General features: G+C 38.6%; 2 protein-coding genes across 3 annotated transcripts; one reads left to right on the forward strand and one right to left on the reverse strand.

Annotated features, from left to right (window-relative positions):
• Positions 1–66,853: 66,853 nt before the first annotated feature.
• CHORDC1 (cysteine and histidine rich domain containing 1) lies at positions 66,854–83,518 on the forward strand. The gene is made up of 11 exons (XM_058844572.1): positions 66,854–67,170; positions 70,675–70,724; positions 72,705–72,761; positions 73,271–73,431; positions 74,007–74,107; positions 75,043–75,101; positions 76,122–76,192; positions 76,471–76,576; positions 77,659–77,778; positions 78,405–78,467; positions 79,017–83,518. Exons 1-11 carry the CDS (start codon positions 67,107–67,109, stop codon positions 79,158–79,160), a joined length of 996 nt encoding a protein of 331 aa, XP_058700555.1. The 5' UTR covers positions 66,854–67,106; the 3' UTR covers positions 79,161–83,518.
• A 5,690-nt stretch (positions 83,519–89,208) lies between these two features.
• NAALAD2 (N-acetylated alpha-linked acidic dipeptidase 2) lies at positions 89,209–120,604 on the reverse strand. 2 transcript variants are annotated; one of them, XM_058858137.1, is made up of 19 exons: positions 120,472–120,604; positions 118,869–118,980; positions 115,757–115,943; positions 114,124–114,189; positions 113,187–113,312; positions 112,324–112,510; positions 111,115–111,208; positions 110,735–110,833; positions 108,919–109,004; positions 108,196–108,315; positions 107,711–107,793; positions 104,844–104,907; positions 102,884–102,951; positions 99,765–99,856; positions 98,245–98,335; positions 97,324–97,588; positions 94,042–94,123; positions 93,031–93,123; positions 89,209–91,464 (listed from the first exon to the last, which is right to left on the reverse strand). In XM_058858137.1, exons 1-19 carry the CDS (start codon positions 120,557–120,559, stop codon positions 91,275–91,277), a joined length of 2,193 nt encoding a protein of 730 aa, XP_058714120.1. In that variant the 5' UTR covers positions 120,560–120,604; the 3' UTR covers positions 89,209–91,274. The 2 variants fall into 2 exon arrangements, with proteins under 2 accessions (XP_058714120.1, XP_058714114.1); XM_058858131.1 differs by having other exon boundaries at positions 114,124–114,225.
• Between the last annotated feature and the right edge of the window lie 1,182 nt (positions 120,605–121,786).

Genomic DNA, 121,786 nt, shown 5'->3' on the forward strand with positions numbered 1-121,786 from the left:
CATTACATTTGGGCATTTTATGTTGAATATATAATATTTTGCATTCACCTGTCAGTGAGCAGCGAGCAGTATTCTTTAGGGATCAGTACTGCCTTCATTAAAGATCTGGATGATGGGAGAGAGTATACTCTTGCTAAATTTGTGTTTGATACCAAACTGGGGAGAGCAACAGGACTGGACTGCTACTGCTAAGGGCCTGGACAGCCTGTAGTAACGGAATAGAAGGAACCTCATGTTATTCAAACAGACAAAATTAAAGGTCTTATTATCCAGGAAGGAATGTGATGGTGCAACATTATAGGCTGGGATCCAGCCTTCTAGGAAGGTACTCCACAATGCTTATCCATGTAGGGGTCCTGGCAGATACCAAGCTGAAAGTGGGCCAGCAGTGCACCATTGTGCCAAGAGAGCCAATAGCCTCTAAGAAATCCAGGTGAGTGATCCTCTATTCATTACCTGTGCCTCTGAAGCAGTGTGCTCAGCTCCAGACTTCCCAGCATGATAAAAAGTGTGTTAACACTGGAGCAAGAGCAGCTGTCACTCCCCACCGCCAAGCTGGGGAGGAGTCTAGAGAACAGAACATACAGGGACAAACTAAGATTGATGTGAGAGATTGATGTGAGAGATTGATGTGAGAGATGTGATCTCCAGCCTGGAGAGAAAGCAGCTCTGGAAATCATGATGAATTCCATTTTAATTCTCGGAAAAATATTTCTCATAAAATTGGTCAAATATCAGAATCTTTGGAGACATTTCAGCTCAATGGGACATGGTCCCTGACACCCTCATCCAATTAGAACTCCTTTGGACAGGAGATTGGACTAGATGTCCTCCAGAGCTTCCCTTCCAATCTAAAATATTCTGTGACTCTTTGATAAAAATCTCCAGTTTGGAGTAACTACCTGCTTTGCCTGGGTACACATTCTGTACTTAAATTTAGGACTGGTGACACATGCTATGTAAACCTTTTGAAGACTAAGTAGAGAGGAGCCAAGTGCAGTTTAACAGAAATTAACACTGGTAGAAATGAAAGCTGTACTATTCCAGATCTATACTCATACTGTGTTTCAATAACTACTTTGAAAAGTAGAGAAATAAGCAGATCTGGAACTTTATTCACTAAATAGCTTACAAATACTATTTTAAAAAAAACCCAAACAACACTGTGATTCAGTAATTCCTTTGGTGGCAGTAACAAGAGTGAAACATAGTATTATCAAGTTGTATTTGTGTGCTTTAAAAATATATTATAAAAGGACAGGAAAAGACCAAAAGACTGCAAGAAAACGTTCAAAAGAGAAACAAGGTTCTCCAATTTTGACAACTGATCTTAAAAAAATAAATATCTTTGTTCTTGATGTTAAACTGAAAGTGGAGAATGATGCATCAAGAACTAAATTAGCTTGGGTCAGTTTCTTCTTGCTCTTCAGAGATTTTATTGCGTGAACATGGGGTTTTCCCTTTTAATCAGGTTTAAGATTTGTCTAATATCTTGTCTTCTATACCAGCAGCAGAAACATGAGCAAAAATCAAATTTTTAAGGCAGTGGTAGAATAAAGCACCCTTTGTGTTAGCATATTTCCCTTGTATTAGTAGCTGGCTTTAGCCTTGTAGCCTGGAATGTTAATTATTTTAGCTGTACTGTTAATTAGAATAATTCTGTATGTTATTGCAACCCTAATACACCCCTTCTTCTTTAGCGGAGATGTGTAATTTCCTGTGGCAATGAGTTCTTCAGGCTAATTGTACATTTTGTAGATAATTATAATTGTAGATAATTTTCTATTTTATCAGTTTTGACTATTCACCATTTTAATTTTGTTACATGCCCTCTTATTCAAATATTTGAGACAGTCAGAGGAACAAGTCTTAAAATTACTTAAACAAGCCCATGCTCATTCTCAAAATTTTTGCAATGTTTTTTTGTTGTTCTTCCATTTTACACAAGACATTCACACAATGACTGCCTGATTCATCCCAGGCAATGGTGATGAACTTCATCATCCTGTGGTTCACTTTCTGAGTCAATCAGATATAATTCAGCTCTAGTTCAGAAGTTATAGGTATTTTGCATAACCTGACCTAACATGTCTTGCAACAGCAAAATCTGCAACGAATGGGCAGCCACAGCTCAAACTGATGAAGTCTTAGAAGGAACAGAACTAAATTAGACTGAGCCCATTCACAATTACAACACCAGTCCAAGTTCAGAGTCAGGATATAATAAGTCCTCCCTGGCAAACTCCTCAACATCAAATCCTGTATTCAAATTAACTTACTTAATAAGACATCTATTAGAAACAACTCACACCTGTTGGACAATTCAGTTTACCAGAGAAGCCCTGAAACTGTGTAAAAAATTTTCCTTCCAGATCATTTCTTTTTGACAGGCCACTTAATATCTAGGAAAGCAAAATATTTGTATTTGCTTTCCATGGTAAACATTATTTTTTAATGAATGAAATCCACATGTGGTCACTTGAAATTTTGTATTTAGAAATATTGCTGCTCAATCCCTTTGGAGCTGTAAGGGAGATTCCACACACTTCATTACTCAGGCAATTCTTTTAAAGCAGCATGTCAAAGTTGTTGATTTGGGTTATGATGTTGCAGTTCAGAAGTGAAAAAACATGGATTACACTCATATCTCCATTTGATAAGCAATTGTCCTCACCCCCATTTTAGAGCACCATTTCTCTTAAATTAATATATTTGTATACAATTAAAATAAAAACATAATATAAATATATCAATTATATATTTATTATGCTAAAATCAATGAAGATAAAGGTGATAGTAACAAAATTCTAGAACTGATAGATTCAGAACTCCAGATTAGGATAACAGCTCTTCATAAGAACTTCATGCTATAGTTATTAAAGCATTTACCTGAAGACCAAAGAAGCACAAATTCCCTAGTCATTGTAAAGCAGCATCTCTATAGGTCATTCTAAAAGCAGGTCAACACTTTGCAGAAAGCCTGTGTTAACTCAATTTTCAACAAGATCTTTTTCTTAGAAATACGTTTAAAAGGAAAGTATTATATCATTAAATGTGAAAACTGTACAAGCAGATCCCTTAAACTGACTCCTGTGTATTACCATGGCAGATATTCTGATAAACTAAAGAGCAGCCACGTTGCTATTACAATCAGTAGGATGATTATTTGCTCCATTTGAGCAGAAATACCTGACACTGCACTCAGCACAGTTAAGCTACACTGACCAATGAATACAAAAGGCAGAATGAGGCATAAAGTTGCTGTGTGTGCTACAGGTTGAGAAACTGGGTTATTAGTGTAGTTTATTTCCCCACAATCTGACTGAAGACTAGATATATCATGCAGGAACAGAAGGGAGAATATTACTTCTCCTGATTTAGGACAATTTTTGTTACAATCCAGCCTACAGTGAGGAACAATCTGTGAAAAATAGATGTCTTTCATCCTGTTTTACTAGTAATTTTTACTAGTAATTTTTTTTAAGACTAATACATTACAAGGAAAGACAAGATTTTTTTTTTTTAATACCTCCTAGAAGGCCATAAACTGAAAGGTTAAATCATTTGAATGATTTAGTCAAGAGAAGAAGTACTAGAGAGGAGTCAAGGATAAAGAGCTGTATTTGCCAGTGTGGAACAAACAAGTGAAACACCAGTGGGCTGTTTAGCCAGTTGTTCCCATGGGCCACAGTCTCTGGGAAGGGTCCCATGGCTTTTTGTTCCACCAAGTTCCTGTGGGAGAGGAACTGTTGTCGTGCACAAGGACAGCTGCTCCCAGGTCCCAGTCTTCACATTTCATGGACTGCATCTACACTGCACAGTGGAATGGCCAATTCCCAGTGGTTACCACATACCTTGCATTTCCTATTATTTGAAAGTTTTCCAGAGTAATGTGAAAATTTCCATCACTTGTTTCATCCTTGTCTTGACGACCATAGCAGCCAAAGATTACAATGGAGAATACAGCATTATTTGCAAGGACACAGGAAGGGAATCTCTACTCTTCCCAGCAGGAAGATAACACTTGTTTAAGATATTAGATGAGAATATGAAAGTTCCTGGAATGCCATCATGGTTCTGCAGATACCATTATGAGCTAATTCACTTATAGACAGCATATCCACCAGGGCTTTCTATTGACCTGGAAAGGCCAGAGGATGCAGAGCAGTGAAGGAAAAATCTCCTGGGGCTCTCACAGATGCCTCTAACAGCAGCAAATCAGCCTTCCACATTCACCAGTTTAAGTTAATCTCTCTCTGGTGCACATTGTGATGGGTCAGCTGCACACCCATGACGGATTATCACATTTCAGCTGGGGAAGGGTGTCCTTTCAAACCACCCTTTTTTAAATTTGATTATACTCTTGCAATTTTCCTGTATTCAACAAAATCACATTAGAACACATCCAAGGAAAAAGTCTGATTTTGTCAGTGGTAATAGAGTCTAGCACTGAGATTCAGTTTTTAAGGTGATAAATTTTTTAATTCTGATAATACAAACTGGAATTACACACGTTAAGGTAATTAAATCTCATGCTTCCAGGAAAAAATTGTCTCTGTCCTACTGGTAGTCCTGGATATATGATTTATTGAACAGATGTATCTGTATCAAACACTGCTGAGCAGAGAGCAGTGGCTTGATGAATCTATTACATCCCCTAAAGGGGAAATCACCACTCTTTTGGTTTGTGCTACTCACAAGATACATTAGCATAACAGATCAGACAGAGCAGAAGGCAACTACTGCTTTGGGAATAGAAGGCCAGGATCACATCCAAACTACACGGCTTATTAGTGGAACAAGCAAACATCAAATCAGCATCTGCCGGGCCTGATGGGATTCACCATGGGATGCAAAACTGGGAGTCAACATATTCCTTGGCAGAGATCAAAAACTCATTAAAATCAGAGATGTCACCAAAAGACTAGAGGAAATATACGTGTGGTGCCAATGTTAAAGTATGAAGAGATGAGAGTAATAGACCAGAAAATTTGGCTTCTGTATCCGTAAACATGTTGGAATGAATCTTTCAGTAGGATAAGGTGGTTATTAAAACAAATCCAAAGGGGCAAAATGATACAGTGGCAACAGCTCAGTGTTTGCCGTGTCAATAACAAAGGAGCAGCTATGACCCTCTGTTTTCATTTTGCTCCATGGAGTTGACTATAGACACTGATTTTATATTGTTCATTGCCACAAATAACAGAGAAGAGCACAGGAACAATGATTTTCAGAAGAGGGCAGACATGATAATAGAAAAGCAGCACATTTTGGAGGGATTATCTTAAATGATAACACATATGCATCACATAATTATGTATGTAGCACATTTATATATGTAAATACTAAATAATATGTATTATTTATCACAGAAAATATCAGATTAAAGTATCTAAACTACTGGAGGACACAGATGGAATTCAGCATATCTAGCAAGAGGCGTGGACAGAGCTGACAGGAGAAAACTATAAGGCAATAAAAGAGCCTTTTTAGCTTTTCCTTTCTTACATATACCTTTCTACATATTAGAAAGCAAAACTGGAACCTACAATATCAATGAGTGCACTCCTCTCTTACAGTAAATACTGCTCTTGAACTTTCAGTATTTTCTGTATCACAATGGATAGAATTATCAGGGGGCCAGTGAATCAACCAGTATTCATTTGTCTCCTGTTTCTTCTGACAATTATTATTAAAGGGGAGACACTGGAAAAAATATATGCACTGAGACCTGATTGCAAATGGAACGAGCAAGTTTTATTACATTACACGGGTACATTCCTAATAGGAATCCATACTTGAAGAAAAATTAACTGAGCTAGTGAGTGAATCAGCATCAATCTTCTCCATTCTGTAATATTAATAGAAATTACAAAAGGCTTATGCTAGAAATCACTTTCAGAGACAGAAATAGATATTTCCCTGCTTAAATGGATGTTCCAGGAAAACAGACTATTTTAATCATGGTATAAACTGCTGCCTCTTTGAAAAGCTCAGTGTAAACCTTGAGGGCATCCTTGTCTCTAGAACATATGGCTTATGGTTCTGTATCACCATCTTCTAAAAGCACACCATGAGAAGTCCTTTTTGGTTTCAAGCATTCATTTTTTATTATTGCTGGAAAAGAATAATGATTTTCCTATGTATAATTTTATCCAGCAGCTGGATCTAACTGCTTCATAGAAGTTTGCACCACACAAGGTAATGCCAGTAAGAGGTACCTAAATTAAAGATGATGAAATTTACCAATAGATACTAGAGAAGTAGAAGCAGAGGGCTTGAGGATGTTTCTGGTAGTGGCCAGTGTAGGTATAAAACTATTTAAGGTGCAAGAGGGTTTCTGATAGAGTCTATTCAGGATATCAAAGGTATTCCCAACTTTTCCTTATATAATACCTCAAGACATTAGGGGAACACCACTGATTTGCTGTGATTTTGCTCACAAAAAGCAGGCATCTACCAGCTTCAGAAGGTCAGCTCCAAACTGTGTCTCAAGCAAATTTATACATGGTAACATATGGTACATGTCTAGGAAAGAGAAAAAGTCAAAATTACTCATAAGAGAAATTGGATCAGGTTCCATATGTCTGAATTTGCAGTGATACTTAGCACCAAGACCTTCTTCAACTTACATAATATCTTCTGAGAGGAGAAATCTCTCTGGATGTTTTCCCTTTTCATAATGCCAGAGCAGGAAAAGGGATTTTCCCTTCTGATTCTGGAGGAGGGTGAGCTGGTAGGAAGAAGACTTGGAGCCACATAAATTTTACATTTACTGTTTAGAAAAGACTTACGCTCCCCAAGTATGAGTCCTCAGATCCTGATCAAATATCACCCAAGGAAGGTTTTTTATTCCTAGAAGATGTTGGTCAGTCCTTTCTGATCCTGATGGATAAGTCATGTTTTAGGGTTGGGGGGATGAACTAACATGAAAATACCTGAAATATTATAATCTTAGGTAACATCTAGATCAAGCCAGTGCAACGATGCATAGATATTCACCTCCAGTATAGAAATGGTTTTTTTTCATGCTTTATGTTTGTCTTTTTTAATCCCTTGAAAATTCCCAGTGATTTGCATCAGTTACTGCTGTAGAAAGGTATTTTTTTCATACTCATTATATTCATGCAACTGTAAGCCAAGAGTTTCTAGGATGTACTTAAATTGAAGCTTCTTAGGAAAAAAACAAGGGCAGGAGGGGAATGGGGACGGAGGAATTCCAGTTACTCAAACTCATTTTTCTCCTTGGGATAAAACAACATTTCATGACCACCATGCTGGGTGGTCAGTCACTCATTTGACCTGGTCTGAAGGGAGACTACAAACGGAGAACAAGTTGAAATTAATGCCTGGTTAACTAATGTGTTATCTTTATGTGATTATTGCACATTGCTGGATAGCTAAGTTAACACATTACCTGTAAATGAATATTTATTGCTAAGGGATTGTCATTAATGTCCTATCGCAAGTTGAACTGAAGCTTGGAGTTTTTTGCCAGGGTGCTTTTATTGTTTAAATCTAAACAGTCATTGTTGGCACCTGCAAAGCTTTTGAGCTATACTAACCTAGTGAATTCAAAACTTTGAACTATTACAAGTCTGAAGCAACCATGAGGGAAGAATCTTCCTCTAGGAAAAACACAAAGACTGGGAGATATTAAGATTGGTATACCTATAAAAGTAACCAAAACAGCAACAGCAGAAGACCTTTTGAAAATTGTAGCTAGTTTTAAACATCATTTAGCAGAACACTGTCATGTTCCTGGCATGGCTGGGTAAGAAAAAAGTATAAATCAGACCCACCTGGAGGGATTTCAAACAGCATGTTTCTTCCCTCACAGTTGCAGGCTATTAAAAAGATCCATGCTGATTTGGATAGCTTCTACTGTCCCAGCCCTTACCCAGTCCATTGCATGTGTCATGGAAAGGAAGGGAGACAAAAAAATTTAGCTGAGTTTCTTTAAGAAAAGAAGCTCACACAATCACAGTACTGTTTTCTTTGACTACTGTGTCCTTCTCCAGTCACATTCCAATGTATTGTTTAAATGTGGCTAAGAGTGTTTAAAATAACTAAACTCGTGTACTTTTTTGACTTTTAAGTGATCAGATGAAAGGAAGTTTCACATCTTTGCAAAACACAAAAAGATACACACGGGGAAAACACTACCAAATACCACAATTATAAGTTCCTTCAGACACAACTCACAAACAGTAAATTCAAGGACAATCAAGCTTTATTAGCTCTGATTCCTATAGAACTGCTTCTTTATTGCTTCTCTTTTCAATAGGTACTTATTTTTACAGACAAGGTGTGCTGGATTTCACAAGACTGACTGCAGTCTGTTGGAGACAGCATGAATATGTCCATTGGCCCCCAAGGTTTTCAGACAAAGCCCTAACACAGCAGGGGACAACAGATTCCAGGAGCCAGAGATGTATTTTTATGAAATATACAGTTTGTTTCTGCTACTGCTCTCTTATTGTTAACATTACAGAAGATTTATATATCACAATAGCAGTCAATAGAAATGGCAATCAAAAGGTAATGGTGTATTTCCTAGGAGCTGGAATGTGGGGCTTTCACACTGTCTGCCTCAGGGTTTCTAACTTAACAGTTCAGTCTTGCTGAGTTTTATATTCCCCCATTGTTAAAGATCATTGTTGCCCTCTCCAGAGGAGAGAATACTAATAGAAACCCCTCTACGAACTAACCCTTCAAATGGATTTCTTCCTCTTCATAGACCACATGAAAGCTAGATGGCATTTAAAAATAGTGTGAACTTTGCCTTGGAGAAGCTGGCACAGCTCCTGAAGATGATGTGAAAGAACAGCCCCCCTAACTTACCCTTGCACGGCCTCCCTTAATAAGTTTTAGGACTTAGGAAAGTTGTTTTTTGATACTCCACCTTTTTGTGTGCTTGCCGCTGGGTATTTAGCATGGACACAAATATTACAACCAACCATAAATCCACTCCTCTGCTTCCTACAGCCAGCTCTAAGTTTTGGCTCACTGAGCTCCTGGCATAGAGTATTCCACAGCCAAACTAAGTGCTTTTACTACTTTTCTTCTAACAGTTGGCAATTCATATATTTACTGAAGTCCAAACAGCTCTCTAACATTTTGACAAGTCCCATGTTAGTATATGTCTTCATGATATCCATCAAAAAGACATGGCCATCAGTTACAAGAAATGAAACTTTAGCCAACACAAGTCCCTGATCACTACTTTTCACAGTAACCTATCATCAATGCTGTCATGATTCTTTATTTCTGTTATATGGAGTAAAACATAAATGAAGGATTGCTAAGTTTTGTTTCCACCATTTAAATTCATGGCACCTAACAGTAGTTCATTGCTACTTTTTCTGTTCATAACTATCGCTGGTCTTCCACTGTGGAAGAGATCATCCAGGTCTCTTTCCACTGACAACTTGTAAGACTGACACTACTCAGTCACCTCAAGATAAGAACACTTTTCTACTACTGAAAAGCCTAAACCTGCCTCTTTATAATTCAGAGTTCTTACTATTTCTTCTTGTAAGAATGTAGGAACAAAACTGTCATCAGAACTCAATGGACAATACCTACTGAAGTCACCAGCAGCCATAAGCTATACAGGTGCAAAATTGCTCCAAAAAAAATTTAAGCATTCTCCTACATAAAAGAAGTCAAAATATTATACTGATTGCACGCTGGATTTGCTACTTTTTGGTACTGTCAGTGAGGCTAGGACTGGGTCGGTAATGGCAGATGGCAGAACTGAGAAGACGTATTCAGATGCCTGTTACTTATGTCAGTGATTCCAGCTGAGGCTTGTCTTGCAGTAAAATAAAACTCCACTTGTACAGGATTGACATATTTAGCCCTCAGGTATATAGCCATAGGCCATACTTCAGCTTTTCTGCATGGACAGATAACAAAAAAAAGGCAGGAAATGGTCTGGAGAGGTTCTCTAGTCTAGTCCCAAGTTCCATCAGGGCTATTTACACCAGTGTTACCTGTGCCTAATAACTTCTCTTAATAAAAATCCCTCAAATTCCCTAAATAATATATTCCCTGTGCCTCTTTTACTACCTCTTACCTACAAAATTCATGGCATAAGACTTCGTAATTCTATATAAAGGAACAATCGCTTCTCACATGACCAGGGTCATAAGTCAAATAAAAAAAAAGAATGCAGTCATCTGCCAATTTGACCTGAGGGTAACCATCAAAGTTCTGAGTAATCTGTATTCTTACCAAAGCCAGAGGCTGTTAAGAGTCTTATACTTTGCAAAACTTGTTTCCCAGGGAAATAAAATAAAACTATTTGGCATGGCTCAGCCAAGGACCGTGTCTACACTGCCTGTAAATAGCCAGCAAGGAAGAAGAATCCTGACAGATTACTGTGGAATTCCTTGCAGCACCAGCCAAATTTAAAAAAAAAAAAAAACAAAAACCACAGAGAACTGAGGTAATAACACACCTCTGAAGGTCACTTTGTCCAACACCCCCTGTCTAGAGTAAGGTCAAGTAGAACAAGATGTGCAGGGCCATGTCCATTTGGGTTTTGAATATCGCCAGACTGGGTAACTCCACAATATCTGCCAGCAATCTGTTCCTGCCTTCAATAATGCTTATAGAAAACATGTTTTTTTCTTATTTTGGCAACATCCTAGAAATAGGATAAGCAATTGATCTGAATTATTAAAGGGATTGGTTATAAAAATGTCTATAAAAATAAGCTAAAATAAAGGAGTATTTCTGCCAGTATATTAGTGGGATAAATCACAGCTAAAAACCAAGTCAGAGCTGCAGGGGTGTCAGTAAACTGATTTATGTACTATCAGAAGCAAACAGCCTGGAAATCTATGGCTAAAAATAATGCTCTAATATACATGCTGACCCCAAAGAAATCTCTTTCTGCTATGCTCAAAACCTTGTTCATGAGCAGAGAGAAACACACCTAAAGGAAAATTTTATTCTTAATATAAATGAAGCCTTAACAGTCTAATTCAATTATCATTATTACTCTAGATATTATTTACACAGAAAAATAAAGAACACATGCTAATTGGGTTAGAAACCTCAGTAATGGCAACATTATGATTTAAACTGTAACAAACACTCTTAGATTTTTTTTTTCCCCTGAAGAAAAAAAGATACCTCTTCTCCCAGGAAACTAGTAACAGGACAAGATGACATAGCCTGAAGTTGCACCAGGGAAGGTTCAGGCTGGACAACAGGAAGAATTTACTCATTAAGGGGTTGTCAAGCACTGGAGTGGATAGCCCAGGGAGATGGTAGAGTCACTATCTCTGGAGGTCTTCAAGAAACAACTGGAGGTGGCACTCAGTGCCAGGTTCTATTTGATAAGATGGTCATCAGCCACAGGTTGCACTTGATCTCAGAGATCTTTTCCAATCTAAATGCTTCTGTTCTTCTGTGATTCTTTAATTTACATAAGTTTGCAATTTTACATGTTAGATACTATTTCTTTATATTTTTTCTTATCCCTAAAGTCTGCTTTTTTCAGCTGTAGGTCTGAGTTTCATTAACTACCATTATTGAGTTGTTTATAGGGTCAGCCTGTTCCCATCTTTAATAATCCCATGCCTGTTCTTCTCTGTACCACACACATTGTCTCCACTTCTCAAGGCTTATGTTTCTCTACAAAACATTGTTGTGTTAAGGCCATAAGTATTTCACATTATGTGAAGTATTTATTTATGCTTTGTTTCTGCTGTCTACCTAAAAGACAGGGGATATTATAGAAAGATGAGGAAGTCAAGCAATTTAGCCATTTACACATGGTCAATAGAAGGAATTGATGTCAAGGATAAATCAAATCAAAGAAAGATCCAGGCAGGTCCAACTCCACATAGAGGAAGCCTGACAAAGCTCCCTCTGTGGACTTGAAAACTCTGTAGAAACCCTGGGTCTCCAAGTAGCAGTGGTGTAACACAGACCTACACAGGCACACTTGTGAAGGGATCACAGTGCTCCTGAGGTAAAAGCACATCAGCTTCAGATCTGTAGAAGGTCCTCTTTGGACTTCATACTAGGGCATCTTTGCTTACCTCTTGATCTTGCCCAAGGTGCTAGTAATGAAGGCTTCTGACATTTCAGTGCTAATACTTTTAAATATCATACTTATTCACATATAATTACACACAGGTTTGAAATACAGTCCTAAAACACCATCCATTCCCACTTCTATTGTCTACACAGATTATGCTATAATGAGATGCATTTTGAGAAATAACACACTGCATCTGTCTGGTCTGCCTGGGCTGAATCTGTCTTGATCCAGGTATCTTTGCTATAGAATAATGATAGGTAAAACCTGCATTTTCAGGTGTTTTTCCATAAAGACTGAATGGCATTTCAATAGGTAAGACAAGAAGATCAAAATATCCTCCTGTGACAGTACAAAATTATAATTGTGTGATTATGTCAGAGACCATATTAAAAAAAGTACTGCATGAGGACACACAGCTCCACAAAGCTCAGTGGCATTATATCCCTTGACTTCATTCCACCTTCATGAAGAGGTGCTAGCAGAACGCCTTGAGATTAAATGATAAACGCAATATAAAATTTCTTAACACAATCATGGACAGATGTTTTTCTTTGTGATTGGCTCCTCACTGGAAGAACCTCAGCTGTTAGGACCAAAGGTGATATGTGAAAGCTACCCCCAAAAGAAACCCCACCAAAACCAACTAACCAAGCAACCAAAAAAACCCAGAAGCAGGTAATACTATTTTTTTTTCTTTAGATTCCCATTCTCTGTGAATATTGTTTAAAGAATATAAAAGATATATGTCTTCAGAAGGAGAATAGACAGTTTCAGAAAACTGTGTGTATAGCAAGCTCTCTAATTAGTTAACATTCTGATTACAGAAATGTTTTTATAACAATATAAGAGAAAAGGTTTCCCCATAATAACACCTCAAAGTAATAAAATATGATCAAAACATCTTGCAAAGGTATGATTTTCCATCTGAAAATGATGACTCAATTCAATAAAAACATTTAAAAATCATACAGTAATTTTCCTAATTTTCACACTGTGATATAATTTAAAAATTTTGAGTGGTATTATTCTGACATTGAAGATTTATTACAGAACATATTATGGAAGTTAAAACAATGTAGATGAGTATAAATGAAATATCTTCTGAAGTGAGCTGTAAGAAAAAACAAAATCAAAACAACAACTGTTAATTTGAGATGAAATAAAATCGTAAAAATCACATAAATTACTGTGGGACAGAATTTTTATTTTCAAGCTCATACTAACTGTTCTATTAGTTTGTCAAATCATGTTTGAATCTTGGACGGTTAAATTATGTAAAGTAAATCCAAGTGTTCTCATAATAGTATTAGTATTGGTCTCAAAGTATCCCACTTTCTCCAGATACCTAATTTCCTTGGAAGAATAATTATTCTTTCATAGTGATGAAACTCCTCCAGTTATTAACTGCAACCTCCAAAGACATTTCATTTTTTCTCAACCATTATTAATTTAAAAAGATAGATTGGCAGTGATTTTCAGAGACTAACTAAAACCAACAACAAGAAATTCTCTGAATAAGAGATGTAAAGGACTTTGGTTTAGCTATGACAAGAAATTCTCCATTATATCTGTTCATTATCTTGGCTTGGTTCTTAGTGAACTTCTAACCTGTCAGAGGAATTTATGGAACAGGAAAATTTTTCTAGGTTTTTCATATCTATTTTTAAATAAAATAATATTTATCAAAAGTTTTTAAATAAAAAGGTTGGTCTTCTAAAATGAAAAACTATTTGTTACTGCATACTAAGACAAAGAAGATCATTCTGGATCTTGCATGCATCTTAACTACAGTATCAGCTTTTTAGAAGGTATCTTGTACTGAAAATTTGCAATAGTGCTAAGAATGGGATTTTCAAAGGTAACTCACTTGCCTAAATCCCACTGAGATCAAAAGGACCTATAGATTCCAAGTGTGTATTTTCAAGTACTTTCTTGCACTATAGGGAAGTCCATCTGACCTCACCCATTCTGAGAAGTAAATATACCTCTTGTATTCAGTGCAGCCAATGGCTCAGTAGGCCTCCTAACTCAGGTGATTAAGATTCATTAATGTAAGGGTTTAGACACCTTGCAGTTTTAAGGGAAATTGGCCCAGAACTGAATATCCACAATTTCAAAGGAAAAATCTGTAAGCAAGCCTAAGCTGTAAGCAAGTAAAAGTACATTGTGATTGGTTGTTTTAAACCACAAATGATGAACTTTATTAAATTAAAAATTATTATTGCTGCTATTGCCATTATGCTATTTGAGTATGGTCTAACAGCACTATTTGCATTTTAAAAAGGTGTTTTTTCATGGACACTGAAGCAGGTGATATGCATCTCTCTACCTTTCACCATCCTGCCAAGTACCTACATGGTACAAGGAGACACGCTTGCACATTTGACCCAAGAACTGAGGTCCAAGTCCATTGCCAATAGCAAAATAAGGGCTCAAAATGATGTCTTTGATGATCTTTTTTTTTTTTTTATGCCTATATTGCAATGGAATATGTATTGAGAATAAGCCACATGGAATAAAAGCATAAGGCATAATAAAAATTACGACTTTACTGCTATAAATGGTGGAATTACTGACATAGCTAAAATATTAATATGGAAAATTACCTCTCAAGAGGAATAAACCACAAAAATATGAAGAGTTTTCCTTCATAAAATATATTTAGATTTGTTCTGTATTTGGCAGCTAAAGAGAACAGGCTGACTGAAAGGGTCTGAATAATGATGAGAAGAGAAATTTAACTATATGAATGTATTCCACAGTTAGTCTTTCAATACACTTTAGACTAACAAGCCAGAAAGATGGCTTGGAAAAGGGGTTTAATTAGAGCAAACAGAACAATTATCAGAAGCTGGGAATAATGGAGATGTCAGCTAATACAGCAGAACATAGACTATCTAGTTCTTGAAATAAAATGGAGACAGGAAGTTGAGGGAATAGTCTTCTACAGTGTACTATAAAACCAGGGAACTGACGATGCGAAAGTTGGAGGAAGGGAAGGGTGGCACTGACCATTGAGCAATGGCATTCTTGTCTCAGGAAATAAGAGGAATAGAGACAACAGACCTCCAAAAAATAGCAAACTCAATTCATAGCTATGGAAAATAAGTCAGAGCCTACAGCTGAAGAACTGAAGCCACAGACATTTAAGTTAGGTGTCACTGGGGGCTGGTGGTGCCCTGGGGGACATCAGGCGCAGCAAGGCCAGCTGGGCAAGGGAGGGGATTGTCCCACTCTGCTCTGCCCTGGGGCAGCCTCACCTCCAGTTGCTGCTGGGGCAGTTTGGGTGCCACAAAAGACATTAGAGACCATCCAAAGGATGGCAACAAGGATGGTGAGGGGACTCGAGGGGAAGCCATATGAGCAGTGGATGAAGGCACTTGTTCTGTTCAGCCTGGAGGAGATTGATATAAGTCCTCATCATTCTACATTCTACAACTTCCTCATGAGGGGAAGAAGAGGGGCAGACACTGATCTCTTCTCTCTGGTGACCAGTGACAGGACCCAAGAGAATGATCTGATGTTTCTCAGGGGAGGTTTAGGTTGGATATCAGGAAAAGGTTCTTCACCCAGAGGGTGGTTGGGCACTGGAACAGGCTCCCCAGGAAAGTGGTCATAGCACCTGACATAGCAGCCTGACAGAGTTCAAGTAGCATTTGGACAGTGCTCTCAGGCACATGGTGTTACTCTTGGAGATGTCCTGTGCAGGGCCAGGAGTTGGAGTTCACTGCACATTGTGGGTGCCTTTCAACTCAGAATATTCTGATTCTGAAATCATTTTTTACTATAAGGTTATGTAAACATGAGGACAGATCACCTAGGGAGATTTTAGTCTCTCTGTCACAGGAGATTTTCAAAAGAAGCTCAGAAAATCATCTGTCAGGAAAGACAGAGATATGGTTGATCCTTCCTCTGGAGTGGCCATGCCAGCCTTCCTAAACTCTCTCCCTTTGATTTCTTTGATTTTTATGATCTGTGTTAATTAGCTTCCCAAATCCTTCCTTGCCCTCTCTTTGCTGTGTTCTCTTTAGGGAATATATGTCATATGAAATAAAAATGTATTCCTTTACTGGAGCCTCTTTTGCTCTAAATTCAGCAGTTACAAAATCAATACCAGTTAGGCAGCAATGAAACCTTTCTGCCTTCTTTTCTCCAATCAACTCTGTTTAAAGAGAAAGAAGGGCTATTGCACTACATATAAAATATTGATCTAAAAGATACTAAAAGTGCATAATGCATGAGAAAGCTGAGATTTCTGTTTTGAAAAAGTCTAGCAAGACTTTTTTATTTTATTATATAACAGTCCTGTTTATTGTCATTTTATTTTATACTTGGAATATGGATGAGCAACCCTCAAATGATTCCACATAAAGCAATATGGGAAATATTTAAAATACAGTGAACTGCTAGGCCATGTCTCCTTGCAAACACCTAGCTCTCATTCCTCCATCCATTTCCCTCAGTTTCAGCAACTCTCACTAGAATTGGGATTTAGGTCATCAGTGCCATTCCAGTCAGGGGGTGATTTTATTTGATCAGGAGGAAAAGCTGATAAGGAGGACTTTCAAATGCATCCTGGCAAGCCTAGCAGTATTGGTGGCAGGCAGTCTCACCTAGCAGGAAAAGGTATTCAGTGGGGCAATTCCCTCCCACAAAACTCCGTATTTTCAAATGTATTATTGTACATAAATGTCTTCCATTAGCTAAAATAAGGTTTCAAACACATTTTATTTAGTGCAAGCTCTCAAAATAAACTTAGTCAGTGACTGTTCAGATATCTTAAATTTATGTGCTTGGCTGTAGAGTGTAATTTAATATTAATATTTCCCAAAAACTTGGGAAAATGTTAGAATAATTATTGGAGAGATTCCAAATCTCACCTACCATGAAAAACTGTCCTACTTAATAAACTACATAGACATACTCAGTATGCTTTCACCAAGGCAATGAGTCTTGAATTTTTCTGAAAAGCGATAAGAATGATTGCATCCTCCTCCTTATTTCTCTCCAGCTCCTACGTGCACTTGCATAGGCAAAGAGTGATGGCAAGTAGGAAGCTTCTGCTTCAAATTGCTCTTGTTTAAAAGGAATCAAACACTCCTTTTCAGCTGACTTTTAGAGGACAACAGCAAACATCATTCCTCCATGAATGAAAACTATTCTTACAGTGTGCCAGACTTGCTCTTCCTAAGAAAATCCCTCACGTGAGTCAGGCATAGGAGTATTTACTCTTGGAATCACAGTCAAGCTTAAGTGTGACAGAGGCCAAGCTGCTCTGCTACTGTCTGAGGTACATCAAACTTAAAAAACTGAGACAGCTGCTGGGGTTGCTCACATTAAGAACTGGGTGTCAACATAGTTTCTGGGGTTGAATTCTATTTCAAATCTACTTCAGGAATGGACACAGGTCCTTAACCTGTAATTACGACAGGACAGATTACAGCAGACACATGATCTTGACTTTTCTGGTTTCTGGTCAATCGAAATCTTTATCTTGCAGGAGTCCATTTATGCTTTTGAGAGCTGACATAACTGTTCTAGATGTTACATGTTTGGGAAAAGTCTACACTGTTTTGTGGGCATAGATGGACCAGTTCTCTTCAATACCTTCATTAATGACTTGGATGCAGGATTTGAAGGGATACTAATCAAGTAGTGATTTAGTTTCTTCCTCTCTAATAAGAGGAGTGCTACTTAAAAATCTCCATGTTAAACAGAGATCTTGGCATATTAGATCATAGTTGAATTTGAGTTTCTAACCCTACAAAGACATATAATATGCTTAAATATAAGCATGTGAAGCATTACAGAGGTGCTGCTCACTTTGGACTGAGTTTTACACTATCTTCCATGCTGCTAATTGCAATTATCTAGTGTCTTGAAATCTTCATTATTCTGTTTGCTCTTTTTAAAGTATGAACTGCATTTGTGAACTTCATATCAGGGTAACTAAATTTTATTTCAGGATAAACTTGTACTGAGATCTTGGCCTGCAAATCATCATATAAGAAAGGGTTTTCAGAGATTTTAATATTAAAGTACATGGCCAGACTTGTACAGATGATTGGCATTAGCACTGGAAACATGAGGCCACCAGAAATTCTCTTCATCTGAAAAATGCATTAAAAAGTTTAGGTCTTTGATTACCCTTCCTTGCACATGGATTTACATTTCTAAATGTAGACAGTCAGATATATTGCTTATGCATGTTCACAATCTTGAAGACTTTTTTTAAGACTTACAGAGATGTCTGTCTGAGCACTGGTGAACAGCACTGAGTCTTGGTAGAAAATCAGCTTAATTTTCTTCATCTGTTTTCATTTTCCCATTTTCACTTGAGGGATTTATCCCTCATCTTTATTATAATTCTGTGCAATTCATTGCAAAGGTTTGGTAGATTTCCTTAGTAGAATTCAGTTACTGCAAGTTGTAAACTGATGTTTTTATACTCACATTGTGACACTGACTTTTACAAAACCATCTAAATGACCATTGCTTTGAAACTAAGCTGGAAAAAATATACTATAAAAACAGACTTTAGTTCTGGTTGAGGAAATTGTTTGACAGAGACAGAATGACTCCATTGTCTAGGGACTAAGTCCTCACCTGAGAAGAAAATCACCTCCTTCTTGTAAAAGTAATTTAATAGAAGTGACTGGCAGACAGCCCTCTGCTCCCTCCACTTTCAGTGGTGTATGCTGTCTCTCAGCTGAGAACTTTTGGAGCACATCTTGCTCTTAAAGATTAACACATCTCTAAATATTTCATATATAATGGCACAATTTCCATGGGAAAGACTGAAAGCTATTCCAGCAATCTGCTGATAAGCTGGGTGTCAAGGCAGTCCCCAAGGAAGTAAAAGTTTGGACATCCCCAAGCAAATTCAAAAATGGAATTTGTATCTGCCATATCCTGTAGAAAAACCCCAAGCTGCCAAGTATCAGATGAAAAAGGGGCTGCACATCTGCTGTTGCTTTTTTTTTAGGACCAAACCCAGCAATTATTGTTTGGAAGTTCCTTACTGATGCCGCCTGAAGACAGCCTGAGGGAACGCTGCACTGCTGAGCTGAATACAAGTTGTATAAATCCCATCACAGTAGATGAAAACACCTACAGTTTTTAAAAGTATCTAGGCACATAAAGGTGAAGATAGACATGTCTGTGGGATCTTCACAGGTCCCTATATATCTAAATATGATTTGGAGATTGCATAACTAGGAGTTTTGCACTTAGTGTATTTGAAAATCTCACTGCTTTATACGTTTTACCCCAAAAGTCCTGATTTAACTGACCTTTCAGCATGCAGGGTTGTTTCTTTCCCTCTTCAGTCCTGCTTTATACTGTCCATAGCAGTGTTGTATGCTTCATTTGTGCTGGAGCACAGAAGAGAAGAGTCATGTCCAAGGAATGTTACTTTGGATGCACATTTAGCTTTTGCTTTCAGTTTGGGATGAATGCCAACAGTGCTGGTGTCACCGAGATGTCTCAAACCTCACTCTGTGCACAATTGCTGCTTGATATTTATACAATCAACTCTTGATTCACCAGGTAGTGAATGGACAAAATATATGTACACATCTACTGAGACAGAGTAACCCAAGAGGCTCAGCTTCTCTGCAGACCCTTTAATTTTAAAAACACCAAAGATACGCAGTTATGCGTAAGATCCATTTGGGAACTTACATGTGCTAAGATATATAGATCTAATATTTCATTGTGGAGAAATGGTTTATTTCCAGCAGTAAATACGATGTTTGTGAAATGAGAATAGGCTATTTCAAACTGTTATAAGGCCACTGAATAATTGAATTATTACTCATCAGGGGGCAGTGTAATTTGTTACCTGTGTGATTCCAACACTCTGAATCAAAGTAATTACATTCATGGTGTCATTTAGTGAAATAATGCCATGAAGGTCTCTATGAAGAGAAAGACAATTGCTGAAATGATTTTGTTGAAATAATAGCACCAATTCAATTGGTCCTCTTGATTAATTCATTTATTATATGGCTAAATAGCTTATTCAGCTCTGCTTTGTTAGATTGACAAATAGAAGCTTTGCAAATAGTATCTATGAAGGGGAAAAAAAGCACAGATTCTAAGGGGAAAGTACCAAATAGGCCTTTTTAGAATCACAAATGTGCAAATGGCAAATGGTAGAATAAAATTATTAAAAATAAAAGAAAAGAGAGGGAGAAAGAACACAAAAGAAGAATTTAATTTCCTTTGAAAGTTCAGTGGTAAGAGTCTCCTAGAGGTTTGTCTGGTGTAAAGAACTGGTGGGAGATACCTGAAGATTGCTTCACAGAGCAATCACTTATAAATCTCATTAACTAGGCTTCAGAAAACTAGGAACTTGGTATTTAAAAAAAAAGCAAGAAGTCCCTTTAAAGAGTAAGTATTTTGGAGTTGTTATTTTATGATTGTCTACAAAAACTATAAGTATGCAAGAATTCATGTATGCAAGTATGCAAGTATGGAGTGGTTTCTGTTGTGCTATGTCATTCACATCTTACACCTTAATGCATTTATTGCCAAGACCAGTCTGTGAGGTGGAACAATCCTGTACTCACTCTTTTGAGAGAACAAAGAGGAAGAGCTGAAAGCACACCATGGAAACTGAATGCATGGTTTACGACCACTTTTTCTTAAGATTTATTTTAGCCTTTTCTTTAAAATTATTTATACATTATTGAACATGATCACAACCATCTTTGGCTTTCTTTAGGCATTTGTCCCCAGTGTGACTTAGAGAAGCACAAGTAAGAGCCAAAAAAATAGGTGTCACAGGGTGGTGACCTGAAGCATCATTTTTCAGATACCTAAATCAGTCTTAAAAAAGAGATTACTACACAACTGCACCAAACTACTGATGATGGCCATGATGATTCGGGGGGGGTGGGGTAGGTTTTTTGATCTATTTCACAATATGTTCATGCCTTCTATGAACACAGGTGGTGAAGTTTTAAAGCTGTAATTGGGTTTTCCTAGGTAGGTTCAACACTGACCTGGAAAAACCATTGATTACCTGCAGTTCTGAGGTTATTTTCAGTGGATTTCACCAGTACAATATTAATAATCACAACAACTAGCACTAATGATCCAGGGTGAGAGAAGAGCAGTAAAATCTGGTTGTTCCTTGAGAAGTCAGCACAGAGCCAGTGCATGGAAAGGGAGGAACAGCAATTCATGAAGAGTTTCATCCACTGAGATGAATTCAACATGAATTGCTAGCATTTTCTTGAAGCTTATCTGAAAGTATGACCTTGTTTTAAGCTGAACAGCTATCTGCTTGAGGGAGACAACTTGCAGTTATTTAGGTGTTGTGAAGCCTTGTGGTAGACTTGATAACACTTCAGAACCATTAGGATATGAAAATACTTAAGGCAGGCCACTTTTTCCTGTGAAGCACTGCTTCCCTCCATGAGCTCTAATACTTTTACTTCCCCTTAAGGTGGACTATCTGCTCTGCTGACACCAGTGCTGGTACCAGAGACACCCCACAACAGACCAGTTCAGGCAATGGGAGAGGTCTTCCCAGCATTTGAGAAGGATTTGTGTCACATGCCAGTGACACGTGGCAGTTCTAACAAACTGTTGAGCACCTCGGTCCTGTAGTAGTTTTAATTCCCAGCCAAAGGTTGAGACCCTGATAACTAGAAAATTTTTCCCCTAAAAATATATTTCTTTACATTGTTGGATTCATGTAGCATTGTATACAATTACAGCCCTTGGAAAATTTATGTGCTGCAGATCTGGGTAATAAATCCTACACTTTACAGTACTGGTGTGGCTGTGTTATAAGCTCTTTTTGCTGAGTCTAACATTTATTATTGGGTAAAAAGGTGAAAACAAATCTGCACTGCAGAAAGTGTTCCACAGTATCACAGTGTTTTAGCAAATTCTGAACTGCTATTTTCATCCATGGATGTATCATGGGGATTTGTCATGGTGCCTACACACAAAAATATCAGGCCAATATGCATATATTTTTTGGAATGAGAAAAAAAATGTGATTTTTTTAATAGGAACACGGTTTTCTGATGTGTGTAATCATTTGAGGAAGCAGTCTTTCAGTTGAGTGATTTAAAAACGAGAGTGGTTTTTGCTGAGGGAATGTTTTCAGTCCTTTTTGAAAAATCTGTCTCATATTATCTTGAGGTGATCTGCAAGATCTTGACAGCGCAGTTCCACATTATGTTATCTCAGGGCATATTTTTATACTGAGTTATCCCTATAAGGCAAAACCAGCATAAAAGCTGTTTGCCTTTCCCTATGCCTGGTTGCATGTTCCTTGTATTCTTATGGAAATACACCCAAATAAAGATCTGTGGAAATTTTCTATTTTGGAAAGCAAACACCTTCCACTATTTTTGTACTAAAAAAATATCTATTAATACTCTGTTTATCCTAAAACAAGGAGATCATCAGGCCATTTTCCTCTACCTATCATCACATTTGCAATTTTCTCCTAGTCTCACTGTGAGATCTGTCAGACAGCTGTATCCATGGCACAAAACAGGTCTGCAAGGTGCACACAACCTCCTTCCAGCAAGGCTGGGACTAGCAGGCACACAGAACCATTGTCATGGGATGGTTAAGGGTTGGGAGGGACCTCTAAGGCTCATTTAATGTGACCCCCCTGCAGTGAGCAGGGACATCTCCAGCTACATCAGACAGCTCAGACCCCTGTCCAACCTCATCTTGAACATTCTTGAAGCACCCTTAAGACTTACAAAGGAAAGCTCTGAGGCAGGTTGACGACTAGAAAAAAGTACTGTCCACCCCAAGGTACAGCTTTTCCAGAGTCTTTTTTTTTTTTCCCCTTTCTTCCTTTGGGAATGCAGGTGCTGCCAATCTGAGCCAGCTTCTGAGACTTGTAATTACATTTTATCATGTTACATTCTCCTTGCAATTGATATTTACAGCCGTGACACAGTAAGAGACCATGGACAGTCTTGCAAGTAGACAGCAGCAGTACTATATTATTTAAGGCCTTAAACACTGGAATTAAAATGCTAGAGTGCATGTGTGCTATATGAAAAGAAAAAAAAAAGAAGCCATTTACATAGGGAACAGAGGGAAGAGCTGAAAAGAAAAGAAATCAATCAAATAGGGAGGAAATGTGACAAAGCTAGTAAGGCAAAAATTACAGCCTTTCAGTGTTCTTATTAAGGAGGACACAGGATGGGCTCTGAGTCCCTGGCCTGATTGGCACCCCCTGTGAGTTTATGATGGTGAAGGCAGATGGTGAAGTCCCCCTGTGGAAATGCTGTGTACAGGAATTCTGAGGAGTTATCAGTGGGAATAGCTGTCAGGTGCCATGGTTTAACAACAACCACATCCAAAGCACAAGATCATCTCCACTTCAGCCTGGTGAATAAAAGCTTTGGGTTCTTGGAGAAAGGCACATTCTGAAAGCATCTTCATTCACTGCCAGGACTGTGTGAATAAAAGCTGTGAAATCAGGAGCCTTCCCTGCAAAGTGGTTTGCCTAAGCTCCATGTGGCACCCTGGAATTCACATGCTGGTCCCACAGGAAAATGGTACTTTCTAAACAAAGCCTAGTTGAGAAAAGTTCTTGTTTAAGCATAAATCCCTGGCTGCCTCCAAACAAATGGAAAGATTGTAGTTAAATGCATAGTAAGTGTGGGTTATTTACAAATACCCACAGCTCTCTGTTTGATGGAATGAAACATGACTGCAGAGACAGCTGCTTCTAGGCTTCTTGCTGATAATATTTTCCTTCCTTCCTTCCTTCCTTCCTTCCTTCCTTCCTTCCTTCCTTCCTTCCTTCCTTCCTTCCTTCCTTCCTTCCTTCCTTCCTTCCTTCCTTCCTTCCTTCCTTCCTTCCTTCCTTCCTTCCTTCCTTCCTTCCTTCCTTCCTTCCTTCCTTCCTTCCTTCCTTCCTGCCTTCCTGCCTTCCTGCCTTCCTGCCTTCCTGCCTTCCTGCCTGCCTTCCTTTCTGCCTTCCTGCCTTCCTGCCTGCCTTCCTGCCTGCCTTCCTGCCTTCCTGCCTGCCTTCCTGCCTTCCTGCCTTCCTGCCTTCCTTCCTGCCTTCCTCCCTTCCTCCCTCCCTCCCTCCCCTTCCTCCCTCCCCTTCCCTCCTTCCCTCCTTCCCTCCTTCCCTCCCTCCCTCCCTCCCCCCCCTTAGGTTTTTACTGGAGAGGTTATAACACTCAAATCCTCCTAGATTAAATTCATATAATCCCCCCTTGAGCTAAATAAGCATTCTTGGCTGCATAGCTCTATGGAGTCCAATGGGCCTTTCCCAATTTTATGATCTTTGAGGAATTGACTTGTTCACTTGGGCCTAAACTCAATATGTGCATGTAACTGGTTAGGGAGCACAGGGTCTCTGCTTGGGGGCTGAGAAACTTCTCAGCTTCTTTCATTTGCATAAATAATTCAGTTTCACACATCTTACCAACCTGACACCTTCTAAGCTTTGTTTTTCTGGTGGCTGCAAAATCTAGTTTCATTGTCAGGAGAAGTCTGGAAAGAAAAGGGAGAGAAAGAAGACTTTATCAGTCATAGTAAGGATTTGATCTGCCCAGCCCACTATGTATTTTAGGAGAGGAATAAATTAAAAAATCAGGAAGATTCCAGATGTAAAAACCAAACAGTTTTGTTAGTGTAAAAATGTGAAGCTCGTGCAGACTGGTTGTCTGAGCTAAAAACAAGTTTGACCTATGACAGAACATTAATTGTGGGTTTGGATTATCCTGGAGGAACACTGGTAAAACACAGTGTTGAATTTGCCCCCTTAAATCTGTTGATACTGGCAACTTCACTATGATGGACTTTAGACTGTATTCACACAATAAGTGGCAACTGCTCTACTTGAGCACGAGCTCCTGTTCATCGCTCACCCACAGCCACTGACCATGATCACAACCCCAGAGCGAGTGCAATTGCATCATGGAAGCTGACACGCTTTGCTCGATCTTTGGAGCGAATGCCTAGAAGGTAAAAGACAATAATTCAATCTCTTGACATATATCTGCTGAGAACAGCAGTGTAAGACTGTGCTTCTGAAAAGGCACTAAAAGGTGTTAGGTTTTTGGTTCTCACTTAGATTTGGATGATGTGATTTTTAAGGATGTCCAGAAAATCTCAGGAAAAAAAGACACCAGGAAGAATCTTAACTGTTAACTTCAAAACCATGACGTTTCCAGTTTTGAGGTGACACACAGAGATTTTAGTGTAGGAGGTCTCATCTATCTTACAAGAGCCAAAAATCTAAGATGCCATTTAATACAGATTCATTTCTATTTAACCCTCCTCTGGACACCACTCCTAAAGTCTGAAGATATATTTGGCATTAAAATATGACAATAAAGCGGGCTAAAAATGTAGAGCTGTTAATCAGCAACATCATTTATTTGATCCAGTATTTATTAGCTCATTTAAAATGTCTGTTTGAACTGATATTTGTTGTTATTTCAATAGGATGGAATGCCTTGAATTTAATGAAGTTAGCTGTATTTGAAATCACTGATAATAAATGTCTTTCTCTGCAGCGGGGCTGGGTTCTCAAAAGTATTTATGAAATGTTAGACCAATGATGTCAGATGACTGCTTTTGGAAGATGAGATGTACATGTGACCATCCCATCTGCCCTCATCTGAATGCTTTGGGAAGACAGGGTTTCATGACATGGAAAAGAATTGAGCCTCACAGTCTTGTATGCTGTATGTACTGCTTGTCCCCAGACCTACATTCAAAGTCCACGTTGGAATGACATCTGGGTGAATAACGGCATCCTTGTCCACAGTGTAATATTGTCATGTGTGGGCTACCAGGGAGGAAAAACTCATCCTGGCCAGCTCCATGGTGTGGAGTCAGGAACTGCTGCACCTCAGAGTGTATCTATGTCACAGTGCAAACATTCACCAGTCTGGTTTAAAAACACCCTGACTCTGTTGGCTGGCACTCCTGCTCCTGCTGGTCCGTCTTTTAAGCTGCTGACCGTCTCCAAGGAGCTCTTTATGGGCCTGGAGAGACTGAAGAGATTCAAGAACTTTTACAGACATATATGTGGCCATCCCTTTCTAAAGTCAACACTGGATTTAGCTGCCTCTCCTACATGGCTGTGCTGCAGGTAAGATACCTGCACTGCTGCTGCTCAGAGGTTTCCTAAAATGAATATATGCATTTTTTATAGATTCCTTAATGTGAACTGTCACATTCCTGGCAGTGAAAGCATACAGTCTTTTGAAGTGTTTGTGAAAAAAGGTATTAATAATAATTTTTTTTTCTTCTTCAGGTTCCCCTATATCTGTCACTAAGTGGTGGGGTATTTTCAAAATTTAGAGAGGGATCAGAACCATGGCACTGCATTTGAGGTTCATTTGTAGAAGGTAAAGTAGCATATGTTATGAGTCAGTTAATCTCTTTAGGGCTTTATCCAGCACAAATTAGGCTCTGTGGTCACCGAGTCACAGCAGGCTGTGGGCCGCTGTAGCCTTGGAGCTTTATTCCGATTCAGCTGCCAAGAAATGAACTGCTCTGTGGGCGCAAAAATTGGCTTATGCTCTGTGAACTCCAGCCAAGCGTGAGCAGTTTCAGAGGCTGCTCTTTCTCTGTGCACAGCTACATGATTTCGTTCTTCTCACCTCTCCAACCTTGATGCTAAGATGCAGCCCCTGGAAGATAAAGAAGGTGCTAATTCAGCCTCATTAGAAATCAGTAAAGGCTGTGAAGTAGTTTTAAAATGTGTGGAAATCCTTATTGCTTTGGGTGTTTCAAATGTCCACTGCAGGGATTAGCTCTGTGCTGCTGTTGGAAGTAGGAACTGTCTTTTTTTTTTTTTTTTTTCCGTTTGCTTTGGTTTTGCAAGTTTGTTTTGAATTTGTTTTTTCACTAGCTGCCCTCAGTCTATATCTGAAGATACTGAAATCCCAATAAAAAGAAAATGCCTTGGATTTCCTAAGTGGACAAAAGGAACTGTAAAGCATAGTTTTAATTGCAGCTAATGTCTTATGGAGGCTTGAAAAAGCTTACTCTCAATTCACGTCACAGAGACACTGACCAAATCACAGGGAAGTCACAGGTGCTCACTTACAGGTGTCAAGATGTCTGGCCCTACATGCAGCTCCCTTCCCTACTTAATCCTTGACCTTGGTAAAGAACACATCATCTCTGCACTACATATTGCACATAATGAATGAGGCTATAAATAGTTGCCTGGGTCACAGCAGTAGTGCTGATATCAAATGAGTACTTACTCTTTGCACAAACTATAACAAAAATCAATTTATTGTTACCCTATTTGTTTTTGCCATGTTATTTATTTATTTATGCCATTTGTATGAATTAACAACTAGAATAAACATTGCTTAGTTATTTTAACTTCTATCCTTAGTGATTCTCTTAAGTGATCATTCCTGGAGAAGGAGTTAATTTTGATACGTTGAAGTATAAAACACTTAATATTGTACATATGCAATATATGCACAAATGTGACATCCTGTACACTCAAGACATTACTTGAATATCAATGACAAGAAGCTGTTGTCACTGATGCTTGGCCAGGAAACATTGCCAGAGGATGCCAGACACAGGGCTAAATGCCACCTTGTAAAAACACCAAGATCTTCTCATTTCTGTGGAGCAAGAGCAGGAGGGCACATGGAGCAGGAGTCCAAGAAACAGTCTGGCTGGCTATTGACATGTTATTTCAGCTGAGCACCCACAGCCCTGCCTTCCCCTCCTACAGACAAGTGCCTGAAGCTGTGATCCTGCACACCTTGGTCTCCTGCATCCCAGCTCAGGTTCAAGAAAATCTGCTTCAGGCTGTTTGGGATTCAGAATCTGAGTGCCTTTTTGTGTAAAGTAACCTGAGAGGTCTGATCTGGCAGGTGAGCTGAGATCACATGCACATTTGCTGGCAGCCCTGACTTCAGCATGAAGGATGGCAACCACCACACTTGAGCTCAAAAACACAGCCAGAAGATTAAGTGCCATTTCAAACTATTTAGCTTGTGGCATCTTAAAAACCTGTCAAATCTAGGTTCAAAATGCACACCTGGTAAGATTTAGAGCTGGTAAAACCTAAGACTGTACTCATCAGGTAGAGAAAGGCACAAGGAGGCTTCTTGTGCTTCTTGCCTGCTTCCCTGTCTGGCTCAAATATTTTGTGCTCATTCAGGATTGTAACACAGCTGCCACAAGTCCATTTCTCATCAATAGCACTGACTGCAAATTTCACAGTGCAGTATAATGTAAATAAATATAAAAGGAAGTCTTTCCTAACTCTCATTACTATCTAAATTACGGATCACGTATGCAGCAGCCTAAAACAATGTGTTAAGGGATATTGAACCTCATGATCCAAACCAGAAATCCAGTAGCTTGGTTATGTATACCCATCTGTAATTTGACAAATGCATTTTATCTGTGAGTGATTTTTCAATGATTCTATTCTGTATCCAATAACAGTTGCAAAAATATACTTGGACTTAAATATGTGCAGATGTTTAAAGAGTTTGCTATATTAGGGCATGTGGGACTGACCCTTAAACATTTATATTGCATAACTGGAAGAAATAGTTCATCTGGTTCTGGTAATCTTTCATTATATTTTTCATTTACAGACACTGTAACATATATAGGATTGCCTCAAAAGTACTCAGATACCTGTAGTAAGTCAAACTAGCTAAGGAAAATCTCTAAAATTTTATTTTCTGTCATCTCTGCTGGGGTTTTCTGCTCTTACTTAGGAGTGCTGGTCTATATAAGGCACAAATAGAGACAATTTTCCAAGAGATCTGCCAAATGTTTGTCACATTACAATTGCCACAAACCCATGATTTTATTATTATTTTTATGACTAGGCCTCATAAAGGCAACAATTAAATGTGTTTCTGCAAAGATTCTGCAAAGAATGTTAGGAAATGTGTAACCTTCAAGACAGAAAGTCCTTGGGAGGTAAATTCATAAAGAACTGGACCTTCCAGATGGAGCTGATTGTGACATTTTCATGTACAAGCAGCACATCTACTTCTGCTTTAAAATAAGAGCAACCAAAATGAAGGCTTCCAGCCTTTCCACTGGATCTGGTGAACTGCAGATCCATGATATGTATATTTGTTCAGCACCTGATGTTGTATAGTCCCTGCAATTAACACAGCCACAAGAGCAGTGATGTAAAAATAACACAAAATCATTGGAATGAAACATAAAAGAGCTGAGTAATTTATGAATATTGCTTTTAAATCTATATTAATCACTGTTTAGAGGACAAAAAATCCAAACCAAAAACATTCAGAGATTTATTTGCTTTGCAGTTAAATCAAATTTAGGATGGGGCAAAATGCATCTTAGCAATTAAATTCTCCTTTAATTCTTAGAGATTCAATAGAGAAAATAGATTAGTAAATTCCAAGACATAATTCCAAGTATGCATGAACAACACCCCATGATAGCATGACTCGACAGTACAAGTAGCAGGTATGGGCAAGATCACTAGAAAGATATTTCAGTGAAGAACAATGCTGTCAACTGTTCTGTCTGTGAAGGTAACAACTGAGGATGAGCTGCTGGACTACCCCTGGAATTACAGAATCACAGAATCACAGAATGACTAGGTTGGAAGAGACCTTCAAGATCATTGAGTCCAGCCCATGCCCTAATACCTCAACTAAACCATGGCACCAAGTGCCACATCCAGTTTTGTTTTAAACACATCCAGGGATGGTGACTCCACCGTCTCCTCAGGAAGACCGTTCCAGTATTTTATTACTCTTTCTGTGAAGAACTTTTTCCTAACGTCCAACCTATGTTTCCCTTGGCGCAACTTGAGACTGTGTCCTCTTGTTCTGTCAGTTGCTGTCTGGTGAAAGAGACCAACCCCACCTATCACTATGAGAGTGATAAGGTCACCTCTGAGTCTCCTTTCCTTCAGGCTAAACCACCCCAGCTCCCTCAGTCGTTCCTCCCAGGGTTTGTGTTCCCAGCCCCTCACCAGCCTCGTTGCCTCCTCTGGACATGCTCCAGCATCTCAACATCCTTCCCAAACTGAGGGCCCAGAGCTGGACACAGCACTCCAGGTGAGGCCTCACCAGTGCTGAGTTCAGGGGAAGAATGACCTCCCTGCTCCTGCTGGCCACACTATTCCTGATCCAGGCCAGGGGCCATTGGCCTTCTTGGCCACCAGGGCACACTGCTGGCTCATGTTCAGCTGCTGTCACCAGCATCCCCAGGTCCCTTTCTGCCTGGGCACTGTCCAGCCACAGCGTCCCCAGCCTATAACATTGCAGGGGGTTATTGTGGCCAAAATGCGGGACTTGGCACTTGAACTTATTAAATTTCATCCCATTGATGGGATAAATTTGATCCCACTCATCTAAATGTTCCAGGTCTCTCTGCAGAGCCCTCCTACCTTGCAACAGATCAACACACACTCTGAGCTTAGTGTCATCTGCAAATTTACCAGTGGAAGACTCAATACCCTCACCATGTTGCCAATAAAGATATTGAACAGAACAGGCCCCAGCACAGACCCCTGAGGGACACCACTGGTGACTGGCCCCCAGATGGATGCAGCCCCACTCACCACCACTCTCTGAGCCCGGCCATCCAGCCAGTTCTGAACCCAGCACAGAGTGCTCCTGTCCAAGCCATGGGCTGCCAGCTTCTCCAGGAGTGTGCTGTGGGAGACAGTGTCAAAGGCCTTGCTGAAGTCCAAACAGACAACATCCACAGCCTTCCTGCATCCACCAGGCAGATCACCTGGTGATAAAAGGAGACCAGGCTGATCAAACACAACCTACCTTTCCTAAACCCATGCTGGCTGGGTCTGATACCCTGGCCATCCTGTAAGTGCTGCATGATGGCACTCAGTATAAACTCTTCCATAACCTTACCGTGTGCATTGTGATTTCACAGCCCTGACACACATCGAAACCACAGTTATATCCAAAGAGCAAACTTCATTTTCCTACACAGAACTCACATCCCACAGCACTTGCCACAGGGTTGTTCCGGATGGTACAAAGCTGGATGCCTGCAGAAAGCTTTTGTACTATTAAGGCAGACTGCTGTTCCTCCATGGGTCTGTTTTACTGAAGCGTGACTACTCACATGTGTTGTAATGCAACAGTGAACATGGCATGCTGCTCTGGGTCTCCTTTCCTTTTGAATAATTTTGAATAACCCAAAAGCCAGCAGAGCATATTCTGTTTTACACTGATCAGCATATAACTTTGTTCAAAGTGGGTCACACCATCATGCAAATATATGAGGATTGGCCCACCACTGTGGAAAGAAAAGCCTGGGGAACAGAAACAGATTTAAGGATGACTTCATATTCCTTGAGGCTTTCATAGGGGAAGAGAAAAAGCAAAAATAAAAAGCAGCATTTGTAGTTTTGGGTTCTGGTTTGCATAGTGTCTGAGATCTCCATTCAACAGCACTGATGTTCTAGAAATTAGGCCAGAAATCATGCTGTTCCTGCTGTGATGGGAGTGACAGGTGCCTACTTGGATGACAGCTGAAATGCTCTCTCTGTGCTGGTAGGGCAAAGCCTTAGGTTTCTCATTCTGAATGTGTTCCTTACCAAAGCAACAGATTTGAGTTTGGCTACATCTTTTATGAACGCTTTTTCAATAAATTAATCAGAAGCTTCAGGGGATTTAGGGTTTTTAAAAACATCAGTTCTTTTGCAATTCCCTTTTCAGAGCTTCAGTCAAAACTGGATTTCTTCCTATTCAATTTTTCATATTTCTATTTTGCAAGATTGAAGATCCCTGAGCCAATACAAAGACAGAGTCTGTACTCCACTTGACTGGCATTTGCCTCAGAGCCACTGTCCGTGGGGCGCGATGAGTGCTCCATGCAGCTTGCCCTACTCAAAGATCTGCGTCAAGGATTCACAGTCACCATAATCATGTATGTCTGAACCACAATTCCTCCAGCTTGTTAAAAAGCTCCAAACACCATCGTGTCTCAAACACCAAATTGTCTCAAATCACCCTCTAAGTCTGGACAGGGTGAATAATCAGCAGAACTCCTGCAATGCCTTCTGAGACACTCTGCACCTGGAGAGCTGCATGCTTTTCCAAATTCCTCTTTGGGCCAGTTTGGCTGCTCCTAATTGCTATAGTGAATTGCACACAATGCTTTGAAGCTTCCTGATATTATTTGGGAAGGCAGTTTATAGTTAGTAACTTCTTTTCAGAAATAAAGAGCATTGAAATCACCAATAAGCTCATGCTGTGGAGGACTTCAGAAGACTGGATAAAATGCTGGATAAAGAGGGTTCAGGCAGAGCCTGGAACTGCAGCTAGGAGTATCCCCTCTGTTACACTAAAATAGGAGGAGTAGGTATATGCAGTTTGTTTCAAGCACTTTCCTTGTTAGCCAATATGGCAGTACCCTTTTGTAAGGAGAGACCCAAAGGAGGGAACAGAAGTCCCTGCAACCCCACAAAACTATCCCACACACCGTATACTGCATTATTTTTAAGGATTCTCCATAAAACAGGTGCACAAAAGACAGGTTATTTGTGGTCTTTTGCTGTTTGCACAGTAAAAAATCAAGGCAAAGGAGACACAAGGGCATAGTCATAGCTCATAACTTTTTACAACGAATACACAAACGTACCATTCCTAGCAATACACTTTCAATCTCTCTTGTCTTGTTTCTGGTTATTTCTATAATATATATAGCTCCATGTGCACCATTAGAGGTCTCACAAGAACTTTGACGTTCTACTGATGAGATACCTGACATGGACACAAAAGAGATGTCATTATTTCTTCAGCGCAGTCTTGACTCAGACAGGTGTCTAGGCAGGGTGCCCACAGTAAGACACACGATCTCAGAACCTGAGAATCACTGTTAATATTGATAAAAGTATACAAGTCCTTGCAGTGATGTAGAAAACTGTGGTAGCAGAGCAGTATTTGGGCTGAAGATAATAGTGTAAAGAAGAATTGAAGACTGAACCGACTGGTTCTGAGCAATGTCAAGTCTCCTGGTTCTGAGACTGCCTTGGAAACACTGATATTTTGACCACTTCAAGTTTGGTTTTTCTTTTGATTTAAAAAAAAAACACAACCCCCCCCCCCCCCCCCCGAAAAACCCACAAAAACCAAACCAAAACAAAAAAAAAAACACAAAAAAAAAAAGTGGTTTGTTTTTTTTCTCTTTCTTTTTCTAGCTAGCACAAGACCTCAGTAGTCCTTAGCAGGAAATCTCTCAAGACTCAAAATCAATACAAGCTGAAAAGGGTAATCGTGGTAAAGGCTTTGCTTTTGGAAACCCTTGGCCAGAGACAAACTTTGCATTTGCCAAGAATAGATATACTCTAAGTAAAATCATGCATATGCAGTAGGGAAAAGGAAAAGGACAGTCCAGCTGATGTGGGTTGACAGAAGATCTGTGGTTTTTCAGTCTGGCAGCCCACAGAAAATTTCTAAGGAATCTGCAAAGGGTAACTAAGAAATAAAAGGCTTTTGTCAGTAGGCTAGAATATGGCATACAGAGGTCTACACTTCCACAGAAACACTTGTAAGAGTTTGAAAGAAGTTGAAAGCCACAAGAGTGAAAAGACATTTGAAAGAGAGACAGAATGGCTGATTATATGTTATAACATTGTTAATATATAACTTCTTCCAATCTGAGAATCATAGAATCATAGAATATCCTGAGCTGGAAGGGACCCACAAGGAACAGCAAGCTCAAAGGCTAAAGAAAAAGAAAAGGTAAAAGCCCAGAGATTAATCTGGCACCTCATGTCAACACTAATTATAAAAATAAACTTAAATATAGGCAGTCAATGGGGTTATATCTGCAAACAAGGAATTACACTCAGATGTTAATAAACTTTGAAATTCATTTTGAACCACAGGCATGCCAATGGTTTTTCTGTGCTGCAGCCTGACCAAAAAAATGGAGACTATTTTAATAGAATATTTTAATAATTATTTTTTTTATATTGTTATCTGAAATAAAATACTTTGACAAAGTTCAGTTGAACAGTTTCACTGTTGATTTACAGATATGGTCTCACATGATTTGGCTGGAACTCGCTTAATACACCCGTAGGGCTTTCTCATTATACCAACTCACTGCACAGGCTTTCTGTCTCAGAAGAGTGATGACCATATTTCCTTTCACAAGTTGGATTATTTTGCCAGCTATTATCATGCACTGGAGTCAGATGATTTCTACCTTGAAACATAGAGCATACTTGGAAAGAAACCCCTTTTGTCTTGTGGAAGAAGGAAACCATTCTTTGGAGGTCTCCAGACCATCAGGAGTAATAACATCTCAAACTGCCATCTCATGCATGAAATGGAAATGCAGTATAAAAATTTACTAAACAGACAAAGCTAAAACTTCTGAGGCCACTCAAAAGAATAAAACATTTTTACCAATGCTGAGCCAGACCAAACTAAAGCAATCCTACTAGACTTCTGCTAAGGAGAGTTTAAACAGATTTAAAAAAGAAAAGGCATAACATTTTGATGTTACATAAACAGAATTTTTCATCTTCAAATAGTTGCAATCCCCTTTACCCAAACATTCTAAAAGAGTATCAGTCTTGGTTCACAGCTTTGTTTTCCTTTCCAGCCATTTTTTATCCATGTAATAACTTTGTCAGAGAAAATTTGTATTATGTGGAAAAAAGGGTTTAGCAGCTGCCATTTACTACAGCATTGGTTAAATACTGACCTTTCACCCAGAGGGGAAGAAATTACATTGTTTAATGGAAGATGGAACCTGGTGGCCATGGTAGCTGGTGAAGATGAGCAAGAGTGGACCTTTGGCTCAACTGGTGTATGTCAGCTGAGAGTTTGGCCCCAAAGGCAGCAAGGCAGTGTTTGCAAGTACAGAATCACGGAATCGCAGAAAGGGTAAGGTTGGAAGGGACGCCTGGAGGTCATGTAGCCCAACCTCCTTGCTCAAGCAGGGTTCCCTAAAGCAGGTTAGTCTGATTTGTGTCCAAATGGCTTTTGAATGTCTCCAGGAAAGGAGACTCCACAGCTTCTCTGGGCAGCCTGTTCCAGTGCTCAGTCACCTGCACAGTACCTCATGTTCAGGTGGAACATGAAACACAGGGGAGCAAGACAAAAGAAAATGGTGAATCAAAGAAAAATCAAAAAAGAAACAAAGCACTTTTGTGCTGGCAGCCCTGAAAAGGGGACAAAGTTAAAGGCATTGGAGGCATTAGATTTTTAAACTCTGTTCAAGAGCTGCCTTTAGGGGTTTCTGCCAGCCAGGTTCAGGGAAGCATAACTTTGCGAATATTCATTGTAAATAAGCAGGACAGCATCAAAAAAACCCTGTCTCATCAATTTCTCCCCTTAATGGAAACCTGGCCAGTCCCCAAATATTAATGGCTCAGGCCAGGGGTTAGTGATTAAAGAAATTACTCTGGCAAACACCATATAGTTTGTAGAGCTTAGGCAAGTGATCCAGGCCTAGCAGGAGAACCTTCTTTAAAGCTCATTGCTGTAAATTCCACTGCCTTCAGTAGAAATTAGAGGTGCACTTAACAGTCAAGTTCTACTATAATTATTAGGATAATCTTGCACACTTTCTGACCAAACATAGAAATATATTTGCAAAATTTTCAGTAGAGTTATAGACAGTTAACCACATTTGTAAAATCCAGATAACAGGCAACCAGCTATAACATCAAAAGAGGTGCAGTTCTCTGAATAAATGACTATTATTTCATAAATCATCAGTCTGCTTCTGATTTACAGACAGATAAGTGTGGAATGCATAGTGATCTCTAACAGATGGGAAGAGTGAATTCTTTATACTGTGAATATTAATCAGTTCATTATTTTGCTTATTTCTATGTCTCCTGCTTTCTGCTCATCTCTACTGGAGTGGTTAAATGTAATTTCAATATTAAAAACCATCATCCTAGGTTGAGAACCATGCTAGGGTTAATTACAATGTGTTCTTTTTGCCAGTCAGTTTTCACTCTGGGCATACCATACCTGTGCACCATAATGAGGCTGCTGGTGACCTGGATGGCCTGAACAGCTCTACAGAATTAGCGGTGCTGTACCATAAAGGAATGACATCTGAGTAAACAAGGCTGTAGCATGTCTACTTGAAATCCAATTATTTTTCTACCATGTAGGAAAACCTACATAGCTCCATTTATTATGAAAGAAGGATACAACACAGCTACATGAATGGAACTCTTCATACAAAGATCCTTTACTTCTGTGCATGCACACTTTCATGTTTGTTTTCACAGGTTCTCTGAACAAATAGAGCCCATTATAAGCTCCCATTTCCAAGCAGCACTCTGCTTGGATAGTATTTGTAAAAGGACCCGAGGGACTGGTAAACCAAACACTGAAGATTCCAATGCCTGTCACTTCAGAAAGATTTCAACTAAATTTTCAAAAGTCTCAGAGCCGCTTGAATGGCATTGGCTATGAATGGGGTTTGAACTTCTTTGAAATCATAGAATCCTAGAATCAAATTTAGGTTGGAAAAGATATGTAATATCTTTCAATCATTTAATCCACCAGTCAACCCAGTACTTCCAAATTACCATCAAACCATGTCCCCAGGTGCCACATCTACACTTCTTTTAAATCTTTCCAGGGAAGATGACCCAACCACTTCTCTGGGTATCTTTTTCCAATGCTTGACAATCCTTTCCCTGAAGAAATTTTTCCTAATATTGAGTCTAATGATGGAAGGGGTTCAGTGAGCCCTTCTGCCAGCTCCTTCAACACCCAAACTTTGAGCTTCCTCCATATTCACTAAGCAGAGAGTCATTTCACCAGATCAGAGTGAACACATGAGAAATGGAGAAGGAAATCAACCCCAGATCCAAATTTCCTGCATGTTAAATATTTTCTGCATTAATATTGTAAATATTTTTTTGCATTAATAGTGCTTAATACTAGTTATTAAAGGGGATTGATAATAGAAGCACTGTAAAGAATGAATGGACAAACTTTCTGATTTTCCTTTCCTTTCTAGACTAGTTCTTATCTCATTCTTTTTTCAATTTTCCAAAGAAATGCCATACAGGAAGAACTGACAGAATCATCAAGTGGAATGATTAATGTAGCAACCAGGCTTTTGGTCTGCATATGATGCAGAGGGACAGCTTTATCATGAGAAGTAATAATAAAATCCTATGTCTGGTGGTATCTGGGATGTCTGATATGAACAGTACCCACCACAGAAATATTAATGACTCTAACTCATTTTCTGCATTTTGAATGTCTTTCAAAACTGTTCCTTCTCAGAGCTGAAAGGGACTTACTGTGATTTCCTAATTTACATGGCAAAGAGACTTTATTCATCTGTGGTGTCAAAGTTAATTGTTGGGCTAATGAGATTTTATATCAGACATTCATTCAGCTAAGTAAACAGACCAGACTCAGCTTGTAAGAATGGCCAGGAGATTAATTTGAAATGTGCAAAAGAAAGAGTGGAATTTGGGGAAAGTATTTCTTGCTGCAATATGCAGACAAACTGCAAAACTGAAAAAGGCAGAAGATTTTCTATCGTATGGTGTCAGTCAGGGAGCTCAGGCTAGGCTGGACCCCCAAAGGATGCAAAAATAGCTTTCAACTATTTCAAGCTAATGAAGTAATTGAAAGCAAGGGCTGATTATCATCTTTGATGTGAATCAGCATGGAGGGTGGGGGAATATGTTTCTCTTATAAGGGACATGGAAGCCTTCATATGTGCAGAGAGCAAGGAAACATGGTATGGCAATGCCAGCCTGGCATGGGAAGACAAGCAGTGGGTGAATGAAATGTCTGCCCTTCCATTCACTGGCCCCAGCTTGATTCACTCCAACATTACCCTGCTCTCCTCTTGCTCTCACATGGTTAATCATCATTGCTTCTCCAAATCCTTGCCACACCAGTTTCCATCCAAGCTTCTCACCCCAATCCCAGCCATCAGACATCAAGCATGTTCATTTTCCAGCTCTCTGCTCCCTCCCCTGCACCAAGCTTCTTTCCCAGTCAGTCCCAGTTCCCTCCCAACCTGGATCCTTGTCTAAGACATGCCCATCTCCCATCCAGTGCACCAGTGACCTGCTCCTTGTCCTAATTCCAATCCATATTATTCAGGTCATGTTTTCACTCATTCTCCACAGTTTCTTTGTCCAGGCTCAGTAATTCTGCTCCCTCTCTGTTCCATATCACAATCCACATCTGCTGGAAGCTGCTGACCTGAGGGCTGCTAAGGTACAAGGCCATTAGAGAGAGTTCAGGAGGGATTCACTATTTTCATGCCTGGTACTCTGTGCAACCTATCCCCAAACAGCCAGGCAAAGTCTTATTAATGAAAGTGTAAGATATTCTTGGCAAAATAAAAACATGAAACAACAACAAATTCTGGGCCCCATCCCCATTATGAAATATTTCCACCCCTGCTGGATGCTTTAAAGTCCTAATGCTTAGGCAGAAGTTCAAATAAATAAGACCCTTTAGCAAAATTATTTGGACATAAACTGCCACCTTAAGTTTGCCCACTGGAGCTTGGGGACAGAGATATTAATGCAAGAGACAGTCTTTTTGAGAAAAAACAGCCAAAGAAGTCTGGGAAAACCCTCCAGAGGTTCTCTGAAAGGAACAGGTTTTCCTGAAGGGAAACAGAATTTAAAGGATGAAGGGGAAGAATGTAGTATACTGAACCATGAAAACACTAGAGAAAATTAAGGGATACTCACTGTATCCAAATCCTACATAAATTTTGACCTATTGCTGGCACAAGAGATATCAGGAAAGAAACTGGAAAAAGCTTTGAGGGGATAGTATGAAGAAAAGGTGCTTGGTCTTGGCATGACAGAATTAATTTTCCTGTCTCATAAGTTATTTTGCCAGCTCTCTTGCAATGCTCCCTTTCTCCTTCCCTTGATTTACATAATCTCTTTCTAGGGATTGTAGTGGAGCCTGTATTGCCCTTTTGGTTCTTAAGGAATCATTCTTTTACTTTTTCTTTACAGAGCTTTCTTCCTTAAGGGGACTTTTTCCCTAAGCCCAGCAATACAATAAACCCAGAAAAATTCAGTGATCAGTGCCAAGGCAACATGTTGAAGACATCACAATATACTATATTATGGAAAACTACATTTAGGGCTTGTGCAGAAACTTAGCCTAGGGAAATGCAACAGAAAAAAATGTGGTGGCATTTTAATGTTGGTGGTCTCAGCTTAGACTAAAGATAGAATTAATATGACTATCTATCATTCCTCTTCCCATATACAGGTCCTTGGCTAAACAGAAATGTTTCAAAAGGAGTGATGGCTCAGAATAAATCCAGTTTCTACTTGTGGAGCCAAACAGGGCCCCTTTGCTTCTGTCAGTGGAAGATGTAGCTTCCATTTGACAGTCATTCCAATAGCATACAAGGATTCCTCCTATTTTTCCATTATGAGAAAAGTTGTGCTTGTGTGAGAGTATGTAATTCTTTAGGGAATGAACCAACATAACCCCGGTGAGTTTTCATGTGATCCTTCCTGGTTTCTCGCGCTGTGCCGGAGGACATTTAAATAAATGTGACAAGCAATGCAGCAGTTGGTTTAAGACAGAGCCTGCATGCTGTGTTTCTCAGTTCACTAAAGGTCATATCCTTTGGCAGGGATAAACCTCCTGATGCTTTTCCTCAAGAGCTCAGAATGCCAAACAATAGAAAATTAACAAGGTAACATTCCCCAGGTGACAAGTGAAGTTACATTCCTTCTCCCTTCCAAACTCATACATTAAATGTGCAAGCATGCTGTGAAATAAACAGGACACACAGAGTGGCTGAAACAACATCCACATAATAGTGAACTTAATGTTGCATGAACTGATATGTTCAGCATTTGTTTTGAAAATTGCTTGTATTTAGTCCTTTTGCCCTTGTTTGGTGAAATTGACAATTCATGCTCAGAAAGGATCCAGAACCCAAACGGAGGAAATGCCAAAGGCCTGCAGTGACACAGAACAGAGAGAGCTGTGGATGTGGATGTCAGCAGTGCACACTGGGCTTCTACTGATGCCCAGGAATTTCCCATCCTGTGATTACAGGTCAGACATTCTGCATTACAGTACCCCAGTGGTCTCCCATAAAGTCCATGTCCTTCTCACAACTGGGGTTCAGCAAATCCCCATTAAGAAGAGTAAATTCCACCCTGAAGAAAAACATCAGCTGTCGAAGGGAAACTGAGGCATGGAGGGTAAAGTGACCTATAGAATAGCAGTAAATTAACACTCTAAAGCCGAGTGTTGTAACTTTTAGCCTGGTGCTGTACCCAGGGCCCCATCTTTCTGCTGTCCTTAGACTACCAGATCCTGTTCAGAACATCACTGGAAAGGTATAAAAAACTATTGACTTAGTGGTTTTCCAACTTTGCTCTCTAGCTCCAGAAATAAGCACCCCTGTTTACTTCAAAATATCTACAAAAGACATCAAAAATACCCCATTAATTTTATACTCATTAACTTCTCATACATGCTTGATTAATTTGTGTGTGTCTGGAGAATGCTGCCATTAATGAAGCTGACACCCTTTCACTAGGATCAGAGTGCTATGGATCTACTGGGGAACTGGCTGGGGCTGCACAGAGATTTGTGCCTTGTTAAAATTTATTCACTGCATTAGCAAATGCATTTCTGAGACCAGAAAAATAATGGAAGTGTGTTTCCCATTTTTTCCCATTCCTTCCTTACATTTACCTGACTCCCTCGTTTTTTGTTTTTTTTTTTTTTAGAGGAAATATAAAATTCATAGATTTTGACGCTATTCATTGAAGAAATGACAAAAGCCCCTGTATCAGCAATTAAACTGGAGCCATGAAAACAAGCTCAGAGATTTATCCTCCATTCCTCCAGGCAAGTTCATGCCCACAGGTTTGCTGCAGAGAAGCTCAGCAAACTCATTAATACTCCAGGAGCAGATAATCAATCCCTTCAGGTCAAAGAGGAGAGGTAATGGTATCAAGGCTTAAACAGCAACCCATCAGCAGTTCATCTGGTGTTGGCTTCAGATTATGGAGATTCATTCCTGAGGCTGAAGGCTGGGTTTTGTATATTCTCTCCTCATTTCACATAATCCTAGACTGTGGTTGGGGCATTTTTTTTTTTTTTTTTTTCATTTTTAAAGGAAAAGTCTTCATAAAATACAAATAGGCAGAATAATACTCCCTCTGGAAGTAAATGGATGTCCTACTACAAAAATGCCTAACCTCTGAAGCGCATAAAATACATAAAATGCCTACATAAAATAAGAGCATACGTTCAGGGCAGAAATGTTATGAAAGGTAAGAATGGTGCACGGCACTTTATGCCCTTTTCTGTACCTGTAGGCTTGTGGAAGCACAGCATGTTTGCACTTGGAAACCAGAATAATGGGTAATTAATGAATGAGACTTCACCTTCTTTTAGCTTGCTGCTCTAGCTGCCCTATTGCTGTCCTTAGCACCCACAATAACCTGTTAAGCCTCAGCTCTATTCATCAGCTATGAGCACCCCCAACAAAAATAAGAAAGGTCATGTTTATACACAAGGCACTAGTTTTGGTAAAGGGGAGGATCCCATAAGAAATGCCTGGTGTAATAATGTGCACCGTTAGTAAACATAATTTGTTTTCAGCACTACCTGCATTTTTTAGTTAACAATAACTATATTAAGGCCTGTGTTCTCTTTGCTAGTGCAAGAAAGGACAGACTAAATTACAGGATGCCAAGAATTCAGGGAAAAGCATGCACTGTAGAAGCACACTGTTTCTTCCCAAATAGCGTGGGGCTTTCAGGAGTGCCAGACAGAATGAGAGACCCACAGAGACGCCTTCTGAAAGCCTGGTGCAAGTGCTGCAGGAGGGAAACAGGTCCTGTAGTGCCACGGAGGCCAGGAGAAGGGCTGGGGGTGAAGCAGAGGGCGGTGGGTGCAGAGCTCAGGGCAGCCTTTGGCATGAAGTGAGCACTGAGCTCTGCCACAGCCCCAGGCCTTTGTGGCTGCAGCAGGGCTGGATGGCTTCCCATGATGCTGCTCTGTCTATCCAGTGAGATACTATTCATCCCAGTGCCTCCTGGGATCCAGGGAGCTTTGTCCCAGCTGTCAGGCTGGAGGGAGAAACTGCTCAGACACTTTCCACATAAAGTCTTATCCTTTATGCAGCAAGAGGTACACCCTGGATCAACAAGACAATGAAGGTGAAATAGAAATTATTTGCCAAATTAACTGAACTTGTTGGTCCCAGACCACTCCTGTGTGCAGAAAACTTTTCAGCCAGGGCAAAAGCATTCATTTCCTTGTGTTTTTCAGTTTTTAAATGAATTGGTAGGAATTAAATTAGTTTTTGTAGGAAATATGTCCCAAAAAACTATCTCATATGCCCATGTGGCAGTAGTGGTAGTATAGGAGTAAACAAAGGGAGTAAAAAGTTTTAATTTATTCAACAATCAGATTCTCCAATCAAAACTTAGGCCAGTTTTGTTGGAAAAGCTGTCTCCGAAATCCACAAGTGCTCCCACAATGGCAGCAGAGCAAATGAGACTTGGTTTTAATTTTACCATCACATTTGCTAACCTGACACTGAGATATTTTATTTGCAGTTATTTCTGAATTACATTGCTGTAGCACAAAGCACAACCAGACTGGAAGATCAAGTATCTTCCATGAGATTTCTTTATTTTTATTTCTTTTTTTTTTTCCCCCCTATCTTTTTGATATTTACTTAAGATTTCACAATGTAGAACTTGGGCAATAAATTGAATCTTAGATTAAAACATGCAATAGTATCAAGAACAGTGTTAATCTCAGTTTACTAGCTCACATGGCAACTAAATCCCATCCCTTCCAAAAATGATTCAGGCAGATTAAATCTGACAGGACAGCATGGGGTAATTTGTGCTGTGGTAGCATGCAGTGTACTAGTTTTCAGATAATTTCTCATTTCCAGGGCATTTGAACATTTAGCTTTGAAACTCTGACACATAAAAGGGAAAAAAAGCATCTGAGACAAACTGTTTTCTCTCTTTCCTCCTCACCTTTTAGTTCACTTTTGAAGAAGCGAAGGGATGTGAAGACAGATTGCCATCTATTGGCAAATTCCATGAGTGAACATTCCCAGGTCAAATACAGCTCGAGTATCTGATTTCTCAGTGTCTATATGCAGCACTTCCTTAAGCATATTAGATCCTGTCTACCACATACCTACAGCAAATTAAATTAGCTATTTAGAAAAAAACTGATTTCTCTCTTTTTCTCCTGCAAACAATATACCTGGATTCTCCAGTCAGGTCAGTTTTGAATACAGTCAATAGGTATCAGGGATTGTCTTTGTATTCTGCTATTGTTTTTACAGGCCTTACAAGTGATATCCTAGATCTGAATAAACAAATTAGAAAAAAATCAAAAAGCAAAGGTCTTGTTTATAATAGCTCATTTTAGCAGAGGAATTTTAGGTATCTTGGGAAGACACAAGAGATTACCTTTTTTACAGAAAAACTCAGAGAAAGGAAGTGGAAAAAGAAAATTAATTTAAGGATTTCAAGGCATAAAGACACTTCCTGATAGGCAGGAAGAGGAGAGGTTATACCAGCGAAAGGGAGCACAAAGAGAACATGGGAGAAGAGATGAGATCAAACATCACAAATTTTTCATGGTTTCAGCCAGCTATCCCCTCCACCAGCCTTTCCACCACGGAGTAAGTATTTTGTAGCTAATCTTTAAATTTCATTGACTCTCAAAGCCAAGAGCAGACAAGCTGCCTTATGGATGATGCTGCCTCAGGTGCATGTCACCACACACCAGCTGGATGTAGTTCTCTCCATCCACCACTTGAGAGGTTTACATGGCATTTTTCAATTTCATTCACAGTACCACTGATTATGGATATAATATTGTTTATTATAATCCAGATACTTTTGCTTAAAGGCAATTATTTCACAAAAAGCAGAACTAAAGGAATGACAGTCACCAGCAAAGGGAATAATGCCGATCTCTTCCCCCATCACAGCTGAGTCCTGAGCAAGGACATGCTCTGATATTAAGGCTTTTTCCATCTGTGTCCCTACAGAAATTGTTCTTAGCACAGATTGGAGTTTTAGTTCAGGCCTCACTGAGGCCACAGTTTCCCTCTTCTATTGCTCCAAAAATTCACTTTATGATAGTTCAAAGAGGCATGTTGTTGTTTTCTTTCTTCCCTCATAAAAGGAATGTGCCAACATTGGTTTAGTCATCCAGACTTATTCTGACATTTTCTATCCTTCTTCTATTCATAAGCCTCCATCTGCCTTTAGATTAGGTTTCTGTCTTCCTCCTAACCAGCCATGACACCTTGGCATAGTCTTCCCTTCTTCTGTTGACACAGAGTATTTTCCCATTCAGCATGGCCAATGTGTGGCAGTTGGAGGGCATTTCCTTAATGTCTTGGGAAATGTATTCTGGAACAAGGATTCACGCTGAAAATCCTATTATTCAAACACCAGACTGAAAAAATTTTTTCTTTTTTTTTTTTTCCTGTCCATGATCTTAGCAAGGAGAACATGAAATGAGAAGATGGGAAGTCGCTGTTTTCTCTTCCCGAGGGTTGTTGCCACCAGCAATGAGTTGAACTGAGAGGAAGGCTGGAGTGCTACAGCCCAACAGCACATCCCTGTTTCCAGGGCTCTGGGCTATCACACTGGCTGGTACAAGCCAGGGCATCCATCCCCTTTGCTTCCAACACCACGATTTCTGGGCATCAAATTTATCTCCAAAAGAAACTAAATTAAAACAGCATGTCCCTGTTAGAGAAAGAGACTTTCCATGACTTATTCTCACTGTCAGCAGAAAGGTAAAAGTGGCCAGTGTTAGCACATAAGTTAATTAGACTATCAGGATGCTGAGCAATTAAGCACCTCAGAGATATTTACCAAGTAGATTGGTTGATATTAATGCTTGGAAACATGGAAGCATGGAAACAGCCTTTGAAATATATAATGAACAAAATTATCAGAGTTGGAGTGAATATTAGACTGCACTTCTGACTGACAAAGGGAGAAATTGGCTTATTTACTATTAAGAAACCAGCTTATAGTGGTATGAGGTTCTATGTCTCTGTTTACCAGAAAAAAATATATATACCTCTGATGTTCATTTATTGTGTAAACATTTCCCAGTTACTTCTTCCCCCCAAAATGGTGGCACCATTATTGTATGGGAAGACTTCATTGCACAACAGCTTTCACTCAGTTTGGTACTGTGAAATGAAATGCCGAGTTAAACTACACTACAAGGAAGAATAGTAATAATTACTAAGTAAACCATAAAACCAGTTTTCTAAAGCAGATGAGTTTAATATTAAGAGGAAGAAAAGTCCACCTTGGGGCTCTGCCTTTGTCACCTGATTTTCAAGAAAAAAAGCACTGCAAACCACTTTCAACCCACCCAACAGAGGTGCTGATCTTTGTTATCATAACTACTGAGGTACCAAAGCTCAGAACAATCAGGTGGTACCCTAACAGGGAGCTAACCTGTCCTATTTTTCTCAACATGCAGATCCTGGCTCCATATACAGTGATGACAGAAAAGTATTCCCAGTGCCTTTGAGGCAAAGGACCCAATACAAGACTTATCTTGCAACAGATTGCTTAGGCAAACAGGAGAGAGGCAAAGCACAGCCCCAGGACCCTTTGCTGATGTTTGGCATTAAAAAATTGTTGCAATCACCGCCATGAAAATCCCTATGAGAAGTGAAGTGTGTGGTAAACAGAGGCCTTGGCTCTTGCTATTGACACCAAGTAGTAAGGGGTACAAAATCACTGATTCGAATGAAAGAGCATGCCTTGGACTTAGACTGCTTCCTTCTTATATCATCTTTCTGTAAGTCACTCATTTGTGCTAATTCATATATGTAAATACCTTTTCTTCAAGTGTCTACTTTCTGGAGCTTTCAGAAGTCTCGACAATAACTTTGAATCATACCACATCTGTCAGCAGGGAAAGTCTGCTCATTAACATTATGGAATAGCTATCTTCAAGCACTCAAAATAAATTGTTAAAAAGCTCTTAATGGATGTAATAATCAGCTACTATAAATATGCAGAGCTGAACGTTGTAAACAGGTGAATTCTGAAACCTTGGAGTCGTGGAGCTAAGTTTATAAGTATTGTGCTAGCATGAGATGAGTAACACCCCAACTATAGAAGGAGCCTGCAATGATAAATTCAGATTTGCTCTTCTTAGCTGCTTGAGTTAGGACAAGGGAATTACCCCATTCCACCCCTACCGTTCAATTACTTCCACAGATTCAGGGTTGTGTGAAACACTGCAAAGTAAGAACTCCACTGCCATTTTTTAAATGCCTGTTCATACTTTAAAATGCTCACTTTAACGATGCTAGTAATATTTATTACTCTATAAATACAGCCAGGAGAGGACCTTCAGTAATTTAAGTCATGATGGTAGCATGTATGCAGCTTATACTGCCTATTTGCAGAAAGAAGAATTTCCCCTCCTCCACCCCTTCATATTTTCCCAGCATTTATGACATGAAAACTGCAGCAAAACAGCAACTAAGATTTTTTTCTTTCTACATATTGGACTGTACAAAACTAAGAACATAATGAAGGCACAGATCCAGAAAGATCCTAATAAAGCACTACCATGTGGATATTTATTCCATTCTCTATCAATATTCACTGTAAGATAATCAAGAATGATAGATTTTTGGAAGGGAGATTGTCATACAACTTCTACAAGAGATGTCTTGAAGTCATGGAAGGTTTTTCTTTGCTATCAATTACATATTCTGCTTAAGAATATTTGATATGTTCTTCCTTATTCATTCTGGGACAGTATCTGTCACATATAAAATTAATATTTCATTAATTATTGCACTATTACAAATGTGCACTTCAGAGTTTTGGTTATAGATGAAAAGTATTTTATGATTAATAATGTTGATTTCACAGACCACAGATTTGGCAAAGGTTATTTCAAAATTCAGGGCTTGATCATCTGTGTGCAAAGTTTCAGCACGGACTACAGGATCTTTACAATAAGCAACATGCAAGCACAGCGCTAATGATATGAGAATATTGACATAACATAATGCAATCAGCATTCTCAAGTGCAGCTAAAGGCATAGTTTTCAACTTTTTAATCATGCTGAACAGGGGCCTAAATCAGAACAAAAAAAAAGTCCATCAATTTTAGTGCAAATTAGAACAAGAGAGTCAACATGATGGGAAGTTTTATTGAGAATGTTAGTTCAAGGACTCCCTTCTTTACAATTTTTGTTTCTAATTTTTTTTTTTTCAAGGCTTCCACTCAGCAGATACAACAAGGTTTTTTGAAAAGAGAGATGAGTGAAAAGTACCAGTAGACCTTCCTGACAAGGAAGTTAAAGCATATTTTTCCATCTACATACAGAGACATGTTATTCATTTGGAATGCTGGGTCACAGGAGGAGCAGTGCCATAGCATATTCTCATCCTCTTACAGAAAGGCTGTAAGTCATCATCAAACCTCTGTCATGCAGTGATATTAGTAGCTCTTCCTACAAACAGCTTCCCCCAGTAACTAAGTAGCCCTTGCTGGGCTTCCCTCTCAAATACACTGTTCACACTGTCACCAAAAAAGCATTGCACTTGAATATTTGTTCTCTTGTCCACTGTCACTTCATAGGGGTGGATTCTGCAGCAGGGTTCTGTGACTGAGCCTGCTTCCAGGAGCTTTGTCTTAGGGATAAGATTAACTCTTCCTACACGTTTTCTCTTCATTTCAAATAGCACAATCCATTTCCATGGTACAATAACTCCTTTTGCTGTCAAATCTTATTTTGAAGGAGCACTTGTTTCTGAACCCATATCTTCTTTATCTGCTTTGACAGGACCTATGTTAGACCAGAGGAAAGGCTCAAGGACTAATTGTAGTTCTATGTAGTCTATGTAATCTGTAATTCGCTGATTGTAGTAAAATATTCTGATTTTCATGTTGCTGTGCAACTGATTATTATTTAGCATCTACAGTTGTAAGCCAGTAAATATTAACCAATGTTCCTGATCCTACATGCTTTTTCAAAGAACTCAAGTCTTTCCTACATGCAAGCTCTTTGAACATCACAAGTGAATGACTTGCTAAGGTCTTTTGTACAAAGAAAGTAACATTAAAAAATATAAGAAAGGAAAAAAAAAGAAAGAATCAGGCTTGGTTTGATAATGTGGGCTGCAGTTAGAAACTGAAAAATACTTCAGTACTTGCAATGCAATGTTGGACACTCTACATTTGTGACCATCTTCACCGCATTTTGCTGAAATATTTCCACTAACTTTTAATACCAGTTTGTTATTGCTTAACATCTGGATCAGATTTAATAGCAATTACACATGCTGAAAAGAGGTTGGGGTTTGAAGCTTTGAGAGGGCAGGAAAGGTGGCTTTCAGTAGGCGAACAAGCCTTGAGTCATTCAAAGGGAATCCCATTCAGGACAAATTATTTACTTTTTCCTTTACCTTACTGAAATGTGGCTCAAAAAAAACCCTGTCCAGTATTTTAGTCCAAGAATTTCAAAACCAGATGGAGCAGGGTTCAAATGTTCAAAATACATAAGCATGTAGCACTATTTTGGAACCACTGGGATATTCAAACATCAGTACGGAGCTGTCAGCGATGTCATCAGGAAGACCCATGCCATTCTGGCTGCATTCAAGTGTTCCAGACACAGCACTGAAAATTAGCAGTCACATTTGTAACCCTTGGCCATAATAGTTGAACAGGAGTTGCACAGAGGTTGCAGTTTACCAAAAGTGATAACAGAGAATCATCTGGAAAAGCTGAAATCTCAGCCTTTAAACTAGCAAGAGCAGCAGTAGGTCAAAACCACTGAAAACCAATATATTAAAGACACAGCAGCTTGAACACAGTTGTGTTGGATAGCTGTGTTGGGTGCTGATCTTTACTTATCAGAGGAGTTAACAGATTATCAACTCAATTATCAGTATGAAGAAAATGGAATACAAAATGCTGTCATGTGCAGGAAACATTTGATTGACTTTTATCATGTGCCAGGTGAAAAACAGTGATTTCGTATCAAATTCTCCCTTTGTATAAAAATGGATTTTGTTCCCCACTCACTAAAGGAAAATACATTCAGTTACATCATGAAAGAAGTTAATCCCTCCATTCTATACACATGGAAAAAATATTTTAATTCAAATTCTTTATATTACAGAAATATTTCCATCACTGATTTGATTCTTTGGGGGGCAGCAGGCAAATTTTATTTTGTCCACATGTGGTCACAATAATAGTTGTGGGACCATTATTACAGAAAGTAGACATCTGGGATGGTATTTACTAACTAAATGTAAATTTCTGTATTTGAACTACTCTCTATAGGCTTCCTTCAAAATTGGGAAGAGAGGGGGAAATAAACATATTTAGATGTTATTTTTCTTATGCGAAAATAGGCATCTAAAATAGGCCAAAAAACCTGCACCTTAGTTATAAGTGTACATTTCCCTTCAACAGTAACACAGAACTTTGGGTATCTCAGAAGTAAATGTTAGCACTGTGGATGTCTATAGTCAAATGTGATTAATTCCGTCCCAAAGATAAGAAGATATGCAGATTATGTTAACACCTCTTAACAGCAATGGCCTGTATTATCAGGTATACTCAGCTGTGGATTAAATATAAAACAAGCTTAATGTTCCTTTGCTTTCAAGCCCATAATAGTCCTGCTATTGCAACATTCCTTCTAGTGGGAAGTAATACACCTGTGATTATATACTGCTATTCAATATGACAATTTATGATGAGAGTTTGATATCAGTTCTGTAATGCCCCTATTAATGTATTTTTCAGCATCATGGTTCATCATGGAAGTCTACATTAAATATTAGGAGAACAGATTTGTCTTACATAGAGAATTGGAGCAGAGGTGTTGTAAATTGGTATAGATAAAAATGTACAGGTGTGGAAGCACCACAAAGAATCACGTGGCAGGAGGCGGGCTGGAGGAACAATGCATTGATATCACTTAGATCAGAAGGTCATCAAGGTCCCAGCACATCTCTATCTTTCTCAGGATATCCAGACTGGGAAAGAAAAGACTGTGTAAATTGTGAGGGGTCACAGGTGAAACAGGATGCAGAGATCCCCAGTTTATATGGGGAACAAGCTGAATCCAAAAGACATGAAGAGAATCTGGCCAATTTCTTTCATCCTCTGTGTCATAGAATTATAGAATCATTAAGGTTGGAAAAGAACTCTAAGATCAATTAGTCTAACCATTAACCCAGCACTGCTAAGTCCACCAATAAACCATGTCTATAAGCACCACATCTACATCTTTTTTGAACACTTTCAGAGTCCCTGACTCCAGCACTTCCCTGGGTAGCCTGTTGCAATGCTTGACCACCGTTTCAGTGAAGGAATTTTTCCTAATGTTGAATTTCAACCTCCCCTGGCACAACTTGAGACCATTCCTGTTTGTCCTATTGTTTTTTACCTGAGGGAGTGACATACAACTGTGTTCCTGCTGCACCACTGGGAATCTCGGTCTGCCGGCCTGCACATCAGCATCCTGGTGCTGCAAGGGAAGACACAATTTTTGACCCTACATGATTTGGTGTTGCATGTGTTTGTGGAAAAGTGTGAATTAATGAATGAAATTAGCTCTGGTTTAAAATATAATTGCCCTCCCTTTGTGGCAGTGTGCCTCAGGGAGACAAAGAGTTAACACTGTCCCACCCCAAACCCCTTGTGAAGGGCGGCCCAGGAGTTCTGATTGGGTTTGAGTCCCTGGGGGGTTCTCCCTTGGTGTGTTTCTAATGGTCCCTGACCCTGAACTCCACCCTCAAAGGTGTAAACCCTCGGGGGTTCTGTCCCTCAAAAACCCCTGCTGTGCCTCTGTTCAGAGCTCTCTGTTCTGGACCTGAGTTTGTTCCCATGCTGAATAAATGGTTTCATGAACGGGAGCCCATCTCGTTGGTGTTCCATGCTGGTGCCCCGAATCCTGCTGCTTCCCTGGACGAGATCCTGAGGTTGCTGACTGCAACATCCCCTCTCTAAGATCTCCTGCTGAGATCTCCTATGCTGTTGCAACAATGCTGCAGCATTGTTTCTGACAAAGTACCTCTCCATCTCTATCAAAAACCAGCTCCTCATCAGCCTAGACCCACTATTTTCTTTCATGTCAGTAAATACCCAAGGGCAGGAAATATTTGACACTACTGTAACACTGAAGACTTCATGAATATTAGATTTTTGGAGGCACAGTTAAGAAGAAATTCTAGTCCTGCTCAACTTTTAAGTTCAGACTAGCAGCATGATTAAACTCACAATTGCATTATTTCACCTGGCTGACACCAAAGAGAAAAATGGACAGTGTCAAACCCTATCCTAGAAAGCACTGAATTATGGGAGACAGGGTAGTTTACAACTGATTATGTTCCACAGCTTTGTGAATGAGCAGGTTGAAATATGGCACTTAACTATAAGAAAGAAAAATTATTGCTTGGGTATATTATTCATTCAAAAGAAAAAGAGCCAAGCCCTTTGCTGGCATAAACTGCCACAGCTCTATTGATTTCAAACAAGAGCTTATTTGCATCAGATGAACATCCAAGCCATATTTTATAACATGCGCAGTTTTGATTAATTATTACAGTCCTAAAAAGAATTTTTCATTCCTCAATTATTTTTGCACTATACATAAGAAGAAAACAAAAAGCCCTGCCATTGAATATACCAATAAATATTCTTTAGCCATAAGACAATTAATAATTCTTTTCATAATTTGAAGAATATTAGACTGCTTGTTCACAGTTGACTTGTCTTGAAAAGTGAGCAACTACATCTCCTACACTCATTCAGGTGGACTCAACAATGTTGCCTGTGTTCAATTTTCTGTTTTTCCTTCCACCAATGAGTTAGGTCATCAGGAACACCTCCTGAACAGAAATCCCCAAATGGACACTTTAAATGTCTGGACAAAATTGGATGTGGTTTTCTATGTAACTGGTCTAGAGGTGCCTGTATGAGCCATCTGAAAAACTCTTATCCTCATTGTTCAGAACTACAGAAGTATTATTCATGCAGCAGTCTGGGCCTCCATGCTTCTGCCTTTAATTTACATATCATTACAATTCTTCCTTAGAAATAAAAACCCCCGCATTATTCTGAGTCCTGTGCTCCCATGTGATACAGAACAGGTTTTTCCTTGATCTGCCAATGATTTTATGGTTCATTCCCTTTCCTTCTGTATTATTACAGTACTAAAATACTGAATGTTTAGGAAAATCATGTCTATAGGCTGTTAGTCTCCAGATGTGTGAGGCACAGTGAAAGGAAGGGAAACAGAGAAAATAGCAGGAAGGAAGTAAAAAAAACCTGAGAGGCAGAAGCAGGCAAGGGAGAGAGGAAGGGAGGAAAATGGGAAGCTACCCCGTGGCTACAGGAATTAGCACATCTGATTACTTTGGGAATGTTGAGTGAATTCTTGAGGTCAAAGCACAAGTCATGAGGTGTTTTCTTCAGTTAGATCCCTGTGGAAGTACTTGTGTATAACAAGCATGTTTACATCTAATCTTTTTTTCTCTGATAAATCTGCCTTATTTGTGTTTATTTAACAGGGTTGTTTTTTTCTTCCAGTGGCTTCATACTGAATATATCAATATCCTTCATCTCATTCAACCGTGGTGTAATATACTGTTAAATATTTGACCTCTCCCTGATTTAAAGCACATTTAGAATTATGTCACAAACCTGCCCTGTGCTGTCTAGCGTCATGATCTCCGCTGACTTCATATGCCAAGCAACCTTGGACTAAATTTATACTTAGACAGAAGACCTGAAGAATATATCTACAAAAATAAAAATAATAGAAAAATACATTTTGGTTGTTCAGAACACAAGGTTCTATGAGTAGCTTTACACAAAGATGCTATAGAACTTGCTATAGGATTGTAAAAGGTTATAAGATTTTAAAGCAGATTGGAAGATTTTTTAATAGGGAGTCTATAGACTGTTATATGAAGGCCCTGACCCTTTCACAATGACAAATCATGATTGATTAAAATGGTCACATAAAAGGGTATTTGCTTCAGCAAACTGCTTTGAACATATGCTGTGGTTCCAAAATCAGGCTCTATTGTCAAACATAAACATCTCACAAACATAGATGTTTGTGAACTTGAATCTGCCATCTTGAAGATATGACCAGAAAATATTCTATAGTGTTTATTTTGGGAACAATTGGTTAGTCCCTGTCAAACTGTTAAAATGAAAATATGTTCTTTCTTGGAGTTGTTCGAATCTAGTATAGTAACAACTATGGAAGGAAGATCAGCAAACACCAATTTACTCCTGTGGGTTATTAATATTTCCTCATACATCGTCATTCTTTTTCATAGGCTCATAGGGAAATTCAGGTCGGAAGGAACTTCAGGAGGTCTTTAGTCCAATCTTCTGCTCAAAGAAGGGCCACATCTGAAGTCACATCCCATTGTGTCCAGCTTTATCCAGTCTGCTCTTGGAAACGTCCAGACACAGAAGCTATACAATGCCTGTTTGTGCAGCCTGTCAATCGCCTGTTTTCACATATTCCCACTGTCCCTCATCCTCCAACCATGCAACACTTCCTTAGCTAAGGCTTTTCTCTCGGTTTGTGTGTTGTCATAGCTGTGTTTTAATCCCTAAACTGGATTTATATTTGTGTACCTTACTACTTGTAGAAAGTCCTGGTGATACTAATGAGATTATGTCCAAGTGCAAAGGCATCCATTCCTGGGGCAGGACTGCAGACTCTGCAGACCTTCTGTGCAAGCGAAGGAGAACAAACATCATGTTAAAAAAAAAATTCACAGAATTTCAACTAGCCTTTTAAATAAGCACATTTTCTGTAGATCTCATTTGCTAAGCAAAATGAAACAAATTCCAAAATCAACAACAAAAAACAACAACAAAAAAAGCAAAAAAAGCAAACAAACAAACAAAACCACCAAAAAAACCACAAAAAATCCCCATCAAAAACCCCCAACAGCAACAACAACAAATTTAAAACAACCCCATAAAATCTCTTCCATTAGATATATGTAACATCCCTAATTTAACAAAGCTGGGTACGTAAAAGAAGCTGGAACAGTACTTAAAAGTCGAAGTCAAATCCTGTGATCTACCTAGAATTTTAATAAATTTTCTATTCTGTATGCTAGGTTACCCCACATATTTAAGGACAGGAAAATAAATGAAGACAAGATTTGAGACTCTGACATAAAAAATAGAGAAAATGGGAGTCTAATATATACTGTCAGATAAAAGGAGCCTGAAGGGAGATGATAACACAGTTTAAACACCCTGAAGGAAGCAATATCAAGGAATGAAGAGAGCTGTTCACACTGTGTAGTAGAGCTAAACCAATTTATGTTTAACAGGACCTGCAAATTAAAAAAAAAAAATAATTACTTCGGCAAGACAATATGAACATTTTAGGGGAACAGTACTGCATGACTAGGACTCCAGTAGGGAGACTGCCACATTCTTCAAGTTTCTTAAAACCATTGCTCCCTTGCTGGTCAGCCAGGTAGGCCCTAGCCCTGCAGCCATCCCCTCTCTCAGTGGGGTGCCCACCTTCCACCCACGTTAATGACCTTGGCCAGCTGGAGCTCCGTGCTCAGCTTCACCCACAGAGACTGCATCAATTAGTGCCCACCCAGCTGTCACCTGAGACAGACACACGTGAGAGCCAGCCTGTTTCTGAGAAGGCTGCATTGAAAGCATGAAGACTGTGAAGCATCTCCGTGTGAAGCCCTTAGCCTCAGTGTGGTCACTGGTGGAACCCCACTGCACACCACCCTCCAAGCTGCACTGACCTTAGCAGTGACCAACATCAGCAGACCAAAAGCCCTGTCATCAAGGGCTTTCATATGATCATTACCATGCCATGCCTGCACTACACAATTTCAGGAGGTTTCTTTCAGATTACTGGACTAGATTACATCTAGTCTATTCCTGTCTCCTGCATGCTCATTACTAACTAAAAAGGAACAAGTGTGCTCCTGGAGGACCTCTTCCATCCCAATTTTACCTGGGATGTTTCTAGTTTAGAGACCACTCTGAATGAAAGCAGAGAAAATGTGGATGGTGGGAGTTTGATACAAAAGTGCACTCTTGATCCAAATTTAAATGCTAATGGAGATTAATCCAATTGCTCAGAGTTTCCAGGCAATTGCCTTACTTTCTTCACCTGGGTGTAGAAAAATCTGGGCTTTATTCCCAGCATGAATCTCTTTTGTTTCTGCATTTTTACTTCTGCATTCCTCACCCTCATGCTCCCAGTTTCTGCAGGGACCGTAATTTATACTGATGATTTCAAAGTTTCCTACTTCGTTTTTTTCCTACTTTGCCCCTGATAGATTTTTTTCATTGGAAATGGCAGACATATCACATTAAAGAAATATGCTTGCGTTTTTCTGATACTTTCTCCAAGACCAAGGAGCCAAAGGAAGTGGCCCAAAGATTTCTAGAGATTCAAAGGCCACATGAGGGAAACCAGTGTTTTACAGAGGAAAGGACAGAGGCAATAATCAGCCTAAAACAGTAACACAGCACTTCTGGAGGATGACCTACTTCTGGAGAGGCAACAATGCCTCTTCTAATGCTCTACTACTCTGTTCCACTGCATCTCTCCCTTACAGCTCATGATTAAATCAGAGTAATCATACAAGGGAAAGAAAATTCCACATATGTTACAATTAGATTTTAAAAAATGTCCTTTCAAAGCTCAGCATCACAGATCATCTTTGATTTTAAAGACATTTTATTAGTCATGATGACTCCATATAGGTTTGAATCCATTGCAATAATATCAAAGATGACAGCATAACCAAAAAATAAGAGAAAATGAAGGCAGGCATTGTCTTCATTACTCCTTTGTAGTGCAATATCTTCTGCAGGATAAATCAAGTGGATTTTACAAGCTGGGTGTTACAGCACAGATTCATTTTTCATAGCTTTCATACACATTTTTCTGCATTAAGCAAACAACTGCCAAATAAAGGCTAAACTGTGCTTTTGGAATCAAGCCATCCCTCAAGCAGTTCTGCATGAATCACACTGTGTTTATTGGTAGCCTCAGACAAACAAGCAGTAGCCCTGACTAATGACAACAAACGTAATAAAATAGCTATGCCTCATTTCTTCTAGAGAAGAGGAGAGAGGTAGTATAACCACATTCCTGCTTGTTCTGATATTACAGTAATTTTTCTGCCAGTGCCAAACAAGACAGACATTCTTTCTCAAATTATTTCTTAAGGAAGAAGCGGCTGACCAACAGCAAGTAAATTAGTTATGACAAAAGTTACCTGGATTTTATTCCATGTCTTGATAAAGACTTCATGACTCAGACAAGTAATTTTAATATCTCTCTCTCTCTGTTCCCAAGCATTAGGTATGAAAATAATTACCTCAGTGTGTATTAGGAAAATGTTCACTGCATATTACTCGACACTATGGCAAGCAGAGTCAGATGGCCCAAGATCTTTTACATGTGGGATGAGTCTAATTGTTTTGAGAGATGTTATATACAAGCGTAATAACATGGTTACAGTAAAAGAGTATGATTCATTATTGTAATTATCTTCTCGGGAATACATAGAAAAGATTATACCTGAGTAATATTTCATAGTATTTTTCTTTAGAGCCTGAGAAATCACTGGAATGTTGAAATACAAATGCCAGCATTCCTTTCCCAAATCAAGCCTGAACAGAGAGGATCTAGAGCGGCAGCACCACCTATCGGTAAATTTGTCACCAAATTACCTAAAGAGCAAATAGAAAATTACCGAAGCAGACCATAAAATGAAATGCAAGGTATAACCTGCAAACTTTACCTTCAACTGTATAATCCTACTGCCAAGATCCCTGTGAAACTAGTACCCTAATCAAGGGGAAGCCACATTATTAGTGCCACATTCTTCTTTCACATGAACTTTTTCTTTTATTTTAGGCAATGTTTCCTTGAGCTACAATTTCACATTTTTTACACTGGATAATTTTGCAGGAGCAAAGGCTGCCTAATTTGTGCAGAGGTTACAAATAAAAATCAGGGTGGTTCTTCAAAGTGAGTGTACACAGGAAAGAATGTTCCTGGAAGACGCAAAGCCATCATAAGTGGCAAACAGCTTATCAAGCTGTCAGCAGTGTCAACTCTGGCTGCGAAATCTGAAAGAGCAACAAATGCAAGGTTAGCAAGTGATTATTATTTGAGGAAGGGTGGCATTCATATAACTGTGAAAACAGGGAAATCTCACAGTTCTTACTGATGTGATTGTTTTTTCCAATGTAGAATAACAATGCATCTGCCTAGAAGATCATAAGGGAAATACCCATCTCATCACCTTAAGCTCTGAAACAGGCTCTAGCAGGAGATAAATATTTTGCTTGCTAATACAGTTTTCTATGGAGATGTTAAGCATGGATTATGGCACACTGTAATAAAGGCGAAATGACGCAGAAAGGAAACTACCATCAACTGTAGAGATTTGAGCAACAAGCTGGGGAAAAGAAAAAGCCAACAAAAAAACCCAAAACAGACAATTTCATCAAATAAGCTCAAAATTAGTAAAATCTATGCTCAGTCTAGTATCACATAATGTCACACTTTTTACATTGAGTGTGTCAGCCTTTCTAGACCAAGAATCCATCCTCTGGCAGGCGCTGTTGTGCTCAAGGCACACCGTGTAGTTTACACATCCCCATTGCCCACACACTTATCTGCTGCTAGGTATTACTGCAAGGCACTGTTCCTGTGGAGGCTTTGATCTATGGTGCTGAGACCATCTAAGGCAGACGTGGCCATCACATCACTTGCTCTGCAGCTGAGCATCTGCTCCAAAGAGCTGTTCCAAAGCCTCTGTGCTCTTCTACTGCAAGTGCAAGTTCAGTGTGCAAAGCACTTGCATCCACTGGGATCTAGTCTACAACCACAGAAGTCTGGATACAAAGACCTCCATCTTTCCTTACACAACAAATATGGATTTTTTTTTTTTTTTTTAATTTTTAAATATCTCTAGTAACCAATTGCCTGCTCACATATATTTTGAAATAACTCACTAGTTTTATCATGGATTTAAGCTAAAATGTCTGGTCACATGACTATTTATATGCTTTTTTGGAGAATTCTCAGACCAGCCCAGCAGCTGAAATTACAAATTTCAACGATGCTTTTTCTGGCCCTACTTCTAATTACTCATTCCTGAGAATATGATCAGAGTCAGCAGTTTCAGTGCTTAAGTTTCTCCTAGTGGTTACATATGATCAAATGCACAGTTTTCCTCTTTTTAAAATTTCTCACTGATTGACAGATCCATTTATTTACAGCTTAATAGAAAAAGGCTGCAGACTTCACTTACACCATTGCAACAGGATAAAAAGAAATATGAGTCATGTGAAGGACAAGTGGTAGCTGGGTGTCCTCATTCCTCACTTGGTCTCAATGGAAAATTTCAAAGGGGTCAACATAGGACATTCTACAGAATGTCATCTTTTCTAATTTTTACTGCTATAGGGTTTTCACTTCAGTTCTAGGAAAGCGACTCTCCTGAGGGTTTGTAGAATCCGAGTTCTGCAAGAGTTGTCGTGGTCATTGCTCTCCAGATGAAAGCGTTACCCGCAAATAACTGCACTGACATTTTCTCCTTTGCTCTTTTCCTCTCCTGCCACAGCCACATTAATAAGTCACTAAGAGCAGGAAATAGAGACCAAGTTGTTTCAGATGACTAATAGAGTTCAGATAACCCAATTAATTTAGTGTCCAACATAAGGCACCTTAAAAGAACCTCAATTTTTCAGCAAATATTATATGAAGATAAAATACCATTCAATAATCTCAAAGGAGATGCCAAGTACCAATTTAAAGTAAGTAGGAACATCTTTGGGTTTCATTAAGACTTCTCAGACTTTGAGATTAAAAAAATCATATATTATTTCTAAAAGATTCACTTCTGCCTATCTAGAAATTACAGTCATGTACCCTGAACATTTGAAATTGCAGTCACTGCGGACTTCAGAACTGTGCTGAACTGAACTCCATATCTTCAAATCATTTCTAAATAATGTGGTCCTTTTTCCCCCATTTTTCAACAAAACAGAAGGATAATGTATTTTTTTTAACAGTACTGACAAAATACCAAAGCGCTCCACTAAGAGCTTCTTTTCCTTCATCAGCTCCCTTTGATTTCATGTCATTGTTTTGCTTCCACAAAATAAACATTTTTTCTTTTTTTTTTTTGAGATGAAACAGTTAAATACAGACAGAGAACTGGTAAGCATTACAGAAATGAGCTCTAAGTACAATTTTAGGACATTTATTATTTATTACACAAATATTTTAATTTTCATTGAGTAAGTTCATTTCAGGTTAACCCTCTTCTAGCTTCTGCCTCAAGAGAAAACAGGACTGTTGGCAAAACTTGGGTTTTTCAAATGTCCAGTTATTACAATGTATCCAGCAATCCTAACCTCTGTCATCTTTACAAGGCCTACAAGTTTGCCTAAAAGAGACCATTGCTATGAATATGCTTTCCCAGCATATGTGCAAAATAGATGTCTGAATTTTGTGATTATCTCTATTTTGGCATGTTTTTTACACAGTACATACCCACTGGTCTTTACCATGTTTCCTATATCTATATTCTAATATTTATATATCTATTGATATCTATGTCTACTTATAATTTATATTTCATGCTGTCTTTTCCTGTGTTCTAAACCAGCTCATTTCATATCTTCATCACTGTCTTTGTGGCTCCACTAGAAATTCTTCACACAGTGCCCCAAACAACTTCATATTGTTCATATTTATACTGTAAAGAACAGTAAATGGCGAGAGAAGCGCATATGAAAAAAAAGTCTGTTCTTGTAATCTTCTGGGTGAATGTTAGAACTTCAGTAAGAGGAGACTATGAAAGCTGTAGCCACTGTAAAAAGAATTTTAAAAAGACCAGCAGTTGAAAAATGGCAAGAGTGGCAAAGCTTGCTCTGGGTGTCCTCTTTTTTTTTTTCTTTCCTGCATAGTTCCAGCAGCTCCAGCCTACTTACTTATAAGCCAGGCAGCTTATAAGTAAGAGACTGATGCTCTTTTGAACTGCGGTTTCAGTTTATCGGTAGCTAGATCAAGCACAGAATGTTTTATTTTTCTAGCTTCTTTTATTGTGGTGACTCTTCCTAATGTTACACTAAAGCCTTGCTCCCTCTATATCCAAACTATCCAATAAGTTTAAAAAAAAAACAAACCCACAAAACAAAAAACCCCAAGAAACCACAAAAAATCATAATCAGTTACCATAGAAACTATCTCTTAGGTACAGAACAATTTTTTAAAGAAGTCTGTAGAGGAGTACTGTGTATCATCAGAGCTGTGACACAATGGTTAAGAAAAAATGAGGGACAGGCTGTGCTCCAGAGCCTGAATTTCTCACAAGTCTCTTGCAGTGACGAAGAGTGTCTCTGTTGAAATAGGAATGGCTATGTGCACAGAGGGTCACACAAGTCCATCACAAAACAATGAAACAGAGTAATAAAACCTATTCCTTCACATCTTCAAGTTGTTACACTTGATAAGAGTATGACTGGACTGCTGCATCAGTCCCAGTCGATGGGTATCACTCTTTGCATTTGTGTTTATATCTGTGAAAAAATGGCAGAGTTCCTCTGGATGGAAATAATATGTTATCTGGGCTTTTCATGGTACTGACATCTTCCAGCCTTGTGATACTATGAGGAAAATAAATCTCTTGTCATTTCAGCCCATAAATGGCTCCCTTTGGCATTAAAAAGTCTGTAAAAACCATAATTACAATTGCAAAAAAAACAGAGACAAAACCCAAGTAACAGATCCTACATGCATTCCCAATTCATGACATCTCAGGCATAAGTGCAGACACTTTTCTACTCAAAGATGCTGCCAAATGAAAAAAAAATGTCAGTGCTATTTGTTCCTGCTACTAAAAAAAATATGTTTTCTGAACTGCATTTCAAAATCACTTTGTATTGAGAATGCCTTCTGGAACACGATCCAGAGCTGTTACAGGAGAATTCTGCTACCACCTTCTGGCTGGCAGAAATTCTTAGCACTTATTTAACCAGCATACACTGAGTTCATAATGCGTTTGCTGTTTTTCAGTCTGCACTCTTCACATGTTACTGCCCCATCTTCTTTAATACATAAATAGGAGTTACACACAAAAACTCAAACTGTCATTTTGCAAACCCTTCTGTTTTGTAATTAGGAAGAATTAAATTTTTCATAACCAAAATTAAACTTCTTGACAAAAAACGAAGTGGGCTTTTTCCATGCCTTATCCCTCTCAAAAAAGTGTTGTGATTCAATCCAATTTATTTATTTAGAAATGAACAGAGAAATACATTGTTAACAGCACTAGGAAAAATACTTCACAAAAGTGGTCTTGTAAATTCTTTTGCACACTTCTCCCACTGCATGTGCAGTTAGTCCCACTAACTTCACAGCATCAGAAACAAATGTAATCAGTATGCTAGATAGCTGCTTTTACTTGAATACACTTGCTTGCAGTAAATACAATGGGGGGAAAAAAAAAAGAGCATAACCAGATCATAGCCTCCTTATTTTCTTAATTTATTTTAAAACTTCTGTAGTTGCCAAACAAAAGCAGCACTTTTTTCTTTTGCTCTTAAGTAAGTAGCCAGACAAAATACCCTTATATTGTCATATCTATCAATGTCAGATGCAGGGACTTGTCCAAGAGAGCACCTTGAATGTGTTTGGTAATACCGACCAAGTGAGAGTGATCATAAGCAAAGTGCAGAGGAGCAAAGTAAAGGTCGCCATTATTTACCAGAACTAAGGCCAGGCCACTTCTAATGTAATCCCTTTCTGTTGCTGAAACCAGTGCTCAGAACTTCAACCAGATTTAGTCAACTCCAAGGGAAAAGAAGAAAAAAAGGACAAAAAGCTGGAGATGGAAGCTCAAACACTCCATGAAAATATCCACCAAGTTCAAGTGAACATGTTACTATACTGTAACTTTTAAATATCTGATCTAGAGAGTCATAGAACCATTAAGTTGCATGAGGGACCCTAAATATCACCTAGTTCCAAACCCCCTGCCATGGGAAGTGCTGCTAGCCACTAGACAAACTTGCTCAAAGCCCCATGCAACCTGGACTTGAACACTTACATTCCCTGAGCAACCTGTTCCAGTGCCTCACTGCCCTCACAGTAAAGAACTCCCTAATACCTAATCTAAACCTGACCTCTTTCAGTTTAAAGCCATTATCCCTTGTCCCATCACTACATGTCTGTGTGGAAAGTCCCTCTCCAGTTCTCTTGCAGCCTTACTTGTGTACTGAAAGGATGCTCCAAGGTTTCCCTGCAACCTTCTCTTTTCCAGGCTGAACAACTCCAGCTCTCTCAGTCTGTCGTCAAGAAAGTGGTGTTCCAGCCCTCTGGCATCTTCATGGCTCTCCTCTGGACTTGCTCCATCAGGCCAACATCTTTCTTGTGCTGAGGGTCCCAGAGCAGCTGAGATCTCTTCTGAGTGGAACAGACGGACAGAATCCCCTCCTTCACCCTGCTGGCCACACTGCTTTTGATGCAGCCCAGAACACAGTTGGCTTTCTGGGCTGTGAGTGTGCATTGCGAGGTTGTGTTGAGCTTTTTATCCACCAACACCCCCAAGTCTTTATAGCTGGTCTTACTCCATTCTCTGCCAGCCTGGACTTGTGCTTTGGATTGCCCCGATCCACGCACAGGATGTTGCACTTGGCCTTGTTGAACTTCATGAGGTGTATGCAGGCCCACTTCTCAAGTCTGCTAAAGTCCCTCTGGATGGCATATTTAATTTCAGTTCTTCTCCCACCAGTATTCCTGTAATCCATCAACTCTGTGTTTGAGTTGCTTCAGGTCTCAGCATTAGTGTGCTGTATGTAGCTACACGAGTTATCTTACTATTTTCTGTCATCTAGGGAGTTTAATTCTTTAAATTTCAACATAGAATTTATGTTTAATTATACTACACAGATTGTGTAGTATTTCAATCTTGTTTCAGCTGCAGGAGGGATAAAAAAGGTCATTTTAATACATGCATCACTACAAGTTATGACAGAGCAGCACTCTGGAGACTGGCTGTACAGATTACACCAAACAGGTTTTACTTTCTACAGTGAAGTCAAAGGCATAGAAAAATCTTAATGGGGAAGCATCAACATATTATCCCATATCCTACTAAACCCAGTAACAAAATTTCAAGTCTCCTTAGCAGCACCTGAAAGCAGACACCCAAAAACTGCCTAAAATACTGTTTTCTAGGTATTGCAGGCACCTAGGTTACTTAGAAAATTACCTTTGAAAATTCTGTCTTAAATGAATTCCAAGAATCGCACAGCAAGCCTGTGCTAAAGTGTGATATCAAAGAAGGTGGTGAGCCTTAATGAAGCATCTACTTAAATTCAGGTCGTGCTTTAGCAGCAAGCACTCTGGTGGATTATTAGAAGCGGATGCTGTTTAATCTCCCTTACCTCCTGGGAAAACCTGGCATTTAAAAATCACAGAAGGGGGAGAAAAGTGTTCTCTACTAAAAAGTCAGTTGTTCTGCTTCTCCGTGAGATGTGACATTTTAAGATTTTCTGCCCATCAAATCTGAACATATTCAGTTGAACAGGACAGTTTCTTCCAAACTCTGCAGGCTTTTGGCTTTTAGCTTTACAAGGATTTACACTTGTATTTTAAATGTCTGCTAAGCTTCCTAAAGAAAGGATTTGTTCAATTATTTCACATTTTGATATTTTCAGATCAGAAACGGAGCTACCTGCCTTGATTTTAAATGAGTCCTTAGAATCCATTTAAATTTCAAGGACTCCCTCTCTCTTCCAAGGAAGTTGAGGGAGCCCAAAATGTCCTCTGACTCTGATTAGAAGCAAAAATATTCTGGCGTGACACAACAGCTCTAGCCTGAAGCTTGAGTCTTGAAAACCTTTTCCTCACCCTCCTTCAGATTTATTGAAAACTGGTTTAGTTGGGGGCTTTTTTGCAATCACATGTTCAGCAGTTCTGCATGAACAATGTCCTGAAGACTCTAGGATGAAAGACTCCTCACCCAACAAACTGGCAAGGAAATCAGATTTGCAAAGATTCTGCATTTTGCGAAGTCAACTGAAACATCCTGCTTCTATAGAGATTCCAGTTCTACAGGGAAACTATGCCATTTCCAATGCTTGGAAATACACCAAAGTCCCATTAACCATGGATGAGATGGAATGACTTTTAACTGGTAGAAATTCAGGGCGGCTTTCTTCAGGGAAATCATTGCGCAGAATCTAGCTCAGTTAAAGAGAAAAAAAAAGAAAAAAAAACGGGAAGGGTGGATATAAATTCCTCTGCTATCATACATATATAAAATCCAGAGCATATATTCTCGAACACTGCTTCCCAAAAATTTTTTAACCATAACATTTCTGACATGAGAAAAATAGAGCAGATGTAATTAAAATAAAAAGCGGACACTCACAAATCTTTCACTGTTTCTCAGATGTCTTATAACACCTAATACAAGATACAATTGCTAAAGGCACCATAAAAGCTTGCCTAACACTCTGGAAGCCAAAACTCTGTGGGACTTTGCAACTGAAAATAAAGGACAAAACACATAAAATTTTTTCTACAGACTTTCCATATTTTAAGTTCTAAGGAACCAAAACCCTGTGATCATCCATTAGCCCATTATCCCTTATCACTCTGAATCTCAAATGAAAGATTTCTACACAAAATATACAGGAATAAATTAGATTTAAGTTTATCATGCCCACAAGATGATTATCTAAATCTTATTTGAACAAGTTATTTTCTACTTTTTATAAAACTGGGTTGAAAGCCTCTCATTCCTTCCTATCAAGCACCGAAAATGCCTTTTTGAAGCTGTGCAGACTTCTGTGAGATTAGGATTATGTACTGTCAATTTGTAGTGTTTTGTACAGCCAAATACATGCAATTTCAAGAGCTGATTATAAACCATTATTTGCTTCTGTAGTGTTCTGTGAAACAGAAAACCTCATTCTATTTAACATCACTTACAAAGATGACAGATATAGTTCAGTAACTTTTGGAGATCTGTGTGTTAAAATTAACAACAAACTGAGTTTTCAGATGAATTTTCTTTAATGCGACATGCTGTAGAATTTTGAATTATGAAGCAAATACATTATTTTTTGATTTCTGTCTGGAAGATATAAAGGCACGTCTCCGTATCAGTGAGGGAGCAATTAGGCGGGGAATATACACATGATACTTTTTGGGAACACATGGATTGTATTTTTCTTTTCACAAGTCTCCTCTGAGTGTTAGAACCAAACTCCATTACCAACGTCACAGGAAAGCTACAGTTTATTGCAGTAAATACCACACTGCTAAAATAACTCCTCTTGAACTTTTAAAAAATATTCTTCGAACAGAAATCGATGCTGCCTCTGCAAAAACGTAACTTTTTTTGCATTGCACAAAGCCAATAAAATGTTGGCTCCTTCTAAAGCGGATGTATGCTTGCACGCTATGGCTGAAATGCAACCACGGTCACAGAAATAGCACAAAACTTATTTTATGGATATAAATCACATTTTATTTTCATGTGGCACTTTCACTGACAGGGAAAGAGATGAATTTTAGGTTTTAAGAACAGTTCTTCACCTTATGGTAATGACACACATACACCTGTATGCAACATTTCTGACAGTCTTCTACTTATTTTATAAGACATCTGACAAAAAGAAACAATTAAATGCTTTTATATAGAATGAGAAGCATTCTTACATCTCCCCTTTCTTTCAAAACTCTTACTACCGCTTGCATTTATACGTTAAAATGCTTCAGGTAAATAGCAAGAGTATGGGATTTTTTTCTGCTTTAAACTACAAGAGGCCTCAATGGGAATTGCAGATCAGAAGGAAGCAATCGGTATTCAGTGGATCTAACAAATGCGTATCTTTATGTGAGACACACATAAAAAGATGCCAGCAGACATCAGGCACCAACTTACAAGTCTGCAGACATTCAGGGCTACATCGGAAGCAGTCTCCTGATTATCCTTTTTGCATCCTGAAACTCCCTTTGAAGAAGCACTTTTTTTGTTCATTCTGCGTGCTTCAGGATTTGTCATATGCTGTACCTAGGCAATTCTATTTTAAAAGCTGTGCAAAATATGTTTAACTATAAGGAATCAGTTTGTAATTGCATGTGGAAATGTAGATGTCTGTAGCTATGTATTTAGAAGAGCATGTAGTGACAAGAATAGCTTCAAACCGAAAGGAAGTTTTAAGACTCAGTATTAGGAAGACATTCCTTATTGTGAGGGTCATGAAGCACTGGGACAGTGGATGCCCCATCCCTGGAGGGGTTCGAGGGTAGGTTGGATTGGACTTGGGAGTGCCGTGGTCTGGCCAAGTGTCCCTGCCTATCATGGTGGGGCTGGAACTAGATGATCTTGAAGGTCCCTTCTACTGCAAACTAGTCTATGATTTTAAATGCAATCTGTGTATCACACACTGTAGAGCATATAGAAGTTGGTCAGCTGTCAGGAGCAGCCAGGCAAACTCTCAGGGAACTAAGAGAACCTAAATTAGTGTTTTTCGTAGTAGCTTTCTGATGCTGGTATCCGCGCTTCAGTGCAGGTAAGACAGCCATTTAATACATACACACAAGCATTTATTTTAAATCAAATTCACATGGAAGGAAAAATAAAAGAAAAAAATAATTAAAAAATATATAAAAAGAAAAAAAAAAAAAGGAAAAAAAATAAAGCACGCCAGAATTCTCCCGGGGCCGAGCACTGCCCCACAGCCGCGGCACCACTACCGGGCCCAGTCGCTCGGCAGTCCCGCGGGCCCGCAGCAGCGCCTGCGCCGCCGCCCGCCAGCTCTCGCCGTCCCCCGAAGCTTCGTGAAGATTCCGGAAGGCTCCGGCCGGCTCTTTCCGCCGCGGGACCTGCCCCGCCCCCGGTGCTGCTGCCCGGCTTCCTTCCTTCCTTCCCTCTTCCTTCCGCCGTGTTCCGCCGAGTTCGGCTCGCCCGGGCGCCAGGGCAGGAGGTGCTGCGGCCATGTCGCTGCTGTGCTACAACCGGGGCTGCGGGCAGCGCTTCGACCCCGAGAGCAACACGGAGGGTGAGAGTGGTGCGGAGGCCAAGGCGCTGAGAGCGCGGGGAGCGGGGCGGCCTCCGGGGCTCTGCGGGGCGCAGCGAGCCCGGCCCCGCGGCGCTGCGGCTGCCCCGGGGACACGCGTGTAGGGCCGGAGCTGGGGCTGGCCCGGCGCTGCAGCTGCCCCGGGGACACGCGTGTAGGGCCGGAGCCGGGGCTGGCCCGGCACTGCGGCTGCCCCGGGGACACGCGTGTGGGGCCGGGGCTGGCCCGGCGCTGCGGCTGCCCCGGGGACACGCGTGTAGGGCCGGAGCCGGGGCTGGCCCGGCGCTGCGGCTGCCCCGGGGACACGCGTGTGGGGCCGGGGCTGGCCCGGCGCTGCGCAGCGCCGTCAGCTGTGTCAGAGGTTCTCAGGGCCAGCGTAGGCTCCTCTGCTGAGGGCCTCTGTGGGGGCTGCATTCATCGCAGTTACCAGCGGCTTTTTGCTTATTTGGTTTGGTTTTGTTGATTTTTTTAGTTCAAGTGTGTGGACTTGCAGCAGGTAATTAAATGCGTCTGAATGGCACACGTGTGTTGCTTCTCCCAAGTGCCTTGAGCGCTTGCAGTGCTTCTGTGCGTGCTAGGAATCCTGGTGAAACGTATTTAAAGCTCTGTCATTTGGGGTTTCATAATTCTGCAGAGGCTGCAGAAGGGTGATCTGAGTTTTCAGAAGGCTCTCCTTCACCCGGCTCATAAAGTAACTCAGTGGGTTGAATTTCTAGAACACCCTCTTTGCGTTAATTAAATTTTTAGTGACCCCCAGGGTTGGAAGTAGGGTAACGTGTTCTAGCCTGTGCATTTTCCGTGGTTTAGAGCCGTGGCGATAAAGAGAGTTTATTTTTCTGAGCTATGTGTTTTTGCATAGAGAGGGGAGCATATTGAGTAGTACTTGCTAATGTTAATAACAGCAGAAGCAAGCACAGTTGTGGAATCCTTACATTTAGTGATTTCTTCCACCGCCATCCCCTACACCCCTTTGCCCCAAAAGGCAAAGCAGATGAGGTTATATATTGTTGAAAAGAAAGGAAAAAATCCTATTAGGACTTGGTGATCTGTACTCGCTAAAAAAGTAACACTTCTTCACGGTTTGTGATCAAGCTGTACTAAACTAGGTCAGGTTGGCATGGCCATATGCTAACTCTGTGGTGCTCAGGTTGGGGAAAACAATGTCATGCCACAAAATTTGTTTCAGTAAGTGGCTGGAACACTTCAGTAAGTAGTGGAATCACTGTACCCTAAACTAAGCAGTTCTGAAGGTAAATGTAATTATTCACAGATTGCTACAGAGAATGAGGTTTTGCGTTTGGGTGACCCCTACAAATTTCCACTTTGATATTTAATGAAATTATTAATAAAGTGCTTTAACGATGTAGCAGTAAGGTGATAGCAGTGTGTTCACAGTTTGGCTATGAAATTGATGTCAAAAAACTCCAAATGAACAGAAACAAAAACCTTAAAGAATTTTGGTACTAGTGTCTCCAAAATTATCTGAGGGTTAGAGAAAATGATTTTGAAAGATTTCGGTCTTCCTGATAAAGGAAAGGTATTAACAGCAGTGGAGAGGTAACTTGTTTTGGTTTTTTTATTCAGTGAAAATGTAGAATAGCAACCAAAGGCTGCAGCAATCTGATCTCATGCAAATCAGAACTAGATTATGCTTTTGTCTGCTTGTATCCTAATTTCCCAGTTTTTGGTACCTAGTGTGAGAAGGGATCCCTCGTGTCAGATAAGAGCTGTTGGACTCAGTATGAGTGCAGATGAGCTGGTGTTTTTACTGTCCTCTAGCAGGGATAATGGTCAGGCTGCTCAGTGGACAGATCCTGCTGCCTCTGCTGAGGCACTGCAGAGCTCCTTGTCCTGGCATCTTCTCTTGTGGAGCACGCAGGGCCCTCAGGAGGCAGCAGCCAAGTGGGCTGTCATTTGCTCCAGGATGTACCTGCTGCAGAGCAGGCTTCGGGGAATGAAGAAAAAGGATTGCCCTTGGCCAGATGGACGGCCAGGCACTTGTCTGTGTCTGCCTTGAGCCACCCCTGAGTTCCTTGATTATGAGATGGTTCTGGTCTCTGAAATGGTTGTTGTTATTAACAGCATCTCTCTAGTGAAGAATTGGAAATACTCATTTAAGACTTCTGACTCAGATACAGTCCTTGCTACAAAACAGTTTATTTTTACTCTCATAATGCTTCTGATGACATAGTTTCATACTTTTGGAAAAGAATAACCTCTGCTCTTATTTTTATTTGATATAACAGTGAAGTCCTGGTCTATGCAAAATAGCCACTTTTGTCCTGTTTAATTTTCCTGTGATGTTTACCAGCATTAGCTTTTCCTCCTGAAACTGAAGGAATTGGTAGAGGTTTATGGATATATTTGTAAGTCTTGTTGAAGGACTAATGTCCCAAAATATGCATATTTGGACAGTATTACTGCTTTAGGCTTAGGCACTGAGTATAAAATCAAAGAAAATTATACAAAACAAGATTTTTTTTTGAAATCTACATATTTATAAAAAAGATAAAAGCAATCAAGTGTGTGTTGGGTTTTTGCTTATTTAATATCTGTGGGCAGATTGCTAATGAAGTTATTTATCATTTTTTCTTTAGCTTCCTATTATATGCATTATTACTGTTTGTGTCACTTTTAATTTTAAGTGTTTCTAATTTTGTTTTGAAGGTTAGAAGATGGTGTTTAGAGTCAAGTCAGTAAAATACTATCCATGCAGTACATGTCAGTGAGAAGTTATATAATCAGAGCAGTTTTATTACATGTGAAAGGAATACAAGTAAAAGAGAACAGCCGTGTAATGTTGATAAACATCTGTGAATACAAACACTTTCATTAATGGAGGTTGTGTTCCAGTGTAGTGTTTGTACAGAATGTATTAATAATAAATAGTATTGACATGTCACAATTGTGCATGTGGAAGACTAACCTTTGAGTTCAAGTCCTTAGGTGGCTTAGGATACTACAAACATTGAAAAAAGAACAAGGTAATTATGGTTAAAATCATGAACTCATGATTTGCATTTAGAGATTTTTAGCAGAATATTTGTCAATAGAAAGCTCTGATCAGGTTCAAATAGATGTATTTGAAGTGGTAAAGCAGTATTTTCTGTCTGTCAGGTAGCCATTGGGTCACCTTCTTCTGCAAAATTATCAGTAAGGCCTGATTACTGATGAAGGTCAGGGGTGGTCCACAGGAAGTTTACTTGCTGCATGTGGAAGTAGTAGTTTGTCTTAGAACCTGCTTTCTAGATTGTGTTGTATAATACTTAAGGAGAAAGAAGACCTGATTATTTATGTTTAATATACGTACTCAGAAAGGTTTTTCTGTGGAATCTGGATTTTTCTGAGTAATGATGTGCATTTGGGGAAGTGGGGCAGCCTCACAGTGTACATGAATTGCAAATGTGACATTTTTGCTGAGTTTGTAATCATATGAATAAAGATCCTTGGTATGCCTTAATATTAATAATAATCATTGTCTTCTAGGTTCATGCACATACCATCCAGGTGTGCCTGTTTTTCATGATGCTCTCAAAGTAAGTATGCAACTGTCCTTCTAAGGATTATCTTTTTGTTTTTTCATCTTTTTCATTCCAGATCGTTCAGTATTGAGAAACTGATGTTCAGTCCATCATGATCAACCCCATGAAATTAGAAAAGTACAGTTATTAATTCCTGAAAAAGAAATTAAAAACTCTACTCATATGGTCTAAATGCCATGCAAGTCTAGGTGACTTGTTTCCTGTTGATTGACTGACTTTAGGTCTCTCAGCAGTTTAATTAGGTCCTCTAAATAGGACTGTGGAGCCATTGAGAGGTTTCATACTCTTTCAGTTAATTAACCTGCTTGGAATTCAGAGCAGCTGCTTGTGGTCTAATGTGGCCAGGGCACTAATGTGTATGTGACATTTGTCTGTTGTAAGAAACAGTCGTGTTCATTTAATCAACCAAATGAGGATGTTGGTTAAATTGTGACTGGTCACCCATGCCTTTTATGCAGCTGTCCAGCATTCTTGGGCTGCATCTTCAGTGATGAGTCATATATACCTATGGCACATCTCCAGTGCTTAAGCCAACTGCTCAGCCCATCCTTGGTTTTGTGCTAAACTGTTTTCCCTCTTCAGGATCTACTGGATGCATACAAAGTGCTTACAGGGAATCATTTGCGACACGACCGCTGAAACAGTACAGGAAATTATTCTAGTAATTTAATTGTGTGTAGTCAGGAATCTGGTGTCCAAAAATGAAGCCTGGCACTTTATTAATATCGATGTAGCCTAAGTGACTTCTTAGAGCACTAAACTGCTGTTTAGCTGAGCTTTGAGGGGAGTGATTTTTTTTTCTTGTTACTTAGATGCTACTGGAAGTGCATCTCATCCCAACAATGTGGTGTCTTTTGGCCTTGTGAAAGCTTCTGTATTTGTGCTGGGCAGTGTGTTTACTGTGAGCTGTTGCTGATATTGCAGCATCTGACTTCGGAATCGGTCATTGTGTGCCACAATTATTCTTAGATCAAATACGGTACAGTTGCTTAGACTATGGTAATTTTTTATCTACGAAATTATAGCTGTACTCAGTACAGTACAAAAATCTTCTACATAATTATAAAGAGAGAAATTATACAGTTAGCTCAAAAACTTACATTTACTTATATAATCTTACATATTCGCTGTTTATAAACAAGCACCACTTTTCCCCATCTCTTTATCCTGCCTCTTGACCTAATTAAAAAATTATCATAATTGCAAATGAGCAGTTTTCTTCCTCGTATGAGTTCTAGATAATCTGGGTGTGCAGGATGAACCTTTTGTCTCCTCAACTGTGGAAATGGTTAATATTTTGAGGGTATTTTAGAACCACCTACCTAAAACCCATTGTGTTGCACCATTTAAGCTTTCAAAGCAGTGGTGCATTAGTCAAACTGTTGCCTCTAATATGGTTCTTTGAGTTCTAAGATATATTATTCACAGGCAAGGCAATTTGCTCTAAAATTGAATTTCTGGTTTATATAATAAAAAGTGCTCTTGATTGATGTAGTTGGATGGCTGTGCAATGCACATATCCAGCTCTGTTGGTGGGAAATAAGCAATTAAAAGATTTGAGTGGTGTTCAAGAAAAGGAAAAAAAAATCCCTGTCATTTTTGAAAGAGGACCTGTACATTGGGCCACAGGTCAGCCTGGTCTCAGGTGTAGTATTTGTTGTTTTGCTTACATGTTACTTGATGAGACAATGTAACACTTCTATTTTCTGTTCTACAGAGTTGGCACCTAACTTGTCAGGGAAGTATTGCCTCACATTTACTGTACTTTCTGATTAAGACAGAATCAGCAAACTAGAAGACTTCTCTGGCTTCTAAAAATGAAGATGATAATATTGTCCCCAGAAGGAAAGGAAACAATTGCTAATTTTGATGTGCCGCATCTTTTAGAGGAATTTAATAAATGTGGGGTTTTTTTAAGCTGTTGTCAAGTTTGGTAGTCATGCCTGTGTTGTTTCTATTCCAAAATGTTCACAGGGTTGGTCATGTTGTAAGAGGAGAACAACGGACTTTTCTGACTTCTTAAGCATTGTGGTATGTACTCCTGATTATTTACAGTTTTCATACTTGTCAAGTGACAGTGATTAATATTAAGTGGTTCATGTGCTTACATGTTTTAAATTAGCCTACTTCAGTTAAAACTGTCTTAATTCTTATGTACTCCATTTTTCTTCATATAATGCTGAAGTCAATGCTCATTTTCAAGCTTTAATTGTTAAAATTATCAAATGAGTGTTTTGATAGAACTACTTGCTAATAAGGAGGGATGGTCAACATTAATTGCTGATTTGCTTGACTACAAAAAGTGTGCACTTTTCTTTTAACTTATATCCAAAATTAGATTATTTTGAGAATAAAAAATGAGAATATTTTTCACTTCAGTCGTAGGGTTTCCTTTGCAGCCAGTGTTTAGAGTGGGCTAAAGGAGAAGATGGAGCTGAAGAAATGAGTCAAGAAAACTTGTTGCAGTTTTTGTTAATTCTTAATGCACATGAACCACGCTGCATTTATATATAAATAAAAACATATGCTTTCCACAATAGGGCTGTACAAAGGGTCTCCATAACAGCGAGAAACCTCCTGAGCCTGTTAAACCAGAAGTCAAAACTACCTCTGAACGAAAGGAGCTAGCTGAACTGAAACCTAAATTTCAAGAACACATAATTCAAGCACCAAAGCCATTGGAAACAATTAAGAGGCCAAGGTATGGTATATGAAACTTAAGGTTTTCCAAATTTGTAGTCAGTTGGCCAAGTTAAAGCTTGCTTGGTTATTCGTGTACATTTCATATAGTGTAGAAATTCCAAAATTAACCTTAGTTTTTTTACCTTGGTTTTGGTAGCGATGATGATATCTTAAGCTTCAAAATAAGAGAAAATAATTCCAGTTATGACAAAGAAGTACTTGGTCTTTCAGCAGTTAGATCCACAAGAAGCAGAAATTGAAATCTATAACCTCGTAGCTTAAAATGCCACTACAAGCTGTGTTAAGTATTTTAAACAGTAATAAAAATAATTTTGAGGTGCTTGTATTTAGATTCCTTAGTATCTGATTTATTTTTATTTTTGTAGAGTATTTAGGATTTCCCTTTGAAAGCCAAGACTGCCTTCTAAGTGTCTTGTCTGTTTTTTCATAAACAGTAAGGGCTGGCATTTACAAATGTAGTTTGTTGAGAGGTTTGAAAGGAAGAGCCTTGTAGGAAGATTAAAAGTTACTGCTTTGTCTTCTATAAATTCTTTCTCATTAAGTAAGTTGACGCTAATACTTGGACTTTTTTAGCCCAGATGAGCCAATGACAAATTTGCAGCTGAAAGTGTCAGCTTCCTTGAAACAAGCTCTCGATAAACTGAAACTGTCATCAGAAAATGAAGGGAGAAGAGGTAAGGAGACAGGGAGATTAAGTAGGTATGTGATGCTAAGTGTCACACAAATAAATGCTATGCTGATCTTGTAATTCCTGAAGTGATAGTTTCGTGTCATTAAGTTCTTTTTCTTAATAATCTGGGAAATACCTTCCAGTCCAGGGAATGATGGCTGAAGTTCAAATGTGGATAACATGGAAACCTGTTTGTCAGAAGCAATACATTGTTCTTAGCATTATTTGAACTGCGTCTTTTCTAAGGTTTCGTGGTTAGAATGGACATAATGGGAACATCAGTTTCTGAATATGGGACTGACAGAGTTACCAAGAAATGAACTTTACTCCTTATTGTTGCAGAGATGGTATCATATAAAGCCTTCATAAATTGGTGAAATTCCTCTGAAGACTAGTTGGTTCTCCCTTGTCTGTTTTTCCTCTTTCTTCTTCCCACGTTTTATTTGGAATTTCGTTCCAGAGCTACACTGCTCCTTAAGAAACTTCGTAATTTCAACCTACGCTTGTGGCTATTTTATGCTCTTTTGTTCTTGTGCCAAATTAATTTAGCTCTTCTTTTTCCATGGTATCCAAATTATTTCCTTGTATGTATTTATAGACAGCAGTTGAAGCCTTCTACATTCTTAGTTTTAGAAAACTGAACAAGATGAATGATTGTTCTCTTCCCCTGTGATTGTAATGATCCTCTTCATCTTCTCTTATTTACCTCACTTAAAATGTGTAAAGATATAGAGCCTAGAATTTGATGCGTAGGTAATACAGCTTTTGGAATGTTTCTTTGTACCTCTCTGGCAGATTTCAGTGTCAGACAGAAAATAGAAGCTCGAAGAGGGAGGTTTTTCTAACCTCTTCCTTGGCTCATTTTAGTTCTTAATAAAAGCAAAGTGTTGAGTGGATTATACAATTCATTTTCTATTTTCAATAATATTCTGTTTACAGAGGAAGATAGTGATGAAATCAAGATTGGGACGGCATGTAAAAATGCAGGCTGTTCAAAAGTAAGTGGTTCAGTTGTACTCTAAATCCAGCCACTCGGCTATTAAGTGAGCAGATCTGTGTTTTTGTGTTCTGTGAGTTAATTTGGAAAAGGCACAAAGTCCGTTTAGTTTAACAAATGCACATTTGATAACACACTTTGTATGGACAAATGTGAATTGTTTGCAGAAAGTCAAAGATTTTTTTTTTAACCTGTCATGAACTACTAATTAGTAACCTTGTCAAATCCATGGTACTGATGTGTTTCAACTTAACTGTAATATTGTTATTACAGCTTAAATGTAATATTGGTGAGCGGTGGCTTACTGATAACACTTGAGTTGCTCTTGATAATCTCTGTATAGATCAGAAGCATCTACAGATCTTAACAGTTAATGCTTCCTGCAAGAAGAATTAAAGTCAGTGTTTTAACACTTCTAGCACCAAAATTAGTCATTATATTACATAGTCATTTAAAGTGAAAGTTACACTGACACGCTTGTGTTGTGCAAAATGGGACAGTAAGATTTAAATAGCTGTTTTACCTGGCAGACTTTGCATTACCTACTGAAGCTCTGGTGGGAGAACTTTGGCAGTCTTTGTGTTGGGAAGAACTGATACGATATTCAGTGGCTAAGTTGTATATTGTTTATTTTACTTTCATTAGAGAATCCATGTGTTTTATGAATGATGAATTTAATTTATTTTCAAGTTAAGTTCTTGTTTTCTCTGAATGCTCGGAGTATTTTAAAGACAGAAATCTCTGAGGATCTATGCTTTATGAGCATAGATGGTGTCACCATTGATGTGTGCCATTGAACTAACACAAAGTACAGCTTCTTAGCAGTGCCAGAGAACCTTTTGTGAAGGAAGGTTGAATGGTTACTTTTAAAAGCTAGAGCAAGCCATTAGATATAGATTATTTACCCAAAAGCTTTTTCGTACCTTGGACATTTTTTCTGGTTTTTGTTACGTTTTGTCTGAATTTTTCCTTGTTCCAAATCCTGTAACAGTAATACGCTTTAAATGCTTTGTCCCACCAGACATACGAAGGACCACACAGCACAGAAGAAGTATGTATATACCATTCTGGTGTACCTATATTCCATGAAGGGTTAGTATTCAGCTAACTTCCATTTTTGTACCTGTGTTCTGTGAAGGGTTAGTATTCAGTTAGCTTTAGATTTTTTTAACTAGTCTGTTGTGTGTTCATGCTTTCTTTGTAGCTGTTTTCTTGATTTATTCAGTATTATTCCCTCTTCTGTCAAAAACAGCAATGCTTGAAGGGGGTATACTAAAGTAACAGAAATATTGCATAAAGGAAAGACCTTAAATGTTCACAGTAAATAGTGTCCTAAATATTGTTTGTTAATTACTTTGCAAACTTTCAAGGATGAAGTATTGGAGCTGTTGTAAAAGAAAAACTTCTGACTTCAATACATTTTTAGCTCAAGAAGGCTGCACAAGAGGCACACACGTATGGACTAAAAAGGATGCAGTAAGTAGCATTAAGATTGCACTCTGTAACTGGCCATTGTGAATTTTGAATACTGAAATGTAGGTGGTAGCTGGATTGCGTTATTACTGTAGCTGAGCTATTACAGATCACTACCTCTGAAATAATGTGGAAGATACTGTGCACAGCAGGAAAACTAAGAAATGGAGTGTGAAGTAGTCTATGTACAGGTATACTTGTTTCTTTAAGAGCATTATAGAATATAATAATGGACAAAAACACTTGAAAAACATTATTTGGTCACACAATGGATACAGGTGAATGCAAAGTTCTTGTTATGAATATATCATCTGTTGCTGAGGCAAAATGCGTTTGACACTGCAAACATCAGGAATGTTTAACAGAAGAAAATAGATGTATATTATAAAAACTGTAGTTTTGTTACCTCATTCTAGAGCAATTATTTCATAAATCCTTTACTACCTTTAAGTCATATAATTGCTTGCTTTGAAGATTTATATTTTTGTTCTAGAATTTTTTGCAAGTGAAGAAAGTAGGGACTAAAAAAAGCTGAAGTTGTGAGCCTAAAGCAGGAGAGTGGATGAAAAGAGAGTAAAGAATTTACCCACATTTAAAGAAACCATGTGTGTCTTAACTATATGTGTATTCATATAATGGGCTTCTATCCAACAAGGGGGCTTTTTACTTTAACTTTTTGTTTTTATTTTCAGGGTTTTTTCACAGTTTACTTTTTCTGCATCAGAGAACAGAGGGTAATACTTTTTTTTGCAGGAATATGAAGCATTCCAGGAGTTATGGCATTCTTTCTCTTAGTTCAGTTCGTTTTTATAACCTGCTGGCTAGCTGTAATCTTGGAAAGGAAGTTGATCCACCAAGTAGCATTTTTTTTTGCTGTAGTTTGTTTGAGAGGGAGATACTGAAATACTTAATCAAAAGAATTGCGAGTGGAGTCTTGCAATCTCCTGTGAAGATGAAATAGTCCTTTATTTGCTATGCTAATTGGCTATTAAAAAAAGTCCTGAGAATTTATGCTGTTAATGCTGTAAAAAAAAAATCAATGTAATTCTAAGTCTTTTTTTTGTGTACCTTTTTTCCTTATGCAGGGTACAAAAGTAGTTCCATGCAGGCACGATTGGCACCAGACTGGAGGAGAAGTGACTATTTCTGTATACGCTAAAAACTCCGTCCCTGATCTGAGCTATGTAGAAGCTAATAGCACAATGGTGAGCCTCTACCTTAGGATTAGCAACTTGAACTTAGGAAAATCTGCTCAGGTCTATTTACAAGGGAGAGATAGCATAAGACTCTTCTTTGATTAGCTGCTTTTTCTTGGCATTTGTGCTTTTTCAAGTATGTATAGGTTTTTTCTCCCTCCCTTCTGTTTGGACATCTGCACTTTAATGTGTGGGTTTTTTAAAAGCTGCAATACAGTATGAAAAAAAAAAAACAAACTTTCATTTTACTTCCATAATTAAAACCCAAGCGTGATGGGTTTGCATTACCATATGCGTAAATAATTATAGATTTATCATTTACTTGTATTTGACTTAATTTGATACCATTCTTCATTACATGCTGTTCCACAGCTGCTAATATTAAACAGGTGTCAAAATGCTTCTCTGATTCCTTAATTTAAACAATAAACTAACAGTGGTCACTGTTGACTGCAACTGCATCAGAATCTATTAAAATAAATACTCGTTTCTATTTCTGAGGGACAATTTTATCACTTTGATCATTGTAGGATCCAAGTCCTAACATGGTATATTCTGTTTAAACATGCTTGAGGTGACAGATGTTTTATTAACATGATAAAATTTCCTTACTTTCTATTGTTTTTCCTATTTAGGTAAATATCCATATTGTATTTGAAGGAGAAAAGGAGTTTCATCGCACTGTGAAGTTATGGGGAGTAAGTATAAAAAAATGTTTTCTATTATAAAGAAACAAACAAAAAAATCAAACAAAAAAATCCCAGAAGGAAGTCAAGACATAAACCTTTAGCTTCCTCTCTTTCAAAATGGAATTTCAAAGTTTTCCTCATTACTCTGTTTTTTGAAAGAATTTCCATTACATGACATTGAGTAATTCCATTACATGACATTTAAATCTGAATATAATGACTCAGGAGATCCAGTGTGACATCATAATGGGCACTGCTTTGTATAGAAGGTTGGCTTCCAAGGTCCTTTTTGATCCCAACACTATGGTAGCAGTGTTGCAGAAAACCCTTGCTTATGTATGGTAGCCAATATATGTTAGAGTTGCATAGGAATATGTTTATGTCATAAACATTCCATTGCTTGGGAATGGGAAACAGCTGATTTTTCAAGATACCAGAGGGATCTTCATCTACCTAAATAAACATCTACTGAAATTTAATGATGAGCTACTCCCTAATTCATTCCCCAACGTCTATCAGTCTGTTAAACTGAAGTGTGAAACACCTTTTCTGTTCCAGGTGATTGATGTAAAGAGGAGTTATGTGAACATGACTGCTACAAAGATTGAGCTCACCATGAGAAAAGCAGAGCCCCTGCTATGGGCAAGCCTGGAGTTACCAGTATCCAACACACAACCAAAACAGGAGGGTTCGGATCAATAACGATTCCAAGAGACAAGTTATTTCTCATGATGAAGTGGTGACTTGCTACTGTAATCAAATATTTAACTTTTATATAGATCTCTTTTTTTTTTAATGCTAGATCATCTGTTCCCTTTTAGAAAGAAATTTGACGCACAGTAAATGGGGGTGTAAACTTGAATGGGTAACAGTTATTTCTGCTCTTGTTCCCATGGGTATGTTTATGCTAGATGCAGTGTCTCTCTGGGAATTTAGAGTAAACAGCTATTGCCCTTTGCTTGCAACCTTCCTTACCATGCACTGGCTATCCCAGTAGATGTGCTCTCTGTTCACAGTGGGTTTCTCTATTTTTCAGCTGTTCTGTTTAGACTGGATGCATTAAGTTGCCTGTGTTAAATTCACCACTGTTAAGAAGCATACATTAATGCAGATAAAAAAAATCTGAGTTTGAACTGATTAGCATGCAATTCCACATCTAAAGTGAAAGGTTACATAAACAGAAATATGAAGTTGTAGACTTTCATGTTCTGAAATGAAGGTTTGTTTCAATACTGTTGGCTGTGGAAGGATGAAATAATTGATATTATTCCAAGGATTTCAGTACTTGCTGACTCCTGCTGTCTTTCATGTGTCAAAGCAGATCGGGTTAAAATTTTAAAAACGGTGGCAAGAAGGGATTTTTTGTTTTACTCTTTTACATTTGCTATTTAAATATAAAAGCAAATGGACAGTGAATTGGCTATATAATTTAGCATTTCAGCTGTGAAGAGTATGCAAACAACAAACTATTGTAAAATTACCAAAGTGCTGTATATATTTGACAGCCTTTAGAACATATAGTCTGTTGTATTTTACAACACTGAAAATCTCAAGACTCTTCTCAAAGTAGGTTGATACGTGGTATGTAGGAGAAGCCAGCACACCCTGTAGGTGTCTTGGTAAAACAATTTCCTTATAGATGTGTGTATCTCCTGACTCTGAGGATGATCAAGGATGGTCATCTAAGAACTGTAGTTATATACAGGACAAATCTTGGGAGAAACAACGTGCTTTAAAATGTCTGTCTCAAATTGTAATTGTACCTTTGAATCAAAATACTTTAAAAGAATACTTACCTTTTGAGTAGACCATTATTAGAAATGAATACCATAGTTTTTTTTCAGTTCATCAGTAAAGGTACATGGCTGAAAACAGGATAGCTTAAAAATTAGATTTTTTAAAATTTTTTTTTATCCAAGCAACAACATACACGGTAAGGCTGCTTTCTATTTCTGCTTGGAATAGTTTCTTAATTTTGGCTTGCAGGTGAAATAAAAAAGATTTCCTATAAAAGTAATAAAAATGCACACCATTATTTATTGTGCCTAATCATATATATGTAAACAGCAGGTCTTGTGGACTGTTAAAATGCATGGATACTCATCTACCAGCCTTGGCAGACCTGGAATAGTGTCAGGAGAAACACAGGGTGTAGTAAAGGCATTCTGAAGTGAAATAACAGATTTCTAAGAATCTTGCTGTTTTCCAGTAGTATGAATTGACTTGAGCTCAGACTTCTAACAGTACTTGAAGTCCTACTTCATGCTTAAAGTAGTAGGAAGTACATTACCAAAGAAGCCATCCCTGAAGACCAAGAAAGTAACACTGGTGATAAATATATATATATATACAAATGCATATATAAAATTGTTTTGGTGCTTCTCTACCTTCACTTCAAGATCCTTTGTTGTTGATTACTTAGTTTAAGCATGGTTTCATACTCCCTTGGACTCTTCTACAAAATATCAGCTCTAAGTTCTGCTGTATAGATTCTGTTAACCTCTAATAATGCCTTTTTTTTCCTCTTTTTTTAAATTTGAAAATGTCAGGTACTACGAAGTGATAGGGTACAAGCTTATAAAATGTGTGCCTGCCAAGTGGTCCTCTGAAAATTGAACAGATGTTCCTTGATGTTTTCTGAACCAACAAGTGGAGTACTTATTAGTATGACACTGAGAACATCAGAGGATAAAAAATTCTAGATAGCTGTAGCTACTAGCATGCCGTCTGTGTTTGTGTGTGCAGAACTCTGAACTTGGACAGCAAAATTAGCAGTGCTTAAACGCCAGGATAAAGTTCTTGTTTAACAAGCAAGTTCAAATTTGTCTATCCATATGGATATATAAATATCCTAAATATGTTTAAAAAATGTGGAAAACATGTTTTCACTTAATTTGCATCCTCATGTGCAGTAGGCTTACATAATGTAAAATCCATTTTAAAGAACTGCATGAAAAATGGAATTCCTTGGGAAAACAGAATTTCTGTTTTTAAGTTGTCTTCTGCCTTAGTGCACTAAACCCTAAATGGAGAGAAATGTGGATGATTGGACCATCTGCTGTAAATGATGCAGTCTTCGGGAGCCTGTAACTACTGTTACACTCTTTCAAACTATGTTCTGCTGGTAGCTTAGTCACCTTGGCCATAAATGGGAGAAAGTTCCTGTAAACATAGTCCCCAAATTTGCTTTTGCTTTTTATGCATTCCTCCTGCTCTTTTCCTGTTGTTCAAACTTTCAGCACAAAAGTAACAATACTTCAGGTTATCTATAATGAGTCTCCCCATCAGTGGCAATACAACCACTTTTAAAACTTACTTGTTTAAAAAAGCAAGCAAACAAATTAAGGAACCCATAAAACTCCCACCAGATTTGGTCAGGCAAGAAAGTATAGATTTTACAATAACAGCATAGTTTCTATGGCCTGGGATGCTTTTCAAAATAAAAAGATAAACCTTCAGATGGCCTGGGCTGCCATAAACTAACTGCAGCAATTCTTAGCAGTTTTTTATAACCATATGTCTGCATCTATCCTGAAGCTGCAAGAGGTGCATCACTCACTGAATTCATGTGTTTTCAGCAGTTGCTCACAACAGGCTTCAACACAGCAAGGGTTGATCCTTGTGTTTCATGCAGTGACATCTTGACATGCATAATGGTAGCAGACACTTTGATGGAATATTGGCTTGGCTGTAACTTTTATTGGTAAGTGTGGAGAGAAAGTAATGCTAGCTGTAGTGTACTAAACCAATCACGATTGATACTTTCCCAAAAGCAAGACTTGTCAAGTAAGCAAAGTGATTTTGGATCACAAGCTTTCCCCTGTCTAATAATATGACACTAAATTGCAAACCAGTATGAGCAGGAATACTTGGTATTGAATTTATCCTTTTTTCATGCTTTCAGATGTTGTGCTGTATTTATCAAACTGATTAAATTGATACAGTCTAACTATTTTTATAAATAAGTGTTTTAAGAGCTGTCGTGTGTTTCACTATGGGTTTACATGTTACACATGTAAACCAGCATGTCACATGAGTCAGAACTGACTGTCCAGGTGCATATTAAAGTTCACCTTCACGATTGCTTTATAATACAAAAAATTGCATGGATATGCAAGTTTATGACAGAAATCTTAATCTTTTCCCTCATGTCTAAGCCCATTTTCCTATCTAACATAACATATTTCATACCTGACATTACATCCCAGGTAACAAGTGATAGGATGAGAGGAAATGGCCTCAACTGCCAGGGAGGTTTGGATTGGATGTTAGGAAAAGGATTTTCATGGAAAGGGTTGTCGGGCATTAGAACAAGCTGCTCAGGGAAGCAGTGCAGTGACAATGCCTGGCGGTGTTTAGAAAAAAACATGGGTATGGCACTTAAGTACATGGTTTAATGGTGAACATGGTGGTGGTGCTACCTTGGTGTTTGGTGATCTTAGAGGTTTTTCCCATCTTAACAATTCTGTGATCTTTTATCTGTAGCAACATTTCTTGGAGGAATTGGAATTTATGTGAAATGTTAATACACTGCTAAGCACAGGGCTGGTCAGCTACTCTGACTCATAGGTCATACATGGCACTGATACAATTTGACAAAAAAATCTTCCATTGGATGGTATTCTGGATTGTGTACATTATCAAGTCACCATTTCAGTAGTTTGGGAATTAGTTTTACTAGGAATTTTGCCTTGGGAAAAAAATATACCTATTCTACATAATGATACATTTTTGGCTTGCATTCTTTAAACATGGCATGAGTATTGATTAAATACTGTACCTGTTAATGATTGGTCTTTCCCAGTTGCTACTAAATTTTTTTACTTTTGTTCAGGAAGGAGATCCTTTTTAAAGTAAGTTATGTGTCTGGAACACTGTTTTAGGGTGGTAATAATTTTGCCATTATAAGAGTCTTGAATAACAGTTGAAGAGGAGATGGCTTTTCGCATGGCTGTTTGATTCTGCACATTCATAAAACTTACAGCAATTAATCTCATGTCTTCATGCTCTATTTTTTTTCTAAATGTATTCAATAAAATTCTTATTACATGCTGGTTGCATTTGGGGTTGGTTTTTGATTCCTTTTGTTATGAGTGAGAACTTCCCTGTTAGTTTGCAAGATGCTTGGTAAAGTAAAATGTTAAGTGGACATTTTCTACATGTGAGTCTACATGGGAGAAAAACTGCATCTCCAAGGGGTTTTTCCCCACCTGTTGTTCCTTTCTTTGCTTATTGCTTTCTAATGCTGCAGCCCAGTCAGGATATGTGAGTTTTGCAGAAATCTGAGTGTGGTTACTGACAGGAGGGGCTGTCTCATTCACAGAAATAGTTCAGTTCAAGAATTTTGAGCTGTCACAAACTATATGGAAGTGGAGTAATTCTAGATACAGTGTCTGTTTCTAAAGTTGCTGAAGGTACTGTTCCTTGGATGTTTTTTTCTGGTTTCTTGGAAAAAGAAGATACTTTTCAAAACCTCTGGCATTCACTCAGTGTAGAAAAGGGTTCACCTCTTGAAGCCCAATATCTTCTATGGTAGTAAATAGCTGGTGTTTTCCCAAAGTTTGGTAGATGTTTTAACCAGAAGGTAACCGAGGTGTTGTCACAGACATTACAAACTAATCCACAGTCAAATGAGTGTTAAGCAAAAAAGGAAGCATCCTTTTGAGTAAAATATTTTTATTCTCTACTGGAAACAGGCATTTGAAAAATTAGTTCCTTGTTAAATTTTAATGAAAGCTGCATTGCCACAAAATTCATTTAAAGCTACCTGGAGGCAGATCTGTTACCTTACAATGCTTTATGAAATATTTTTGGTCCAGAAACATTGTTCTCTGAAATGTGACTTAAACCTATGATAAATATTTATACTGCAATATTATTGCTGAATTCCGTGCTTGGGAGAAAACTAACCTAATGTGCTTCTAGCCTAATGTGCTTAATCTAATTTGTTCCTCCTTAATTGGAAATCAGGCTTGTGTATAATGAGACAGAGTTGATACAGTGCGCTTCTCTACCCCAAGGGACTTAATTTAGGGTTTTTTTCAAGGGAATGCCTTGTAATCAGGTTATATCGCTATGTACATAAACAACCCAAATTTTAAATGTTCTGCCCATAGTGGAAGCGGTTAACATTTGGAGTGTCTACTCAAGAGCAAAACCTACAATAAAGAGGTAAACCTACAATAAAGAGGTAGTTTACATTCTTTAACTGCAGCTTTGTGAACTGGAAGCTTGTTGGCTCTTCTGTTACCAGAGTTTAACTTTACTGGGTAACTTAAGTGGGATGCTTGTGCTTTTCAAGAGCAATTAACAGCTGTAAAGAAGAGATGGTTGGTAAAATGAATGGAGGGAGGATATTGAAATGTAGTTGAAAATAAGCTTTTAAGAGAAAGATTGTCACATGTTTGTTGAAAAATAATTCAGAGAGGACATGCTAAGGGTAATACAAAGCAACAATTCCCAACTGCTAAACTTGACAGTATTTTATACTTTCCTCACATACCTTTATAAGGGTTCACCTCCTTGCTGTGTAAGCAAAGTGGCATTGGTCAATGCTTCTTTTGCTGTTATTTTTCCTCAATAACATTTTACTTTACAAAACACCCAGTTAAATTTGTTGCATTTATTATTAAACAGTTGTTTTGGCACACATTGCCTGAAGACTTGGGTATGGTTGGGACTTCTACGATGAAAAGAGGCCAAAAATTCAGTGTGGTTTAGTGGCAATACCCAAATTCTGAGTGCATCATTCTTAAGCTAAACCATGTGTCATTTTAATGAGTTTTTGTATTTCACATTTGTATTATATAATGCACATATGTTTTACCTTAAACTGTCCCATAAGAGTACTTGAATAAGTGTAACTATTTGCAACCTGCGGCTCCGTATGTCATTCCTCTTCCTCCATGCATTGCAGGTGTTCTTCACTGATGTTGTAAGTATAATTTTGTGTAGACTGAGCAGTAGCTGTGAGAGAGCTGATTTTGCCAGAGCTTCTCCATATTTTGGTAGTTGTGTTTTAGCACAAAACAGAGTGTAGTGCTTTCTGAAAGGCACATGCCAAGTCCTGCAGTTACGCTCTGAATCCTATACAAGAATCTGGTCCTCAGGCCAGGTAGTTTTTTATCGGACTGCAGATAACAAGAATAATATTTGCAAAACCAAAGTCCAGTCAGGCTGAAGTAGGTGAGCAGGGGTGGTTTGAAAATACAGGAAGAAAAGCTGGGTTAATTTAATCAATTTATCAGGTTTACCAGGACTGGACACTAAGCATACATATGGACAAATATCTGTCCTTAATGATTATTCTTAAAAAACTTGGGGCCTCCCCCACATCCCCAGGTGCCGATCTCTGCTGACAGTTCAATGAACAGAGGATTCCCGTGGCTGGTAGCACGGCAGAAGCTTCATTCCAGCTCTGCAGGGTCCTGGAGCCTGCCAGACTTGCTTTGTCTGAACTTCTTAACTTGCCTGCAGGTTTGTTCTGGCTTGTTCAGCTTTTAAAACTTTTCTCATGTCCAGGTGGCTACTCTCTTACTTGGTTTACCTTGTTTCTCATTCTGTAGTTGCTTGGTGTGGACATACTTATATAACTACTAAAACTAAAGCAGGTTTAATGTGTAGAGCAGCATACTTTTGATTTTAGTGCCATGTTGCAGAGGGATACATGCAGGGGCCTTGAAAACCGGCATGTGATATAGATATATGTGGTATAGAGGACTACTGACATGGGATAGTTGGAGAAGGGGTGCTTCGGGATAACGGAGATCCCAGAAAGAGAAACAGCTCATGAATATTATAACTGCTTGTCTATTGAAAGAGTTGTACTTTCCTTTCTTCTTCCTTTTTCTTTAATAATAGAGACTAATCATTCTTTGATCACACAGTTAAGATTTCAAGCATATCAACAATGAACTTCCCTTACAAAGTGTGTTTTCTTTCTGCCTGTAGTAAGATAGGATGTTTATGTTTGACTCCTCTGTCATGGCAGTGGGCGACATTATCACTGCTGTCAGTACCCACACTCTCTGTAAGGCTACTGCCAGGATAGTATGGTGTGTGTACTGCAGGCTGAAGAGAGCTTTAGTGCAGGCAGGAGGTCTCCAGGCTTGGGGGCTGTGGTGGAGAGTATGGAAATACAGCTTAGGAGACAGAGCTGAGAAAGCAAAAGCAGTGCTTCATTAGCGGGGAATGTTGATTCCGGAAATATTTGAAGGTATGAGCAAACACAGAGATCTAAATCTTTAAGTGCTCAGTGTTTGCAGCTGACCATGCTTCCTCTGCCTGAGCTTCTGCTTCGTGCAGGTTACATAGGGGTGTGTTGTCACAACAGTCACTGTGTCCAGCAACTGTGACTTGGGTTTCCTTCTAAAAAGTACAGCCAAGTTTGGAAGTAGTGTGGATGGCAGAATCAGGAACATGTCAGCTGCGCTGTCAGCAAGCTAGCGAAGCACATCTGGGGAAGGTGCCATGTAAACTTAGCAAGTCTATTCTTATCCAATACCCTCCTGTGAAAAGCTTTTCTATTATTGCCTCTCCCATTTTTTCCCTTAATTAAAGGTTGGAACATGTTTGGAGTTTATTTGAACCAGGTCCAGCCCCTCCTGCATGAGGTGCCTAACAAAGCACTCTTATTCCTCCTCCTCCTAGATTCCTTGAGCTCCCCAAGCTGAAGATGTTTAAGAGTGCAGCATCCATCAGGAGAAACACTGTTGATGCTGACAGGAGCATCCTTGACTTCATAGATTCTAACTGGCACAGGTCCCAGTGGTGTAATGGAAACTATCTTTTACCTTAACTAAAGACTAAAGACTGCTTGCTAAATTCAGCTCCTACTGGTTTCCCTAAGGACACTTCCTGTCAGCAGGTGCTGTTCAGTAAGGAACAGAGCACTTTGGTTCTGCTCCAAGCAGCAGAAGCGAGTTTTCTTTATTTCATTTAATTAGTGTTTTCTTCTCTGCTCTGCCATAGGGAAGTTCATGATGTTCACAATCATTCAACTTTTTGAATAGCACTGTTAACTGTACACTGAAATCCCATTAATGATACTAGAGAAATTTAGAGAGGGGAAAAAAAAGCAGGTCATGGTGAGTATATCCAATTTCTACCAGCTGCAGAGAAAGGTCCCCAGATGAGTTAGACACTGTCACCTGGAGATTCCAGCACCTAGGCTTACAGATTTCTTTCCAAAGGCAAACTAAAAGTATTTCAACCATAAAAGAATCTGAATCATAGGATCAAAGATTTGGGTTGGAAGGGACCTTTAAAGGCCATCCAGTCCAATCCCATTGCCATCTTCAACTAGAACAGAACTCTCACCCTGAATGTTTCCAGGGATAGGGCCTCTACCATCAATCTGGGCAACTTGTTCCAGTGTTTTTCACCTGCATTGCAAAAATCCTACTCATATCTAATCTAAATTGACCCTTCTCCAGTTTAAAACTACTACTTCTTATACTACTGTAACAGGTCCTGCTAAAATTATCTCCAAGCTGAAATAAACTTCCAGGCACTGTCCCTTTGGAACTGATTTTCTAAAGGGGCAATTGATAACCCAAATATCCAAATGATACTTGGTCCATCCAAGTTTAATTTTGTCAGATTGTATTGCAGCTCCAGTGTAGGATGAAGAGTCAGTTTCTCCCAGTTGTAAGATTTACTGATTGCTTCAACCAGGCTGAATGAAGGAACTGGGCAAATGGAGTTGGGCAAGGACAGAGTAGGTGATCCAGTGTTATCTGCTTGTAAAGAGAGAGTGAAAAATTCCCTTCCACACTTCAAAACTATGGGGAGGCAGAGCTATACTTTGGACTGGGGGACAGCAACACAGGCTTTTTTTGCTTATCTGTAGAGCATAAGATTCTGCTCATTGAGAAAGGAAAGGCAATTGGAGCTCTGAGTAACTGATCCTTTCAATACCAGGAATAAGGGTTTTTGTGGAAATTAGTATAAGCTGTTTATAAGTGGTTTGGTTTCCTTATTTATAAATGTTTGGCTATCACTCTCCCTCAGCAGAACTTTATAGACAGGAATGGAAATAGATTTAATCTCTTTTGTATACTTCTCAGGATGTAGCTGGTCATGATGAATCTCACATTTGCGCAGTTATCAATTAAGTTGACAAGAGGAACAAAGCAATCAATGCCAGCTGTGCATTCAGCCTGCTGGGAGCTGTAATTTATTCTTACACCTTCAAACTGCACAGGGAAGCACGGAGAGATGCTATATTCTTTTGCAGCAGCAAGGTAGTAGTACAGAACCTCAAAGGCTAGCTACCACTGAAAGAGTTATGTTTACTGGTGAAACATTTGTTTGCTGGTTTATACATTTCTGTAAATGAAGGAAGAAGGAAGTTTCATCAAATATTTTCTTTCAGTGTGGAAACTCCTTGTTTGCTTTATACTCTGATGATCCTGCAGCAGCAACCACTGACAGATCCAAATTTGGCTGCTGCTCATAAGGAAGAGGCACTAATGGCTTTTTCCACCATCTTGATATCCTAACCCTCCCCTGGGGGCACATTCAGTACTGCCTGTTGGAGTTAATGTAAAGTTAGGATAGAACAGGAAGGGCACACGGTTTGAAGAAAGGGGGAAAAAAAATCAACCCAGTGCAGTTATGTGCCAGTCATATAATTTCAAGATATCTTTAAGCAATAACTTCAGCTACAGATGTGGAGATGAACTTAATAACTTTGAGTGTCCCCATTTAGGTAAAAGAGAACAAAAACGTAGCCATTGTTCATAGGCTTATAGAATGGCTTGGGTTGGAAGAGACCCTAAAGATCCTCTAGGTTCCTACACCCCTGCCATGGGCAGGGACACCTTCCACTAGACCAGGTTGCTCAAAGCTCCATCCAGCCTGGCCTTGAACATTCCCAGGGATGGTGCATCCACAGCTTCATTGGGCAACCTGTGCCAGTGCCTCACCACCCTCACAGTGAATTTCTTCTACTCTAAACCCACCCTCTTCCAGTTTGAAGCCATTCTCTTTTGTCCCACCACTACATGCCCCTGTGAACAGTCCCTCTCCAGACTTCTTGAAGCCCCTTTAGATACTGGAAGGCTGTAAATAAAGTCTCTCCAGAGGCTTCCCTTTCCTAGGCTGAACAATCCCAGCTGACTCAGTCTTACCCTCATGAGAGAGATACTGCAGCCCTTAATCACCTTCATGCCCACATCCCAGTTCTGTTGGGGCTTCAGAACTGGAAGCAGAGGAAGAGAATCACCTGTTCTGTGCCCCAGTATCAACTACTCCTGTCTCTTATGTGTGGGCTAGCAAGGTCAGTTTTGTACTTCCCAGCAGAAGAGCCATGTACTGTAGAAGTGTAATTTCCTCCTTACATGCCTGAGGCTTGGTCTGCAAAAAGCAATTGAACAGTAAATTTTTGAAAACACCATCCACAAGTACACAATTCCTCATCTGTCATGGAGGCTTATTGGAAGTGATGCTAGTAAAAACTTTTCTTCTTGGTGGCATATACCCCCCAAAACAACTTCCCACAGGAAGTTATTTCTAGTTCCCTTGTTTGAATTCAAGGAATCTGAGATGAGAACAACTCTGTCGTGCCTCTCTAATTCTGTCCTTTTTAGTACCACATCTGTTCTATTCCTCAAAAAAAAAATTTTTTTTTTTTTATTTCCACAGCCTGGTGCAATTTGGCAAAATGGTTGTGAGAAAAATGGTGATATATTTTACATAAGAAGAGAAATTGGTGTCAGTTCCCACAAGATGGAATGTGATTCACTAAAATTCTTCTGGTTTTATTAGTTTTAAAGCATGTAGATGAGAAATATAAAGGGCAAATGAAGCAAGATTTTTTTTTCTCTTTTTATACAAATTAAACAGTTGTGTACAAGTGGCCTTCTTACGCATTTCAGTTCGTCTTTGAATGTAAAATCAGCTCCTGGTGGAAAACTTTCTTCAGGTCTTATATGAAGAGAGAATTATCTCAAGCCCCATGCTTGTTACTGTTAACAATGTCCTCCAGCTCCTTCAGATGGAAAAAATATAAAATAGATTGCCCAGGAAAAAATAGGAACAAAAGCTGCCATGGGTTTGGAACTAGAGGAACTGCCAAAAAGAGCATGGAGGTCAACTTTCGGTTACACCCCAAAATCTTTATTTTCCAAAGTGGAAATAAAGGAAGGAGATGCATAGTGACTTTCAGAGGGATGCACATGCACTCAACTGAGAACTCTGAGCTTTTGGATTTCTGCATATAAGCAGCTGTTTTCCTTGATTATCAAGAATTGCCAGTACTGCTTTGGCAGTCAGTAGGAAAGTCAGTTTTTTATTTTTTTTAAGAAAAGAAAGCAAATGCAAAGTTCAAAATTCTAAAGAATAGATTCTGAAGTGCAGGGATGCCTTTGGTGTCTTCTATCAGAACAAGAAAAATGGACAGGCTGAGTATTTTTTCTCTCAAAAGGTGTCCTGTTGATGACTGCTATGGACAAAATTTGCAAGTAGCTTGGTAAATAATTGTTTTTGTAATTGTACATCCAAAACACTGAGTCCTCAAAGTTGGCAGATCTCTCAGAAAATTCTAGTTGAAGTTCCTGCTTCCCCACTTCCCACTTCTCCCCACAACCAAATTTTCTTCCATGCATAGCTGTTCATAAAGCTACAGTTGTGTCGGTACCAGAGATGCAGCAAGTCCTAGCTCAGGAGTTCTGACACACAGAGCTGCTCACCTACTCTGTGGTTTGAGGGGCTGGAGCCTCAGGCGGGGCAGGCAGTAAGGGACACTGGGCTTCTGCGACAGCCTGACAACTCTGCGTGCCACACTCTGCTGTGTGAGTTTCCAAAGCCATCATCTTACGCTACTTCCTTCAGTGTTCCTGCTGCTGCCTGCACTGTGAAAGCTGCAATGGAAATCTGCCTCTTCACTTCTTCCCAGGCTTCGTGTTGATCAGCTTTGCTTTCAATATCAAACATGGCATCATAGATTCCTGGGAAGGATTCTCCTGCATACTTGTTGTGGCTGCTTGGAGCAAAGATGACATGTCTGTGGGAAAAGAAGAAAAAGGCAATTATCCTAAAGAAAGGAAACTATTAATGGGGTGTTTGTTCAATCTATGTGTACTACATAAAGGAGCTGTGAATTCCAGGAAGATCAGACCTTACTAAATACACAGGAAATTGGTCTTTAAAAGGACAGGAACAGTCCCAAAAGCAAAAGCTATTGGAAAGGGCACAAATTTAGGTCAGGTGGCCTTCTCCTTGGGAAGAGATGACACATTTGCCTAATTAGGAACAAAATGATGTTACACTTTTTGAAAGTGGGAGCTCAAAAAAACCTGTCAAAGTAATTTGACAATCTGGAACAGGGAGTAGAACTAGTTACAGGTATGTGGTGAGAAATGGAATAGGAACCTCAAAAACAACTAAGTAGCTGCATGATGGTCAGCAGATTACTTACCTGGGAAAGGAATTTAAAAGGAGGAGAAAAAAATCTGTGGGTGAATTCTTGAGAAAAGCATGAATTCTTCAGTGATCATATTGGATCAGAACTGCACAAAATATCAATCTTATGTTTTGGTATAGTTTTTTTTCCTGCAAATCTGCTCTTAAACTGTTTTTAACTATGTAGCATCAAAGCACATTTACACCATGTGAAAGAGTCCTCCCAAATGAAAAGAAATATTAAAATTACATTAATCAGTTCAAGCAAGTAAGAACTAATAATAAAAAAACCCAGGCGGCTCCAAATGATACCCAACAAGAAATTTTCTAGAAAGAAATTACTTCATTCTTCTCAAAGAGTGAATGACAGTTTATCCTAGGAGGATGGACGTGTGATTCCCAGTTCTACCTGCCTGAAAGACTTCAGGCATGGCATGAAGACCATCTATCAGTGAGTCAGATATATCCAGCTGATAGGAAAAGGGGGATACTGAGAGCAAAATGAGGTATTCACACCTCTGACACTGAAAGCCAGCTTCTTGTCAGGTATTCCTGATAAAAGCACTGGGTTTCTAGAAAGGATATAGTAGATTGTGGTTTAAACTTTTCGGAGCACCTATAGAAGCAACCAAAGCTGGGACAGATGGTGCTCTGTAGTACAGCTCACAGGCCTTTATCCTGTGCTGAAAGTTCACTCCCTCTCCAAATTCTCTCCAGGCTCTCCCTTCTCAGCTTCTCTCTTCAACTGACCCTCACTACACATCTGTTCTCATTGTTGTCTCCCTTTTACTCTACCCTCATTTCACCTTTTTTTTTCAATACAGTTCATTCATTCTCCACTCAATCCTCACTTTGTAGACAATCACAACTGCAAGCTGTAACAGCAGTAGTACTAGACATCTACAAGTAAAAGTCAGAGTATAATGGTGTTGTTGCTTAACCACAGCTGTTAAAAAGAGAGCCAAAATGGAGGAATTTGGCTCCACAAGACTGATGTAGCCAAGGAGTTCTCTTTAAGGTTTATAAACAAAGTTCACTACTCACTGGATTTACTTAAAGCAACATGTTGAACTCTAAATCCTGTTAGGCCTATACAGCAATTCAACTGACGAGTCAGCTGCAAAAACAGAGTGTCTTGGACAGCAGGTAAAGAAACTTTTAGCCTCACCTGTAAAACTTCCTTCCTGGCAAGCCCAGAGGATCAGTGAAAGCTCTTTCTGTTAACATCAGCTGATCATTAATGATGCGCACTGCAACTGAACTGCATGAGAGGGAGACAGAGAAATGTTGCACAGCAGGGAAGAAACATGACTTCCAGTTTCATTTAAAGCACTTTTCTTCTCTCTTTTTTTTTTTTTTTTTTTTGACAGAAAAAGAAAAAGTGTGGTCTACAGTTCACCAAAAAAAAAATAGTTTTGCAAATGGAGATGCTGAATCCATGTTGTTTTAATGAATTGACATTTCTGTGTTAGAAAACAACAGTTCACACTATGCAAAATAAAGCAGGAAACTTTCTGAGAGTGTCAGATACTTTCTTAGTATTAAATGGCACTGGAAAGATGCTACTTAACAGAGGGAAGACTGAGATTTACATAGATAAAGATAGCTAAATTTTGGTGTCCACCCATCACCAAATAGCCATAGTCTTGTTCTAACCTATACAGTAACATAGTAAGGATGGGATTCAGCTGCCTAAACACAACTGGTACCATATATGGCCTGCAGTCACTGCACTCAGAGGGCACAGGAGTCCTGCAGGGGCCTTAGGCTTTCCAATATCATAGGGGTATCTCAGGTATTCTGTCTTTGAAGTGTGCTGAAAGTACAAATTCTGCCATCACCTACAACACTCAAGTGTAGGTGTTTAAATAGAGATCTCAGTCCAGCTCTTTCATTGCTACCTGCCTTTCCATGTATTACAGTAATTTTAATGACAACCTGATACTAGTAATAAGCTGTACAGCTCCTACTATCAGTCACAGGAAACATTATTGTATCTAATAATTCATCTTAAAAGATACTGCCTGTCTCAGGGTTCAGAGCTCTGTTCTACACTAATCAGATAGAATCCTTGTGTAGTAGAGGAAATAAAGAACTGCTACTCTGGGTACCTAAGGCAAACCAGGACATAAATATATACATATACATGTATATAAAACTTTTTTTTTTCCTGACTTACTCTTTTTTGTCAACTTGTTCGAGTCTCCTGTGAAATTCAGCAGCAGCCTTTGAGAAGTTCACCACAGCAGAAAAAAGAGGATCTGGGAATGGAAGGATTACATGAACAACTTCATGGTATTTACTAAGCCAAATATACCTTTCAGTTGCCCAGTGGGAGAAGAACTACATTTTTTTTACTGATATAATAGCATTAATTTTGTTGTCTTTACATAATTGATTGGTTTACCTAGTGCAAACTTTAAAGAGCTGCACTACTAGCAAATACCTTTTGCAGTACGACCAACAGTAAAGCAGAGTGCTTGGTAAAGCTTTCACAGCCATCCATCTTCCCTCTGCTTTGCAAGCAAAATATTGGTTGTCGTTGCAAACTGAGAGCTCTGCTGTTTCCTGTTTAACAAATGCACTGCAGTGCTCAGGTATAAAAGGCCTGGCTTCCATCAGAAATACCAGCTGTTTCCAGAAGGCTGTGGAAGAACAGCGGGATTTCGCTCTGGGAGAAAGATGTCCCATCGACAGCACAACAGGAGAGTGTGATACATGCATTGAACAGTGCTAGGTGAGGCACAAAAGGCACAGCTGTCATGGCACACAGGGGCAGACACAGCAGATGAAAGCAGCCAAGTGCTGTGCTTGCTGCACGCTGGAATTGCAGCACGGTAGGTGTCTTTGTCACGTCCCTCCGTGCTGTCCTGCAGCACTGCCACTCAGATCCCAGGGGTTTGCCTGATTGTGTGCAGGCAGGCTAGCAGGAATGGCTGCTTTTTTTTCCTGCCCTGTCCCAGTATGTCTGAGACATGTGGAATAACTTAGTTAGAGAAGCAGCAGGATTCCTTTTAATGGCAGTAGCAGCTGTGATGATTTTCTTGCGGAAGACTCTATTTAATACAGACCTGGGAAAAGTATCAATTTATGCAAGTAATTTTTGTAGAATAAATCACAGGTGGATGTTCCGAGGCTAACTTCTGGCCCCACCAAAACTCAACTCAATTAGAAAGAAGGAAAGTTTAAAACGTGTAAATTTTGCCCACAAGTCTCAGAAAACTTTGGTTAAACCAGAGTACCTTCTCTTCGATTGTGCAGGAAGATTGGACGTATGATTAGATCATCTCCTAAATCCAGTCTTCTGTTGGCAACTATTAGCCCTTCACTGTTTATAGATTTATCACCCAATTTCACGTGACAGGCTTTCTGTTCCCAGCCTATTGAAAGCTGTTCCTCAGTCTCATTTGCTCTTCTATTTCTAGCAGACTTATTTATTCATCACGAGCCTGCACTTGCTTCTTCTTGTCTTAGTATTGTTGTTTAGTTGATGCAGTTGGATGCACAGATTTTATGTATGCAAGCTGTTTACAGACTGCAGCTCAGAGGGACACATCGCCTTGTGAGGGTGAGAATTCACACTTGTACCTAACCCTGTGGCAAGAGCTCTAAGTTTGCCAGGGGGCAGAGTTCTGCCCTGCTGACATCATGGCCATACTGCAGCTGCAGATTATATTTCAGAAGCAGTAGGAGGGGATTTAAGAGAGGGGAAAAAAAAAAAAAATCATCATCTGAAAAATATGTACCAACTTCATGTTCACTAGCTATTCAGTGCTGTCAGTATTGGTTATTTTTGAAAATATCACATTTCTTTTTTCCACACTTGAAAACATTATTTCCTGATAGCATATGACTGCAAGCACATATTTCATGAAAAAAAAAAAAAAGGTTCCAGCCTTCATTGTTGCAGATGAACAGCTAAAATGTGAATCCAAATGCAAATAAAAACCTTAACCTATTATTTTAAAGGACAGTTATAAGATTTAGACTTAAAATTTTTCTGACATTCAGTGTTGTCAATAAGCAATTCTATGAAAGGTGGAATAAACTTTAATTTTCACAGTATTGTAAAACCTCCCTATATTATTTAATGTACTCTGGTGCAGTAGAATAAATAAAAAAATAAAAATTATAGCTTCATTCAAGAAATGATTTTAAATTCATCAAGCATCAGAAAAGAACCATGAAAATAATAAGATTGAAAAACATGCCTTGTAAAAAAAATGGTCAAAATGACACATTTATAAAGTTATTAAGGAGAGGTTTCAGTGTTATTTGGGTGAAAAAAAAAAAGCTGAAAATAGAAGAGATTGCTTTTAGATTCTAGGTATGAGAATAGATGCATTGGTCAGGCGGTAGTTTGTGCAACTTTTAATCTAAAAATAGAAGCTCAAAACAATGAAAATAAATTATTTCACAGATATTTTGATAAATGTTCTACTACCACAAAAAAAAGAGATTTGATCTTACAAGATATGCTGCAGTGAACACGAGAACATTTTGAAATAACTCTTGGTATTTTACAGAATCTCAGACCAGATGATCTATCACACAAGGCTTCCTCTGTCTCAAGAGGCCTTTTTACAAAAAAGGGTGTCTTTTCAAAATAGTCAACAATTTTTCACCTAAACCATTACATGACATTTCAAATGTAATTTTTATTTTCCCAAAAATGTGGGTTCAATTTGAGTTACTTACAATGTTTCGCATACCACAAACAAGGACTGCATCTCCAAAAGGTGGTTTGTACCTCCAAATCATGGGTTCATCAGATAGCAAGTGACTTAGGACTGACTGAAAAATCTCCTTGGTGCAGAAACACAAGGAGTGATCAAGGCAGGAAGGAAAAAAAGAAGAAAAAAGAGGGAGACAGAAAATGTGTGTGGAAGCTCTCACAGCTTGGGATCCAGAGCACTCTGCTGCTTTAGACCTGTTTTATGGGCTCCGGAGTAATGTGCTCAGGTGCTCAGCAAATGGATGTATTCATGCTGGAAAAGTGATCCTGTGGCTTAAAAATGGCAATCAGGCACTGAGGGAGATGGTGAAGCTCTCCAGGGTCAGATGAAGTTTTGGATGAAGAGGAATGAACACCTATGTCCCTCAATTTCCAAGCAGTTACCATGAACTCTTGTCTTTTTTTTAAGCAAGGAAGTGGGAAGCAGGCTCACTTCACGAAGAGATACCTCTTTGTCCTACATTTGAGGTCCTTGACTTCCCATGAGCACTGTAATAATTTCTGTAGTTAATAATATGCATGAAAATTGCTGCAACACTCTTATCAACAATAATGCATTAAAACTGTGTTGTAGTTAGAAAAAGAAAAATTAGAGGCTCTTTACTGTGATGGCAAAATTCAAACAGGAAAGAAAGGAATTAATTTGCAGAGCTATGACAGATGTGACATGTCTCTGCACAATTCTAATTAATACACCTAAGAAACAGTCCTGTGGCTGTTACTCACCAAATGATACTTTGTAAAGTTTCAGCTGTTCTTCGTGCTTCTCTGCCAATTTATAAATTCTGTTGCTGTATCCTTTTAAGGCATCTCCATAGTCTCTACAGTCGAATGGAATGACCTGGGAATCTGCCAGTTCATGAACCAGTTTTCCTCGTAACTGGGCAATTGTTAGCTGTTTCTTGAAGGTGGGGTCATAAAATTTTTCCACTAGCTCAAATGTCTCATACACAGTGTGATAAACAGGATAACTGCTGAATTTGTCTGCTTTCTGAAAAAGAGCAAGGAAATCTGTCAATGCCCTGTATTCTGACTGCAGTTAAAAGATGTACTGATCACTTTATGACTCTGATGTTTTGTATGGTTTCCAAATCAAAAAAGCTATTAGCTACAAAACACAATATACTATCCTTCATTTTTGTGTGTTCCCATTAAAAAAATAATCCAATCTGAATCTGTGGACTGTTGCACAGGATTAAGTGAGCAGGCTTCCTTCTCTCTACCCACACAGACCTGCCTTCAGTTCCATTGCACAGAGGTTGCCTTCTCCAAGAGTGAAAGCAGTTTGGAGTTTGGCTAGCAAAAGTCCTTGAGCACAGCCCCTTTTTACCTTGTGTAGCTGTTTCTGAGCTATGGAAGATTTGTATATTAAGAGAACTATTAATAGCATGGTGGAACAAACTATCCACCTTCAATCAGACTCTATAAATACCTTTCCGTGAACTTGACATCCTATAGAATATACACATCACTGTAACATGTTTTATTCTCCAAACATTTAGGTTTCTTGCTAAATTAAGGAATGTCACTGATATACAAACCAGTCAACGATGGTTTGAAGCTTTTTTTATTAATTATGAATGAGTGCTTTTAACAGGATGACTACTCAGCACTATCAAACTTCTTCAAGCAATCTGTCAGACTTACCCTATTCTTGGTATAACGAGCTCTGCCTGATGCAATTCCCAGTCGCTGGAAGTAAGCTTCAAAATCACTGCCCGACCCCAGTTTATTTATTCTGCATGTAGAAAAGACAACATCTTAGTGAGAGCACTTATTGAACCGTTATGGTAGTAATTTATACAAAATGCAGATTTTTCAGAGGAATTGAGGTCAGTTCTGAAGGGCACATCAGGGACACTAGCAGGATCAAAGGCTAGATGAGTGGCAAGCTTAATTACTGAACTGATATTATTCCAACACTCTGATTCAGTATCCAGTATTGTTAGGAAGATCTTTTAATTGTAGCAATCCTAATTATGGGAGCGATGACATTAAAAATACAAACAAACACTTTATGCACAGGAGCCATAGAATTGTACCAGACATGTCTCTGCCGTCTTAAAACATCAATCATCTATTTCCAAACTAATACGGATTGGGCAGCAGTGTGTGTAAAGACAGATGTGTTTGTGTTCTTGGCACATTCCGCAGGAGAATCCAAGACCGATAAATAATTCCCACTGGGAAAGGCACGGGCTGCCCTCGGCACATGCGGGCCACCGCTGCCATCTGATGGGGAGCTGTGGCATGGCAGGGGTAGGAAAACTGCAGTAGACAGACGTAGCATTCTATCTTCAAATATTTACGTTTGAAGTTAAGTTTTAGGTTTCTTTGTCTAGCCTGGTGAATAATTAGCGTTTCTCAGTTAAAAAAAAAAATAAAAACAACAAACAAGCCCCACGAAATTTCTTCTGTTCCAGCTGAAGTTAGTGTACATTTCTTCAAGGAATTATGTGCATCAACTAAGAAAGATCAGATCTAGCAGCTTTTTCAAAAGGAAGAAATCTCAGTGAGTCTAATGAATTCAGAAACTCAGCAGGGCCAGAAACATGCAGAAAATTTTTGTCAAGTCACAAAATGGGGCAGTTCTGTTTATCTTGTGTCAGTAATGTCACACTGTGAATAAAATTTAGCCTGAGTCACGGGCAGAAAGAGTGTTTTGGAGTATTAATACCTTCAAATATGAAGTCTTAATACACCCTTATATAGATTTGTAATGTAACACATTTACACCCACTGTATAAACAAGGAATAATTATGTCAAGTTTTTTAATTACTACTTTTTAATTACTGCTCTTGACAGCTTCTTTCAACTGTTTGCTTATCCTAACAATTTTGATTTTATCTCATCTACTAGGTGACTATGTTTTGAACCCTTTCCCCACCCTGCTTTTTTTTGAATGCTTTTGAATTGCTTTTCTACTAATAAAAAAGTCTTTAGAAAGTGTGAGGTTTCACTGTACTGCTGGAATGTCACCACCATTAAATAAAAATAATAAAATTTTATTTTATTTTACTATAAAAGATATTTCTGGAGAGTCACCTTGTGCTAAAAGGTTTTGTATTGCTGCCATAAATAGCACATCTCAAAAAATTCTTGTGAGTAGCCATGATATGATTAAAATATTGGGGTTAAAAAAACCCCAAACATATTAACAACTTACCTGGGATAGGCATTATTTTCAGATGCGGGATCTTTCTCAAGCCAGCTCTCATAAAGAGATTTATTTTCATAACCTTCATCAGGGCTTGAAATCTGGAGAGGGAAACATTTTAATCTCATTAGGAGTACCTCTAACTCGATTCATTATCAAAGGAGATCTTTGCAACTCCCTGTTCTTAACCAGCAGCGTTGCTCATGCAGGGAAGAGAATACTGACATTTGTTACACACATTTATTCATTCCCAAACAAGGAAAGCTTCTCACAGGCACTTGAAAACAACCACAGACAGAAGATAGAACAGGTTAAAAGCTTAAGGATGCTACCTGAAGCTCATCTACTACAGGGGGAATGTGCATGTACACACACAACAGCATATATAATACCGTGGGGCTTCTCCAGAAACCGGAACCTGCTTTCCTTTCAGCAGGCTTGGGAAGATGACAACCACAAGCCTGTTTGCTCTACATAGCAGCAATATTCTCTCAACAAAGCTAAAGCTAAAATTTGACCACTTGTTCTGTAGGAAATGTATAAAAGAATTGTGTTAGAAGGAAATGTCCAAACCAATCTTATTATAGAAGTTCCAAGGGGAATCAACCAAGCCTGGAGAATCATTGAGCAAGACACCGTATGTGGGTCTCACCCTTGCGTCAAAAACACCCCAAAAGCTCTGTAACCAGGATGGAAAGGGTAAGTATTAGTGCTGCCATCATGATACCAGCAAAGAAGAGTATATATGAAAGAGTATAAAATGAGTATATATGAAAGAGTTGACCAAAGCTCTTTGAAAATCTGTGTCAGAGTAGAAATAAGTCAAGACTTCAGCCCTGGTCTCCACCTACACTTAAACAACCTCTAATAGACATGGTCCTTTAAATATAAGATTGGTTATGATGTGCAGAGGATTGGAATTATTTTTTTCTGAAATACAAATCATAAATGTTCATGGACACCTATATGGTCCCACCATATTCAAGACCAAATTTGGTCTTGAAAAACAGACAGACTCCAAATTGAAATTTCAAAGAGTTCTGACCTCTGAGATTGTGTCAGCAGCTAGCAGGAAAACAACAACTTTGTGAAATAAGTGCTTGGCTGCTGTCATTTTCAGGGTACTCTGGTCGAGTCCTAGGGCTAAAGTGAAAAACGCACATTAATAAGAGCAAGCTGAACTCTGACATATGGGAGCAAAAACACTCTATGTTCTGGAAAAGATATTATTCTAACAGCTCTGGTCATGTAAAAAACATTGGTCAGCTTCTTCATACAACACTGAGATCACAGTAAAACATAACATTTGCCCTTAGATCCAAATCTAGGATCAGCATAAGCTTCCTGCTAATTCAAGAGAAGATGAAGAGTTCTTTAAGTATAAATGCAGAAGAAGCAGTGATAATCACAGTGGAATTGAACTATTGCAGACACTGTTTGGTGGTGAGCAAATGTCTAAACCCTGTCAATAAAGCAGAGCCAAAAAGACAGTCAACAGCTAAATGTCCCATATGTTATGCTGGGCCACACTTAAATGCAGAACTCTCTGAAAGAAAACATTTCACGTGTGCACTACACTTCTTTCTGAGACCTGTCTCGCTAAAAAAATGAAGAGCAAAGAGATGTTTGGATGTTGGATAACTGGATGTTGTACACCTTAATATTAATAGAAACAACTTTCCTTTGGACATGCATAACTAGGGGTCAGGCTGCCAGATTTTCTATTGTTTACATCATGCTTCTGCTGTTAAAAGCTAAAATAACAGTGAATATGACATTTATTTTTTCAAGTCAGTCTCAAGTACTTTGCATGGTACTTTAATGGAAGTTTTCTACTCAAACCAGAAATAGCTGAATGGTTAAGATCAAGAGAGAGGCACTCTTTTTATTCCAGAGCACTTTTTTGTAACTTTGTTTATCTTTTGCAGTAAAATGTCTTCTTGAGTTAATGGCTTACACCAGACAGAAAGTAAATTATTTTATCAAGGGCCCTGCAGCACTAAGGACACAAAAATTTTTATACACAAAAGAGAACGCTCTTCAGTGTGCCAAGTGTCAGAGCTAATATTTGAAAAGCACAGCTTCTTCTCTCTGCAAGGATGAAAGGTTAAGATCGAAAGAATTGATAGGAAAATACAACACAGAAAAGAAAATCATGGGAATAGAATAGATAAATTCCCCAGATCTAAACCATGGCATTTTAGGTGGTAAAAGTGTACTGTGTTTGAAAATAACTCGGAATGAATGCATCTAGCAGGATGGGAGATTGGTACCTGGAGTCATCCTACCAAGTGCCATTACAGGGCAGATTTTTACACTGGACCAAGTGACCAGAATTCACTTAAGATCGGGGGGGAAATAGTTTGATTTCAGTACATACAAAGGTAGACAACCACATTCAGTCAAATGAACCTCATCCTAAAGGCACCTATTTCTACCCAATGCCTTTACAGGGAGCCTATGTTGCTTAAGTCAGACAGAGCTGTCTTCTCTTAATTGAGACGAATCCTCATCTGAGGATGGTGGCAATGGCTCATGACAGGTGCCTCATCTGGTTAATTCCTCATATAGCAAATAAAATTCCACATTTTAATGGATCATAACCTTTCAGCCTTATGATGATGTCTCCCGAGAGGTGAAAGAGTCATGGTTAGACCACTTGAAATTATGTAAATCCATACATCAGACCTGTTTAAAAAACCTTCTTAATCCTTCAATATTTATCACATATTTCAGGGGCTTAGTGAGATATGGAGGAGATTCAGGGGAACAAAGACAAAAAGATAGCTAGCCATTGTCAAAAATATTTTCCTTCAAGGTTTATAACTTTAGAGAATGGATCTTGCTCAAGCGTTTTATCATCTTGCTTTTATTATTATTATTTTTCCTCTATATTGCAAATAAAATTCCACATATGTGACACATTTCAATCCTTTTAGGAATACTGAGGAACTGTGAGCATGGACTGTGTACTGCTGATGGGATGTTTTGCTATCGATTTTGGTGGGATCAAGATTCTTCCAGCACAGCAATAAAATAAATCTGATATCACTCAATAGTCCCATTTTGTCAAATAAACTTGGTGTCTTGCTTATTCTTAAAAGCCAGAAAATAGATTGATTGTGTACCTCTTTCGTCAGATTATACACCAGTTTGTAGAGAAGAGGGGTACAGTCAACTCTTAATGTGTAGTTACCTGAAAATAAAACACAGACATGGAAAATTTCCCTCAATGTACTAGTGCCATCATCTTCTCAATGCGACCCTGCACTCCTTTCTTAGATAAACTTCTTGACTAAGGCAAGAATTTAGATCTTACTTCAGAATATATACAGAAATAGACTGCATGGTCTCACTTTGTAAGCTACTGCCACCACAAGACAATAATATATTGGTTATAGTATATCCACAGTAATGTAATTAAGCTTTCCCACAGCTATAAAGTATGCCTACTTATCCCTCATTAGCTACAAGCCCTTGTCACTCATACACTTCCCAATGCTTTCGTTGAACAGAAGGCAAAAAGTAAGACGATGGAAAAATACCAGATCATGTTAATGATATTTCCAAGGAGTCTGTATATGAAAACTGAAATTAAAGCCACAAAAATTCCCAAAACAATGACTTGCTTTGCTTTTTTTCATTGCTAAAATTAGTTTTTCATTGCTAATTGCTATTGCATAAATAAAAATAATTTGCTGTCCAAAAAGAGGTAAAAGAAGTGTTGTGGAGAAACAAAATAATTTTCAGGGTACATGAATGCTATGAGTCTACAGGGGATTTTATTGCTCAGGTGAGATATGTCCAAGATACTTAAACCAGTGCACTGAACATGATGTTCTTTTCCTTGTTACACACTTCTTTTCCAGTTGTTTTGCTTTCACGTTTTCTTCAATGCATTAAGCAAGAGACGTGTTTGAATAATCAAGATTTAGAAGAAAATTGTTAAGGCAGCAGCATGTTGGCTGCAAACCAACTAAAAAATATGCGTTACAATCCATGGTGAGAATATGAAGCAGTTGTAAAGCTATTATTTCATTCGTGAGATTTTCTAGGCGTGAAATTCTGCTCTACTTTTTACACAGCATGTAGGCAGCATAAATGAAAGAACAGCTCTAACCCTCCTTATTCCCCAGCTCCAACTGAGCATTTAGAAACTGGGTTTGGCTTTTCTTTCTTTCCAATCCTTTTGTGACAGACAAAATTTTTAGCTGACAGGAATAAAAAGAGTTCCTAAATATGCCTGTAGATATCCATTTTATTCACACACAGGAAGCACAAATAAGTTGGATTTGACATGGGAAAAGTAATGCCCTGAATAACTGAGGTTATGATGCAGAGCAGCTTCACAGGACTCTTCTGATTATTATTTCAGAACAGAAAACACTAAAAAAAGGTCTTTCTGTAATAAAGAGCAGCATAATTTCAGAGACAATTTTTATATAGATCATAGTGTTGGGTCCTCTCAAAAAAAGGGCCAGTTTCTGAGCAGCATTCCTGAATGATGTATTCTTCTCATAATCTGAAGGATAGAGTAAATTGGATAATGGCAGATAAGGTTTTTTTGTGAAACACTTTTCAGTGCTCATTATTTAAAGTCCTGCTCCTGGCAATCAACAAAGGTGAGCACACTGGCTCAAAGCACCAAAGCATCTCCCACCCCCACAAAGTGTAAGCCTGAGGTCTTACAGTCATAATAATTTATTGTCTCAAAATAGTATAACTCCACAGGGAAAGGAGCTGAAGCTGTGACCAGAACAAAGAGCAGATTGTCATTTATTAAAACTACAATTGTAAACTAAAGCTAATGCAGTTAAGAGACAGTTTAACATACAGAATGCTACAGAATAATAAACTCCTCCAGAGGAGACATTCTGGACTCAGACACGTGGACTGCAGCTCATGGATGGCACTATTTGCAAAAGAAAGCAACATGAAAATTTCAATTGTTCTCTCTCTTCACTTAATTCTGTATTTGCTACACTTACTCCGTACACCACAATACCTATCTCACACAGTAAATAATTCATGGAGAACTAATAAAAATTATGCCTGTAAAGTCAGTAAGGTTTAAAATAAAAGACTCACCTTCTATAGAAGAATCTGTGTTGATGTAAGCGACTGCCCGTTCCTGAAGGATTTTGGCATTTTCCTAGGGTTGTAAATGTGTAATTCTTACTTCCTATTAGTGGCATTTAGTCAAGAACATGTCAAGTGCACTGCTTTTTACATCATTACCTTTAAGATCTCAGTCAGAATAATTACCACTGTGTACCTTGCTAATTATGTTGTTTGAGGATGGGTAAATAATCTGGGCATGTGGAATTCATTACTCCTTTCTGGGACTTAATTTGTTGTGGAAAACACCCACAAAACATAGGTGCTGCCTGCAGCATCACACAGGAGCAAGATGGAGCAGGAAAACTATTGAATAGAATTGTAACACAGTAAAATAAGGTTATTACATGCATTTTAGCTCTAGACTTCAGGACTTTCTGAACATGGGACTGTGAGGTCAGCCAGAATTCCTCCATGCTTTTAATCCCTAGCTTTTCATAGGCGCTCCCAGCATGAACTCAATTTTAACACTGATAAACCTGTCATAACTACAGCCTTCCATTTCAAAAAGGAGTAAGTCAAAGCACTGAAATTCTGTATGAAAATGCAGCTGACTGACTATTTTGAGTCCACTAAGCATTGCTTTCATGCTAAATATATACAGACATCTTGTTTGTTTTTTTGCAAACTGGTAATTATGTTCGGAATTGATATTCTAATCAGTAAGTATTTCACAAGATTTTGGCTTTGTGACAGATTTAATTAGGTTAGCAATTGTTACTTGATTCATTCAATTTATAACCCAACCAATAATTTGTAAATCATGTGAGCTCAAAATGTAATTGGTAATTGATAACTACATAGTGAAATTGACACCTTAAAAAAAAAAAAAACTGGAGAGGAGATCCTGCAAAAGAATGTGATGGGAGGGAGCAAGACTGTACTTGCTTATATGAGGCTTTGCATGTATGCAAAATAATATTTGCAGCATAAAGGAATTCCTTTGTTTCTGAGCAATGCAGATCTGTGTAGCAAAAGGATGTTGCCACAGTTGAATTCTTTCTGTTACACAGAAGATGGTGGATATTGTGGGTTAATTTTCCTCGAGATTTAATACATGACAGATCTGACAGCTGCAGAGAAGAGGAATGTAAGCTGTGAGGAATGTCTGTAGAGAAACTGAATCTAATTTAGGTCTAAAAGAGTAGTAATACATACCACCACGATGAAGCAAGGAAAAAATATTAAAACACATGTTCAAATATGAACTGTGCTTACAGTTTCTAACCTTATACACCTGCCATTTCATGAAATATTGAATGATAGATCACTAGATACCAAATTTAAAAACCCATTACAGAAAAGCAGTAGCAATACTTAACAAATAGAACATAAGAAAACTCCCTCATTTATTAATGACTTGCTCAAGAGAAATTTGTATTTTAAGTATCATTGTTTCATAGTCCTCATAATTAAAACAATTGTGGTTTGTTTTTTTTCTTGACAGCACCTATATTTATGCAGAGATACATAGACAAAGAAAGAACAAATAAATATACATATAAAAATATATACATATTACTGCCAGTGGAGTTCAGGTGGGATGAAACTTCACCTATTGAAAATTTCTCAGTAAATGCTTTAAAATAGTTTAATTTACTTTTTCTTCATCTAATGTTTCATAAACCAGCAGTAAGATAAAGACATTCTGTTAGAGCTGGAAGCTAAACAGTTTATGGGTGAAAAAAATAGTGCAAATCTAAAGGAATAGAAATCTCAGATTTGTTAACAGAAGAATGATGGAATCCCTTTGGTGTTTGGGAGCATTTTTCTGGGTTTGTTACCTCCCCTGACATGTGCCATTTTACTATGTAATTTTGTGATTTGCTGAAATACATGCCAATAAACTAAACTAAAACAATTAATTATTTTTTTATTTTATCGTTTCTGAAATCTCTATCCACACAGCTAAATATTAACTTGTAAATAAAATTGTAATAGAAGAACAAGACAACGCATTTCTGTTAAACCATTCAGTACTAATAAATTGACATAGTTCAGCAGAAATGTGTTTCATCAGGCAATTTTCTTCCTGCTCTATTTCTAATTTGGATTTTACAGACAAAGCAATGAAAACTCTTGTAAGACCTATACTTTTTATTGGGATTGAACAAATCCACTATGAACTGAACATGCCCAACAGGAAAAGGAAGATAAAAGTATTCAGAACCTCACTGCTGAATTTCCCAACATTCTTCTCTCAGGCAGGAAAAAGAAGATAAAAATAACACACCCAATAGAAAAAGGAAGATAAAAATACCCAGGACCTCACCTCTGAGTTTTCCAACATTGTTCTTTCTGGCAAGTATATAGTCAGGGATCGTTCTACAGAAATAATTGACTGTCCTGCCCGAGACTCTACAATGCTGGAATTCACAAGAATTTTGATCTATTCACTCACAGATTACCTATTCTTTCATTTGCCCAGTAGGATTGAATTTCATACAAAATCAATGATTATGGATGTTTATGGATCAGAGGTTCAGGATCTGGACTTAAATTTATATCTCAAATAGAAAGTCAGACCAATCTGAGTTAAATAAAATGCTATCATTCTTTTAAATTATGGGATAGATTTCCACACAGAGACCCCGGTGGGATATTAACTTTGAATCAAAGTAGATTTTTAAATCTTAGAAGAGTTAGTGCACTTATGTTGCAAGAAGGCAGCTAGGTAATTTATATAATTAATAAAATGAATGCTTCACAACACCTGAAGGAGTCTGTTGTGCTCCAATTTTACATGAAGTTTTTGATTTCAGCCACAGAATAATTCCTGGGTACTGCAGTCATCTGCAACGCACTCTCAAGGTTTGCTTTACAGTTTTTTTATTTACCTCAGCCCACTCCGTGGAACCCAATAATCCAAATTCTTCTGCATCCCAACTAGCAAAAATAATAGTTCGCCTAGGTCTCCAACCTGTAATTACATAGTTAAACTTGAAAATTCAACTTATACTTTAAAAGTCTACTGACCACAGTTAATTGAAATTGCTTTAAAAGCAGCACTTAACTGATATAACAGTAAAAAAAATCCTCTCTAAAATCCTTAGAGGAACATATTGCAGAAGCATTTCCAATTAATGCAATACTTCCATTCTGCACAGCTACAAATGTACCATTACACTGATGGAGGAAAAAATTCAGCCAACTACCACACAATGATACATATGCATCTCTTCAATGAATTTACATCTTTCATAATGAGAAATTAAACTTTCTGTAGAGGTGAAAAGTTAAATCAATACAACAGCTTATGGAAGCACAGATCCTCACAGCTGCTCTTTTCCCTATCCACCATTTTACATCTGTAGTAAGTTACCTTCCATCTTCATTTTACCAAAACTCCGTACAATTTCTTGCAGAACAGCGGCACCCGTAGTTGGATCAATACCACCAAACACCCAAGAGTCTCTATGGCCACCTAAAATTATATACCTGTCTGGAAACAAACATACAGTGTCAATTCATAATTAAAAATTCACTTGGATTACCTGTGATTTCCCTTGACTGCATCGTTACTTGTATCAAATCAAATATGAAGTTCAATACCAGTGCTACCAGTTTATTTTTTAACGGAATCTGCGATCATTCACTTACTCTACTAAGGTATACAACTAAAGACAAGAAATATTTAATAAATATTTTTCCATCTAAAAGTCTTTCATGTGTATGACCTGCTACTATGTATCAATAGTATAATGTTAAGGTCCCAAATCATCACTAGCTTTCTGTAATTTGAATGATGTTAATTTTTGCAAAAGCAAAAATGTATATCTGATGTATGGGGAAGCCTACAGTAAAATGTTAGGCATTATAAAAAAACATTCTCCGATGTCTATCACTGTATTTAAAGAGGAATGCTATTTTTGGGAATGCCAATGACAAATAGTATGATGGGAAGGACAGAAAAACTATTAAGAATTTTTCAAGACTCCATATTATATGATTATCTAAAAAACTTCAAGTTTCTTACAACACAAGTACAATTCCAACAAATACAAAAGAAAGAAGGAATTAAAATCATCAAGTAGCTGATGCTCACCCGGTTCCTGAGCTCCCCTGAGGATGCCAATGACATTGTAAATTCGTGTTATTCTATTGCTTGTATGAACATGCATTCTGACTTTTCTGAAATGAAAGGGAACATGGAATAACCATTTCTGAGTAATAAGCCATTAAAAAGCCAATGCTAATAACACACAAACCAGACAGTTTGTGCTTCTGATCTGCTTTGTGTGTTCAGAACTATCCAATGTGTGTTCAGCATTGTCATGCTGTCTCAGAGTCCTGGTTTTTATTTCAGTTTAGCCTGCTGATGATGTCTTAGAAAAAAGTCTATGAGCAGGGCCAGTCTATAAATTTGCAAAGATTTGCAGAATTTAATGAATTTTTAGTCATGAGAACCAATCAGATAATTGTGTACTAGAGGAATAAACTGAAAAAGTGGCATAGTAGGTAAAAATACATCTACATTTTGACCAAAATGATAATTGTGGATTTGCAGATGTTTATAAAGAATACACTTTGGTTTTCTAGCACAGGTCACTGTAATAACTTAGAACTTGGAGAAAAGGTCGTTAAGAATATTCACCCAGGAATAAACTGAAATCTGTTTAGGACAGCAGATCTAAGTGATTAAGATTTGTAAGTCACAGAATGGTTTGGGTTGGCAGGGACCTTAAAGGTCATCTAGTTCCAACCTCCCTGTCATGGGCAGGGAATCTTCCATTGGAGGCAGAAAACCTTCTACAAGAAGCACAGTTTTTTCTTCTGTGTTCCCCACCAGTAAAATCCACTTGTGAAATTTTATCGAAACAAAGGGAATCCGGGTATTCGGAGGGACAAAACTAACACAGTATTCAGCCTCCTTAACCTGTGGAAGAAACAAAGCACCAAACAATGGGGGGGTTGTGTCTGGCAAAACCTCAGAACTTCCACATTTGAAGTTATCTTTTCAGCAGCAAATCTGCATAGCTGTCAAAATGTAAACCTACTTCAGGACAGCCACTGGATCTTTGCCCAGAAAATAACTGACACCAGTGCCTTGAATGTGTGTATACATGCACACTTTCCATGTGCAAGTGACTTTCTACCTAGAATCAAATGGTTCATTTTGATGAACTCTGAGAAAGAAGTATGTGTAGAATTAATCCATACTTACAAAAAAAAAAAAAAAAAAAAGGGGTTACTCTATCAAGTAGGAAGACATTAAAAAGTCCACTCAAAAATACAAGTTTTGCGGCTGAATCATATTGCTTTCTTACTCTTGTTCTTCAAGATACTCCTAACAGCACTGCAATTATGTCAAATATGCTTTCTAATTTAGTTATTCATACTTTATTCATTTTCAGCTAGTGTAAAAGCAGCATAGAAGAGAATAATGATAAAAACAGTCTTTATAAAATTATATATTCAGTCATACCCTTGTTATCCAGGAGATGGAGTAGTGATAATGAGACACCATTTTTACACATTGTTTATTTGGGTCCACTAACAGTCCTCATTGACTAGTACCTCATATAAACTGAAACTATTTTTAGGTGGAAAAGTCACAGAAAAGTGATTTTTAGCTTTATTGAAAATTAGCTTTATTTGCCAGATGTCATAGTCATGTGGCTTGGTCTGCTAACTTATGATCATTTTTAATGAAATTTATTTTCAAATTCTAATAGCTATCTCCAAATGTAACCCTACCAGAAGGAAGCAAATATTTCCAGAGTATGTCTAGGTGTATTGATTTGAAGTCTTTTCCTCAGAGTTTGTTTGTTTGGTTTTTTAGTTGGGTTTTTTTGGCTTTTTTTTTTTTTTTTTTTTTTTTTTTTGAATACTGTATGAAATAGGCAAGTATTAAAACAGACCTTGTAGAAGAGGTGCCTGTGAATCCTGGCCCTATGTTATAAGATACATTAAGACTTCCCTTCCAGCTGCTATCTGGAGCTGCAGGTCCTCCCATTGCACTGTGAAGTGAAAAACAAGACAAATGAAGTTGACCATTAGGCTGAAACCTTAAATTCTCTTAATAATTATTGCAGCAAAGCCTAGGTGATTTTACAAAATTCTTAAAAGCATTATTGCAAAACCAGATTGCTATGAATTTTTCACATTTTCTGAAGCACACATTACTACAAAAGAGTAGCAAATGCAAGTAACAGCATAGATTTTGCCATCTTAATATGAAAAATTTGTCTGCACATTTGTCAATAATGACTTCTGGAGAGGAGGAGTGATGTATACTCACCGCAGTAATACTTCTGCATCATGATATCCAATGGGATGAACCGGGATTTTGGGAATCCCTACACCTTCATTAACTTTATGCCTGAAAGTGTACTCTGAGAAACCAGAACAAAATGTCAAGTTTATAGTGCTCTTGCAACTTTTACCAAACTAGAAACACTTTTGAGCAGAGCTGCCACCAGCATGCATGATTCTTTTCAATTCTTACATCATTTCTCACACGCTACTTCTGGAAAACCAAATTGTAGTGACAGAACCACAAACCCAGTAACCCAGTAAACCACAGCACTGGAAAAGATGTCCCCACACTTGATGCAAGGCTAGATTTGCTGTCCAGCCATATTGTAACATCTCCTCCAGGCTGGCTCTGGGGAAACCAAGCTGATGTGTGAGATGAAGATGGCACCTGAGCAGCTAATTGACAAGCTGCAGAGGATGTCCACAGATGCATTTAACTGGGTTGAAGACAGCCAGTGTCTCTCTGAGTCTGCTGGGCCCAGCACACACAATCTCTCCAGGTTTTAGATTGTCTTATGCCCCCAGCAGTGGCCACACAAGCCCATGAGCTTTCCAGAAGCATCCCTGTATAGCCATCCCATCAGCACCCGGCACTGACAGGCATCTTAGTTCAGACTGAGTTTAGGATGCTAACAAGGACAAGAGAAGCACATGGTGTTGACTTTTGAAAGACCCTAGACTGCTCTTATTTTTGCTACATGAATATTATCCCCCTAAAAAAGGATTTTAAACAGGTTTTTTTTTGTTTTTGGTTTTTTTTTTTGCCTGGAACTTATGATTGACAAGGAAATATACCTCCAAGTAGAGCTATTAGTCCTCTTTGATGGCAAAGTATAATCTAGTTTAAACTGGTCCTCTTGAGAAACACAGATATTTTTAAATTGCTATAAATTCTCAGTAATTTTCTGCTGCTTTACAGTCTGTAAACCTACACATCCTGCTTTTTTAAGTGTCACAAGGGTGGGACCATAGAAAGAGTTTCCTAGAAACTTTATTCCCCTGCCTAACTGAAACCAGTTAGAATGACACAGATACAACTTAGTCTGCAATAGAAAATTAACTACTGTCAATAAGAATTTCAAGCAGCTTTTTTCAGTGCATCTGTACTGAAAATAAATTAATTTCTAGTGTCACACTTTCAGCAGCAATTTATAAAGTGCTTGATGGCCTGGGCTACAGAACTTGCACTCACCTTTTGCAGGATAACCTGGCGTTAGAGGGTCCCCAGCTCCATTCAGATTTAAAACATTCCCACGTTGGACTCCTCCACCTGGAAGGTTCCAGCCACCTGGATAAGCATCTACTCCTGGAGCACAGTAGTCAGCAGGGTCTGAGTAAAGTATGATCCCTTGGGCTCCTGCTAATATGGCATTTTTAACCTGTGAAATTATTTGAGTTTAAGATGTGGCTTTTTCTTTTTTTTTTTAAATGCAGCAATAAATCTGAATGTTGAGATTTGTTTCCATGCAGACATAGTTTTAGAAGACGAGTATGTGAAAGAGTGAAAATTATTCCAGATTTAGTAAAAGAACCAAGCATAGTGATATGCAATATCTTCATTATTTGTGTCAAACCTTTAGTTATAGCTCAAGGCTATGAAATAAAGCACAGAACATAAAAATGAGGCACAAAACCTGACCACCATCCCCCCTGCCTCACTATCACTGGTTTTGCCAGATTTGTTGTCTAAAGTCAGAAGAGATAGCTACTCAGTTTCTGTGCATCAGACTCCTTGTCAAAACGCTATTAATTTCGAAGTACTGCCGTTCTATGCATGGCAACTATCAAAAGACTAAGCTCTACAAACTACTCAGCTCCCTAAACTATTCTCTTGCAACAGCTGCAGGGGAGTTTGAAGTCACCTCTGTCTCAGGAGTTTAATACATTCATCTGGTTTTATTGTTTTAGAAATTATTCTTAGACTGCAGTCACAATGGATACATTGCATGCTTCCTTCTGCTCATATGTTCCAACAAACAGCCCTTACTAATTCCCTCAAGCTCTAGCATGAACAGTGTCTGACCCATGGAGGAAAAATTAAAACACAACCCTTACTTTGTTTCCTCTGAAGATCTTCCCATATCTGGCAATGACAATCTTTCCTGTACAGTTAATTCCCATTTCACGCTCCAGCTTAAAAAAATCTTCTGTACGACCATAATTCACGTACACCAGCTCTGCCTGGGCAGAAAAGAAAAGCAGTGTCATGGCAACCGGTCAGCCAAGAAACAAAACACCCATTATCAGAAAGACAGTTTCATTCACTAAGCGTGATAGCGGATTTTTTTTTTTTTTTTCTTTTTTATTTCTACAAATGAGATCTGGTGCCCATAAAAACAATAACAAAACATATCCACAATATTCTATAGGAAGCTTTGGCTCAAACTTCTGACATTTGGATATCATCCTGCACTTAAAAAAAGTCCTAAAAACAGGCTGGAAAATAAACCAGAGTACTTTGGTAAACTGACAAACTTCTCTGGCTGTGACAAAGCAATAGTGTGCCTTGCACACACACTCACTACTATATAGTTTCACTCATTTATGCAATGCAGTGTTGTCCTTGACCTGTTCCATAATGAACTATCAGAGTAAGTGAGGAACTTTTGCGGCTTTTGAAAGCATTCATTAAATCTAAAATATGTGGCAATATATATATTGCCACTTCTGTCTGTGCCTTAAGCAAGCCCTCTCCATATGACTGAATAATATGAAGCACTCTGAGATGTATCCAAAATTTTCTATCAAGATAAAAACTTTTCACTTGTTGTGTGATTCAGAGTTCTAGCAATTTGAGAAAGCTCTTTTTTTGGTCATAAAAAACTTCTAATTTTTGCATCATACATGACCTATCTGGGCCTAAGTGTTCTTTAATTAAGACAAGTGGTAATTAAAACTACTGCAACAAATATTTTGAGAAGTTGGAGCAATCTGTCCCAGAAACTGTTTCAAAAAATAGGAAATAGTACCATTGCATAATTTATTTTCTTACCTCTGGCACTCCTTGTGCTGAAAAAGCATTATATGGTGGTAGTATATCAGTAACATTTTCATACCCCTGTGGAGGTGGTTCAAACAATGATGTATTGAAAACCTATCCAAAAAATAAAAGCAGTTTTTGGTCAAATATTCTAGGCACAAATTCACACACTAAGCAAATGCTAATTATAGTTTAAAGTCAGAAAAGACAGTTATTCCATTTCTTTGCATCAGACTCCATGTCAAATAATTACTATTTGAAAATACTGCAGTCCTGTGCATGAAAAGTATCAAAAGCCTTGGCTTTTGCCAAGTTAGTTAGCTTTATCAGCACTTGAAACTATAGTTTCCATAAATTGATAGCAAAAAATATAGTTTTAACTAGTACACATAAGTTCAAACAAAAAAAACGGGTAGGGATCCAGAGCTGAAATTTTGTAATAGAATGCAGATATGAATACAGAGACAGATCATATGTCAAAAGAAGTTCATCACTCAATGCCTGAACCTAAAGAAAAGAAGCAGCTGAAAATTGCCAAGAGGTGGTGACAGTAAAAGACATCTGGTTCATCCATGCCATCCCAGGTGTCTTTTGTGGTTTCTCCTTCCTGCATTATTATTCTATTTATTTCTTGCCTAGTAATACTCCAGTTAAATCTGCTACATTTTATCACTATGTATTGTAACACTCATGTTGCTTTAAGGTGCATGTCCACCTTTTGTCACCTTGTGAAATTGTAGCTGAGACATTGTTACAGGGCTTCTGGAAGAACTTCATTCTTTCACCTCTAAGCTCATGTCATCCCTGAGCTCATATTCCTTACTTTCTACCCCGGCACTTCATCCCTACATATGTGCCATGATGCTTCTCTAGCAGCTCCACCTCCTCTCCTTGCTCAGGATCCTTGTCAAAATTTACATCTACTTCTTTATTTCCCTGGGTATTCAAAAGGGAGAAGATGTCTATAGACTGACTAGCTCATTAGTATTTCCAACAGTAACTTAGGAGACACTCTGCAAAAAAAAAGGAGTATCTCTGCAATTCCTTACCTCAGCATATTGTGAAAGCAAATATTGTACAGATGTTCAAGCAGGGTTTGGATAGGTACTTGGAAGAGAGATGTAATAGGGGTCACTGACTGGATAAAGACTTGGAAAAGGTCTAGGGAGGATTTTTCAAGAGATTAATTGCAGCACTTTCAGAGAAGCCCTGAGCTGAAAACAGCTAGACGTTGGAAGAACTGCATGCCTGAAGTACATTTCTAAACACCCCTGTGCATCCATTTAAGTCTGTTAATGGGAACAGGATATTAGCCTAGAGGTATCCTTAAGCTGAACCCTTCTAACACTTTATGGTCTATGGTCTACTGGTGTTAACTGTATCTTCTCCACACATCCTTGCTTTTCCATATGAGTCACTGAGGTCTCAGCCACTTTGCTGTGTTTTCTGCATAGCTTGGGAAACCATTTCTAAATATGAATTCCTTTTGCACTGGATTTTTTTTTTTTTTTTTTAATAATAATAAAAAGCACATGCTGAGCTGAGTAGATGAGAATACAGAGGAAGACACTGTTTTTTAACAGGAAGTCACTGGGGTTTTTTTTTTGGTTTTACATAAACATAGTTTTGCCGTTGAAAAGATCACCTCATTCCCTTGATCATCAATTAGTGAAATGTAGTTTGGCTGCTTTGCATTTGGGTATGAAAGAAGCACATCATAATTAACAAGTTCTGCTGAATCCAGTCCAAATTCCTTCCACTGGCCTTGAATTTTTTTGGCAAGAAGAAGATTCTGTTCTGTTCCTGCGAGGTGAGGCAACTTGGTAAATGAACTAGAATAAAACAGAAAACCACTAGTAAGTAGCAAATGCAGAGACACAATAGTGAAATAGGATCAGTGTGTATAAAGATAGTCTTCAAGACACATTGCATGGACAGTAAGGTCTTAAAGTTTGAGCCGTATAACATGGTTGCTTATCAGAGTCTGCATCAGGACATGTACAAAGTACACTCAGAGCAGAAGATCTTTCCTGAGGCCTTAAGATAAGTCAACTGAACTTTTTTTTTTGCACAACTGGAATAGCCACATGTACACACAAGCAGTGAAAACCAATGGCAAAGGTTTAGCAAAAGAACATTAGCAGTATACAAGATGCAGAAATAAATACAGGAAAGCTATGCATAGAGAAAAGAGCCTTCCAGATAATTCTGGTATCTGATAATGGATTTGTACTGCTGTCATAACGTGTCCTAATAAGTTTAATTTGAAAATCATTACATTAAATTATCTGCACAGGTTTACTCTTTTTTCTTAATCAAAAACCTGAAATAACAAAACATTCTTACCAACATTTACATCCATATCAGATATAACACATAATGGTGATAAATAGTCACAAATAGAATCCAGTCCCTCTGGGCTACCCTACAGAAATCTGTGTGCAGTTTGTTCAGCCCACTGAACAAGTAAGGAATGGTGAAAGCTCATCAGTCAGCCAGGCACTCTGCATCAGCTTCCAATTCCCAACAGGCTACTTGTCAATGGCTGCCCCACTGATGTCAGATATCAGCAATTACCATTAATTAGCAGTAGCAAATACCATAATTAATATCACTTCAGCCTGTCATTTCAGACTGTTTTCAACCCATGTTCTACGCTGTGTACTTCCTCAGGTTCCACAGGAGAAAGATGTTCAAAGCCTTGTTAAAGTCAAGGTTGCTACAGCCACTGTAAAGTCTTCACTCACGCACATAGCAGTCATTTCCTTACAGAAGGCAATATGCTGACCACACACACAGATTGCAAATAAATGCAGGCTCTTCTGAACTATATTTCTGTCCTTTGTGTGTTTGAAAAGAGATTCCAGAAGGATGTTTTGTCACCCTTCCGGACCTGAAGCTGACCAGCTCAGAGTCGCCTCCAGGTATTCCTTATTAAAAGTGGGGAACAAATTCAGCCTATTTCAGTCATCAGAACTTCTCATTTACAGCAACATTGCAATCATGACATATAGGTCTTTCACATGAGTCCCACACAGCCCCAGGATTTGAATGCATCCAGATTCTCTAAGTAGACTACAGCCTTTTGCTCTCTGCTGTTGTCATTCCCTCTCTTTAAACTGCAAGGGTATGCACCAAAGTCTGGAAGCAACCTTTGCCAAACCCTGGTGTTTATTTGCTTCTTGCACTTTAATTCTCACTAGTATTTTAAGTACCTTTTAATTCTTTAAGCATACTAAATTCTACATATGTCATCAGGAAAAATTCACATGATTATATTTTTTTTCAGATTTTCCCTTCCAAACAGTTTAATCCTTTCCAGAGCTAAGACCAAAGTGTCTGCATTTTCTGAGACTCATAGGTTTTTTTCCCCACGTGATAAAAGCAGATGTAGTAGTCTGAAAAATTAAGAAAACGGATCAAAATTCTCAAGTTCATATTTTCTTCTGCTTCTGATAAACTTTTTTAATACTGTGTTAATACAATTTCTCTGCATTTCTTGATTTTTATTTGAATTTAAGAAAAAAAAAACAAAAAACAAACCCAAACAACATGAGGCATTTGGCCCATCACCAAAGCAAGCAGACAAATGAGAAACCATTAATATCCCATAGCCAAGAGATTTTGGCCTAATTACAGTTATTTCATGCTCTGTTGCCTAGATTCCCACTCAAACATAATTTTCAGGAACTCTCCAATCTACTGAAAACAACATATACAAAATAAGATTAGGCCTGTAGACTATAAAAGCTAATTTATGTTAGGTATGAAACCTTTTGGTTTTAGAATAAATGTATAGAAACCAAATTTCTCAGTAATCCTTTCATGTTCTTGATGCAGCTGCTGACTTACATGCTGAATACAAATATTTTACTAACCAGAGTTAGTATTTATTTACTTTTCATGTGAATACATTTGTTCCTCTATAGAAAATATAAATATACACAATAATGTGGTTTTTTTTAAATTTTCAGTAGAAAAAACAAAAGAGTAATTTTATATCCCTAGCATTTTAGATGTTTTGAAAGAACTGCGTGGATGTAAAAAAAAAAAAATGTATATTTATCAATAGTTACCTCATGCAAGCCTTAACCAACTGTACACACACAATGACCATGGACAGAGACCTTTATCTCTGAAACAGAAGGGATGTCAGAGCTCCCAATCAACAGCACATTACCAAGTATGGCCACACTGAAGGAATTATGAGTTGTGAGTATAAATGCAACTCAGTGCCATGTATTTTTTTGTAGCACTAATTTTTAACAGATTAATTTTCTACTTAGACTAGCTGCTCGAACTGAAAGTTTAAAGAGACACTGAACAGATGATCAGTCAGATGTAACTCATATCAATCATCATATCCCAAACATAGTAAAATCATCTCAGTCTGAAAGAAAACAAAGTTATCTGAGGTTAGAGCTTCAGATACTTGTGAAGAAAAAACAAAAAGGCACACTTCATTAAATCATGAAGATGGGAAATAATGAAGAATGGTAAGCACTAGTAGTAATGCAGCTGAGGGAAGTACACTTGACAATAAAACCACTTCAAAAAGGCAACTTCAAAAATGGGGAGGGGGGAACAGAAGAGTTGTAAGCCTCTCCCTTCTTCCCTCAGACATTGCATACAAATGAAATACTTCCAAAGCATCTTAAAAGCTCTGCTTTCAGAGGCCCTTCCTTGGAGCTGATGTTATCACTCTCTGGCTTTTTGGACTGATAAAATTCTTCAAAAAAACAATGCACAAGGCTTACCGAAGAAATTTCCTGATGTTCTCTGCTTTCATTTCAGCCACAAGTTTCTGTCTCACATTTTGATGGACATCTGAAGAGCTGGGGTTTTTCTCGGTCTGTTTTGTATACCAGCCTGAAACACATTTGAAAGGTTTCTTACTTAGCAAGGATGCCCTCACGTGTTTGAGCACAGGTGCAACCTGTGGTACTAAACAGTCAAAACCACAACGATGAACAGGGCTTAGAGCACCCTCTGTCAGTGTCAGAGGGCTCAAGCAGAAAAATAAAATGTATTTCATTGATTGAAATGCCTAAAAGTGACATAATGAAAAGAGTAAGCCCTAAATCCCTTGTAAATCCCCTTATTAAGGCAGACTCATCTCTCATTAATTTTAAACTATAGTTTAAATTCTCAATTAACTGTTTGTAGTGTGAGGTTTGAACTCCTGATATTCATGGTGAAATTACTTTATTTAGTTTACGTATGTATTTTAAAATAGATGTGTAAGCAAATTTAAAGTGAAGGTCTAGGACTCAACAGCCACCTTGCCAGCACTGTAATAATTACAGACTTGGGGAAGCGTGGATTTAGTCTATTTAATAATTAAAACAATAAAGTTAACTGTCACCCAAGCCAGTTTTAAATGTTTATCCAGTAGCCATAAATAGTACTAGGAGAGGGTACATCAACTGTATAAGTTTGTCTTAAAAACAACAACATCAACAACAGTCCTTTTATTATTATAGCTAGACAATCCCAAACTGGGAAAATTTTCATAAGAAAGACGAAAAAAGGTGCTGTCACATGCACAGATTATATGACCTGTTACACTTCTAGTAACACTCTGAACTGAACAGTGATGCTTGAGCAGACCAAAAGTCCATCTTGCCTAGTATCCTGTTTTGGAGGAGGGCCAAAAGAGGATGATCAGGGAAATGTATAAGCATAGCATAAGCACCAGAAATTAGCAGCTCAGGGATCTCCTAAATTAAACTAATATTTTATGTATTTAATAGTCCTCATGGATTTTTCATTCATGTTTTTTGTCTTAGGTTTGTGCTACAACACAAGTTTAAAAAGGATTTGCATTTTAATATAAAATCAAATGCTGCAAGTGACTTCAGAAAAGAACCTCTAGTAAAGTTCATTGTGCATGATGAAAACTTCAGTAACTTGGCTGTCAGTCAAACTCCTCCTCTACATTCTACCCTTAATTTCTAAAATAGCTACTGAATAGGAGCATTTAAAAATATCTTCAGTAAAAAACAGGAAATAAAAAGAAAAAATCTGGGAGATCTTGCAATAGCTGAAGTCTCCAACTCTTGTATTTACTCTTTGAATGCCTGGCTGCCTGTTGTGGGAAGCTGTCAGTTCACCAGAGCTTGTCCTGGTCTGAAGCACAGAGTTGTTCTGTTCCCTGCTCCCTGAAACTTCTAGACAGAAAAGCCTAAAAAAGCAGTGGGACGAGTACTTTATCACGTCCCTGAAGAGCAGTATAATCTCCCTGCTGGTGAGTTAATGACAACGGGAGTTGCACACAAGTGTCAAGGGAAAGGGGCAGCAGGGGAAAGGGACAGCAGGGGAAAGGAGCTGGGGGCTGAGCCCCTGGCTCTCTGTACTCACCCGTAAGAAAGCCCAGCAGGAAACAGCCGAGCAGCCCAGGGCACACCAGCCACACACGGAGGGTGGCCTTGCTCCTGCTCCTGGCCATTCGGTCAGCACTGGCCGGCAGCTCGGCAGGCTCTGAGGGCTGGCAAGCAGCTGCCTTCCTCCTCCTCCTCCTCCTTCTCCTCCTCCCACCCGCAGCCCCAGGGCTGTCCCTGCCTTCTTTGCTTCTCAGTTCTCACAGTTCCTAACCAGCCTTAATCCCAGAGTGATGTTGATGATAGCCAGACAGGCCCTGTGTAGCTGGGTGTGTATCTCTGTAACAAATCTGTATCCAGGCTGTGCATCAAGCAATGTACATGTAGTATTTAAGATGCTAATTTCTACTAATTATTAGGACTTTCTGGTTCGGAAAGTTCTTGTTTTAGGCTTGTTTACAATCTGTTCCAGTGGAAGTGGTCAAGAGATGAAATTAAGGGAAAACTTCTTTCCTCTTTACCAACAAAACACTGAATTTCTTCCCTTTTTAATCCATGGTAACATTAATCCTTAGCAAAAAGTGTATACTTAGAGCAGCTGAGAACATAATTTAGATTGGCCAGTAAGAACACTTCCAGACATCATCCAGTCTGCAACTAGGAAAAGTCATAAATTTATTTGCTATATTCTCTAGCTACTTGCACTTAAGACCACAAGGTTCTTAAGATCAAGTTTTCCTAGTCTAATTTAGTCAAATCCATCAGTATCTCATGGGGAAGGAAACGACTGCAGCCCAGGGAATAGTCAAAATATATGTTCAATAGATTACTATTAGATAAATAGAATCATCACATTTGTACATGACTCCCAGCTGCCAAGTTCCTTCATGGCTGCATGGAAGTTAAGACTGATCTTTCTGGGACTGAGGGCCTGTCCATTTGAAACCAGTTATATGGCTGACATTAGGAAAGCTTTTCTGGGAGCTTGGGCATGCTCCAAATTCCTACCACTCACTCCCAAAGTCCAAAGTAGATACAGTTTGTGAAAGAAATGTCAGTACTCTGAGTATCAAAACTTTCTTAAATACATTATGATGAGAGCTGAAAATATTCAGAAAAATCAGAAAAAATGGTTAATATCCTAATTACTTAATTATTCATTAATTAATTCAGAGAAAAATTATACCATTTGGGTATTCCACACCAGCCACAGCCACTGTCATAAGCACAGGGCTGGATGTCTTTGTTCAAATGACAAGCAGGTCCAGTCTTGTGATTTTTTTCCTGTCATTTCCCAACTGCTCATAAACCATGACAAATTCTGAACAGCAATGACATTTCACACCAGCATCTGA

This window comes from Poecile atricapillus, chromosome 1 (genome assembly GCF_030490865.1).
Source record: "Poecile atricapillus isolate bPoeAtr1 chromosome 1, bPoeAtr1.hap1, whole genome shotgun sequence".
Taxonomy (NCBI): domain Eukaryota; kingdom Metazoa; phylum Chordata; class Aves; order Passeriformes; family Paridae; genus Poecile; species Poecile atricapillus.

Bases quoted from the DNA above. Each gene is read 5' to 3' on its own strand.
- CHORDC1 (XM_058844572.1), top strand. From the start codon at position 67,107: ATGTCGCTGCTGTGCTACAACCGGGGCTGCGGGCAGCGCTTCGACCCC. The intron at 74,108-75,042 runs GTAAGGAGACAG...TTCTGTTTACAG, and splicing joins AGAAAATGAAGGGAGAAGAG to AGGAAGATAGTGATGAAATC. The intron at 76,577-77,658 runs GTAAGTAGCATT...TTCCTTATGCAG, and splicing joins TATGGACTAAAAAGGATGCA to GGTACAAAAGTAGTTCCATG.
- NAALAD2 (XM_058858131.1), bottom strand. From the start codon at position 120,559: ATGGCCAGGAGCAGGAGCAAGGCCACCCTCCGTGTGTGGCTGGTGTGC. The intron at 102,952-104,843 runs GTGAGTCTTTTA...TTTTATTTTCAG, and splicing joins CACAGATTCTTCTATAGAAG to GTAACTACACATTAAGAGTT. The intron at 98,336-99,764 runs GTAAGTTGTTAA...TTCTACATGCAG, and splicing joins GAAAATAATGCCTATCCCAG to AATAAATAAACTGGGGTCGG.